The sequence below is a fragment of the Magnolia sinica genome, chromosome 5, assembly GCF_029962835.1.
Source record: "Magnolia sinica isolate HGM2019 chromosome 5, MsV1, whole genome shotgun sequence".
In the NCBI taxonomy this organism is placed as follows: domain Eukaryota; kingdom Viridiplantae; phylum Streptophyta; class Magnoliopsida; order Magnoliales; family Magnoliaceae; genus Magnolia; species Magnolia sinica.
In genome coordinates, this window is record NC_080577.1 from 30,572,497 (window position 1) to 30,716,675 (window position 144,179).

Sequence of the window (144,179 nt, forward strand, 5' to 3'; positions counted from 1 at the left end):
CAGCCCCGTTAAAACCAACCTACTGTGATTCATGTGGGCCACCTTTAGTCGATCTGAACCGTTCAGGTTATAGTCCTCTTAAATTTTCCCACGACAGTGGACCCCACATAAATGCATGCATACATGCATGTACTGGAATTCGGTACAAAGATGCCCCACACGAGTGATGCATTCCAAAAATGAAAACCATTCCCACCCCTTTCTCTAGCCAGCTCGCACGATCCATGTGAGGATCTCGCTTCCAATCACAGTCCTTCTCCTTGGATGAATCCAAAGCATCCACGTGGATTAGGGTTCCACAAAGAAACCGGTGTTAGGGCCTCCTTTTCGCCGACTGTTTTTCAGAAAACTGGATAGCGGGATTAGATCCTAGCCTTCTAGTCTCATCCAACAGCCCTGAGGGAGTTCATGGCTCGATTTAAGTCCAAAAGATGGAGTTGCAACGGGTTTGTCTCCCATGCCCTTGCCGCAGCTCAACAACCAGCCGTTACCTTCCTCCATTCGAACCGACCAACCAAACCATCTCTAAACTTCGAAGAAACTCATCTATAAGCTTCACAGGGTCCAAACGGACTGTTCTCAAGGATCGGATTAGAGGAAGGAGTAGGGAGGTCGAAGCTATCATTAACGAATGTCTTCCTCTCCGCTAAGCAACAGTTTGAGTGCGGCTGGGCTGCATCATGTCTGGCCTTGTCCAGACCTTGTGGAGCATGCCTAAAAAAGAAGAAAGAGAATGCAACGAGGGAGAAGTGAGAAGGAGAAGAAGAAGATGAAGGACGTGGAGAAGGCAGTGGTGAAGAGGGTGTTGTTGCCGCACCAACTCGACTGGACTGAGTCTAGACCGAGTCTAGATTGAGTTACACACAAGGTTGGTCAAGTCCAGGTCCCGTTTGGTCTAGTAGGCGGGGAAGAAATAAAGAAAAAGATTGAGACAGAGAGAGAGATCGTAAGGGCCTGTTTTTATCGAGTCAAGCATACTTGACTCGTGGGGTTTAAGTTGGGCCTGTCCCAGTTAGGTCGAGTCTGGTTTATCCCAACAGCTTGCTGGCGTATGGTTCTGAGAGAAGAAAGTGAGAGAAAGGAGAGAAGGAAGAAGAGAAAGAAGGCCAGGGAGAGAAGATGAAGAGTGAGAGAGTGGGATCCATCTCGAGTCAACTCAACTCGGTTGGAACTCGTTGGGTCATGCTGTGTGAGTCAGGCAGGTCTGGTTTAGTCTAGTAACTTAGCTGGCATGTGGGTTTGAGTAAAAGAAAGGACAAAGAAGGGAAAAATGGAAGAAGGAAGAAAGAAGATGAAGGAGAAGATAGAGAAGGCTGTCCAAGCCAAACTGAGTCAACTCGGTTTGGGACCGAGTCAGCCTGCTGGCCCATTGGCTAGGTCGAGTCCAGGGGCTGCTGGACCTCTCTAAATAAGAATAAGAGAGAGAGAGAGAGTGGGAGAAGAAATAGAGAAAGAGAGAGAGAGAGGGAGAGAGAGAGAGGGTGGTTTGCCACACCAACTCGACTCGACTCGCTTAAGTCACAGGCATGGGCTGATGTTTTTGGGCTAAGCCTTGGCCAATTCTAGTTGGCGCTGAACTTCGGCAAGTGAAGTGGTGGCCATGATGGGGCTGATGGAAATAGATCGGGATTGGAAGCTTGATTCGCCTTCGAGTTAACTATTATAAGTCATCTTTGCTCCTCAAAGTATTTGATTTATTATGATCAACCATTAACATGTTATTTATACTAGTATTAATTATTATAAACAAAACTACAACTGATAGATATTAAATATTAGTATTTGTTTAATTCTTAAATATTATCATTGATAATAGATCACGCTATTTATTACCATCATAATGATTATTGTTATCACGATAGCTAATATTAATTTCATTGTTAATGTTAATGGCAGTTTTGTGATTAACATTGCGATCAATCATACATCAATTAACATTGTTAATTATCATTATTAAATATTAGTGTTTTATTTTGTCATTATTAAATATTATCATTGAGGTTAGAACATACTATTTATTTTCACCATAATGATTATTAGTGTCACGTTAGCTAATATAAATTATAACACTAATGCTAATAGTTCTCTTATAATTATTAAGTTATATTGTAATTAATGGTACACCAACTAAAGTTCTAGTCCTAGAATCTAAATTTGGGGCTAAACTCAATGATGAAACTCTAATTATACATCAAACCCTAAGAATAATTAAAATCAAACCCTAGGCTATGATCTTAACACCAAATAGTGTGTAGAACTTGGATCTAATCGTACAATTTCATAATTCACAATAGGATTCGACCCTAAGGGCGCACGCACCTCCTAGTGATGACATAGACAGTTCAAAACATACGGTGATGATTTCTTCCCCTTAAGCTTTCCACTTCTAAATTAGTTTAAGTAATAGTCTTTATTAGAATCACATATTTTATCTCATAGCATGCGATTTTTATCAATTCTTAAGGCATGACTTATACTTGAATTATAGTTAACAGTTATGAACGACGATTCCATACAATAACTACTTACATGATGATTTCCATTTAAATTTAAATTGATTTCTTCCCCTTAAGCTTTCCACTTCTAAATTAGTTTAAGTAATAGTCTTTATTAGAATCACAGATGTTATCTCATAGCATGCGATCTTTTATCAATTCTTAAGGCATGACTTATACTTGAATTATAGTTAATAGTTGTGAACCACGATTCCATACAATAACTACTTACATGATGGTTTCCATTTAAATTTAAATTAATAGTTCTTATCATGACTTATTGCAATCATTATGAATCAATTTTTGTTTGGCATGCCATAACTATATGCTTTATCATGGTTAGTTGTGAGTCGCTTATGGATCTCAATTCGCTACACCTAATAGTGGGTGATCCCTTTTGTGTACGTGAACCCATGCTTACGATGTAACAAGATAGAGTGTGGTAAGAAATGGACCCTCGAATTGGAGGTTATATGAGGAATGGAATGTTAATGTAAGATTTACCATCCATAGGTCATATAGCTTGAGTGGCTTAGAAATACCTCTTTAACCGCTCTAATTTAATCTTACCTGACCCCTTTGCCGTTTTGATTTAATGCTCTAAGCTTCCTTTTACTACTGCGATTTAACATGTCCCATGTTTTGATGATTACCATGCGTGCCTTTGATGGCCTATAACCATGCGATAGTAATCCCTACTAATGAAATTTGATTGGCCACTGGTCGATGGGCATCCATTAAACATCCTAAGATGGAAAAACCTCATGAACCGAGAATGGTGGGCATGGGATATTATGCCAGAACTGTCGGCCAACGCTAGGTGACGAACCCCCCTTAGTGACCTTTGAGTTTACTTAAATTGGCTGATTGTAATTGGAATAATAATGGTTTGGCTAATCATGCATTCATAGCATATTGACAATGATGGGTGGCTAATTTTGAATGTTGTAGTACGTGCCCCTTAGGCTTAATGGGGTATCGTTTCGTTAGCTCCCAGACACTACAAAAAAGGGGCAAAGGATACAGACCACGTTAGTTTTTTGCTACGGATATAAACCTTAGCTATAGTTGTTACAGACTTAATCCATAGCTAAAACCTAATTATCTGTAGCTAAAACCTACCTCCTCACCATAACCTTATTAGATATTGATGGTGCTTAAGGGGCTCCATGGGGCCCATTGCAATATATGTGTTTGATCTAAACCGCCCATCAATTCTGATATATAATTTTAGTGGATGAGCCAAAAAATTATGTAGATTAAAGGTCTAAGTGGACCACACCATAAGAAATAATTAAAAATAAATTTCTATCATTAATATGTTATGTAACCGCTCACAGCTTTGATCTGACTCCTTTTTGGATTAACTATTAAAATGATCCATTAAAATGAATGGATGGAGTGGATAAATAACATACATCACGGTGGGCCCCACGAGTGCTAAAACTAGGCACTTAGAGTGTCGTCCATCACCCCCAAAATGAAATCCTATCCACCCTTATCTCCTGCGTGCACCATCTCCAAAAAGGAAATCCATCTCTCTCTCTCTCTCTCTAACCCAAACCCTCTCTCTCCCTCTCGCACTCTGCCTCTCCCTTTCCCTTGCCCTCTCTTAATCTCCTAGGCTCCCTCACCCTCTCTCTCTCTCTCTCTCTCTCTCTCTCTCTCTCTCTTTGTAATAGCTCCAATTTTCACGGCCAGAGTATGTACTCGTGCCCGAGGAAATCGAGTGTTAATAATGTGTAATTGGATGCTCTGAAATTGCACCCTATTTTTTTTTCATTTATTTCATTTGTTTATATATAGATACATTCATGAAGGCAACATTCACAAGAATAAAATTAACTGTATTGGTTATATCTCATCAATGTAAACCAAATAATCAAAGGCCTCATAATGGGAGGTTTATTACATCATCAGAGTTCACAGCGGAAGTGTGAAACTAGTTAAATAATTTATCTTCGGATTCTTTCAGCATAGTCTTCTATAGGAAACTGATTCTCTAAGTATAATCTGTACGTCACCTACATACTCTATATGGTTGGGAGAGGGTCAATGCCCTACTTATAGTGAAGGTTAACCTTTAAGATTAACAATAATTCAAGAGATTTATATTAGTTAAAGTAAGGGTCTGATATATATGAGCAAGCAACCCACATGAGATGCATACCTAGCAAAGTATGTGGGGCTCCACTAACCCGAGGGTATCAGTATGCACAAGCAACCCACATGAGATGCATACCTAGCAAAGTATGTGGGGCTCATCATACATAGTGATCATCACAATGTGGAATACAATTTATAGATAACCGGCTCGACCCGCATCCCATACCTATGAATATTCGCCGGCATGGCCAACACTATCATGGATTTACGAGGGGACCTCTGAGCGCACAACAACATGAGCTGGGTGAATTACGTGCAACGATTTGTTCATGGAGCGACTATTTACGATATCTAATCTCGAGGTGATGTGACACTATAGTAGAGAATTACACACATCGATTTGTGCACCACAACCCGAAGGCTCAAGGATTTACGTGCCCCAAGAGGGTCTCTACCTAGAGCGCATTACGTCCATGATAGAATATTTGAATCACTAGTTGTGATACATCTTACACATCACTTTCACTTATAAAAATATATCATGAAGAGTATAATCTGAATTATGAAGAATATAAACTGAATCATGGAGGTTTTGGAATAACAAGACACATGCCCATGCCTTTAATGATAGACGGCACAAGGCCAATATGATGAGAGAAGAGTGACAATGGTCAACTCGACAAAAGTGGCAATGGCCAACATAATAAGAGAAGAGTGACAATGGTCAACTCAACAAAGAAGAGTAGCAGAGCCAACTCAATTAAAAGATGAGTGGCATAACCAGCTCAAATATAAAGACGAGTGGTATAGCCAACTCAAATATAGAGATGAGTGGTAGAGCCAACTCAAATATAGAGATAAGTGGCAGAGCCAACTCAATAACAGATGAGGGAGGGGCAAGGCTTGTGCCCATGGCCTCACATAAATTCAGAGAAATTCTCTTATATTTGACATAACGTCATAATCCCAAAAGAGCCAATAAATCAATTGATAGCATAATTCCCAGAGAACATGTAAACATGAAATACATGATAATTCTTATCGTAAAAGGCACGAAAGAGGCCAATAGTTGATGGTGAAACATATAATAGCCTGAAAGATTCAAAGTGAGATGTAAAAGGAATACATGTAAAGGCAATATCAAATTCATGAAGGCATGTATAAAAGCCAAGATAAAATAATATGAAGATAGATAAAATACAGGAAGGCACATAAAAGGCAGGATAAATAAATCAACTTGAAATTACTGTAAGCTTAAAGGATAAAACCTACACCTTTGTCTTTTTATCCCTTAGAAGTGTTCCTTATGGTAAGTCTTAACCTGGTTTTATTCCTGTTTGTAGATTTAGATTCTAATTAGACTAAGCATGTTAAAGATGTTGAATTGAGCAGGCCGTGCAGTGGTCCTATTTTGATGGGTTTAAGTCTATCCCAACCACTGTGTGAACTTGGTTAGTCGTGATGGCAACCCTGTGTATAGGGAATTAGAAAGGAAACAGAAAGCAAGAAAGGAATGAAAGGAAACAAGAAAACACTGGAGGATTTGAATCTGCATTGTGTGATGGAGTAGATTCGGAATACCTCAGCCGAATTTCCCTCTTATTGATGAACCGACGCTACTTTCTTCCTTTCTCTTTCTTCTTCCTTACCTCACCTTGTCCCTGCTTTGTTGCCGGACGATCGAATCTTCTCTCTCTCTCTCTCATGTCTTTCATTACTTCTATTTCCCTCACCCTTTGTCGGACGAAAGACCTTTATAGGCGGAGAGAGTCTCTAGACTCTCCTACGCAAATCCAGAGGAGGATCTGCTACACAATCCTCATGCGGAATTGGCTGTTACGCAGTGCGTAGTAGGAGTTTTGGACCGGCCCTGCGATCACGTTGGTTATTTGATCCATGTGGGAACGGTTGAAATTCCCCTCCTAACACTTTAGACGGTGCAGATTAAGGTGTTGATCCAATCTCTGATCACCCAACTCATCGTAGTGGGGCCCTGTTTCCGCACGTCTTCCGTCGTCCGTGTCTTGCTGCGGAAGAGGTTCTTTAAATTGGAATTTATGTTGCCCACTTGTGGTAGTCATTTGTTGGATCTTCTCCGTTCAGCTATTTTGTCGGGCACTGTTAGTCCATGGGCCAAAATATGAAGTATATTTGATTCTTGAGTGAGCCACACGATCGACGTGTCTAGTGGAGTTTACAATTAAAACTCCTTCCGTCACACGTCCGCTGTTATAGTTGGCAAATTCCCTTTTTCTTTTCCTGACGGGTCTGATGTGGCTATTTTATGGAAGATCCACACCCTTCATCATCTTTGTCTTAATTTGTCAGCCCCCTGGTGAAATTATGAAGCAGATCTGAGCTCTAGGTGGGCCACACCATCCACTAGTGATGAGGTGATGCCCACCGTTGAAGCATGCCTCTGTTACACTTACGATGCATGCATATAGAAGTCGGTTATTTACAAATTTGTCATTCTCGTTTCTGATAACTTCTGTCATCCGTTTCTCCCTACTGCACTGTCCAAAAGGAGTGAAACTTTACCGACAATCTTTATTTCTCGAGATCTCTCAACTAGATAAATTTAGGCCCAAATTTGTTAAGGATGGCTAAGATGCTTTTTCAATGGATAACTTACTCCAAAAATTCTAAATACCATTTGTATATCTTTGATTGATAGGTTACTGGGTGATTTGGACCTAGACCCTAAGATCTTTATGATGATCGATTTACCGTGATGTTTGTGTGGTCCGTTCGGCAGATCCAAACATGATGGATGGTCAAATGACTTGCTAAAAATAAGGAGACTCGATGGTTAGCACTCTGACCATGTATGTAGGTGGATGTAAGGTCAGTTTCGTAATTTGATAGACATAAAGTGGGTCTCTGGAGTGATTAGGGGTAGGACACGTATACCATTAGATTCGAGTGACTTGTTCACATGTGTAAGTTCCTCAAATTGTAATTTTAATAGTGGGTTAAATATATTGACATGAGTTGAACAAGATGAACGGGTCGGAATCTCGATCTGATAAGTGTATGGACAGATGTAGAGGTCAAGTAGCTAATTTACTATGATCTAAGGGCTGAAACTTGAGGTGTACAGTCAATTTATGATAATCAGGCCTGGTATAAAATTTCATATAAAACGGATTATGAGAACCATGTGAATTGGAATGCAGGGGTATAAATCAATGGCATTTTCGTAATTATTGCTGATCTGTGAGTTTTGGGAAATCTAATGGCCCCACATGGTTATAGACACGTTTCTAGGTGATTCTTATGAAAGAAATTATATCTAAATCCTTATGGATAAGGAGTTATTCATTACTTTATTCAAAGGAAGGTACGTCCGTCAAATTACATGATAAGTGATTTTATCACAAAATCAACGGTTAGATGGCTTGATCTATGATTAGGGGTCATCCCCAACGGTTAGCTTTGCGTCAGGGTAAGGATGTAAGGCTAGGATAGCTAAACTAGTGTCACACACATATAAAAATTATGTTACTTTTCACAGTAACGCTTAAGAACTTTCAATACTTGGGTATTGAAATGTTCGGGGCATTACACACACACACACACACTCTCTCTCTCTCTCTCTCTCTCTCTCTCTCTCTCGCACTCAGCCTCTCCCTTTCCCTCGCCCTCTCTCGATCTCTTGCACTCCCTCACTCTCTCTTTGTCTATTGGCCCCATTCCCGTCTCTCTGTTTCCCAACCTCTCTCTCTCTCTCTAGGGTTTTTAAAACCCCCTTTCGCCGCAAGCCCACCATTGATCTGTGAGCACACCCTATGATAGGGTTCTTGAAACCCCTTTCATCCAACCCTCGTCACAGTCTCGGCTCATCCACTAGCCGCAACTTTCGTCCGATTGCAATTTCTTCTCTCAGGTGGGTGATGATAGATCTATTTATTGTTTATTTGAAATAAGTTGACAGGAATCATAATTTGTAAACCTTAAAACTAGGATTTGGTAACCTTACAATCAATAGATTGATTGGTTGGTCTACATATGATTCAGTAGCCTTATAATCAGTAGATTGGTTGGTTGGTCTACATATTGCATTTAAATGCTTTTGTTCTTTGTGTTCATAAAATCAAGTTTAGGATTGTTTTATCAGGATTTACTACCTATTTCATGGCCTATGTGTATGTCTACATTTGTTTCAAGTTGTCCCTGGTTTATTGGCAAATGTTGCCATCTGATCATCCTGCTCTATGTTAGAATGTGACCATTTGGATGATTTGGTTTCTGAATTTTCTTTTATCGGTGGCACTTTTTGAGCCTTTCTTTGATATCTTATTTGAACTTCAAACTTACAGTCCAATGACATGATTTGGAGCAGGTTATTGACTATTTAACAAGGCACTGGAGGGCTCAAGTATAGATCTGTCATAAGCTAGTATCTCTGTGTAGATTGATCTTGGGAAATAAACAATTACATGACCGCCACTGCTAAGGTAATTTTTTCTTATTCCCTAGTTTTAAGCTATTTTTAGCTTTTACACTACAATACCAACATTTCATGGATTCTTTCACATCCGTTTGGGTGGGATATGACCTTTTTTTATAAGAGCTGTCCATGCTAGTTTTTGAGAATTGGGTGCAGCAAGTGGGTCCCATTAATCTTAAAATTAGTGAAGATCTCAAAGTTGTCAATCTATACTCTTGGGAATTGAGTAGTAGGTGGGCTCATCAATCTTAAAATTGCTTAATTCCAAGACCCAAATATGTTAATGTCAGCTTTTGGGAATAGGGGGTAGAAGGTGGGCCCATCAATGTTGGAATTGGTCACTACTTGAAGGCTCCAAGGTTGCCCTCAATCTTGGAATTTGACCAATCTATGATGAGCCCGAGTTAGTTCATATTCCTAGATTGGCTAAGCAATGAAATAATCCAAATGCATGTAATCATGTAGCAAGGTGATGCATTTAGGTTCATTCATTGCAGGGAAGATAATTCATGTGTTTAGCCTAAGTAGGAAGAGGCTAACTAATTGGGTATTTTCTACTAGCAATAGAAAATAGTACAAAGTACAAACAATGTTAATGTTGGTGAGGAGGCATTTTGGAGAATAGATACATGTTAGTGTGATCTTACGAACTAGTTGGATGATTGATACACAACATGTGGACCTTAAAAAGGTTTAAATTTTCAACCGTCGACATCATTAACCACCTTGTTTCCTGCAGAAATTAGATGGTAAAATGGATAGACAGTATGGATCACACACATACATCACTTTGAGACCCACAGATTTTAACGGTACCCCATCCGTGCACCTGGATAGTCTTTTGGAGGTCTAATTACATGCATATTTCCCTCTTAAACATACACTGTTCAAATTACATATGTAATTAAAAAAACAAACACCTTAATTTGAGATGAACTAATTTTAAGCAGCTGCTGAACAGGGGCTAACTTTTCACATGGAATGTGAACCATCAGCCAGACATCCCAGATGCTTTTCATCTGTAAGGAGAAAATAAAGCAATAGGGAAATGACATGATGCATTCTTTCATATCTTGATCCGGTTCGTCCATTTGGCAACCCACTTTGTATTCATCATGTCTCTAAAAGATTGAAATGATCACGCTAGGAAAGAGTTGGAACTTGTTGTGTTAAGTGCCTACTATGTTATCTATCATCTAATCCATTCATCTCATAATCTCATGTGAAAAAATCACAGTATTTCTTTTTTCAAAAGGTAATGGAAACTTTCATTTATCTTTTTATTTTAAGGCAACAGAAACTTTCATAGTAAGAAAAAAAAAAAAAAAAAGAAAAAAGGCGGTCGGAAGGGAGAATACAAGCCCCATAAAAAAAAAAAAGATAATGTCTAAACTCCGTTGGGCCATAACCTATCTATATGTATGTATAATCTATATGAGAAACATTTTAGACTGATTTTTCTCTCCTCTTTTTCTTACTCATGTCTTTTTCTCTTACTATGTAATGTTTCTACAAGTATCTTCCAATTTTGTTAGTTATATATGTAATAGCTTATTGAGGACATGCAGAAAGCAAAGGAAGAGATGGAAAAACTGAAAGGGGAAGCACAAGCCAATAAGGATCACATGCTACAGGTGGTTTGGATTTTTTACTTGGATTTATTATCTGATGCTCTCAAGGATTTAAATATTTTATGATATTTTTTTTATAGTATAAAGAAATAACACAAGTGAATGAAGTTGCAATCCCTCTATCTTGAACCTCATTTGTTTGAAAGTTGCAATCCCTATTTTCAGTGTTTTTTTCTTTCTTTCTTTCTTTTGAGATGTGTACAAAGGCATGCTTGTTTGATTGTGTCTACAAATACTATTTTATACAGGCTGACAAGCTAAAGAAGTCACTGGAGGATGAAGTTCATTTTCTCAAGGGAAGGGTTTCCGAACTTGAAAGTGATCTTATGTCAAAGTCCACAAAAGTTACATCTGCAGTTTCAGGGAAAGAAGAAGTTCTATCTTCTACATTTGGTGAAATTGACCATCTGAAGGAAGAAAATTCTGTAAAAATATGAGCATTATTGCATTATATGAAGGGTGTTTATTGTGTTGGAGTGTATTTGTTTCATGCACATGAGGTCACGCCTTAGTTGTATACAACCACTCTTCTTGTTGTAGGTCTCAGATAGTGGAATTGGAAATTCAGATCTCTTCTTTCAAGGAAGATCTTGAAAAGAAGCATCTACGCTGGTGTACTAGCCAGAGCAATCATGAAAGACAGGTTTACTCTTAATTTCTTGTCATAATTCTTATTTCCCATCTCATTCATGTGCAATAGGATATGGAAGAACTTCGTACGAAGTATTTGGAGATGGAGTCAAAGCTAAAGTTCGAATAGGTTCCTTTTTTGTAATTCTTATGATAGGTTGAGCAAAGTGAAGTATTGTTTATTTAGAAATGTGAATGTGGGATGCATTGTATGATTTGATTGCTATTTGTAATAAATGCATCATTTTTTTGCTTGATTTCATTTTATGTACTATTCCTATCAGCATTAAGCTTAAATGAGTTATCAATCACAGCAGGTTCTTGCAATGGAAACATGCACCATTATTATAATTTAAAAAAAAAAAATAGCTATGGATTTTAGCCGTAGCTATTGCTACTTTAGCATATTGCTACGAATTTCATTCCACTTTTAGCTATTGATATTATCTGTAGTCGTAGGTACATTTCGCTACAGAAATTATAGCTACCACTTTTTTCCGTATCTACTGATATCTATTGCTACGGATTTAATCTGTAGGCATAGGTACATTTCACTACAGAAATTATAGCTATGGCTTTTATTCGTAGCTACTAATCTCTATTACTACGGATGTAATTTGTAGCCATTGGTTTTTTTACCTTTAGCTATACCACCAATAGCTACAAATGTGCTATGGACTAGATCCGTAGCAAAAGGCCTTTAGTTACGGTTTTTATCTGTAGCCTTTGCCCCTTTCTCTGGTAGTGAGACCATCGACTGTCGACCTACGTACGTGATATGTACGATGACTTGGTCACTATGAAGTACGAGATATGCTACGCTGGCGACCAGTCTTATGCATGGGTGACGAGCCCAAGCTCGACTAGATGAGCATCCCCAGGTCGATGTGCATTCATGCATCCATGCATTTAAAAAGACTCCATCATGTATTGTTTTGATTGTCTTGTTGTTTTTAACTATGCTTAGCTAAGGCGGCCGTGTGTAATCTTGAGAAAAATTCACACTAAGTTGGTCACTCGTCTATCAAATATATAATTGTACAGGTAGCACAGGTGGCTTAAAAGACACTTATGTTTAGGGTGATAAAGTGCAGGGCATAATTACCAGGGATGTATGGTTGTATCTGCCAGGAGGAGCTGCGCGATCTTGCGACTCAAATTTATATGCATTTTATTATTTCTCTTATGTAAATCATGTAATTCTTGTATTTGTTATTACAAAGACATTGGTTTGTATAAGTCATTATGGGTTGCCTCTTGTATATTCTAAATGTAAATGCAAATTTTTCTTTATGTTTGATTTGTCCATCATACGCTAAACTGCTAACTCTGAAAGATAGAATATATATATATATGGAATTTGGCTCTCTATAGGTTAACACTCAGGTTTTTGGGAAACGAGTCATATACTTGGGTCCTGAAAACTCAGGGCATTACAGTTGGTATCAGAACATTGTTTGGACAAACCAGGCCTTGAAAAAATGATCTTATACAAACTTTAAATGTCTTAAGTTAGGATGTTTGAAATTAGAAATTTGAATTTAGGTGAATCTCCCTTAGACTTAGAAGAATGATTGAGAATGTAGAAGCCCAAACTTAGGTTCCTTCATAAATTATTAAGATAGTCATTTGAACCAATGAGGAATCCCTTAAAAGTAAAATATTTTTTTTAATGTCAAGTTACTTTTTTTTTGCATTAATCACAAAATTTACAAGCCTTCGGGTGTGACCCAACAAAAAGGTCCGGGCCACACCTATCGTGAAAGAAAAAAATAAGAAAAACCTAACACCAAAAAAACACCGAAACGGAGAGAGCTGCCCACCTCCTCCTGATTCTAAGCTATTCTAATTGCACTTAAACCCAGCTTATCAAGGAAGATATTTCCCCTGGTCCTAGGAGGGAGGCTTTGATTATCCTCAAAGATCATGTAACATTGGTTCGCGCTACCCATTCGGGCCAATGAGTAAGCGGGCGCATTTCCTTCTCTGAAGATGTGGGTTACCTCAACCTTTGCTGACCCCATAAGCATTTTGATCCTGGAGATCCACGCTTTCCATTTCCATCCCGGGCTAGCCTCACCCGAAATGAGGTTAATCATCAGCTGAGAATCCGATTCAACTACCACCTTATTCATGCCTTTGGACAGACAAAAATAGAGGTCATTGTATAGAGCCCAAAGTTCCGCATGAACATTGGATCCATGGCTATACCCAGCAGTAAAAGCAAAGATAAAATTTCCTCTCTTGCCTTTGCAAATTCCCCGCCACCCGATAAGCCTGGGTTCCCTAGAGCTGATTCATCTACATTAACTTTAACCCAGCCGAGCGGCGGTCTGATCCATCTTACTATCTCAATAGGAGGAATGTTCTGCCTATTGTTCGGGTATCCACAAGAAGAAGGATGCTGGGATGTACCAATAATCATTGCCACATTCTAAACAGACGAAGGAGGCTGAGACGTATTTGACCTATGCAATGGCTGAGGAAAAAATCTGGCAGAAAGATTAGCTTTCCAGCAAATAGTAGATAATATTTTGTGAAGTACAGGGCATGCACCATCATACTTAGCCCTGTTTCTAGCGATCCAAATATCCCACAAGATGAAGCAAGGGAGGAATTTTTGAATCTTGGAATCTTCCCTCCTAGTCATGGGGCACGCCCACCATTATTGTAGTCTCTGTTCCACCGACAAGGCATGCTGCAGATGGAAACCTAGGTACATAGCAAAGTGGTTCCAAATCGCTGTGGCAAGGTCCCCTTCAATAAACAGATGCATTAGAGTTTCTGAGACGAGTCCTAGATGGTCTGAAGGTGGAGTAATATCACAGTAGTAACATTTAGATGCCAGGTGAATTCCTTTTCTTTGAACTGCAACGTCAATGAGGATAGCTTTAATCAGAATTTTCCATACAAGCTACGATGACTTTGGGGGAATATCCATGTGCAAGATTTTCTTGGCCCAATCTGCTCGGATAATTTGATCTCTATTTAAATTCCAAGCCGATTTCAATGTGAAAGATCTGGATGAAGTGAACGACCAAAAGCGAATGTTAGGCCCCGTACCGAGACAAAGACCAGCCTGGAAAATGAACTTCATCACCTGTAGTGGGATGAGCCAAAGCGCCACTGATGGGGGGCATGGGCCTAAAGAGTTCAGCAACTCTTTGATTTGGAGGTGTTGAAGATGTTCAGGAATGTGGCACCCATCGATTGAATGAAGCGGACCCAGTCCCATCCAATTGGAAGACCAAAGATTGCTTTCTCCATTTCCAACCTATATCTGAGAGGATGCTTCAATTTAAGGGATGAGCTGGAGGATATTCTTCCACAAAGGTGAGGTGTAGGCTAGGATGTTGATGGGCCGAAGATGGTTAGCGTCTGGAATATATTTAACCCTCATGAAAGTATTCCAAAGGCTGGAGTTTTCCTGGTTTGTGATCTCCCATGCCATCTTCATCCTAAATGCTTTAATGACATCGAAAAGTCTCTTAATTTCGAGACCACCTTCCTCTCTAGGCCACGAAATCATGATCTAACTTCTCCAATGAAGTTTTCTTTTGCCCTCTGACCAGCCCCAGAAGAAATGAGCAAAACGATTTTCCAGTCTAGAAATCACTTACATCAGGACGTGAGCAGCCACAAGTGTATGGACTGGAATACTGCCAAGAATGTGTTGAATCAGAACTATTCTCCCAGCCTGGGAAAGGAGCTTAGCCTTCTAGCCCGCAATTCTATCTTCTATTTTCTCCATAAGCGGTTGATACATTGATACAATTTGTCGACTGATAGCAAGAGGGACCCCCAGGTAGTTGAAAGTGCCTGATGCTCTCCCAATCCCAAGTGTGTTTTCAACAGCCCTAATTCTCCTTGTCGATTTGTTGGAAGCACAAATGAACGAACTTTTTATGTAATTAATAGCTTGGCCTGATGCTTTTTGATAGGAGTCGAGAAAGATCTTCATCGCCTTGACTGATTTAAGCCCACCATTTAGGAAGATTAGCATATCATCAACGTAGAGAAGGTGTGAAATTTGGGGGCAGCTTCTTCGTAATCTAAAAAGGATTGTCGTACCCTTTTCCATAAGATTTTTCAGACCTCGACTAAGCACTTCTGTAGCAATTATAAAGAGAGAAGGGGAGAGGGGGTCTCCCTGATGCAAGCCTCTTAAAGCTTTAAAGAATCCGTTAGCCTCTCCATTTATGAGAACTGAGAACCAAACCGATGACCAACACTTCTCAACCATGCTTATCCAATCTTGTCTAAAACCGAATCACCTCAACACCTCTTTTAGAAAATTCCATTCTACTCGATCATATGTCTTTTCCATGTCCACCTTAAGCACCATATTCCCTCCTTTGGATTTCTTGTTTATATCTCTGAATAGCTCTTGAGCAAGAACAATATTTTCAGCTATACACCGCCCCTGGATGAAAGCTCCCCGTTCTCGAGATAATGGTGGGAAGAATGGTTGCTAACCTGGTGGCAATGATTTTTGCCAGAATTTTATAAAATCAATTGCATAGACTTATTGGTCTGAAATCAGAGAAAGTCGAAGGCAAAGTAGTTTTTGGAATAAGATAGATTAGGGAGGCGTTCATCGCTCTTGAGAAAATGCCCCCTTGAAATAAATACACTGCCGCTCTATGGATATCCTTCACAATAGTCACCCAGCATCCCAGGTAAAACGCAACAGAGAACCCGTCTGGGCTAGCAGCCCCATCCTTCGCGATTTCCTGGATCGCCTGATGAACCTCCTTTACTGATGGCGCTGACATCAGATAATCATTATGCTATTGCGTGACAAGCTAAGGTATCACGCCAAGCATATCGTTCTCAAGCGTGGTGACTGACGAGTTAAACTGGCTGGAGAAATGTACAATTGCTACTCAATTGATCAGCGTAGGGTCGTCAGTTGTGACCCCTGAGTCGAGTTTGATACTGGTGATTTCTGTTCTCCTTTGTTTTATCGAAGCAGTGGCGCGGAAAAAGGCTGTGTTTCTATCACCTACTTGAAGCCAATCGACCTTGGATTTCTATTTCCAAAACACTTCTTCCATAAGCTCTAATTGACAAAGTTTAAAGGATGCTGAGTTGAATTCCTGTTGGACATTACCGACCAGATCATCTGCCAAGGGGCTGTTCTGCATTCTTGATTCTATATCGGTCAAGTCCTCTTCCGCATGTTTAACTTGGTCGAAAATATTTCCAAAAACTGTTTTATTCCACTCCTTAAGAGCCTTCTTGACACATCGTAGCTTAATCAGCATGTTGATAAAGGGGTGTTCAGCCGCTTCAGAGTTCCAACCACTATTCACCACTTGTTGAAAGGAATCGTGGAGAAGCCACATATTTTGGAACCGAAAGGGTTTCGGGCCAGCCGCAGCCTGCGGTGGAAAATCCAGCAATAGAGGGGTATTGTCAGAATTAAGACACGGGAGATGTTAAACCTGGAAGGAGGGAAATCGGGCTGCCCACTGAGTTGATTAAGACTATCAAGACGGGCCCAGACACGAGCATTGCCTCCTTGGTTGTTGCACCACGTTAAATGGCTGCCCGAGAAACCTGCATCAATCAAGCTAGCAACGTTGATGCCATCCGCAAACTCCTTGGAGCTGTTTCTGTTTACTTCCCGTCTGTTTCTCCTTTCCGCTAAAGATATTGTAGCGTTAAAATCCCCACAAGAAGCCCACGACCCATTAGCAATAGTAGAAAAAGAAGCCAAAGTATTCCAAAGTTGTCTTCTTCGGCTTGAATCACAACTAGCATAAATAATTGTCAGGAAAATTGTGCTATTGATAATAGGAGATGAAATTGCAAAAGAGAGATCTTGGTTAGAGCAATTTAAAACAAAGATGGACATATGGTCTTTAAAGAAGATCCATATTTTTTCACCCTCCGCTCCATTGGAAATGGACGAGTGAAAAACGAGCACAAGGCTCATTCTAGCTCTTCTGGAGTCACCTAGCATCGGTTTGAGGATAGCAAGAATACATGGATTGAACTTCTTAATGAGTCTTCTGGTAGTACGGATGGTGCGTGCGTTTCCTATCCCTCGGGCATTCCACATTAGGATTTTATCCATCAGTCACACATCCCGAGTTAACGACCCTCCTTTTCAATCTCCTCAGTCTAGATTCCCATGAACCTCTTGGATACTGAATTCTATGTCTTCCCCTAGTCAGTTGGGTCTTACTTTTGATGGAAGAAGGTGGTTTTCTTATTCCAACAATTTCCTGGCTGTGATCTGTCTGCTCCTCCCCCTGTTCATTTTGTATACATGAGAAAATCTTAGGCCCTCAGAAAATTGTTTGGATGATCGTAGAACTTAGAAATGAACTTAGGATCTCTTGTAGATTTTAGGTTAGTTATTCAAACTTAGAAACGAAATCTTTGGTTCTCTTGTATACTACCAGAATAGCTATTTGAACTTAGAAACTAAACCTAGGTATCATGAGAGAATAAATGTCCATCATAATGTACATTAGATCGAACGTGAATGCTCTTTAAACTTGAAGAATTGCACTAAGAGTTATAGTTTGAATTTCTTAATACATCTCCTTACTTAGAAACAACACTTTACATAATTCCACCACGTAAAACTAATTAGAGGTGAAGTTATAAAATTTTAAGTAAATTTTTAGCCCTAGGATGAGCCTATAAGGACTAGATTTGAGAATCTGGATAAAATTTGGCAAAATTAAACTTAGGTTTCATGAAGAAAATCTTGGTCCTGAAATATTTTTCCTGGTGTGTAGTGAAACCGTAATGGGCCAGGTAGACTTATCATTTATGAGAAAATAAGATTACGTGATATTTCCTAGGAGTCTAGAACAATCGGGATCATGGACTAATGAAAACATGTTTAAGCGAAGTTCACATGGTTTGGCTCAAATTCTAAGTCCTAGCAAATCTCAATGGTCTCAATGCCCTGATCAAGCAAAAGATCGAGACTTACTATGATTGCGAATTGATAGTAGTGGATCCTCTGTTCTGCGCAAGCAGATGATCGATTATTAGGCTCAAACCTACTATAACCATCTATCTGTGTTAGATCGAACGTTAAAAATGAAAAATTGTATTGTACCATAGACAACGAGGAACTATCATTAAAAGAAAAAGAAAATCAAGAGAAAGATATGAAATGTTATAGGAAATTTTAACATTGATAAATATTAAAATGATTCGTTATATTTAGAATGATTTCTAACCTTTAGTGGGGCTTAGACACCTTAGTTGATTTGCTAGACGAGAAACTTAAGGGTTGTGAGAAATTTAAATAAGGCTCGTTGGGATTTCGCACGTAAATATAGGGTACGTCCTTAGGGTAATTGAACCACTTGAAATATTAATAATTGGGACACACATCATTAAATCTCAAAGGAGAACTTTATTTATTTTTCTTTAAGGGGGGTAGATTGTGATGACCCTGTCCTGGTAGTCGGTCGTGAGCACTTGCGCACACAAGTAACCCTAGTAGGAGGACTAGTGAATACGCAGAGGCACCGTAAATTAAATGGTCGTTCCCATTCATAATAGAAGTGGTGAATTTCAGGGGTGAAATTCTCTTTAAGGGGGGTAGTTTGTAACACCCTGTATGTTTCAGTACTCGAGTGTTACCTAGTAACCTAACTTAGTATAAATACCAATCTAGCTTGAGCAAACATTCACGTGCATTTCAGTCTATATCCGACCATTAAAATTAATCCCCATTTGTATATCAAGCTAACCACTGTCCATCAGACCTGTAGTACTTAATTCAGCTATCAATTAGCCGTTGACAATAATTAAACCATCATAGTTTGAAAACAATCATTGAAATTCCTCTAGAGTAAATCAAGGACCCTTGGAAACTCTGATGTTCGGGTTAGGGGCCAATCTAACCATTGAAGTTGAAAATCAATTGTTGGAGTCGAAATCAATCATTAGACTAAGACCTCACGTCATCCGATAAGGAGTCTAATCATCAAAACCATCCATCGGGCTTAGACTTAGATATTCAGTGAGTAGAAATATGGTAATAGTAAATTTAATAATAATAATAACAAGGTTATTAAAATATTATCATAATATTTAATGTTATAAATGCATAGTAGGTCATCCAATCACTAATCAAACAATCAATTTCCATCTAATGGACCCTAGAAAGCTTTTGACCATTGATGTGCAATTTCAGAATGATCCGACCGTTAGATCGATGTAGATCCATAACTAGACTCTCCAATCAAGTAATATGGCCCACCAAAGCTTTGGATCCACCCCTATCTAGGGTCAAATGGTCCTACTTGGGCTGTTAAAAATCTAATGGATGGAGTATATTCGTCAAAAAAATCTATTTGGGCCCCACAGTTGTAGTATGTGTACACCACTAGACGTGCACCCACAGGATACCAAACCAGTCAACTTGGTTTGACTAAGATTACCCGAAGAGGAAGGATTTCCTCCTCCTTTTCCCGCTGTTCGAATTTAAAATGGACACTGTCCGTGTGTTGGTTGGTGGCCAACCATCGAGACCCGTCTGGATGATCTGAACCATCCATCAGGCGTGGCTCTCAAATTCAACCAAAACCCAACACTTCGCATGTTGAAACCCACGACCATGTGCATAGTTTCTAGCTGAAATAGGCTAGCTGGTAGGCGAAATTGTGCTTCTCACCTCGTCAAAACCAACCTACTATGATTCAAGTGGGCCACCTTTAGTCGATCCGAATCGTTCGGGTTGTAGTCCTCTTAAATTCACCCAAGACAGTGGACCCCACATAAATGCATGCATACGTGCATGCGCTGGAATTCGGCGCACAGATGCCCCATACGAGTGATGCATTCCAAAAATGAAAACCATTCCCACCCCTTTCTCCAGCCAGCTGGCATGATCCATGTGAGGAACTTTCCTCCAATCACAGCCCTTCTCCTTGGACGAATCCAAATCATCCATGTGGATTAGGGTTCCACAAAGAAACTGGTGTTAGGGCCTCCTTTCCACCCATTGTTTTCCAGAAAACTGGATAGCGGGATTTGATCCTAGCCTTCCAGTCTCATTCGACGACCCTGAGGGAGTTCAAGGCTCGATTTAAGTCTAAAAGATGGAGTTGCAATGGGTCTGTCTCCCACGCGCCTGCCGCAACTCGACAACCAGCCGTTACCTTCCTCCATTCGAATCGACCAACCAAACCATCTCCAAACTTTGAAGAAACTCATCAATAAGCTTCACAAGGTCCAAACGGACCGTCCTCAAGGATCGGATTGGAGGAAGGAGTAGGGAGGTCGAAGCTACCATTAACGGATGTCTTCTTCTCCGTCAAGCAATAGTTCGAGTGCGACTGGGCTACATCATGTCTGGCCTTGTCTAGACCTTACGGAGCATTCCCAAAAAAGAAGAAAGAGAATGCAACGAGGGAGAAGTGAGAAGGAGAATAAGAAGATGGAGGTGGAGAAGGCAGCAGCGAAGAAGGTGTTGTTGCTGCACGAACTCAACTGGACTGAGTCTAGACCGAGTCCAGATTGAGTTACACACAGGGCTGGTCAAGTCTAGGTCCCGTCTGGTCAAGTAGCAACGGAGGAAAGAAAGAAAAAGAATGAGAGAGAGAGAGAGATGGGGAGGGCCTGTTTCTGTTGAGTCGGGCAGACTCAACTCGTGGGGTTCGAGTTGGGCCTGTCCTAGTTAGGTCGGGTCTGGTTTATCCCAGTAGCTTGCTGGTGTATGGTTCTGAGAGAAGAAAGTGAGAGAAAGGAGAGAAGGAAGAAGAGAAAGAAGGCCAGGGAGAGAAGAGGAAGAGTGAGAGAGTGGGATCCATCTCGAGTCAAATCGACTCAGCTAGAACTCACTGGGTCATGCTGTGCGAGTCAGGCAGGTCTGGTTTAGTCCAGTAACCTGGCTGGCATGTGGGTTTGAGTAAAAGGATGGAGGAAGAGAGGAAGAAAATGGAAGAAGGAAGAAAGAAGATAAAGGAGAAGATAGAGAAGGCTGTCCTATCCAAACCGAGTCAACTCGGTTCAGGATTGAGTCAGCCTGCTGGCCCATTGGCTGGGTCAAGTCCAAGGGCTGTTGGACCTCTCTAAATAAGAAGAAGAGAGAAAGAGTGGGAGAAGAAATAGAGAAAGAGAGAGAGAGAGAGAGGGTGGTTCGCCACACCAACCTGACTCGACTCGCTCGAGTCACGGGCATGGGCTGATATGTTTAGACCGAGCCTTGGCCAATTCCAGTTGGCGCTAAACTTGCGTGAGTGAAGTGGTGGCCATGATGGGGCTACTGGAAACAGATTGGGATTTGAAGCTCGACTCACCTTCGAGTCAACTATTGTAAGTCATCTTTGCTCCTTAAAGTATTTGATTTATTATGATTAGCCATTAACATGTTATTTATACTAGTATTAATTATTATATACAAAACTACAACTGATAGATATTAGATATTAGTATTTATTTATTATTCTTAAATATTATCATTGATAATAGATCACGCTATTTATTACCATCATAATGATTATTATTATCATGATAGCAAATATCAATTTCATTGTTAACATTAATGGCCATTTTGTGATTAACATTACAATCAATCATACATCAATTAACATTGTTACCATTTCTATCATTATTAGGATTGTTAATATTAGAAATGAATAACCGTTAGTAAATTATCTATACTGATATTAGTTATTACATATAAGAATTATCATTATTAAATATTAGTGTTTTATTTTGTCATTATTAAATATTATCATTGAGGTTAGAGCATACTATGTATTTTCACCATAATGATTATTACAGTCACGTTAGCTAATATAAATTATAACACTAATGCTAATAGTTCTCTTATAATTATTAAATTATATTATAATTAATGGTACACCAACTAGAGTTCTAGTCCTAGAATCTAAATTTGGGGCTAAACTCAAGGATGAAACCCGAATTATACATCTAACCCTAAGAATAATTAAATTCAAACACTAAGCTATGATCTTAACCCCAAATAGTGTGTAAAACTTGGATCTAATCATACAATTTCATAATTCATAGTAGGATTTAACCCTAAGGGCGCACGCACCTCCTAGCGATGATGTAGACAGTTCAAAACATAAGGTGATGATTTCTTTCCCTTAAGCTTTCCACTTCCAAATTAGTTTAAGTAATAGTCTATAAGTGTCGTATTATATATAAAGCACCCTTTATTATCAAATTTCGTTGTGACAAACCACTTTGATTTGATGGACTTGTTCAAGTGATGGAAAGTTCACCTTCAAGTAAAGTGATGGAAAGTTTGCCTTTAAGTGAAGATATGCCAAATTCAAGTCATGAAGTTTATTCAACTTCAAGTATTGCTTCAAGTCCAAGTGCAACTTCAAATTCAAGTCCAAGTGCAAATACAAGCTCAAGATCAAGTTCAAGAACTTCAAGTACAAAGATCAATTGAAAGCAACTAAAGTTACATGGTTCATTGTTCAACTTTCAGGTATATATGACCCTAGAAAGACCTTAGGATTAGGTCATTCATATTGTATATTTTATATGGGTTATTACGCTTTTTATAGGCTTTAATTCGACTAGTCTTAGCCTATGTTCGACTAGTCCAGGCTCTGGCTCGACTAATCTAAGGTTTGCCTCGACCAGTCCAGGAAAAATCTCAAAATTTAAAATTTTTCTGGTAGGGTCACGACCAGTCGAGTACCATGCTCGACCAGTCGTGTGAATAGTGCTTGACCAGTCGGGCAAGGCTCGACTTAAACTCCAGCAACTGTTTTAGACCCTTCTCCATCAGTCGAGCAGGCCACTCGACCAGTCGAGGGTCGGTTTTATCCGATCGCGTAAGAAATTTTGAAATTTTGTTGTTCTTGTGACCAGTCAAAGCTAACCTTAGACCAGTCGAAGGAACCATTTTTCTACCTATAAATAGAGGTCTTTTCTTATTATTTTTCATTCATTCCAAGCTAAATCAAGCCACCACTCTAAGAGAAAAGTCCCCATCATTGTCAAGCTATTGACCAGTAATTTTAGATTCTTTTATAGCTTATTTGATTATTTCTTGATCTCTTTGATTTCAATCTTACTTTGTAAAAGGGAGTTCTTCTCTACCCTTTTGAGATCCAAGGAATTCAATCAAGTAGCCCAGTTTTAAGCTTAATTGAAATTCATTTAGAACCTAGAAACCTTCTACATATGTGTTGGACATTGAACATTCCCATCTACAAGTGAAGCGGTTCTACCGGGCTACATCAAGCAAAATCTTCAGATAAGTATATTTTTATTGCTTTTAGGTTTGTGAGATAAGCCAGAAAATCTCTCGTGATTTTAACTGAGATAGCTAGAAAATCTCAGCACAGAGTTTTTAATTGTGATGGCCTATTAAAAATGCAATTGTAAAGGTTTTAAGGTGAACCTTAGAAAACCTTCTTTCATAGTGAAAGCCAATATCACAAGGGTTGTGATTATCGGGAGTGGAGTAGGTGTGGCTGTTTGCGAACATTGGTGTACACACCGAACCATTATAATTCTTAGAGTTGTGGTGGATATGATGATGATGATGATGATGTATGTGATGTATGTGTGTTGAATGTTTGTATCTCTTTCATGTACATGTGGTGAATGTTGTAATTGTTAGATTCATTTTTATTTATAACACCTTGAAAAAATTCATACAGAGACCCGAGTACCACCTCAGGCAGAAATTCCTAAGGACCGTATTCTGTAGAAATTTAGATGAAAATTAATTAAGTACTAAACTGAATTAATCGGTGGATTTAGCTCAAACCACCAATTACACAAATGGCAAGATCCAAAACCATCCATACTGCTAACTCAACACTACTTAAAAACATAGGCAAAATCCCGAGAGCCTATCGCTCTTAGGAGTATATCGAAACTCTGTATTGGACTCGGACCGCACGTCGAAAGTCCGATGACTGCAAAACTATAGGATTATGTCCACCCTACTGGGCTTGACAACCATCGCAGGAATCGAGCCTAGATGGTGTCCAAAAATGCACAACTTGAGCCCTGAGTAAAGTGTGTGAGAAGCGCGAATATCTTTAGAAAATGTATTGAAACTTAAGTGAATTGAGTCATTCACTCACAGGCGAAATTGAAGACTTCGGACCGTCAGTTTCTGACCAAACTTCACCCATGAGAAAAAGGAAATTTCTCTGCTCATATTCGTATACTCGTGGCCCCGATCAAGTAAGTTCGACTGTTGATCTGACACGGGTCCTCCACGGTCGATCGGCTTATCCAATCGCACTGAAATCACATCCTGGCATAGATCCATTGTCAGGAAACTTACACTGTGACGTAGGTGAGAAGTCTGCCTCCCTATGTGCCCTGTTTGTCAAAAATAGGCACCATTTGGTTATAAACTAAGTATACCATGCCCCTGGGGCCATTTACATCACTACTAGGCCTATATAAAGCTCTTAAACCACCCCATCTCTATTCCATACGAATTTCTCTAACCCTAGGAGAGAGAAGAGAGAAAAGAAGAGAAAGGAGTGAGGAAAGGAGAGAGGGTTTGAGAGATCTTTGCTATGATTCTTTCTCGCTACTCCACGTACTGAATCACCTCTCCTTTTTCGTTACACAATCCGTTTTAGCTACGATTTTAGAAAGAAAACCTAACCCTAATCTCGATTTAGAAATTCGGATAGCATAATCGATGAACTAGCTAACCTATTTCGTTGTTTAGGTGCCCGACGTTCCATTTTCGGGAACGTAGAATTTGAACCGTGTCTGAATCAAATATTCTGACGAAAGGTGCGGACTATAAATGTTTAGGTTATGTTTTTCAATGCTTTCAATGTCAGCTAATAATTTATGTCTGACTTGATTGCTATCATATTGTCTTAGATATGACGTTTTTGATATATCATACATGTGTGAACTATGTTGAATACAAGATGCATCCCATGTGTTTGTTGAAATGTTTGAATGAACATATAATTGTGATTTGTACTTGCCATGACTGTTAAGCTAGGATTCATGTTTGTCGAATGCATGATGATCTCCTTGTGTAAGGAATTTACCATAATATATGTCGTAACTAATCTAGTCTATGTATTTGGTGAAGTGTAACTTAGGTGTTTGAAAAAAAAATGTCTGAATGAGAAAAGGTTGATGAAGTGTATTTATTAAGTATATTAATATAAGATTCTTAATCACTTTATGCATATGTCTAGTTTCCTTCATGTAATTTTAATTTCATCTACGCGATTTATGATAAAAATGCAAGTGTATGGAACATACCAATGTGTTGGATGAAATGCTCAAATGGGGAACTTGCTTGGATTATTTGTCAAATGCTAAAATGATTATCACATGTGTTTACTTGTTACATCTGAGTAGGATTGGGCTACATCGTAGTCCAGGCAATCGGAAACAGTCCCCATTCAGGTGGCTGAATTAGTCTCGCCACCTCGGATATATTCAACAAATCCAGGTCACACGACGATTATCGACAGTGGTTAGGCCACGACGGGTGCTTATGCACTCCATGTCGATTAAGTCGGCGTGTGCTCGTACCAATCGAACTTATCTAATAAACCGATTGGCCTATTGTCTGTTCACCATGTATGGACACCACTGCTTGAATCTAAGGTACTCCTTACCAATGTAAAGGCCCACCTTAACCATGGTACCATGATCCACTAAGACTCATGAGCCAAGCATGGTGGTATGGGACACCGTGTTCGAGCTGTCAGCCTACACCAAGGTAATTAGCCACCCTGTAGTGACCAGTGAGCAACACAGATTCGTGAGCCGAGCATGGTGGTATAGGACACCGTGTTCGAGCTGTCGGCCTACGCCGAGGTGATTAGTCACCCCGTAGTGTCCGCGAGTATAAAATTATGAACTTGCCTATCGACTACTTTCCATCGGGAGTGATGACCCCATAACTTGCCTATCGTATGTGCTTGACTAGGAGTGATGAACCTAGATGGATCCTTCGGTTCGGGTCAATGATATAAACAGAGGTACGCTAACTTCTCAAATCTGTTGTATGAATAAACTAAATTAATTACTGGGCTAACATGACCATGAATAGCAATGCATTAGTTAAGATGTGCTTTAAAGGTGTGGAAGTCGCATAGGAGATAGGGTGGTCATATATGATATGGTGTCGCATCGCTTGTTGAGGGAGCTTTGATGTGAGGGCATGCATCATTACTTGCACTCCATTCTTGCATTAATAAGAGTAATTAGGAAGTGATTGTTATGATGCTTTATCATTACTACTTGATTGACTTGATAATATATTAACGTTTGCCTTACAATACCACTGAGTTGATCACTCACTCCTACTCTGGGATGGTGTTTTAAAACACCAACTAGACACTGGTTTAGATGCAGGTGATGATGAGGTCTACGAGGCAGAGCAAGATTTCATGGACGAGGAGGAGCTCTCCTACTGTCAGCTTTTAGGCGGGTCTGTGTAGACCTAGAGCTGAATCGTCGGGATATCGGGATACTTGTCTAGTTGGACATCTTACATTTTTCCATTTTGTCTATTTTGAAACAAATCTTGTATATATTAAACCCTGTTACACCATCATACTCTGGAAGTTGCGAATTACTTACTTATTTTAATACATAACCTTCAGACTTCCGTATGCTTATCTCTAGAGTATGATATGTTATTTTAGTATAATCCCACTCATGTTAATGCATTGGCATGGACGACATCTAAACATCAATATCCATGTTGCATAAGTGATGTGTTGAATCTCGGGAGTAGAGCTTTGCTCGACCCTCGAAATCCAGGGCGTTACAAGTTGATATTAAAGCATGATTTGGATTAAACTAGACCTGGGTTATAAGTAACACGACGCACTCTAACGCACTCTGACTTAGGAAGGGGGCGATGAAAGATAGAAACGATCGTAGGATCCCAAAGTTTCACCGACGGATGAGATTGACCATTATAGTGCAGCCCGTACGCGTCCTAGATCATGTGAATTGATCTCAGTCCCTTTTAGGCCATCAATTGACAGGTTTGAACTATAAGTCAGTGAATCCTAAACTTGAAACAAGCCAAAAGGCGTGAATACATGCTTATTGGATCGAGAGCGTACACTTTGCGAGCCTAAGGACCCAAACCGCAAAATCCAGTGGGGCTCAGGGGGTTCCCCGCATGTATTCAGCATCCCAGGAAGGGGTGGCCACCACCAGACACCCCAGGGGGGCACGGCGGCACAGCCTGGGCGGCGGCGCACTGCCCGCTACCACAGTGGGGTGCGGCGGCACCGTGCCGGCGACGGCGCACCACTGACCGACCATTCATGTGGGGCCCTCCCACGTGTGGGACCACCCATTTAACCCCCCCCCCCCCCCTCTTACCCCCTTTGCTCATTTCAACCTACTTCTAACCCTCCAACACCCTCAAACCTCTATAAATCCTCTTTCCCTTTCAACTTTCATTTCCTATACACTCAAAGCTTCCATTTTCTTCCACATCTTACATCCATCCACCACCATTACCCTAAAAATACCTCTTACAACTCTCCATCTTCCTTATTTCCCCCTCATTTGAGCACAAAACTCACATTTTTATGTCCATAACTCTCAAACTTTCCAATCCACTTCATTCTCTAAACTTTTCCACCTCCATGGCACTCTTTGAACTAGTCACTGCCATTTTCTCCATCTCAATGCTCCTTTCCCTTATGGAAAAGAAGAGAGCAACCTCAGATGAAGCCGGGCCTAGCCGTCCAAGCCGCTTTAGGAAGAAGACGGATGCCGAGACTAGAGCAAGTGTCGAGCGAAGGTCAAAACGGGACCTCGATCCTCGGATCCCGTTGGAAAGATCGCTACCGGCGGGTGCCAAAATTGGTAAGTTTCATGATCACAAAGTCGTATTTGAAGCTCATGTTGACAAGAAATTATTCAGGTTGTATCCAGTGATTGACCTTCTTCTAGGAACCGAGTGGGGTCCCATATTCAAAGGAAAGGATCATGCGAGCGAAGGCACCGTGCAAGCCTTCTATGCCCACATACGGAACCCACTACTAGAGCCTCTTCAGTTTACTATTGCTTTGGGGAGGTAGGAAGTCATAATCAATGTGGATGTTATGGCTCGTATTATGGGAATAGAACGTGGTGTGGTACATGCTAGTGAAACTCATCTCGCTAGTAGACGAGAGAAAGATCACCGCACACGTTTCCTTTGTGATCGAATGGCCCATTGGAGGTGAGACAATAGCCTCGCATCGATTCGTATGATGGTAGATTTCTGCCTGCTCCATTACATATGCACATATAACGTGTATCCTAGGTGGAGTAACCGTACAGAATGCACTCATTTTATGGTGGACTTCTTGTACAGAGTTGGACAAGGAGAAAAAATATGCCTGCCTACTCTCGCTTTGTCTCAGATAATCAGGACCCCACATCTACCCAGGGGGACACATCCCTCCCATTCGGCCGACTTATCTGCAAGATTGCTTGTAACTTCGGTTTCAGACTTCATATAGATAAACTTGTGTCGATCCATTTCATCAGTGAGACTACACCCAATAATATGGGAATTGGCCCTAGGCAACGCCAAGCCCGACTCGATAAGTACGATGATGGAATAGAAGAAGAGAGTGAAGAGGAAGAAGGCAATGAGGATGAGGAAGGAAGTGGAGAGGAAGAAAGCAGTGAGGATGAAGAAGGAAATGAGGAGGAAGGAAGTGAGGAGGAAGAGCAGGACGAGGAAGAGGAGGCCTAAGATCCTAATGTAGCAACAAGTTTTGGCTACGATTGCGGGGGCTATTGCCCAAAACATGAATGTAGTCTCGCCTATGCCACCCTTGCAGCCCACTGGAACGATGAACACTAGTGGCTTATTTGAGCGGTTTCAGCGCTTCCGTTCTCCTACTTTCGTGGGTACTCACCGACCCAAGGAGGATGAGTATTGGTTGGATCGTATATCCAAGATACTGAAGTCATTGCACTATACTGAGGTAGAGCAAGTGGAGCTCGTCACTTATATATTCGAAAAGGAGGCTAGCCTTTAGTGGGATAGCATCCTACGAACCGTCCTCCCGGGATATGTGTGGATGTGGGACGCGTTCGAAACTTATTTCCATGGAAAGTATTTCCCCCTTACCGTAATAAAAAGGGGGTGAATTCCTCCACCTTCGACAAGGGGAGATGATAGTGGATGAATACAAGAACCACTTCACAGAGTTAGCCAGATATGCTCCATTGATCCTAACGAATGAACCGATGAGAATACGACAGTTTTCAGAAGGTTTTCGGCCTGATATCCACACGAAAATGTGTTGCGCTAGCATTCCCAACTATACTGAGCTAGTGAACATGTCCCTACGAGCTGAGCAGGATGGTGAGATATTGTTTCGAACACGTATGCTAATGGGCATGAGGCCTCGGCCTGAATTATAAAACTGGCCAGTTCTAGGCAAGAGACCCCGTATGGACTCGCCTCCTAGGCTTATGGCTCTGCCGGCCCAGCAGCAGCAAACTGACCATTAGTGCACTTATTGCAACAAAGGGGGACACACTGACCCCTTTTGTTTTACTAAGATGAAGGACAACAGTTTCACGCCACCTTAGAAGATTAACCGTCAGCCACCGCGTGTTATAACACCTCCACCTCTACGATTTGTACCACCAGCACAGCATTCAACTAACCTCCCACACCTCGATATAGGCGTCTCAATGACCTATAGAAGCACAACCTAATTGTCCTCAACAAGCTTGAGTACATGCACTTGTAGCTGAAGCATCTGAGTCAGCAACTGCAGTATCGTTAGCCTTTGAAGTCAATGCCCACATCCAAGGTACACCCGTATTTCTGTTGGTGGATACCGGGTCCACTGTTTCGATAATATCATACTCTACCGTCAAGCGCTTAGGGCTGAACACTACCCCTATGGTTGGGGTGAGGGTCATTGAGGCAACAGGAACCTTCACAAATGCCACTAAGCTGTGTAAGTGTTGCCTGATAGACTTAGGGAGCAGGGTGGTGTGTATTGACCTGATTGTCACCACCCTATATCATTACGATGTCATCCTCGGCATGGATTGGCTCACTGAAATGAAGGCAGAGATCGACTGTAATACTAGATTGGTGACAGCCCATGGACTCGAGGGCACGACCTTCACTTTCCCTGTTCAGGTCAGTTAGCCCTATCGCATTAGCTGTTATACTTCCCTGCTAGAGAATTATGATAGTCCGACCCTTGGGTGAAAAGGCCAAGCTATATGTCCTATAGGGGGGTGAATAGGACTATGCCAAATTTAAATAATAACAGTGGAATTAAATTAATCAAATGAAAGATAGCACTATAAACAATCCACAATATGAAAATGTAAAGCAACCTTAAAATTCTAGTATTGAGAAGTTGATACAAATGATGTTCTAAGGAATCCTTGCACCATAAAAACCAAGGGTTTATGGCAGGACAACCTTACTAGAATGATATGAGTATCAATAACTCAAACCGAAGAGGAACAAAAAGAAATAGCTTGAAAGGAAATATAAGCTATTACAACATTCACCACAATGCTTGAAATGTAAACGATTACAACATTCATATCCACAAATACATCCCACAAACTTGAATGATAAAAGATATAGAAAATAAACCACACATCCAAACACAAAGAATTATAGTGGTTCGTCTGTGTGTACACCAACTATGAAACAACAGCCACACAGCTACTCCACTCCTAATATCCTCACACAATGGATATTAGCGTTCACTATCAAAATAAGTTTTTCCATGTTCACCTAAAACCCTCACAATTGTGTCTTGCAAATGAGCTTACACAATTCAAAAACCCCACTCTCTAAGTTTTCTGGCTTTCCTCAGATAACCAACACAATGAGATTTTTCTAGCTTAATCTCAAAACAAACTAAAAATAGAAGGGTTACACAAATGTAAAATACCTGAATATTCTCCTTTTGTTGTAGCCCGGAAGAACCAAATCGGAGTAGAAGTTCGAATAGAATTTCAATGTCCATACTCACAATTGAAATGGTTCTAGATTCTAAATTGATTTTAAATTAAATCAAGTTGGGCTAGCTCTATTTGATTTTGATTCCAAGAAGTAGGAATACCTCAATTCCTCTTTCAAATCAGATTAGAATGCAGAATACAAAATAAAATATAAAAAGCTAATAAAAGAGAATATTAAATGAGGACAATATAGCTTAAGAAGTTTACAAACTTATCTCTCAGAGTGATCCCTTGATTTTACTTGAATTTGATATCAAACTCTGAAAATGTGCTCTATTTATAAGTGAAGAAGTCACACCTTCGACTAGCCTTGTGGACACTACTACTGATCGTAGGACCAACAGATTTTAAAAAAATTGAGCGCGATCGGATAAAACCGTTCCACGACTGGTCGTAGGCACTGCACGACCGGTCGTGAGGTCTCCACGACTAGTCGTGACCTGCCCACGACTAGTCGTGTGAAGCCTGGAATAGTTGCTGGAGTTCAAGTCGTAGCTACAGGACTGGTCGAGGACGAGTTGTGCACTGTTCACATGACCGGTCGAGCAATCTCCAAGACTGGTCGTGGCTCACTAAAAAATTTTGAAATTTTACAACAAACTTAGGACTGGTCTTGGAATTTCTGGGACTGGTCGAGCCAGTGCTAGGACTAGTCGAACAAAGTCCAGGACTAGTCTAAGAACAGACCAAACACTTATAAATTGATTCGATTTGAATTATATATCCGAAATGACCTACTCTAAGGTCAATCTAAGGTCTTTCATACCTTGAACATTGAACCTTCTTTTCTTTAGATGATAGACAATCTTTGAACTTCATGAAGCTTGAACTTATGATCTTTTGAAGCTTGATTTTGTCGTACTTGAGTTGTACTTCATCTTGAGTCTTGAGTAAGAACGTTCACTTGTCTTTTGATGTCACTCTAAGACATTGAGCTTTGAAGCTTAAAGGTGTGAACAATGTACTTATTCTTAAAAATCTTTGAAGTAAATCTTGGTCTTGTCTTGAAGCTTTGTCCTTATACATGTAAATCAATGTGCTACACAAGACACAAATTGTGGTTTTGGCTACAAACTTTGACAATCAAAGGGGAATGAGACCATAGCACTTACATTGGGGACACGCCAGTAGTCTAAGATTTCATGGACATATTTAGAACGATCCATGGACTACCTCCTTAACGCAAGATCGACTTTACTATTGACCTTGTGCCAGATGCGACGCTTATTTCCTTACCGACATACCGCATGCCTCCGTGTGAAATGGAGGAATTGAGGAAGCAAATAGATGATCTGTTACATTCAAGTTTTATACGGCCTAGTGTATCTCCTTGGGGAGCTCCTGTGTTATTTGTGAAAAAGAAGGATGGATCACTACGGTTATGTATAGATTATCGCAGGTTGAACCACGTAACAGTTAAGAACAAGTATCCTTTGTTCATGATAGGTGACCTATTTGATCAGTTGAAGGGAGCACGGTATTTCTCTAAAATCAACCTACAGTCCGGGTATCATCAGTTGCGCGTCAGGAATGAAGACGTGTAGGAAACAGCTTTCAGAATCAGTTTCGGGCACTACGAATTCCTCGTGATGCCGTTTGGACTTACAAATGCACCGACTATATTCATGGATTCATGAACCGGGTGTTTCGGTCGTATCTTTACCGATTCATCATTGTATTTATAGATGACATTTTGATATACTCCAAGAGTCGGAAGGATCACGAAGAGCACCTGCGAGTGGTTCTTGATACTCTCAGGCAGAATCAGTTATTTGCTCAGTACCGAAAATACGACTTCTAGAAGTAAGAAGTCAAGTTTCTGGGACACATGGTGTCCAAGGAAGGAATTTCCATGGACCTTACCAAGGTGACCGCGGTATAGGACTGGGAGCAGCCCGGTTCAGTAACAGAAGTGAGGAGTTTCCTTTGACTTGCCGGCTATTATCGCCGCTTTATTAAAGATTTTTCCAACATAGCCCGACCATTATCACAACTCACTCGAAAAGATCTTAAGTTTGCATGGAACGAGAAAGCAGAAGCAACCTTTCGGGAACTAAAGGACAAGCTGACGTCCGCATCTGTGCTCGTATTGCCAGAGCAAGGAGTCAGGTACATTATTTCACCAACGCCTCTGGTGTTGGTTTAGGATGTGTACTGATGCAGAAGGATAGGATGATCACCTATGCCTCACGACAGTTGACGAAGCACGAAGAAAACTATCCCATGCACGACCTGAAATTGGCGGCAGTCATCTTCGCATTAAAGCTCTGGAGACATTACCTCTATGGAGAGGAGTTCGAGCTCTTTTGCAACCACAAGAGCCTCAAGTACATCTTTATGCAGAGGGACCTGAATATGAGGCAACGACGTTGGATGGAGACCTTGAAAGACTTCAAGTTTGAGGTCTCCTACCATCCTGGCAAGGCCAACCTTGTGACTGATGCATTGATTCGCAAGAAAATAATAGAATTTGCAGCTTCACTAATGATAGAAGAGTGAAATATGGTGGAGTTCGTGTGAGACTTCGAACAGAAACTTATAGTGAAGGAGCTGTTTGTGAGTGTCGAACACATCCACGTATAACCACTCATTGATGACCGAATTATTGTGGCACAGAAAGAAGATGAACTGTTGGCGAAAATGACAGAGTGAGCAAGTGACAGTGAAGAATCCGAATGGAGAGTTAGCTCGGATGGATGTTTATGATATCATAGCCACCTATGCATCCCGAATCTCCATGACTTAAGAAGGGAAGTCCTAGAAGCTGTTCACAATTCAAAAATAGTGATACATCCGGGCAGTATGAAGATGTATCGAGACATGAAGCGTTCGTACTAGTGGGACAACATGAAGGCCCAGATAGCAGATTATGTATCATGTTGTCTCACGTGCCAGCAAGTTAAGGCCGAACATCGCCGACCCCCTAGTTTACTTCAGCCTATGCCCATAACTGAATGGAAATGGCATTTCATATCCATGGATTTCATTTCCAGGTTACCCAAGACAAGAAAGGGGCATGACTCCATTTGAGTGATTGTGGACCGATTGACGAAATCAGCCCACTTCCTCCTGATTAGAGTTTCTAATTCGGCTGATGACTTGACCAAAAAGTGCATTAAAGAGATAGTACGATTGCATGGAATTCCTATGAAAATCATGTCGGACCAAGACACATGATTCACATCCATTTTTTGGACTCGAATCCAAGAAGCAATGGGAGTAAAGCTGAAGTTCAGTACCGCATTCCACCCACAGACCGATGGGTAGACGGAACGGATAAATCAGATACTTGAAGATATGTTGCGAGCGTGCGTGCTCGATTTCAAGGACAGTTGGGATGACTGTCTCCCCTATGCTGAGTTTGCTTATAATAACAGCTTTAAAGCGAGCATTGGCATTACTCTCTACGAAGCTTTGTATGGGCGCCCATGTCGAGCTCTACATTGTTGGGTAGCAGTTGGCAAGAAGAGTCTGGTTAGCCCAAATTTGGTATAGGCAACCTCAGAGAAGATTGATATTGTTAGGCGTCGACTTCTTGCTGCAGAGCAAACAGAAGAGTTATGTCAATACAAGACTGAGGTAGCTGGAATTTGATGTTGGGGACCATGTATTCCTGAAGGTTTCCCCAATGAAGGGAGTCCTTCATTTTAGCAAGAAAGGGAAACTTAAACCGCGATTTATTGGCCCATTCCAGATTTTGGACCGAGTGGGTGTAGTAGCATACCACCTCGTTTTACCCACACCACTCGCAGGCGTGCACAACGTATTTCACATATTAATGTTGAAGAAATATGTTCCTGATCCTACTCACATTATCAAATGGGAGCAAGTACAGTTAGGTGACGATGCTACTTATGTAATGCGGCCAACACGTATTCTTGATAGGAAGGAACAAGTGCTACATAGCAAAGTTATCCCACTCGTGAAGGTATTGTGGACGCACCACACTGAGGAAGAGGCTACTTGGGAAACGAAAGCCGAAGTCTGTAAGAACTACCCTCATATCCTCGAGGAGTACAAAAGGGTACTAATTTTGGGGACAATTTTTCTTTAAGGGCAGTAGATTGTAACACCTCGAAAAAATCCGTACAGAGACCCGAATACCACATCAGGCAAAATTCCCTAAGGACCATATTCTGTAGAAATTTAGACAAATTAATTAAGTATTAAACTGAATTAATCGGTAGATTTAGCTCAAACGACCATTTACACAAACGACAAGACCCAAAACCATCAATACCACTAACTCAACACTATTTGAAAATCTAAGCAAAATCCTATGAACCTATCGCTCTCGGGAATACATCGAAACTCCGTATCGGACCTGGACAGCACATGAAAAGTCCGATGATCGCGAAACTATAGGATTATGTCCACTCTACTGGGCTTGACAACCATCGCGGGAAGCAATCCCAGATGGTGTCCAGAAATACATAACTTGAGCCCTGAGTAAAGTGTGTGAGAAATGCGAATATCTTTAGAAAACGTATTGAAACTTAAGTGAATTGGGTCATTCACTCATAGGCGAAATTGAAGACGTCGGACCGTTAGTTTCTGACCAAACTTCACCCATGGGAAAAGGAAATTTCCCTGCTTATATCCGTATACTCGTGGCCCCGATCGAGCAAGTTTGACCGTTGATTTGACACGGGTCCTCCACGGTCGATCGGCCTATCCAATCGCACCGAAATCACATCCTGGCATAGATCCATTGTCAAGGAACTTACACTGTGATGTAGGTGAGAAGTGGGCCTCCCTATGTGCCCTGTTTGTCAAAAAACAGGCACCCTTTGGTAATAAACTAAGTATACCATGGCCCTGGGGCCATTTACATCACTACTCGGCCTATATAAAGCCCTTAAACCGCCCCATTTCTATTCCATACGAATTTCTCTAACCCTAGGAGAGAGAAGAGAGAAAAGAAGAGAAATGAGTGAGGAGAGAAGAGAGAGTTTGAGAGATCGTTGCTGTAATTCTTTCTCGCTACTCCACGTACTGAATCACCTCTCCTTTTTCATTACACAATCCGTTTCAGCTACGATTTGGGTATGAAAACCTAACCCTAATCTCGATTTAGAAATCTAGATAGCATAATCGACGAACTAGCTAACCTATTTCGTTGTTTAGGTGCCCGACGTTCTGTTTTCGGGAACGTAGAATTCGAATCGCGTTCAAATCAAATATTCCGACGAAAGGTGCGGACTATAAGCATTTAGGTTATGTTTTTCAATGCTTTCAATGTCAAATAATGATTTATGTCTGACTTGATTGCTGCCATATTGTCTTAGATACGACATTTTCGATATATCATACATGTGTGAACTATGTTGAATACAAGAAGCATCCCATGTGTTTGTTGAAATGTTTGAATGAACATGCAATTGTGATTTGTGCTTACCATGACTGTTAAGCTAGGATTCATGTTTGTCGAATGCATGATGATCTCCTTGTGTAAGGAATTTGCCAAAATATATGTCGTAACTAATCTAGTTTATGTATTTGGTGAAGTGTAACGTAGGTGTTTGAAAAAAAGTTTGAATGAGAAAATGTTGATGAAGTGTATTTATTAAGTGTATTAGTATAGGATTCTTAATCACTTTATGCATATGTCTAGTTTCCTTCATGTAATTTTAATTTCATCTACACGATTTATGATAAAAATGCAAGTGTATGGAACATTAGCAATGTGTTGGATGAAATGCTCAAATGAGGAACTTGCTTGGATTATTTGTCAAATGCTAAAACGATTATCACATGTGTTTACTTGTTACATCTGAGTAGGATTGGGGCTACGCAGTAGTCCAGGCAATCGGTAACAGTCCTCATTCAGGTGGCTGAATTAGTCTCGCCACCTCGGATATATTCGACGAATCTGGGTCGCACGACGATTATCAACAGTGGTTAGGCCACGAGGGGTGCTTATGCACTCCATGTCGATTAAGTTGGCATGTGCCCGTACCAATCGAACTTATCTAATAAACCGATTGGCCCATTATATGTTCACCATGTATGGACACCACTGCTTGAATCTAAGGTAACCCTTACCAATGTAAAGGCCCAGCTTAACGATGGTACCACAATCTGCTAAGACTCATGAGCCGGCCATGGTAGTATGGGACACCGTGTTCGAGCTGTCAGCCTACGCCGAGGTGATCATCCACCCCTTAGTGACCAATGAGCAATACAGACTTGTGAGCCGAGCATGATGGTATGGGACACCGTGTTCGAGCTGTCAGCCTACGCCAAGGTGATTAGCCCCCCCATAGTGTCCACGAGTATAAAATTATGAACTTGCCTATCGATTACTTTCCATCGAGAGTGATGACCCCACAACTTGGCTATCGTATGTGCTTGACTAGAAGTGACGAACCTAGATGGATCCTTCAGTTCAGGTCAAAGATATAAAGAGAGGTACCCTAGCTTCTCAAATCTTTTGTATAAATAAATTAAATTAATTACTGGGCTAACATGACCATGCATAGCACTGCATTAGTTAGGATGTGCTTTAAAAGCGTGGAATTCGCACAGGAGGCAGGGTGGTTATATGTGATATGGTGTCGTCATCGCTTGTTGAGGGAGCTTTGATGTGAGGACATGCATCATTACTTGCACTCCATTCCTGCATTAATAAGAGAAATTAGGAAGTGATTGTTATGCTGCTTCATCATTACTGCTTGATTGACTTGATAACATGTTAACATTTGCCTTATAGTACCACTGAGTTTATCACTCACTCCCACTCTGGGATGGTGTTTTAAAACACCAACCAGACACTAGTTTAGATGCAGGTGATGATGAGGTCTACGAGGCAGAGCAGGATTTCATGGACGAGGAGGAGTTCTCCTACTGTCAGCATTCAGGCAGGTCTGCGTAGACCTAGAGCTGATTCGTCGGGATATCGAGATACTTGTCTAGTTGGACATCTTACATTTTCCCATTATCTATTTTGAAACAAATCTTGTATATATTAAACCCTATTACACCATCATACTCTAGAAGTTGTGAATTTCTTATTTTAATTCATAACCTTCAAACTTCTGTATGCTTATTTCTGAAGTATGATATGTTGTTTGAGTATAATCCCACTCATGTTAATGCATTGGTTTGGACGACATCTAAACATCATTATCCATGTTGCATAAGTAATGTATTGAATCTCGAGAGTAGAGCTTTGCTCGACCCTCGAAATCCAGGGCGTTACATTATTGCTTCTTGTTTTAATTTGAGTTTTTGATTCTTACCAAGTTCAAGACATCAGGTTGTCCTACTATAAACTTTGGTTTTTGGTGTAAGGTTGTCCTTTGAACAACGTTTATGTCAACCTCTCAATATTATTACAATTGAGATTGATATTTGTTTCAGCTATCTACTTTTACATTTCGCATTTTATTTTTATTTGGCATAGTCCTATTCACACCCCCCCCCCCCCCCCTTCTCTAGGACTGAGAACTCGCCCTTTTCATAGTATTTATCAGAATCACAAATGTTATCTCATAGCATGCGATCTTTTATCAATTCTTAAGGGATGGCTTATACTTGAATTATAGTTGATAGTTGTGAACCACGATTCCATACAATAACTACTTACATGATGGTTTCCATTTAAATTTAAATTGATAGTTCTTATCATGACTTATTGCGATTATTATGAATCAATTTATGTCTGGCATGCCATAACTATATGCTTTATCATGGTTTGTTGTGAGTCGCTTATGGATCTCTATTCACTATACCTAATAGTGGGTGATTCCTCTTGTGTACCTAAACCCATGTTTAGGATGTAAGAAGATAGAGTGTGGTAAGAAATGGACCCTCGAATTGGAGGTTATATGAGGAATGGAACGTTAATGTGGGATTTACCATCCATAGGTCATACGGCTTGAGTGGCTTAGAAATGACCTCTTTAACCGCTCTGATTTAATCCTGCCTGACCCCTTTGCCGTTTCGATTTAATGTTCCAAGCATCCTTTTACCATTGTGATTTAACATCTGTCTCATGTTTTAATGATTGCCTTGCACGCCTTTAATGGCCTATAACCAAGTGATGGTAATCCCTACTTATGGAATTTGATTGGCCACTGGTCAACGGGCATCCATTAAACATCCTAAGATGGAAAAACCTAATGAGACGGGGATGGTGATCATGGGATACTATGCCCGAACTGTCGGCCTACACTGGGTGACGAGCCCCCCATAGTTACCTTTGAATTTACTTAAATTGCCTGGTTGTAATTGGAATAATAATGGTTTAGTTAATCATGCATTCATAACATATTGACGATGACAGGTGGTTAATTCTAAATAATATAGCAAGTGCCCTTAGGCTTAGTGGGGTATCATTTCCCAAGCTCCCAAACCATCGACTATCGACCTACGTACGTGATATGTATGATGACTTGGTCACTATGTTATACGAGATATGCTACGCTGATGACCAGTCTTATGCATGGGTAATGAGCCCAAGTCCGACTAGATGAGCATCCCCATGTCGATGTGCATTCACGCATCCATACATTTAAAAAGACTGCATCATGTATCGTTTTGATTGTCTTGTTATTTTTAACTATGCTTAGTTAAGGCAGCGGTGTGTAATCTTGAGGAGAATTCAGACTGAGTTGGCCACTCATCCATCAAATATATAACTGTGCAGGTAGCACAGGTGGCTTAAAAGACACTCATGACCAGGGTGATAAAGTATAGGGTACAATTACCAAGGATGTATGGTTGTATCTGCCAGGAGGAGCTACTGTTCACTCCCCAAGTATAGGGTTGTGATGTAGTAATAAACTCGGTAAGACCGAGGTCGAATCCACAGGGACTGATACCTGTACGTTATCTGAAACCAAGTAGAACTAGAACTAGATTAAGATGTGATCTAAACCAAATAGAATTTAATGAATAATTGTGGAATAATTATCAAAAACTTAAGGAATTCAGAGGAAGGAAACTAGGGATTCAGAGGATCCACTTGTAGAGATCAGGGAGATCGTATGCCTGCATCAAGAATTATTGAATTTAAACTGAACTTACTTGATCTGGTTTTCAAGAGATGAAAGGTATATGAATTAGAATGGATTCCATCATTTAACCATGCCCAGGAGACAAAGCAAACAACAGGATTAAACTAATTACCAACCAATCAATAGTGCATGAAAGTTAGGAAGGGTACCGTCATCCGACCATGCCCATGAGACGATGGTGAACAACAGGGTTTCCTGACGTCATAAACACAAAAAGAAAGGAACATGCTCAAAGCTATCTCAGACCCATTGTAATTTCAGTCACAATAGACCATTAAAAACTACAAACATCCCTTAATAATTAAACCACAATCAAGTTTAACTCCCAATTAAATAATTAAATCAACAAATAGAGTCTCCCATCTCAATACAAGCTTCACTTCTTAGCCCTAGCTAGGAGGATTAGCCCGTCATGATGTGGCTACAAAAATAAAGAGAAAAAAAAACCTTTTCCTTTCCATCTCTTTCCCTGCTCCACGTCCAGCCAAAAGCCACCTTCCTTCAATCCTTTTCTCCCTGTCTTCTCTGTTTCTCTCTCTCTCCCTGACGTCCCGTTCCAATAGCCAAGCCGATCCCTCCTTTCGTGCTCCCTGTCTTCACCTTCCAATTTCCCCCCTTTATAGGATTCCGGCAGTGGTGGCTGAGTCGAGCACCGACTTCTCCTTCGCAGTCTGTTTGCAACGGAGCCGGACTCCCTGTTTACACCAAAAAGAAATAAGGCTTTGCATCTGTGATGACTGGTGGGCTTAGGATTGATGTTGGACGAGAAATCCAACCCGTCCATTAGTTTCCCCTCGAAAAACCAGTGAAACCTGATTGGTTTTGGATCTGCTTCGTGGTGAACCACGAATTAGTTCAATTCACCGTCAGTCTTCCGATTGGACGGTCGAAATCCAATTAAAGCTATCTTCTGCAATTCCACCACCTAGGCGAGGGAGGTAGGGCCCGTGGGAGTCCACTGGACGGTCCAGATCGGACCGATCACTTCAAAGGGTGGCCCACAACAATCCACCGCAGGCTCTGTTGCGAAACAGAGCCTGCGCGTTGTGGCGCTGTGATGGTCGGCGGACCACTTTTTGATGCCCGGTGTAGAATCCACTCCGACCATTCGATTCTCGTCGAAAAACCACTAAGATTGGGCTGGCTTCATGTTGGATTCGGTGTGGCCCATGCGATCTTTGCTCCCACTGTCCATACCTGCGTTTTCATGCAATCTGCTTGTGTTTGCGTGCATGGGACTAGAAGGACAGCTAGGATGAGGTTATGCCCACCCTGAGAAGAGTACGGATGGTTCGAATCTCCCAAATGGATGATGGATGGGCCCCGCTAATGAAAAACGGACGGACAGCATCCGTCCGCTATTGCTGCGGAAGAAGAAGACAGGTCAGCCCGTCTTTGACCGGGCTGACCGTCCGGTGCACGGCTGGTGCACATGCACACTGTGCACATGCAATGCACACGGGGGGTCCATCATAGTGCATGTACAAAATCTCCTCCGTCCATCTAGTTCTTCATATAATTTAAGGTGTTGAGACCGAAGATGAGGTATATCCAGAGATCAGGTGGGTCCCAGATCAGTAAATTGTGGGCTGATCTGTCCGTTGGGCCACTTCCACAGCGATCTAATGGATGAAATTTTACGTGTACGGTTCATTTATGGTCCTCAGGCCACGTATGGAGTTTCGAACTAATCAGATGGTGGGAACCCTATGATCTTGCATTCTGGACACTTTTCAGGCCACTTGAGCTTCAATTCCTCGATTTTCTTAGATCCTTGGCATGCAAATCTGTCGATCTTGGTCTCCTAGGGTCCGTCGCTTGCCTTGGTGACTTCAGACTGTTAAATCCATGCTTTTAGCATCCCAATCCAGTCCCAGCTCGCAATTCCACCTTGCAACAGAAACATGATTAAAATGAGCTATTAAACGGTACCATGTTCATAAATCTAGGCAACAACTGGGTCTGATATGCAATATTTGACCCTCAACACCACCCCCAACCAGCATTTTGCTAGTCCCGAGCAAAATATGCGAAAAGTAAGTTGAGAATTACAGAACAATTTATAAACTCGAGTGATTTTTGCAAAGTAATCCAGATATGAGAATTTTTAGATTCATGACTGTTGGGTATTACTTTCTCCTAGACTCAGGCGCACAGTAAACTTCATAATCAAGTTCAAAGTATTATTCCATGAATTAGAAAAATTCTAAACATTGAATTCCATGGATGTAAAGTCTAATCTTGACTCATCAACATTAAGATTCACCTCTCTATTTAAAGATATTATCGGAGACCAATAAGAGAATTCACGGTAATCCAACTTTGCCTTACACATTATCTTTTTATTCTTTTAATTTTTGACTTTTTCATTAGAAGTAACGCCAAGAAGAGGGATCAAATCCTCACCTATAGGGAGCAAACCTAAGGTAAAGACTGTACACCTAACTCTTTTTCAAATATCATCCACGGGGAATCGAATCCTTACCTATAGGGAGCAAACCTATGGTAAAGACTGTTCGCCCAATCCATTCAATTTTCCAAGTTGGTTCCTTTCATGTTTAATGATTACCAAGTCAATCCTTCAATATCGAACTGAAACCTTAATAAGCACAAGAGATGTGTCCTGCGAATTCATGTCTCAATCAATGTTTATAAATTCTAGTAATGGATTAACAATTCAAACTTAGCTGTGAAATTCAATAGATAACTGAACCCAAGAGTCATAAAATACCAACATCACGCATCTTGAAATTCTAAGTGCCCAAGATGGCCGTCAAAATCACTTCGAATTCATCAGAAATCCTGAAAATTTAAAAAAAAAATTCACAACTTTTGCTCAAGACCAAGAAAACATTGATTAGGAAACCTAATCTCCCACCTCCAACCAAAAATCTACATTATCCTCAATGTAAAAGAAATAAACATGCAATGCACATGAGACAACGGAAATATAGGAGGAGTGATGGAAAGATAGTACCTGGATGAAAGAATCAAAAGGCTTTCCAAAGATATCTACGTAAGAGCGGGTCAGCACAAGAGAAACCAACAAAAATAAAATAAAAATAAAAATAATGAAATCCTACCTACACCACTTTCGCAGGTACTCTCGATTGCATTTAGCATATGCAACAAGCCTTTAAACCCCTAGGTTGCCCCTAGTGGACGAGTTGTAGTCTCGTGAGGGTTTGCAGTAATGTTACCCACAAACATTGAACTAACTAACTAGGAAAATGAAATAGAATGGAACAAAACTCAATAGAGTATAAGCAAACTATCATATACAGTAGAAGCAAACTACCCTAGTCCTATGAAAGTGATAAACCTACCTATACCTCCATCAGATTAGGAGATCAATCCTGGTAAACAGGAGCAGTCAGGGCCATGGACATGTCCTCTGAATCAAATTTCTCGACAAATGGTTTCAATCGATGTCCATTGACTTTAAACTCCTTGCCATTTTTGGGATCTCTTATCTCAACGGCCCCATGAGGAAAAACAGTAACAACAATGTAAGGGCCGGTCCAACGAGATCGAAGCTTACCCGGAAAGAGATGTAATCGAGAATTGTATAAAAGGACCTTCTGACCAGGCATGAATAATTTTCGTAAAATGTGTTGGTCATGAAATGCTTTCATTTTGTCCTTGTAAATTCTCGAATTATCATACGCATCATTCCGGATTTCTTCAAGTTCATTCAATTGAAGTTTGCGTAGCGAGCCAGCGTTGTCCAGATTGAAATTAAGATTTTTGATCGCCTAGTACGCTTTATGTTCCAGCTCCACAGGCAAGTGACAAGCTTTTCCATAGACAAGTCTAAAGGGAGACATTCCAATAGGGGTTTTAAAGGCAGTACGGTATGCCCATAAGGCATCGGTCAATCGAATTGACCAATCCTTACAATCAGGGTTAACCGTTTTCTCCAAAATGTGTTTAATTTTCCTATTAGAAATCTCAGCTTGCCCACTTGTCTGTGGGTGATATGGGGTGCTCACCCTATGAGAGATATCGTATTTCTTCATTAAGTTCTCAAATGGTTTATTACAAAAGTGTGAGCCCCCATCACTAATGATGGCTCGAGGTGTTCCAAATCGAGAAAGGATGTTTTCTTTTAGGAATTTAATGACCGTGCTATGGTCATTAGTTCGACATGGAATCACTTCGACCCATTTAGTGACATAATCCACAACGAGCAAAATGTACAGATTTCAAAATGATTGGGGGAATGGTCCCATAAAATCGATGCCCCAGCAATCAAATGCTTTAATGATAAGGATGAGATTCAAAGGCATCATATTTCGAGGGGACAATGCTCCCAATTTCTGACAACGCTCACAAGCTTTGCAAAACTCATGAGTGTCCCTAAACATAGTGGGCCAGTAAAAGCCACACTATAGAATCTTGGTCGTGGTCTTTTTAGCAGAAAAGTGACCACCACAGGCCTGTGAATGACAGAAGGAGATGACGCTTTGATGCTCATCGTCTGGTACACATCTCCTTAGGATTTGGTCTAGGCAATATTTAAATAAGTAAGGATCATCCCAGAAAAAGTTGCGCACCTCGGTGAAGAATTTCTTCTTATCTTACGCAGTCCACTGTGTTGGTATGGAACCTGTAGCAAGATAATTAGCAATATCAGCGAACCAAGGAGAATGGGAGACTCTGAACAGTTGTTCATCAGGGAACATATCATTGATATGGGTCGCCTCAAGGGAATCAGAGGTATTAAGGCGAGAAAGGTGATCGGCCACTACGTTCTCTACTCCTTTTTTATCTTTATTCCAAATCAAATTCTTGAAGTAGAAGAATTCATCGTATCAAACGGGGCTTAGAATCATTCTTAGAAAGAAGATACTTAAGTGCCGCATGATCTGTGTAAATAATGATCTTGGATCCGATCAAGTATGACCTAAATTTGTCCAAGGCGAACACTACAGCTAAGAGTTCCTTTTCCGTAGTCGAGTAGTTCACCTGGGCAGAATTTAAAGTTCTACTTGCGTAATGAATGACGTAGGGCCTCTTATCTTTTCTCTGGCCTAGGACCACCCCAAGAGCATAATCAGAAGCGTCGCACATAAGCTCAAAAGGAAGGCTCCAGTCGGGTGGTTGCATGATAGGTGCAGTGGTTAACGTGCCCTTAAGCTTGGTGAAAGCTTCCTGGCATTGCTCAGTCCACTCGAACGGAGCATCCTTTTGAAGAAGATTACATAAAGGACGAGAGAGAAGATTAAAGTCCTTTATAAATCGCCTGTAAAATCCTACGTGTCCTAAGAAGGATCGCACGTCTCTGATGTTCTTGGGTGGAGGTAGGTTAGAGATAAGATCGATTTTTGCCTTATCTACCTCGATTCCCTTGGACGAGATGATATGCCCAAGGATAATTCCCTTCTGAACCATGAAATGGCACTTCTCCCAATTAAGTACCAAGTTCTTTTCTTCACATCTTTTCAGCACACATTTAAGACTTTCCAAGCACTTGCTGAAAGATGGACCGTAAACAGAGAAATCGTCCATGAAGACCTCTAAATATTGCCCCACCATATCAGAAAAGATACTAAGCATACATCGCTGAAAGGTGGCAGGGGCATTACATAGTCCGAATGGCATCCTTCGGTAGGCAAAGGTGCCGTAGGGACATGTAAATGTGGTCTTTTCCTGATCTTCAGGGGCTATCTCTATCTGGTTGTAGCCCGAATACCCGTCAAGGAAACTGTAATAGGAATGACCAGCTAACCTTTCCAGGATCTGATCAATGAATGGTAAAGGAAAGTGGTCTTTCCTCGTGACGGTATTCAACTTCCTGTAGTCAATGCACATTCTCCAACCAGTAGTGACTCTAGTTGGCACGAGTTCATTATTAGCATTGGCTACGATGGTGATTCCGGACTTCTTAGGGACCACTTGAGTTGGGCTCACCCATTGACTATCAGATATAGGGTATATAATACCCACGTCCAATAGTTTAAGAACCTCGGCCTTAACCACTTCCTTCATGTTTGGATTTAGTCTACGTTGTGGTTGCCGAGTGGTTTTTGCATTATCCTCAAGATATATGTGGTAAGTACAAATCGAGGGATTGATTCCCTTGAGGTCCGCTATCGTCCATCCCAGGGCTCCTTTATGCTCAATGAGAGTGGATATGAGCATACTCTCCTATTCTCCTCCGTCCATCTAGTTCTTTATATAATTTAAGGTGTTGAGACCGAAGATGAGGTATATTCAGAGATCAGGTGGGTCCCAGATCAGTAAATTGTGGGCTGATCTGTCCGTTGGGCCACTTCCACGGCGATCTAATGGATGAAATTTTACGTGTACGGTTCATTTATGGTCCTTAGGCCACGTATGGAGTTTCGAACTGATCAGATGGTGGGAACCCTATGATCTTGCATTCTGGACACTTTTCAGGCCGCTTGAGCTTCAATTCATCGATTTTCTTAGATCCTTAGCGTGTAAATCTGTCGATCTTGGTCTCCTAGGGTCCGTCGCTTGCCTTGGTGACTTCAGACTGTTAAATCCATGCTTTTAGCATCCCAATCCAGTCCCAGCTTGCAATTCCACCTTGCAACAGAAACATGATTAAAATGAGCTATTAAACGGTACCATGTTCATAAATCTAGGCAACAACTGGGTCTGATATGCAATATTTGACCCTCAACAGCTACGCAATCTTGTGGCTCAAATTTATTTGCATTTTATTATTTTTCTTGTGTAAATCATGTAATTCTTGTATTTGTTCTTAAAGAGACATTGGTTTGTATAAGTCATTATGGGCTGCCTTTTGTATATTCTAAATGTAAATGTAAATTTCCATTTATGTTTGATTTGTCCATCCTATGCTAAACTGCTAACTCTAAAAGATAGAAAAAATATATATGGAATTTGGCTCTCTATAGGTTAACACTTAGGTTTTTGGGAAACGAGTCATATACTCGGGTTCTAAAAACTCGGGGCATTACAGTATCGCACTAGCAGTTATGAATGAACTCATCTATTGGGAACGGGGTATCCTATATTCAATTTGGTCGTGTCATACTTTGTGAACATACATGATCAATTGGCTAGTGGACTAATTTCATTGACTTGGGAGAACACCGATGCAACCGATATTGGGTGCAAGCAACCCGTGTAATCCAGCTATTTTCGATCATCCGTGTTCAACCCGGGTCAATTAAACAAGCTTAGGGTGGCTGACCTAACTTTGATTGCCCCTTAGTTTAGGTGATTTACCAATTGATCCAATATCCTAAGCAATTCTAAATATCGCTAAGGACTAACAATTCATCAAGCAATTACAACAATATTTCATATGAAATCTATATTTAGCAACACAATCACCTGAGCATTTCATCGAACATATGAGTATCAATAACATATCACCATCACTTAGGCATTTCATCGACCACGTGAGCATTAATAAAATCACATATTCACCTGGATATTTCATCAAACATGTGAGCATTAATAGAATAACACATTCAACACTTAGGCATTTTATCAAATATGTGAGCATCTATAAATAAGTAATCACACATGTTGCAATTAAATTGAAATGTGAACATGTTAGCATACACCAACCTATCTATAAACAACAAAATTATTAACTAAGACCCTCAAGAGTCGATAAATGATAACTTAGAGATAATAGTCTGCACCTTGTGACGATTCACCCGACTCACGATGCTCATAGGGTTAGGATGTTAGGAAAAGATCATCAAAATGCCTAAACAAGCATACAAGCTTGTGAGATTAGGGATAAACAACTATTGAATCCTAAATTACAAGTGAGATTTAATACTTACATCCAATCGTTGCCAGGAAAGCTTCGATGACGGCTCCAGTTACGACGAGATGACTAGAGAGGGGATGAAAGGGTGGAGGTGCACCAACATTCACACCTCAAGCTCTCTCTCTCTCTCTCTCTCTCTCTCTCTCTCTCTCTCTCTCTCTCTCTCTCTCTTCTATTTCTCTTATTTCTTTCTCCACTTTTCTCATGCTTTAGTCATGAAATTCGTATGGGAGGAGGGGGTGCTCAAGCAAGGGCCTTATATAGTGCGAGAATTGGTGAAAATGGCCCTAAGGGCTAGGTTTTCATTATAATAGCCCTATGGGAGAGTGTTTCTAACCTCTAGAGCCCATTATGGGGTGTACATGTCGATATACACCATAGGATAGTTAACCTTAATGATGATCTACATATGGATATGAGCGGCCCACCATTTGGATGCACCGATCAAGGAGTATGATCAGAAGTCCGTTCGACGGTCACCGATGGTCGATTGGGGCCGAGGCTATACGGATATGTGTGGGAAAATATCTTTAGTCGGTACCCCGACTTTGACGGTATGAAAGCTACAACTTCATGAAAGAATAAAGTAGCTAGTTTCACTTAAGTTTCAAATTTTCATCTAAGGTATTTGCACAACTCAAGCACTTGCTTTGCGAGTCCAAGTTGAGCGATTCGAGACAGGACCTTGGCTCAATGTCTTGCGATGGACGTCAAGCCCACTAAGAAGAACGTCTTTCTATAATCTTAGGTTTAGTGGCTCACTAACGAGCGATTTAGAGCTTATTTGGATAATCATGGCATTTTTGGAATGAATTAGGTATCTAAATTTCTTGTGCGTAATGATTAGGGTTTGGATTAGCTAAGTTTGTAGTGTGGCCTATTCGCAATTAGTAAAAATGGCGATTCAGTTAAGTCAGTCTCAGTCTTTGGTTCTTAGGTTAAAGGAGTAACTGGATTGATTTAGTTTATTAATTAAAATTGACCCCTAGTCGTCTTGGCTTTTGGCAGGTCTTTATTTAGTTACGATCATCTCAAATGGTCAGTAATAGGTTGGTTAGATTTAGACCCTATATGAATAAATTCTGAGGCTAAGCTTGATGTTTAAGTGATCGGACGGATTTGTTGGCTTCCTACGGTTGATTAATCAGATTTGTACAGTTCTTTACCAGTACCACCGGCGTATAGGCTCACTTCGACCGTTAAGGGCCAATAAGCAACAACGTAGGCTAGTCATATCGAAAGTTTTCAAGGGTTTTTGAAAATTCAAAATACTGAAAATCCAGAACATTACAGTAAATTTTAAGTGTTTGGCATTCCGTAGGTGAGGCAAGGGTTGATTGTCCATGTCCTCGAGTCGATATGTACACGGTCGCATCATGCCCGTGATCTTGTAGGGTCCTTCCCAACTTGGCTCCAATGCCCTCGAGCCGGGCTTCTTCGTGTTTTGGAAGGTTACACGAAGGACCAAATCTCCCACTCGAAATCTCCGCACATTGACTCAAGAATTGTAGTACTGGGCAACCCGCTGTTGGTAGGCAACGATCTTCAGCTATGCTCGTTTCCTTCTTCCTTGAGTAGGTCTAGACTCAAGGCCATCTACTCGGCATTTTGATTTCCGTTGAATGATTCGTTGCACGCAGTCGGGAGTCCCACCTCAACTAGTACCACAACTTCTACGTTGAAGGCCAAGGAAAAGGAGTCTCCCCAATCGATGTCCGAGCAGTCGTTCAATATGCCCAAAGGACATATGTAGCTCCGGGCCCCTTTAAACTTCTCAAGTTTGGTCTTGAGGTAATTTTTTATGATATTGTTAGCTACCTCTACATGTCATTGGCCTAGGGATGCCGAGGTGATGAGTAGGCATTGTGAATGCCAAGTCTCTCACACAGTCCTCAGAATCACATGTTGTCAAATTGCTTGTCGTTGTTTGAGACAATAGTGTGCAGGATCCCATATCTACAGGTTATGTTCTTTCAGATAAAGTCGGTAATCTTCTATTTGGTGATTTTAGCTACTAGCTCGGCCTTGGCCCACTTGGTGAAGTAGTTGACATCTACGACAATGAAGTTAGTCTAACCTCTGCCCATCGGTAGGGGTTTGGTGATGTCAATTCCCCACTAGGCGAACGGCCAAAGGCCAGTCATAGGGGTCAGTTGCTCGGATGGCTATTAGGGTATCGCGGTGAATCGCTGGCATTTATCACACTTCCTTGCATACTGCATGGCATCCTCATGGATAGAGGTGTACATGAGTCGAGTTAGCTCGTTATCTCGCTCGGATCGACTCAGAAAAGCTCGACTCAACTCGGATCGAAACTGTGTTCGAGCCAAGTCGAGCCAATTTTAATGAGCTAGAAATATTTCAAGTTGAGTCTGAGCTGGACCTAGATCGACTCGGTATTGAGCTCGAACTCAACTCGAATCAATTTTTTAGTGTAGTATATATAGGTTTTAAAAAAAAAACCTTACCCCTAGCTCCCAAATCATTTCAACGCTCGCCTGTTAGCCCAACCCTAACCCCAGCACCCAAATCGTCTCGCCCATTTGCCCAAATCTAACCCCAGCGCCTAAATCCACTCGGCCATTCGCCCGAATCATCTACTGCTCATCGTTCTCTAGCGCCCGACCGACAATTACTCTCATTCATCTCCTCTCTCTCCATTTTCCAACGTTTGTCCGGACAACCGACAACTGAAAGTGAGTCTCCTCTCCTCTCTCTCTCCATTTTTCTAGCATCTGTCTAGCGAGTAATGTCCGTCCGATTAGCAGACCCCACCCGACCACTAGTTGTATGGCTCTGGTACAATCAGACGGTGGTTATGGCCCAATCGGACGGTCAAACGTCTTGAAAACTCGAACTCGACTCGAACTGGACCGAGCTGCTGACCGAGCTGAGCTGCTGATCCAAACTCAAAGGCCGAGCTGAGCTCAAGCTCGAGCTGAGGTCTTTAACTGGTCGAGTCGAGCCGAGCTGGGAAAAGCTCAACGCGGATCGACTCGTGTACACCTCTATTCATGGATGATTGGCTAGTAGTACCCTTATCGATCACTTTGTGGGCGAGTACTCTCTTGCCCAAGTGATTACCATAGATCCCTTCATGGATGTATCCTAGAACGTACTCAGCTTCGTTCGGTTAGAGACACCTTAGGTACGACAAGGAGAATCCTCTTTTGTAGAGGACATCTCCTATCATATTATACCGAGCTGATCTACTGTAAATTCTTCATACCTCGAGCTTGTCTTCGAGTAGCTTGTTCTGCTAGAGGTAACATATGATCGGGTCCATCCAGCTTGACGTCAAGCTGACAAGGAGTACTCCCTCCAGTTCGGATCGATCGATGCCGGGCTCGGGCAACAACTCAATTGGAATTGATTTGACGATGTCATCGTCGGCTGCCACAGATAATTTTGCTAAAGCATCTACTCGGGGATTTTCTACTCGGGGGACTAAGGTGACCTCGCACTTACTAAATTTGCCGATGAGCTCTTTCGCTTTCTGGATATATGCAATCATTTTTTTCTCCGCTCGCTTGGTATTTATCGGCAACCTGATTGACAATAAGTTGCGAGTCATTGTGGATCTTCAGGGTTTAAGCTCCCATAGCTTTCGCCAGCCAGAGTCCGGTGACAAGTGCCTCATACTCCACCTCATTGTTGAACGTTGGGAATGCAAATCTCAAGGCATACTGTGTGTGGGTTTGATTGGGTACAACGAGCATTATTCATGCCCGATTACCTTTTGAATTGAAGGACCCATCGACATAAATGGTCCATACCTGCAAGTTGATTTCTTCCTCGGTTTCCTCATCTTTAGCTTCCGTAGGGAGCTCGGTATTAATGAACTTAGCAATCAAGTCAGCCACCGCCTAGCCCTTGATAGCAGTTCGAGGTCAGTACTCGATGTTGAATTCATTGAGCTCAATCACCCACTTTGTCAGTCTCCTCTATATTTCAGGTTTTTGAAGCACTTGACAGAGTGGTCAATTGGTGGGACCACAATGGTGTTGGCCTGGAAGTAAAGGTGGAGGCGTCACGACGACACGATCAAGGCCAACGCTAGCTTCTCGATGTCTGGGTATCTGGTCTTAGCTTGGACTAATGCCTTGCTTACGTAGTAGACAGGTAGTTGTTTACCTCTGACCTCTCATATTAAGGCCAAGCTAACCGCTGCAATTGAGACTGCCAAGTAGAGTAGTAACGATTTCCCTGCTCGAGCTTGGAAAGTAGTGGGGGTGACCCCAGATATTGCTTAAGTTGCTAAAAAGCTTGCTCACAGTCTTCGGTCCATGTTGGCTTCGCCTTGCTCTTTAGCTGTTGAAAGAACGGAAGACACCAATAGCTCTAGAGACGAACCTGTTAAGGGTCGCGACTCTGCCTGTGAGACACTAAATCTCCTTTGTAGTTTTGGGCGAGCTCATGTTCAACAATGCCTGAATTTTGTTAGGATTTGCTTCAATCCCCCTCTGGTTAACTAAGAAACCAAGGAACTTTTTTGAGCTCACCCCGAAGGCACATTTGCTTAGGTTCAGTTTTATACTTCCTTAGGATGGTGAACATCTCTTCAAGGTTAGCCACGTGGTCCATTGCCTTGATACTCTTGGCTAGCATGTTGTCGACATAGACCTTCATAGTGTCCGATCTGCTTCGCGAACATATTGTTGACGAGTCGTTGGTACGTCGCTCCAGCGTTCTTCAACCCAAAAGGTATGGCCATATAGCAGTAGAGCCCATTGTCGGTGACGAAGGTCATCTTCTGCTTGTCGCGCGTGTGCATGGCGATCTGGTTGTAACCTGAATAGGTGTCCATGAAACTGAGGGGTTCGTGCCTTGTCATGCTATCGACCAGTTGGTTGATCCTTAACAGAGGGAAACTGTCTTTAGGGCACGCCTTATTTAAATATGTAGTCGATGCATACCCGTCATTTCCCATTTGACTTCTTCACTAGCATGACATTTGTTATCCAATCAGGGTAATAAATTTCTTCAATTAATCCAACCTCTAGGATCTTGCCGACCTCCTTCCCGATGATGACGTACGACTCTAGCTCGAATGCCCGTCGCTTCTGCCTCACTAGTCGGTGGTTGGGTTGACGTTCAGCCTGTGAACCATTTCCTCAGGTTTGATGCCTGGCATGTCCTGGTGGGACCATGCAAAGACGTCGGCATGTCGCTTTAGTAGGCCAGCAATCTCCTCTCGATGTCTTGGGGCTAACAACGAGCCGACCTGAACTATGCGGGTAGGGTTGGCCTCGCAGAGGAGTACGGCCACCGAGTCTTCCACAGGAGACCCTCTTTCAACTGATTCTTCTCAGGGGTTGAGAGAGTTGATAGCCATTGTGTGCTATCGTATTCCTGCCCTCAATGCTGCTGAATAGCACTATTGAGCCTTGTGTTAATCACCTTTAACTTGGCCGACCCCATGCTTAGTCGGGAACTTCATCGCGGATGATAGGTAGACACTATCGCTCGTATGACGTTGAGGGATGGTCGTCCTAGAGTGATATTGTAGATGGAGGGACAGTTAACTATTAGGAAGTCGATCATCATGGTAGTCTGGTTGTGACCCTCTCTTGCAATCACGGGCATTAGTATACTTCCTTCAAATGTGACATCCTGCAAATCCGAGCAGGGGAGTTCGGACGAGACATAGTCGAGATCTCTTGATCCCCATCTTATCAAAAGCAGCGACAAAGAGGATGTTGGCCAAGCTGCCCGTGTCCACCAATATGCTGTGTAACTTGTGGTTGACCACTGTCATGGTCACCACCAGGGCATCGTCGTGAGGGTAGTGGATTCCTCGGGCGTCCTCCTCGAAAAAAGTCAAGCTACAAGGAATCAAGTTTTTCTCCTTCACAACATTACTTGTGAGGTTGATGTGATGCTCAGTGTTGCTACCACTGATGCTCCGAGCATGAGCCCTGCGAGCTCTATTCGAATCCCCATCCCCTGTGGGGCCTCCGAATATTGTGTCAATTTTTCATGTTGCTTCATTATTGTTCATGTCGCTTTGTGGCTCGTCCCTCTTGTCTGGTCACTCATCTTGCCTCTTGTGGACGAACTCCCACAGATGTCCGCCATGAATGAGGGACTCAATCTCTTCCTTGATTTCGAAATAGTCAGTTGTAGTGTGGCTGTGGTCCCAGTGGAAGTGGCAATACTTTTATCCCTTTTGTCTACATCGGCTTTGATCCTGCTCGGCCATTTCAGGATCCTTTTGTCATGAACTTCCATGAGGACTTGCTCGGGAGTCGCATTTCACGGAGTGTAGGACTGAAATTTTCTCTCTGGTCGTCGGTTTGGACGTTGACTTCTGCTCAGGTCATCGTCTCTTCTCTTCTTGTTGCTAACAGTAGGTGGTTGTTCCTCCTTGCGTTCCCGTCCTTAGCCGAGCTCCCGGCACTCCGAGTAGCTTTCCGTGAGCTGAAGAGCTCCTCTGCGTTAGAGTATTTTTATGCTCGGTTATGGAAATTGACTAGCGTGGTCAGAGGGTTCTTGCTAATTGAGAAGATGAATCTCCCTTCCCTAAGATCGGATATCATGGCGGTTAAGGCTATCTGGTCTAAATAACCCTCTACATGCACCGCATCCTCGTTGAAGCGAATGATGTAGTCTTTTAGTAGCTCATCTTCTTTCTGAGTAATAGTGAGGAGGTGGATCGTCGACTTCCTTCTATCCTTTTCTCCAATAAACTATTTGATAAAGGTCTTGCCGAGTTGTGCGAAGGAGCTGATGGACCTCGGCTTCAACAGCTTATACAACTTTCGTGCTGCTTCTAACAAGGTCATGGAGAATACTCAGCACATCACCGAACTAGTCACACCGTGTAATTCCATCCACGCTCTGTAAGATTCCAGATGCTCGGTTGGATCTCCGGTTCCATAGTAGGGAATGATCTGTGGCATTCAGAATCTCGGTAGAAGTGGAGATCCCATGATGTTGTCAGTAAAAGGTGGTTCTGTCTCCTCCAACATGGCCTCAACTGAGGTCGAGACCTGGGCAGGGTATGCTTATCGAATGTCACCTATCTTTCCCCATATCTCATTGAGCTCGACCTCCCAGGGTACCTCGTTCTCTGCCATCACCTCGGGTGCCTTCCTGCGCCTTCTCTTCTCCATTGTGTGGAGTAAGTCGGACTCTGCTACCGCAGTAATTCCTACAATGTTGGTGGGTGAGTGGCTATGTTGCCTAGGTTGTTGATTGGATTTGTGCAACTCAATAGGTGCTTGAGGAGGTCGAGATAGTTCAGTTGTAGCAGATGCCTCCCCTCCATGGCTGGGAGGTGGAATATGTCTTTCCAGTATCTGCATTATACTGTTCATATTAACGGTTAAAGCTTTGACCTATTTCTCCAAGAAAATAAGTTGGCCTCCCTGATTGTGGGACCTCTGCAAGGGTGCCACAGGGGCAGAATCATCTTAGTGTTGTGAGTGTGGATTTTGAGGGTCTGCAGATTGCCCGAGCTCGGTTGGTGCGGGAGCAGTTGAAGCGATAGTAGCCAAAGCCTTTCTTCCTCTCGCCATTGTAGAGCAACTTAGAGATAATAGGTGAGTTCAGAATGGCTTCAATGTCATTCCCATGGATGGTGTCAAACTGTTGATGCGGAAATCTGGTCATCCTTAAACTTTCATATACTTGCAAAACCAAACCAAAATGGAGACCCTGGCTGCTACAGGGGACCCTCCGATGCCAAAGTTAGAACATGCACTCTAGGTCTAGTAGAAGTAGGGTTTTACTGCATACCTTCTATTGTGCGTAAGGTTCGTATTTATAGTCCTTTGTTCCTAGTTACATATATGGCAATGAATATTCCATATAGTCTCGTATCGTAAACAGAATTGTCCTTGGGATCCAAGGCATTATCCTTGGCAAAGATCTTGGGGAGTTAATCTTACTCATGTAGAAAGTAAATCTTCTGGTGGTCGGCTTTCGAGGATGGCATGGTCGACTGTCGATGCTAACCTCTAAGTTGGTTTGGTCGAGGTCTTACAGACCAAGCCGAACTGTTGGTTATGGTCGGGGCTTATCCTCAAGGCCGAGTCGGTACTCATAGTTGTTTGTTGGTCATGATAATGAGATGTCAGCCAGAGTCAAAGTCACTACTTGTGATTGGTGTCAAAGTAACCGTGGAGGTTGTGATCAACTATCTAGACCGAGCTCTTTACCCGACCTCTGTGTCTGAGCTACATGCCTTGTATCTTCTATCACATTATTGTTGCCTAGTCATTGTAATTTTACCCATAACAATTACCATGTCTATTTGTACAAACGAGTTGTGTACGGACGTGGATTGCACCATCCAATCCACTCTGGACATCAGTTTCTCTAATCATGATAGGATATGGTACTGAAAATGAGGCAGATACAAAACTAAGGTGGGCCACCCACAAGAAACTGCAGATATTGAACACTTGGGGTGCGGGAAAAATCTTGAATCATGATAATATGTGAGTTTTCCCTTCTTCCATTGGGAATCATCTAATTATGAGTGGGCTGGATGTCATATAAATATCATGGTGACGCAAATAACGTTGCATTGCTGGGTGTCAATTACAACGTTTCTCATGGTGTGACCGACATAATTCTTGAATCTATTTCCAGTTAAGAGTTGTATACGAACCAAGTTAGCTTGGTTAGCTCGCTTGACTCGAGTCGAAAAAGCTCAATTCAACTCGGTTCGAAATTGAATTTGAGCCGAGTTGAGGTGATTTTTTGAGCTCGAAATTTCAACCATACCCAAGCTTGACTCGACTCAGATCGAACCAGTTTGGTGACTTGGTTATTTTGATATTGATGTTGCTCAGCAAGTGTATGATGAAATGACTCAATCTTTTGTTCCTGCTCATACGTCCAAAACTGTAATGACAAAAACACCAGTGGGTAAGAATCCTAAGCAGCAGTCCGTGGAATCTGGGTCCTCGGCTTCCTCTAACCCATTCGATTCAAACTCTGATTCTGATATACATCAAACCTCTAAACCTGGGAGAGCATCTTCTGCCCCTATAACCAGCAAAGCGAATTCCAAAACCACCCCTTCTACTTACACTAATGATGAAGAAAGTGGAGGAGCCTCTTCTGCTTCAGTTTCTTTGGCTGCAAAAAACCGATACAAGAATGGTTTCCTTGACTCCGGTGGATCAGAGAACCAGACAGTGCAAGAACTGGAGAACTATGCAGTGTACAAGGCCGAAGAGACTACAAAGGCTGTCAATGGCTGCCTGAAGATAGCTGAGGAGATTAGAGAAGACGCTACAAATACTCTGATAACCTTGCATCAAAAGGGAGAGCAAATCACTAGGACCCATATGACTGCTGCCAACATTGATCATGATCTCAACATTATATGAGAAATTGAAGGTGCACTCCATGTGTTTGAGAAAACTGCGCAGAGGCTCAATCTTGGCTTGAACTCGGCTGGAACTGGCCTGAGCTGCTGACTGAACCAAGCCGAGCTAGCCAGTCAGGCTCCAGACCAAGCCTAGCCGAGTTCAAGCTGGTGTCAGCTAGTGGCCGAGTCGAGCCGGGCAGTGCCATGCTCTACTCAGTTCAACTTGTGTACAGCTCTATTTCCAGTAGCCTGGCCGCGTTCATTGCGTATATGGTCTGCATTTTGGTTTCGGTGTACCAGTACTGCCGTATCGGTCACCAATCATAATGACCGTTTGATACAACTCACAGGTCGGTACCAAATCATAACGATCTTGGGCTAGCCCGTGCACGTGGCCCACCATGTCACCCTGGACAGCCGACTAACATCCTACCCACATTCAACCAACACAATGCTTGAAATTTATGAAAGAGGTCATCTTGAGATGAGCACCGTGTTACAATCTCTACTTTTAGCTTAACATAACATAACCTAGATTCAAGTGGGACCCAGATTGTAAAATACAAGACAATACATATGGGACCCACAAGGATGAAATATATTAAAAGGAAAGAGGTTAGGCTCTCTAGAGGAGAAATGGTCACACACAGCGGCTGTGTCACTGTAGCACATCCAATCCCTTCAGAAGGTGGGCCCCACCACGATGACCACGGCGTGCAAAAATCAAGCTGATCAGCTTATAAGGTGGTCCACACCAGTGCACTTTTCGTAGCAGGTGACCATCTTAAGGAGGCCCACATTCTGCTAGGATCGGATACTCTGAAACGATGACACGTTAGCCGGAAGGAAATGGCTGTATTGAAAGGCCAACTACAGCCGCTGCATGTAATCATCATTGTTCTGTTCTTTAAGTGCAGGCGTGGTTGGCCTGGGAGAAGCGTTGGGCTTGGTGGGCCGCGGCTTCCTCCGAGACAAGAGCCTGGATGACGAGGGTCTTGACTTCCCAAGGGCTGTAAGGGAAGCCATCGCGCGCGTAGGAGTTGAGGAGAGCCGCGGTCGACTGCTTGATCAGATCAGAGAAAGCATTGCTCGCCTCGTCGTTGCTGTCCGTCGCCTCCACCAGCGTCAGGTCCCACCTGTACCTCTCCAAGGCTCGCGACCCGAACATCCTCGCCACCGACGCCGTCTGCGGCGCCATCCTCGGCCATGCCTCCCTCCTGCTGCTCCAGAACCTGCCCAACCCCCGGCTCATTGTAGTCAGACAATTGGGATAGATTTGATTAAAGTACTTAGTAAGAAGCATGGGCAATCTAAAGCTGGTACCACAGCATGGGTGATTTCAATTTACGACCAAATATTATATATGTGATTTAGGCTCCCACGTTTTTATGGCCGTTGGTTAGAAAGTCTAGATGGCCCACTCAAATTGATTTTCGAAGGACGAAAATATATGACCATCCGCGCTAGCAAAGGGGTGGACGCCCAGGGTGGGCCCGGCATGATGTGTTTCTGAAATCCACTGTGACTATCAAGTTCGTGACCATGTTAAGGCTAGGGCTCAAAATTAAGGAAGATTTATGATTCATGTGGGCCACATAAAAGGAAATATGAGAGAGGGATGGTGTATATAGAGCTGTACATGAGTCGAGCTAGCTGGATAAACTTGCTCGACTTGACTCATTTGAACTCATTCCAACTCAACTTGCGTGTAGGTTCGGATCAGGCCGAGCACAAGTAACTCTAGCTTGATTAAAAAAGAGTCGAGTTCGGGCTTGGTCAAGCTCAACTCGAAACAGAGCTCGAACCTGTCTCAAACTCAACTCGACTCGAAACAGAGCTCGAACCCAGCTCGAACTCGACTCAACTTGTTTTTAATAATAAACATTAAAAGTTAAAAGTTAAAACCCCAAGGAAAAACCTTTTCACTTTCCCTCTCTCTCTTTCTACCCTTTTCGTTTCCCCCAACCGACTGAGCGAGCATGCGTGCGAGCGGCCGTCCAACTTCCAAGCACCACCACCCGAGCGGCGAGCTGAGCAAAGTAGCGAACGAGTTGGGTGACCCAAACCTTGTTAGGCCCACCTCCAAGCAGAAATCCGGCGACACCAGTGGCCGGATGACGAGTTGAGCTTCCAAGTAGGAAATCCGGTAGCAACCCCACATCTCATTCTCTCCCAGTCTGTCTCTCTCCTTCAAGCTCCAGGTACTTTTTTTTTTCTTTTTTTCTTTTTTTTAATGCAAATCGACCTGGGTCAGCCTGTCAGGGTGTGTGTTTGGGTCGGGTGGTGGGGTTTGGGTCAGCGTCAGGTTGGGCCAGGCTCGAGTTGGATTAGCGTTGGGTTGGGTTGGGTCAGGGTTAGGTCAGCATCAGGTTAGTGTCGGATTGGGTTGGGTCAGGGTTGGGTATTTTGAATAGTTAAATATTTTAATATGATTTAATGATTTGATTTATTGATTTTTTATTTTAATTACTTGAATAGTTGAATTTAATATTCAATTAATTAGATTACTTGAAATTGAATATTTTAATTACTTGAAATTGATTTATGCTTAATTCAAATATTCAACTAAAAATCATATATTTAATACATGATTTATAGTTGTATACTTCAATTAATCAGAAATCAATTAGTTTTAGAGCGACTTCACTTAATACTTAACACACTTGACAACAATCTACCTACCCGTTTAAGGGCTTGTTTGATTTTCCAGTTCACTGGTAAATGCAGTGTAAACGCATCATAATTATTTCCTCATGTATTCACCGCACTATTCCCTATATCTGATTTGATCGCTTACTTTTTCGACGCAAAAATCAGAAAAGCTGTAAAATATTTGTGGGTCCCACCGTGATGCATGTTGTTTATCCACACCGTTCATCCATTATGGCAGATGAATTTAAGGCATGAGCCAAAAAATGAGGCATATTAAAAACTCAAGTGGACCACGCCACAGAAAAAATTGCATCAAACACTTACCGTTAAAAACTTCTCAGGGCCAATGTTTCTTTTGGTGTGGGCCACTTGAGTGTTAGATCTACCTCATTTTTTGCTTCATGTCTCAGAATGTTGTGGTACAACGGATGGACGGAACAGATATGTCAGATCCATCACCGTGAGGTCCAAAAATTTAAACTAACACTTTTAAATCGGTTTTCATGGCAGAAATTCTCAAGGATTTTCAAACGGGCGAAACGGTAATAATTACCTATTTACCGGCTATTTACACCTGCATTCAAAAATCAAACAGGCCCTAAGATTTCATATACAATAAATTATATTCAAATCAATTATTGGTTTGATATTATATATATATGAATTCTTAAATTATCCATGTTAGACAGTTTAGTAATATATCATGTACCTTAATGTTGCTTACACAATTTACATGGAATTCAAGATTCGGTGCGTCGACCCAATTTATTCTCTAAATATATGGTTCTCAACTAGTTGACTGTCTCCCTTCTGTGACGGTGAATAACAGACAATGGTGATGACGCTCAAACAGTAGAGAATTTTTACATATATTTAGAGAATTATAGGAAGATGCTGCCGAATTTTCAAATCGCATGTAAATTGTGTGAGTACATGATATATTCTTAAATGAGATAAAAAGTGAAATTAAAAGTTATGAGACGTTAAAAAATACCTACTTACAAATCACATACTACAATTATACATTCGAACTTCACATATCTTACACATGTTTTCTATTTTTATATTTAAAGATGGCTAATGAGGATGTCCCTACTACCTCTGGTGTTGGTGTATCTGCTACATCCACTCTAGTTGTTGATGTTGAATGGGATGAGAGAAACTTAAATTCAGTCTCGGATGCGTCGAATAAAGGGAAAAAAAGATCAACAATTTGGGACGATTTTGAAGAGGTTGGGGTGAAAGAAGATTCTAACTGTGTTATGAAGGTTAGATGTAAGTATTGTAAGTCAACATTTGCAAAGTATTTTGGGAGATCAACTTCACATTATCGCAGACACATGATTAATTGTGTCAAGAGTCCAAAAATCTCACGTTCAGGCCAACAACTACTCTCATTTGCCTCATCTGAAGAAAGTGACTCCGGTGCGCTAGTTGCTCTCATCACTCATAAATTTGAAAAAGATAAACTAAAAAAGTAGTTTGCAAGAATAGTTATTGTTGAGGAGAAACAATTTAGGTTTATAGAGAGCAAAGTTTTTAGCGAATACAATAGATACTTGAATCCAAGATTTGAGAAGTGTTCGTGGGTCACGGTGAAAAGAGAATGCATGAAGATATATATGAATGAGAAGACAAAGTTGAAAGTCATTCTGTCATCAGTCTCACGTATAAGTCTTACATCAGACTTGTGGACGGCATCGAACCAAAGGAAGGGTTACATGTCACTAACTGCACACTATGTGGATGCAGATTGGAATCTACGTAAGACTATATTAAACTTTCGTTACATTCCTCCCCCTTATACTAGTTTGGTTATTTCAGACTGTGTATACAATTGTCTTTAGGAGTGGGGCATCGAAAGTATGATATCTTCAATTACGCTAGATAATGCTTCTAAAAATGTTGTGATTTCTTTTTTTGTGGAGCCAATTTAAGACAGTCAGGAATCTTTATTTTGAGGGAAAAATTTTTCAAATGAGATGTTGTGCTCACATTCTAAATATAATTGTGCAAGACGGGCTAAAAATAATTGAAGGCACAATTGAGAACATAAAAAAAAGCGTGAAGTATATACGGGGGATCACCATCAAGACTTGGCATCTGGAATGACATACTCCAACGTTTAAATGTTGGAACTCAAAAAACATTGAAGTTAGATGTGTACACCCATTGGAATTCAACATATAAAATGTTAGATGTAGAAGTGGAGTTGAAAAATGCATTCCTAAAATTTGTAGTTCATGATAAGACATATGTTTGGTTACCTAATAAAGATGATTGGAGAAGAGTTGAAGAGGTTCGTAGTTTTCTTCGAGTTTACTATGACTGCACGAAGCTATTTTTTGGAAATAAATATCCAACGGCAATCTGTTTCTTCCAAAGTTTTGGAAGATTAAGGATGCTCTTCAGAGAAGTGTCACAATAGGTCCAGATTATATTCAGAACATAGCGCTAAGCATGTAGGTCAAATTTGAGAAGTATTGGAGTGAATGTCACATATTAATGGCTTTAGCTATTGCATTTGATCCTCACTGCAAAATGGGAATGGTTAGTTACGTTTATAAGAAAATTTATTCGTGTGATAAGGCTGCCATTAAAACATCTAATGTTCGTGCAATTGAAGAATTGTACTCTTCTTATGTGGGTAATTCTTTCAGAAGTCAGGACACTCAAGTTATGAATGAATGTGTCTCCAGTTCGACTATAAGTGATGACAATTTTCTCGATGAGTACTTCTCGACCTTAAAACAAGTTGAAGCGAGTCAGCAAACAAATGAGTCAAAATTAGAAGTATATCATAAGGAGCCAGTCGTGAAGGTCGCCAGCAAAAACTTTGACTTTTCAAACTAGTAGAAGACTAGAGCTGTGAAGGAAAATACCTTATATTGTCGTTGATCGCTCGAGATATTTTATCAATTCCGATAACAATAGTGGCATCAGAGTCTGCATTCAGCATTGGTAGTAGGGTAGTGAACAAGTATAGAAACTCTCTTGCACCCAAAACAATTGAACCGCTCGTTTGTACGCAAGATTAGTTACATCCAGTTTGGAATGGTAGTTCATTTGATGAAGAGAATGATGAAGAGAACCAAACCGAGAGTCTAGACGAGGCTGGCACTGCACCTTCATATGTTTAAGTGAGTTTATAGTTTTCTTATAACATTCTCATATTTTTATTTACTAGCTTGTATTAACTTGTTATATATTGTCATTGCACCTGTCTCCATTCCAACAATCTTAATTTTTTATCATTGTAAAATAATATTAACTCGACTCGACTCGACTCAAATAGCTTGCTCGACTCGACTCTATCCCAGCTTGACTCGACTCGAACCAGCGAGCCGAGTTGAGCTCAAGGGGTGAGCTCGAAAACCGACTCGAGCTGAGCTCGAGCTCGGGTCATGGTGGGGTTGAGTCGAGTCGAGCTAGGCCCAGCTTGACTCGAACTCGACCCGTGTACAGCTCTAGGTGGACATTGATTTTTTTATGGGCCTACCTTGACCTGCATTTACAATTCACTCCGACCATCAGTCGTGTCATTCAACATTAGGTACAAGGCCCACAAATCAGGATGACCCGTGATTGTGATTTAGGTGGGCCACATCAAATGAAATAGTTAGGAGAAAAATGCCCATCCTTCATTTTTTATAGGGATAGCACGATGATTATGTGAAATCCACTCCAATCATCAGCTGCCTCATTGAAAATTATGCCTCAGCCTCAAAAATTAGGCTTATCTGTGATTTATGTGGACACAACAATGTGTATGGAGGGTGGGCATCCCCATACACTATCGTATTTACAGATAGCTACACTATTCAAGAGGCCATATTGCAACGGCTGTTGGCTTTTGTAGGATTTTTTTTTTTTTTTTAATATCAACAATAATCACACCCTAAAATATTGGACGCCCAGGAAAAAAAAAAGGTTAATCCAATCATCAAGTAGGCACACGAAAATAAAAATAAAAAATCCAAATTTACAAGGTGAGACATCTGATGGTAGCCTACTTTTGTGGTTTCTCATTTACACGGTGGAGTGATGATACTGAATAGGTTGGATGGTACACACACAATGCAATGGTAGGCTCACGTATCTGTAACAATTACCTATAACATGAGCGTTTTAGGGTCAAATTTTCAAAGATAATGGTGCAAAATTCTAATAGACGGTTGGGAATCTGCAACAAATCTAGGACCTGGAGGGGGTTACTTGCAATGGTATAAACCAGAAGGGGGCATTTACAATTATCCGAAAAGGGAAAAAAAAACCAACTAAACACCAAAATAATTAAATCATCAACTTCCCATTTCACAAATTCGTAAATTATTAGTTACTAATTTCATCCATCCATACAGGCCTAGAATTAAGGGTAGCAATGGGCCAGGAGGGTCGCCCAGACCCACCTTTGGACAGGCTTTAGGCTGCTATGTGTGGCCCGATCAATTTTCGGGCCGGGCTTGGTCTCAAATCATTTTAACCCTACCCATAGGACCTTTGATTTCATTCCTCTAGGAGTCCCAGTCGTCAATTTCTTTGTGTATGTGTGGCCCAACTTGATCAATGTATAGATTACGAACATTCAAGTGAGAAAGAGGAATTTCATCAGCTTACATGTGGACATATTCGGGCCCATCCAAAGTTTTGGGCCCTGGTTGAAGCAGGGGTTTTGGCTTGGGCCGGGCTAGGGGCAAATCCGGCCCATTGCTACTCCTACCAAGATTCTTTGTGCCAAACGCCTAAAGCAAGCATCCAAAAACTCCACTAGAAAACATTTTTATAACTTCTTTCTGGCAAACTGATCAAAATACAGCCAGACCAGATGATCCTAGCCATACAATCCGGGACCAGCAAATCAACGGTAGCGAAAAAAACCAGAACCGCTAGGGTTTTACTAAGTGGATATTCAATGTGTGAAGCTGAAGAAATGGTTCTTGAAACATGGACCAAGCAATGAAAGGTATGCCCCCGAATCCCAAAAACTACAGTAACTCTAGCAATAGAAATGCATTTTTAAGAGAAATATGAGTGTGATAGAAAAGAGAGAAGGAGAGGAAATACATACTGGGGCGTGCACCTTCCTCTGCTTCTGGTGTATAAAAATCCTCTCATTTCTGACAATAACACCCTACTTTTTTTACTCTCCACCCCACCTGCTTCTGCTGCTGATGCTGCCAATCCCACAAGAAACAAGGCAACGAAAATGAGAGATGGTTTCCCCATTCTCTCTCTCTCTCTCTCTCTCTCTCTCTCTCCACCTTCTCTCTATTCTCTCATCTCATTCAACTCGACCCCCTTCTTTAGTTTTCAGAAAGAGCGTTTTTAAATGACGGATCGGGTACCGTTCCTCGATAATGCCATTTCCTTTTTCTTCATGGACCAAAATACCCTCCCTTTTCCACATATTACCGTCGTATCCAATTTTCAATTCGAAAAGACAAACGCTTGCGTGCGTCGAGAAAGGTACAAGCCGGGGTCACTTTATCTACCGTTGGAGGAAACGACTTAACTTCGACTAAATCCACGCCGTCCATCAGATAACCCACCACTTTTTAGCACTGATCTCAACAATCAGGCTGATTTTACACTCATGAGGTCCACTCAAAAAATTATGGCCAAAAGACTCTAGATTCATGTGGTATGGCCCACTTAAGCTTTGGAATACTGTGATTTCTGTGTTGTTCTTCATCCAGACGAGGTGCATTGAATTAATGGATTGGATGGAAACTAATCAACCGGGGCCCATTAATGATGTGAGCTGATATTTTTGTTTCTCCTTCATCCGGGGTTAGGTGACCTAATCAATAGGCTTGATGGAAACTAAACATTACACTGGGCCATTTAATGGTGGGAATTCGATCACCACTTTTTAATGTGGCGTGGTCCACCTGATATTTAGATCATGCCCTAAAACGATATGGAAAAATGGATGGACGGCGGGGATAAAACACATACATCATGGTGAGTCCCACAGATCTTTAACGCTAGCTAAGCTGGCTGGTGTTGGGGTCACCGGCTAAACCGCATCCATGAAACCTCCACCCGAGTGGTTCTCGGGTTTGTTCAAGGTAACGCAGTTCATTCGAAGAGGGAGAATTTTTGCCATTGACCAAAGTACCCTCAAAGCCGTCTGTTTTGAATTCTATTCGGATAGTTCACCGCTTCTTAAAAACGGCGATGTCTCTCTCACTGTACATCGACGGCGGACTGGGATTGCCCAGTGACCCCAATACCATGTAACTTGGTGGTGTGAGAGGCTACTAACCAGACCGTTCAAGCCACTGAGATAATTTTGGATGGCCTATATTATAGAAATGACAATCAGAAGACTATAATGACAATCAGAAGACTATAATGACCATCTGATTTCAGTCGCTGAATATGGAACCAACGGCTGATTTTCTTTTACCCATTCATCCGATAGCTTGCCGCCCAATTGGGTGGTTGAGATTGCTTAGAAAGATGAGTTTCGATCAATCATCCATCCAAAAAGTGCGCCGCAGATTGGCGCATGTTTGCCGCACATAAGGACAATGAGTCACTGTTCTGAAAGTGGTGGTGAACTACCATAGAGTTGTCCCATGTTTGCCACGCAAAAGGACAGACAATGAGTCACTATGTACTGAAAGTGGTGGTGAACTACCGTTGTTCCGTGTTGCTACGGACAAAAACAACGAGTTGCTGTGTTCTGAAAGTGGTGGTGAGCTACCATAGAGCTGTCTCAGTTTTGAATTTGGTCCGGTGCGGGGAAATGATTAGTTGCGTTATTCAAAATGTTAGATGTATTATCTTAAATATATAATTGATATTATTGATAATATTGTTAATGCTCTGAGTGGCAATACAAAAACTTCAAACAAATACAGAGATTTTTTTCATGCATCGCCAAAAGAATGTCCCGTGTATCGCAGAGCTTGTCGTTGTGAATCCCGGTTCAGGATAAATGTATGAGATTATATTAGGTGCCAAGCATGCTAGAGTTGTGTTTGATTCAAATCAAATTGAACACTTGTGACCTCGAGTATGGAATTAGTCAGATTAGGACAAATTTGTGAAGATTGCCTGACCTATAGTAATAAGGTTATTTAAGAATGGAAGGGTTAGTCTCTATGAAAGAGTCATTTCTTATTTAGAAGTAAAAACTTTTCTTTCAATGATAATAATTTATATCATGTTTCTCAATAAAAACAAGAAAAGAAAATATATTAAAAATAAATAAACTTGTCATCATATTTATTAATTAAAATATTAATGTAGTACAGTCAACAAAAGAGAAAAAAAAACAAGCAAAGAAAATTACCTATAATAGTTTGCACCGGTGAGAATAGGCATGGCCTTGACAATGCTATAAATCTGGATGGTTATGACACAATTGTAATGAGAGATTTACAAGATGTGACTAGAAATATACTAAGTAAGAATTTAGTAATATGGGAATCTAAAAATGGGGTTTTGAATATTTACACTAATATAGTAGTAGCGTACTACAACGATGTCGCGGGGATGAATATGATGAGGTCGATCACCATCTTTCTCAAGGATAACTACTCCGAATTCATGGAGCTTCTCTAGACTCCTCATAGAGACTTCTCGAATCCATGAGGAAAAGCAAGAAAAAATAGAAATAAATTCTAGAAAATACATAAATTGATTGATAATTGTCTAATATGTATGTCCCTGTTACGCCATTAATATAGAAAAAAAAAATCCAAAATTCGTAATTATTAAAAATAGCAAAATTCTAACTTTAATAAAAATCCTAATTCTAATAAAACTCTTCTAAAACCTAATTTCTAAAAATAAAAATTTCAAATAAACTTTTGCTAGAAGAGTCTCAGCATAATTACAAGTTATTTCTAAAAAAGAAAAAAAATATATCTAAAACTCTAAAAGTAAGAAAATATTTAAAAAAATTGGAATTACCAAAAATTGTAATTTTTTCTTAAATTTTCATTTTTGACCTGAAAGTATGTGTTTTCTGACAAAAAGGACAGACAAGGACCACTTTGTAGGTTGATTCACCTCGGATAGCCCGTTTCAGTAAAGATTGATAGGTTATGCGCCCCGTAATGATACTCGGATCAAAAGTTATGATCAAATTACAGTCCACCTTCTTTTAGTCCAACCATGCTAGGAATGTGTGCGTGCCATGTTCTACATCAGACCCCTTCACTTGGAAAAAACTCGTCCTCGAGTTACTCAAGGGACTTCGCTTATGGTACTCAAATAATTTCTGACATTGATGTTTTTCATCATTTTCCTTGTACTTTGCATTAGGCTCAAGCACAATCATCTTGAAACCCTGTAACATTGGTTTCAAATCTTCTGGGATATTCATAAGCTCTATATATTTTTCATTTTCAACTAATGTATCTACATCTCCTGTTTTCTCATATTGCTTAACAAAATCCTGTTCAATTATGAGATATTGTCTATCCACTTTAGAAATCTTAGGTTAGTTCTCCAGAGACTGTCCCTCCACTTTAGATGTCTTAGGTTGGTTATCCGTTCCCACAGGGGTCACATGTCCACCACTGATGAATCTCATGGCTTGTTGCAACTCTGTTTCGACACGGTCATCTCACACCGTTAAATAATATGATTTCTCTGCATAACCCTTTACTGATCAACTATTCTGCCAATAATTTTGGTTTTGTTGGAATAATACCTGATTGTAGTTGCTAGGGAGGAATCGCATACACAATAACTGCTTTATCCGCGACCACATGTGGAATGACGCCTTCATCTGTCTCGTCCGCTCAAGTTGAAGTTGTTCCCACTAAGTTGAAACTCCGCCCTTCAACTTGTAGGCCACAAGCTTAACCTTCTTTACTTATGGAATTTTCATATAGTCGAAGAATCGCTCAACTTCAAAAAGCCAATCGAGGAAATCTTCAATATGAAGTTAGCCATTGAAGTTAGGAAGAACAACTCTCATCTTGAATTCTTGATCTGTCTGATCTATCCGACTAATGCATCATCTGGGATGTTATGGAATCATGTTATTGTATCCCACCTTCTCAGGAGTGATCTTGTGGTTCATTGCTGGCACTATTCCGAGATCAGGGCGATTACGAGTTCCAGCAACTGTCGATGACAGATCACCGCCAGGAACATGGAGTTGCCCTATGGCCTCTGTCAGTTGATCGATGGAAGCCTGCAGCCCTTGCATGGTTTGACGATTCTCTCCCTATGTTGCTTCGAAAGTTGTTTCAAAACTTGTTAAAAGATGATTTTATGGAGCATTGTCTATGAGATTATTGCCCAACCCGTCATTAGAAGTTATCGATCTGATGAGAAAGCCTCGCTCTAATTCTAAAATGACGCAGAGATGAACGCGATGAGGTCGATCACTGTCTTCTTCAAGGATAAGTACTCCGAATCCACGGAGCTTCACTAGACTCCTCATAGAGACTTCTCGAATCCACGAGGAAAAAGCAAAAAAGAAATAGAAATAAATTTTCCAAGTATCTAACTGCATTGCACGTAGGTCTCTTTGACACCTTGTGGTAAGCCTCACACTCTATGGTTAAGGGTCTCACTATGGGGGATGTTTAATCCTTATATCAGTGAGCTGAGATGTCCCACCTTTTTGTCAAGAATAATCCCTAAGTGTTTGGAAGGTCGGCCCAAAGTTGTGACAGGCTCCATTCCTGAGAACTGTCTGATTATTTTTGTGTTTTGTACCAACTTTGGGCCTTCGTAGTGGACCCCAAGCATAAGATATGAGTGGAGCCTTTGTAGTGGACCTCAAGCATAAGATATGAGTGGACCACCACTTAGAACTTTTAACCTATACCAATGATCAAATATATAATATTTTACTAGGGAAGTAGTAATGCTCGGGTTCCAAAAGTGGGGCATGACACTTTGGGTCCCACTAGCAATGAATTTGGGAAATCTGCTCCATCCATTCCTTGGGAAGGATCAAGTTGAGTCATGGGTACAAAATTGAGGTGTCATGCCCCAAAATTCAGAACCTAAGTATGGTAACCTTGATCCTGAGTTCCAAGGCGTGAACTAATTTTTTATATATTTATTCATCACATTCTCATTTAAATCATCATTCATCTAAACTAAACCATTATTTAATCATCCAAACCATAATAAAACTAATTTAAGCTTCAAATTAAACTTCAAAAATTCAATTCATCTTCACTAAACTTCTCATCACTCATTATCTTAATTATGTACAATTTTTTGAATAAAAATAAAACTAAGAACTAAATCTAATAATGAATGTAGCCGTCTAAGTATTGTTCATCTCCAGCTCCTCTCTCCAAAAAATGATGACGATCCAAAGCTCTAGTGAACCATGCCACAAAAAGTGTCATAGGCAATGACGCCACAGTTGAAACCTTCTTAGGGCCCAGCAAGATATTGCTTGTTTGCCGTCCAACTGTTCATAAGGTCAAACAAACAGCTTGTTTCAAGACTTTTGTGGACCTGGGAAGTTTTCAATGGTAGGCATTCAATCTCCACTACCAGTTATAATGTGATTTATTTCCACTTTGGATCTGCCTCACTTTGTCTCATTCCATAAAATGATTATGCAACATGGATGGATGATTATGGTAAGACCCATGAAGCTATACCACGTCAACACACACAGCCAACCGATATCCTACGGTGATTCGTAAGGATTATCATGGTTTAACAAATAATGTGAGTTTTACATCACATTACTATGGTAGTCCATGGTCCAAACAAGCCCTTAAGCTATGAGCTCATAAATGAAGCACATCCAACGCTCGAGTGGACCACACCAAATAGTAAGCTTGGGTTGCATTAAATGCAAGAGTAATCTCTATCGTGGTCCACTTGAGCGTTAGATTTGGCTCATTTTGGGCTCATAGCTTAAAATGAAACGAGAAAAGGATAAACAAATACATCATGGTAGGCTCCCACACAGATGTGCCTGTTTGTGGCTAGAGATGGACGGCGGTAGCACGCAGGTTTCACTTAATACATGCAATGTTTTTGAAGAATTTCATCCCAGACATGATTAAAATACTATATATATAAGTGTTAATTCCACCTAATGCATCTCAATACCATTTAATCCCCATGTCTATAAAGATGCATTGCATTGTTGTACTAATACTATTATTATACACAATGATTATATGTCCAGAATATCATGGCATTTTGACAGTTGGGATTCAATTGTTCCTTTGACAAAAAAAAAAAAAAAACATAATAAATTATGAAAACTAGTGTTTGGTGGATGTTGTAATTGTAACCAGCGGATGGCATATGAATAGACAGATTTCACAGCCAATGACAGTCAACTTGAGTGTGTAAAAGGGGCACATGGATGGACGACATGGATAAAACACATGCATCAACATGGTCCCACAAATTTAGCGATTTCTAAATGGACCAAAATTTTTGTTGTATGTCCTTAGACTGGATAAGATGGTACCTGGAGTTATCCAATCCTCCCCTTCGATCCCAAGCATCCCATGGAATTTATATGCCACCTAACGTAATGCAGTACGGCTTGATCCTGCTTTCCAAATAAGCTTAAAGTTCAGGTCGTGTGGGTCAACTGTGTTTTTGGATCATTTCATTTTATTTTATTTTTTCCTTTATTATATGAGTGAGTTACAAGTGATGAATGCGTTTGATAAAGGATGTACAAATTTATGGTTGGCGTCACATCCACACTATTCTCTGTAGTGTGGCCCACCCGAGTTGTGGATTGAGCTGATTTTTGGTTCCACACCCCAGAGATGAGTAGCCCACCTGATGGACGAAGTAGATTTTGCACATACAGCATGGTGAACCCCACAGATCTTGGGCGTTTTACGGACGGCGTAAAATAGATGCTGCAGAGTATTTCCGTTGGGTTTCAAACCTTACGGCTACGGACTGGGTAGATGTTTTACGGAGCTTTGCCAAGCGCACACGCGTGTGCACAGTACAGATTATGTACACGTTACATGTGCCAACATTGTACATAGGTGTGAAATCTGATCCATTCGTCATGTTGGTCCGAACTTTTACATGTTTTCGTAAAAGAAAAAAAAATGTCCACTCAGCATGTGGGCCCCAATATTGAAAACAGGTGGATGAGTTAGGAAACTACAACAAGCCTTTTAGAGCCCTGTATCTGTTTTGCAAACTTCGATCCATATAACCAGTGGATCAACCTCAACCTCATTTTATGTATATACAGCATATCAAAGCAGTAGTGCTGTTCTGATGAATGGATTAGATCTTGAACCTATCATGTCATGCAAGCACATGTGCATGTACTTGCACACGCGTTTGGGCTTAACAGAGCACATGTTTTAGGAGCTTGGGTTTTTCATACGGATGAGATCTACTTTAATATCTCTAATCAGTGTCTGTAATGTTTAACACAATGGTTGTAATAAGCCCACCGAAATATATACTTGGCCCGAAAATGATGAAATTCCAAGTTTCGGATGGGCTACAAGCATAAAATCATGTCGGAGTGACTAACCAACGAATTTTTTCACTGTTGATTTAAATGGACAATGTTTGGACGGTTTTGATCATCATATTAAAATAATTGTACAGATGCAATTGATAATCTAGTTGTTTTGGGATATCATTAGTGGGCAATGTGCCCAATAGTTTAATAGTCTAGTGACACATATATTAGACATGCAACTCTTGGAAGGATTTTAGATGTAATCCAAGCTCTCATGGTGGATTTGAAACCCCCTCTTCGAGGGATTTGAAACTCCCAGTTACTTTATGGTGCCAAACAACTATGGGATTTGAAATCCCCTCAAATCCCCCCAAATCCACGGTGCTAAATGATCCTTAAGTATTTTAACCAAACAAATAGATGGTTCATGTTATGGGAAAAATGGACCGACCCATAGGGGCAGGTCGGACCAAGACATGGCATGACCCAATGGGCTAATGGCGGGGAAAAAGCCGACTGTCCGACTGGCAATCAAGGTCGGCACAATTAAAGTCGGAATAACCAAGGTCGGCACGGCTTTAGACGAACTCTCCAAGAGATAACTTGGAGAGGTTATCAGGCCTTATGAAGAAGTTAAAGGCTACAGAAATTGGAGATTACAAGGACATCATAAGGACTTTTGATCGGTTTAGTCGTTAGGACGATGCCGACCTTCTTATAGCTCAGTCGGCATGTCCTTCTACATTGTAGCTTTCACCAGCCGACCTTAATCGAAGCTCGGACAACTGGGCCACGGTTTCCGGGTGTAGACCGACCTAATCTGAAGGAAGACCTGTCCAATCTTCCCTCCAAGGATCGCGGAAACTAACTCGCGATCAATTCAAAAGTCCGGGATCCCCGTTGAGGATCCCGAGAGATCTCCTATGCGTTAGGAGTTCTAATGCATCTACAATACGCACCTACTAAATAAGGAGGTTCTTTCTATGCTACTATATCTCTTCAACTATAAATAGACACACCCTTAATGGTGAAAGATACGGACACATACTCATTAACGCTAAGCTCCTTCAACAAAGACCCAAATCCTTGACTTTGGCATCGAAGGGTCCCCTACACTAGCTAGGGTCTTCCTTTTTTGCTCTTTGTGCAGGTACTCAAGGGTTTAAGAAGGACTAACCAGAAAACTGTAAAAACAGTTTGGCGCCATCTGTGGGGAAAGACATTAAAAACCATCATCACTACTTAATAAGTTAAACAATGGCAAAAGGGAAGAAGAAAGCCCAGGCTTCTTTTATTGCGCTCGATCTCGTACCACCAGAGGAACCTGGCAGCCATCGAGACTCCACATCCCAACTGTAAGCTGACTCCGCTCCTACGAGGCAGGCATAATGATCATGTAGTGAGGGGGACGACTGAATTCCCTTAAACAATAGGTTGAAGCATTGAACATCAATATGAACTCTATGAGACAATTGCTAGATCAGCTATAGCCCCGGCACACACAGGAGACTGGGCAGGAAGCTGAGCAATTGGTTCAGAATCCCCCTCAACCCTCTAACACGCCTGTTGCCTCCCACAGGAGTCGACAACTTTGATCACCAAGGCGGCCCCTTATAATATTTTCGGTACTGCAACTCTGCCTGCTTCCAACCTTTGTCATGAACTGGATAGAAAGAAGCGCGGCAAGGCTCTCGAAGTGGCCGTTGAAGCTATGGCCAAGAGCGGTGAGCCATGGGAAGCCGAACTGAAGGACTTACGTGGCCAGATCGGCGATATACAACAAGCTTACCATGCAAATGCTCTGACCCCAGTGGAGGCAATAATGGGAAACCGACCTCCGTTTACTGTGGACATTATGCAAGCGCAATTGCCAGATAGGTTCCGTATGCCACAAATTGCTCCATTCTTCGAAATCACTGACCCATTCGAGCATTTGGAATTGTTTAGGGTATGGATGGAGCTCCGTAACGCATCCACTGCGGTCATGTGCCATGCATTTCCACTGATCCTCACAGGAGCGGCTCAGAAGTGGTTCAGACAGTTGAAACCGCAATCGATTAGTTCCTTCTCCCAACTCGGTAAAGTTTTCATCACTAACTTTATTAGAGGGAAAGAAAGACTCAAATCAACCTCTCACTTTCTTCATATCGTTCAAAAGGAAGGAGAGCTACTAAAGGATTAAGAGCTTCAATCTTGAAGCGATGCAAGTATGGGCGCACTCTGAAGAGATTGCTCTAACTGCAATAATGAGGGGCTTAAGAGACCCCAAGTTCCTCTTCTCGCTCGACAAAAATCCCTGACAACGATGGCTGACCTTCTGAACAAATCGCAGAAGTATTCTAATGGCAAGGAAGCTTCCAGCTTATGAAAGGCCGTTCAGAGTAAAGGAACATCAGCCGAAGAACGATGACTGAAGGAAGAGCTCAGCTCGGCTAGTGGAAGCAAGAAGAGGAAGGATGACCAATCGCAAAGCAATTAACGTCTGAACAAGCAGCCCGACAGTAAGTTTAACTCGTATACTCCCCTTAATAAGACACCCAAGCAGGTCTTTATGAAAATTCAAGACAAGCGCATCCTTAAATGGCCGAACAAGATGAAGTCCGGTCTTGACAGATGAAATAAGCAAAAATATTACCATTTTCACTGAAACCACGACTATTCGATAAGCGATTGTTTCGACCTCAATGAAGAAATCAAAGCGCTCATCCGCAACGAGCATCTCTGGGAGTACGTCAGCAAAAGAGGAGATTGGACTGATTCAAAGAATGAACAACCCATCAACAATGAACCGACCAGAGAAATTCGTACTATATTTAGAGGACTTGCTGGAGGAGGAGACTCGAACCGAGCTCGAAGAGCCCACATGAGGAGCATCAGTCATTCCAGCTCAGAACGTCAGATCCTCACCACCAGCACTCTCAAAAGAGGAAAAAATAGTATCCTGCGGCCTAACCTTTACCAAAGAGGATGCCCAAGGAGTCCACCATCCCCACAACGATGCACTTGTGGTTACGATGACCATAGCCAACCGCAAGGTGTTGCGAATCCTCGTGGATATCGGCAGCTCGGCCGACATCCTCTTCGCTCACACATTTGAAAAAATGGGGGTTGGATGGTCTTGACTCCGAGCCATTAAGACTCCCTTGATCGGATTTTCAGGAGGCAGAGTTATACTGGAAGGAGTAATACAGCTCCCGCTCACTGCTGGGGATGGGCAGAATCAAGTAACTACAATGGTCGACTTTTTAATGGTGGATTGCCTGTCCATCTACAACCCAATTCTCGGCCGACCTTCTCTCAATGCCTTGCGAGATGTGGTCTTAACTTATCACCTCGCAATGAAGTTTTCGACCGAGCATGGTGCCGGGTTGGTCAAGGAGACCAACATAAAGCTCGGCAATGCTATACGATGGCACTGAGAGCTCAGCATCAAACGATGACCATCACCTCCCTAAACCCCCAAGAAGATTTTAGCGAGAGGGGTTACCCCATGGAGGACCTCGTTCCCGTCCCACTCGATAGCTCTGACCCTACTCGAATAGTCTGGATCAGGTCATCTTTGAAACCCCTGTTACAGGACGAGATAGTGAGCCTCCTTCAACAATACGTCAATGTCTTCGCATGGTCCCACTAATATATGCCCGGCATCGACCTAAAGGTCATTGTCCATTGACTAAACATCGATCTCGACCACCGACTGATTCGATAGAAGCACAGAACACTCGGTCCTAAGTGATACACAGTAATCAGGGAAGAAGTTGAAAAACTCCTTAAAGCTAGATTCATTGAAGAGATCTATTATCCAAACTGGATAGCCAACATAGTTTTGGTTAAAAAGTCTAATGGGAAGTGGCGGGTGTGTGTCGATTACACTGACCTGAACAAAGCTTGCCCCAAGGATAGTTTTTCTCTTCCCAGAATTAATCTGTTGTCGATAACATGACAAGACATGAGCTGTTAAGTTTCATGGACGCTTATTCCAACTATAAACAGATTGCGATGCACTCGTGTGATAACTCGAAAACAACCTTCATAACTGATAAAGGTCTCTACTGTTACAAGGTCATGCTCTTTGGACTGAAAAATGCCGAAGCCACGTATCAGAGGCTCGTCTATAAGATGTTCGCCCATCAGATAGGGCGATCAATGGAATTCTACGTGGACGACATGCTCGTTAAGAGAGTTAAAGTTGTTGATCATGTAGCTGAATCCTTTGACAATATCAGATAAAGTTGAATTTGAGCAAATGCACCTTCAGGGTCAGCTTTGGAAAGTTCCTCGGGTTCTTAGTTAGCCAAAGAGGAATCCAGGCAAACCCCGATAAGATTCAAGCTCTGCTTGATATGAACTCACCAAAAATGACTAAGGATGTCCAATGCTTTACAAGTAGAATCGCCGCACTTAATCGCTTCGTGTCTCCAGCTACAGATAAGTGTATTTCCTTTTTCAAGCAATTAAAAGGGAAGCAGATGGTGAATTGGTCAGAAGAATGCGAGCTTGCTTTTCAACAGCTCAAACAGTATCTGGGGTCGCCGCCGTCGCTCTCCAAGCCCGAACACGGAGAACCTCTACTGTTGTACCAGGCAGTCTCCGCTGTAGCAGTTGGTTCGGCTTTGATTAGGGAATATGAAGGAAAACAACTCCCGGTGTATTATGTTAGCAAGGCCTTGATCTTAGCCGAAACCAGGTATCCAAATATGGAAAAATTGGCACTGGTATTGATCATTTCATCTTGACGATTACGGTCGTACTTTCAAGCTCATACCGTCATCGTCCCGATCGATCAACCTCTCCGCCAAGTGTTGTAGAAGCCTGAAGCATCAGGAAGGCTGACTAAATGGGCGATTGAGCTCAGTGAGTTTGACATCATGTATCGACCTCGAATAACAATTAAAGGTCAAGCAATGACTGACTTCATTGTCGAGCTCACCCCTGCACATGAACCAGGATTCGACTCGAACATTCAGTCCGAGCCAAGCTCCGACCCAAGCATTCAATCCAAGCTAGTGTTGGTTCCAAGCATTTCGCCCGAATTGAAATCTGACCTACCAATATGGACATTGTATGTTGATAATCCATCCAATTCTAAAGCCAACGAGACTGGTATAGTCCTGGAGACTCCATATCACACATGTGTTCAATATGCCTTAAGATTTGAATTTTAAGCCTCCAACAATATAGCGGAGTATGAAGCATTACTAGCTGGGTTTAGGCTAGCAATGGCCATGGGAACCCAACATCTTGAAGTTTATAGCGACTCACTGCTTGTCGTCAATCAAATAGCCGATGAATATCAGGCTAAGAAGGAACGCATGAAAGCATATCTACTAAAAACTAGAGAATTGATCGGTGGGTTCCAAAGATGCAATGTCGTCCTAATCCCTCGAGTAGAAAACTCCAACGCTGACATGTTGGCAAAGTTGGCTACTGCGGCCAACAATGACATTCCAAGGTCGTTCCTGATTGAGTTTCTCACAAAACCCAGTATCACTGAATTCGACCTTGTTACAGCTCTTCCGATAAGCTCAGAGTTGACTTGGATGGATCCGATTCTTGACTTCATTAAGGAAGGCAAGCTACCTCAAGATCGCTCGTAAGCACGTAGGCTGAGGACTAGGGTAGCTCGCTATACCATGGTCAGTGACATCTTATACAAAAATGGATTCTATCTCTCCTATCTTAGATGCCTCCGACCTGATGAAGCCGAGTACATCCTGAGAGAAATCCACGAAGGTATTTGCGAGAACCACTTTGGTGGTCAAGCCTTATCTCACAAAGTCATTCGATAGGGGTATTATTGGCCGACCATCCAAGTAGACGCTCGACAGTATACCCAGAAATGCGACATATGCCAACGCTTCGCGACTATACCTCGACAGCCACCCAAAGAACTAACCCCTATGACCGGACCATGGCCGTTTGCCAAATGGGAAATCGACATTATCGGCACCCTCTCGACTAGCAAAGGACAGACCAAGTTTATGGTAGTCGCGATCGATTATTTACAAAGTGGGCTAAGGCCGGGCCCTTGGCAAAGATCACCAAACAAAATATCACAGATTTCATCTTGAAGAACATCATCTGTAGATATGAGATCCTGATCGTTTTTTATAATGGGAAATAATTTGACAAAAAACAGTTCTGAGGTATGTGCGAGAACCTCGGGATCTAGAATGTTTACTCGTCACCACGCCATCCGCAGGCTATCAGACAGGTCGAGGTAGTCAACAAGATCATTAAAAATCATCTTCGGACCAAGCTCGAGAAAGCCAAAGGATCATGGGTCGAAGAACTCCCTAACATTCTCTGGGCAGACCAAACAACCGCTTGGACGGCCATAGGGGAGACTCCTTTTTCCTTAGCTTTCAGTGTTGAAGCCGTCACTTCAGTCGAAATCGGACTCCCAACTGCTTGGACCAGATCTTACGACAAACAATAGAATGCTGAGCTAATGGCACTGGATCTTGATCTTCTCGAGGAAAGAAGAGAACAAGCACGGATCAGACTGCGATCCAGCAACAACAAGTTGCCTGTTTCTACAATTCCAGGTTAAAGGTTAGAAGGTTCCGAGCTGGGGACTTGGTCTTCCGTAGAACATTCTAAAACACCAAGGAACTTGGTTCGGGAACCTTGGGCCAAACTGGGAAGGACCTTACGTGTTAACAAGCATGAGCCGACCCGGGTCATATCGACTCGAAGACCTGTAAGGTTGGCTCTTACCTCACCCATGGAACACTGAATATCTCAAAATTTACTATTCCTAAGGGGCTGACTTACCTTAAGTGCGAAATCTACCATGTACAGCTCTCATCCAAGTTATTGCAATAAAATCCTGGAGTTTGTTTTCTGTTTCCTTGCCTACAAATGATTGTCTACCAAGTATCTATAGGGGGTTTCCCATGATATTTGGGAAGAACATCCCCTATTAACAAGCGAACCCCTCAAGAAGAGGTCGGGTCCTACACTACCGACATTCACATGCTCAGCCTATAGAAAACTACTAAGGACTTTCCTTGATACAAGGAAGAAAAAGCCTTAACGGACTAATCGACTCTTGAAAGAAGGGTCGAACCTTTGACGATTATCACGACTAAGGTATCAACGGACCGACCTTCCTTTTATGTCCGACCCTCCTACAAAGAAAAATTCGCATACAAACACTATGCTAAAAGAAAATTTGGATTATATTAATGAAGCTCCGAGGAGCACATTGCATCGAAACCAAGATACAAAAAAGGAGGGTTGAAAAAAAAAGCTTGTGCTTTAGCCTCAGGGGGTTGCTCGGCAAGCCCATCCTCAGGAGGGGCCTCGGAGTTAGAGCTGGCTTCCTCGATGGCCAAGAGGTGCAGCTCGGGGTAAACTCTCTTGACCTCTTCAAGGCACTTCTCGTACGCAGCACTGTACAGAGAGTCTCTGTCCTCCAAGTACTCCTCAGAAGACTTAAACTCCTCGACAGCGGCTACCTGAGCCGAGGAGTTAGTTGCCTGAGCCTCTGCTTGGGCCTCCTTAAGTTTCACCTCCATGGTGCGCTGCAGCCTCGCATGCTCGGCCTTCCATCGAGCCACCCTTTTGGAAGCCTCAGCGAGAAGTTTCTTCGTCACCTCTAGCTCGGCCCTCGATGCCCTCGCCTGGGCCTCCATAACAGAGCGTAGTTGTTAAACCATGGCTTGGGATTGCTCGGCCTCGATACGGAGTGGCTCAGCTTCGATTCATTTCCGCAACAACCCTTCCATTGCCTCCTTCGCTTCCTCCCACAAAAGTAGAAATTCATGGTGTATGCTTAACAAATAGGGGGCAAGCTATGAAGGAAGAGATAAGAGTGTCAAAACAAGTCGAAAAGAGAAACAACAACATTCTAAAGACTAACTTACGCCGAGGAAGGTCTTCGTTAACAACCCGAGGATTGCATCTGGTAGTGAGTTTAGGACGACCCTTCGTACTGTCCCATTGAATTCGATATCAGACATATGCTGATCCACCCAAGGTAGAAGGCCCTCTAAAGCCCTTCGTACTCTCCTAGGAGGGCTAGGGCGTTGACCTTCTCCCGCTTGAGGCACGAAAGGCTCGGCAGAAGGCCCAACAGTCTCCTGGGCCTCAATGGGACAAGCCTCCTCAGGCGAGGTCATCCTAGTCCGACGAGCCTCCTCGAGTGAGGTCGTCCCAACCACCACTTTAGCAGTGGTGGAGATAGGTTCTGCGGCTGCTGCCTCATCCTCGACCTCCATGATTGTGGGGGTTGAAGGACCGACCTTCCCTTAGCTTTTGGAGGCTGTCTTCTTCTTCTTCTTCGGTGCTAATTTCCCAGAAAGGAGTGCCTTACGCTTTAAGGTAGACTTTGGGGTAGGCCGAACTTCAGGCATATCTACATCAGCAAGAACAAGGAGGTCAACGACAAATTTACGAATCTTCTAAGTCCCAAGGTCGTCCAAAATCTATACTTGTTAGCCCGGAGTCAAGGCTCAACTTAAGTAGAAGCTCGTGCTGGAGGAGTCTTCTCCATGATCTCTCCTCGACTTCTACTGACCTTGCTCCTGTAATCCGAGCAATAGCTTCAACCCCAAGTGCAGGAGGATACTTGGGAATGACTGCAAAAAGAAGCAACACACAAATGAGTTAGACTACTGAAGTCGACCAAGTTAAAGACAAAGGAAAAGAAGTAAGTCCGGACGATATCGACCTGGATCAGAGAAAGCAGTGGGGACCTAAGTACAATGCAGGGTCATCCTTGGCATTTCCCAACTCCTTGAAGCTCAGAACCATCTGTTCTTCCAATTTTTGTTGGAGGTCAGGACGTCCATGACTAAGGCTTTCCCAGTCCCCCTCCAAGCAGAAAAGTAGTACCAGTCGTCGTGCAGAGGGCTACTCTTCACTTGGTATAAATGGAGGAAATTCACAGTTAGGTCAAGCTGGTCAAGCTCGGACCAAAGGACATAACAGCCAACCAACGCCCTCCATGCGTTGGGAATCAGCTGCCACAGAGCCAACTCTAGATGCGCAAGCACTTGCCTTACTATTTTTTTGCAGAGGGAGCCTTAGGCCGCATTGAAGGGCAATCTGGAAGATGGCTACTACTCCCTCAGGAGGGTTGTTGGGAAGCTCACCCGGTGAGGGAGCTTGAAGTACCACATAATCAGGTATGTAGTATCCCATCTTGATCCTCACTAGGTCGGCCTCCCTGAGGATGGATTCCATGGGGCCCTTGTCCACATCCTCGCCCTCCTCGTCAGAGGATCCGACCAACCCTTCCTCTTCGAGCAGGTCTTTCGCTGTCCCAGCCGGACGTTCTGCCGGGGACCTCTCCAGCACCCGTGATGCTTGCGACGCCTGAAATCCGACATCACTCATCATCATCAAAGGAGATGGAAGATTCGACATGGGGCGAAGATCACTCACCCCACTATCAATGCCGGAGGCCCCCTCCTAAGAACTTGGTGTTTCCGGCATGGTAGATAGTCCAAAAATGCCAAAAACTGGTAAAAGAGAAAGAAGGAGAAAATGGAGGGGGTGAGATGAGAAGCAGAGCTCACCGATGGAGAAATGCTGCTGGTAGTCTGGATCGAAACGAGTCATCGAAAATCACCTCTGCGAGGTCACAGTGCGCCAGAAGCAGGAAAGAAGCAAAGGAAAAGAGGAGCAAATGAGTCGGCTCGGGCATTAGGGTTTCCCTTATATAGGGAAGCCACATGTATGGGCGTTTAATGCCCTCATTAATGCGCGGCCTTACGACGCTTCTTCGATTACCCTGTTTCGACACGTGGTGCATCCCCACTCGTCGGCCGACTCCATGATCGAGGAAAGGCCACGCGTCCTCCTCTCATTGGTTTAACACTGAAAAGGCGATTTGACATGTCAGACGACCTCGAAGCATGACATGCCACCTCGATAAGCATCGAATCATGATTACTGATACGCCTCGACTCTCGTGCGGGCCGCCTTATTTAACATTTATGGCAGGACGATCCAACCTGAATACATCCGACCTACTTTCTAAGTCTGTTTTACCAACTTGAAAGTAAGGAGGCTTATTGTTATGGGAAAAATGGACTGACCCATAGGGGCAGGTCGGACAGAGACCTGACACGACCCAACGGGCTAATGGCAGGGAAAAAGCCAACCGTCCGACTTTCAGTCAAAGTTGGCACAGTTAAGGTCGGCATAACTAAGGTCGGAATGACCAAGGTTGGCACGACCTTGGACGGACTCTCCAAGAGATAACTTGGAGAGGTTATTAGGCCTCATGAAGAAGTTAAAGGTTACAAAAATTGGAGATCACAAGGACATCACAAGGACTTTTGATTGGTTTAGTCGTCAGGATGATGCCGACCTTCTTATAGTTCGGCCGGCATATCCTTTTGCATTGTGGCTTTCACTAGCTAACCTTAACCGAAGCTCGGACAACCGCGCCACGGTTTTCGGTGTAGACCGACCTAATCTAAAGGAAGACTTGTGCAATCTTCTCTCCAAGGATCACAAAAACTAACTCGCGATCAGTTCAGGAGTCCGGGATCCCCGCTGAGGATCCCAGGAGATATCCTATGCATTAGGAGTTCTAATGTATCTACAATACACACCTGCTAAATAAGAAAGTTCTTTCTATGCTACTACATCTCTCTAACTATAAATAGACACACCCCTAATGGTGAAATGTACGGACACATACTCCTTTACACTAAGTTACTTCAACAAAGACCCAGATCCCTGACTTTGGCATCAGAGAGTCACTACAAGAAAATTAGGCTTTACCGGCAGCCAAAAACGCCCCTAAAAGTCCAAAAAATCGCCGGTAAAGGAATTACTAGCAGTCGTACTCGAGCCGCTCAAGGGGGGCGTTGCTGTATCTTTTATCGACTGTTGCACATCTTCACCGGCGTTTTTAATGACCGCCGCTAAAATAGAGACTTTTACCGACGCTTATTATCCTTTATCGGCGCTTTTGGTGATGGAAAAAGTGACGCAAAATGTTGCCACAACGCCGGGAAAAAATATGCAGAAACGCCGATAAAGGCCTGACGAAAAGTCTTTTAGACATATCAAAGGGTCGGTAAAAGTATTTTTGATCGCCGCAATAAGGTTACCAAAACACCGGGAAAGATATGCAAAAATGTCAAAAAAGGCATGCCGAAGTATCATTTAGACATCAAAGCGCTGGTATATGTCGGTGCAAATCTACGAATGCATCAGTAAAAGGCTCCTAACAAGCCAGGCATAATTCAAATGTCATGAAACGCCAACATATGCCATGGAAAACCTTTAAATATGCACAACTAAAAACTGTTGACTACTTGTAAAAGTGTTGACCGTGAGTTATTTTTTTTTCTTAATCCATTTGATTGTTTATATTTAATTAGAACCTATATTGTTTGTAAATGTTTAGAACCTAAAAAATGTTGCACAACACAATTAAAAATGAATACTAAATAAATTGTATTACTTTGCAATGAAAAACATATAATATTTACAATAATGTGTTGAAAATGTTCTGAATATATATAAAAGAAATCCCTCCATCCAGCCATATATAATCTGTCTGGGCCTGCAACCTGCGAGACAAAATAATAAAAATAAATTAATTACATTTCAACCATTTGATGTGATTTGGATAACATATCCTATGACAATCAACGCCCCAGCAAGAACGCATTCTTTCCCATACAAGTCAATAAAAGGAGGGGCCCATTCACCATAAGCAACAGGGTCAAATTCCAATCCAAAACTTACATGGGGCATATCCGGTGACTTTCAATGGCCAATCCAATCTACGGTAGGGATTGATTCATGGGAAGATGAAGTTGTAACAACCTAAAACAAACAAATAAATGGAAAAAAAAAAAAAAAAAAAGAAAAAAAAAAGAAAAGCAGCAACAATCTATCAAAAAAAGAAATTATAATAACGATGTCTCTTACCATTGCTGCCTTGATAAATCAACGCATCTAAGCTGCTGCCTTGATAAATCAACTCATCTAAGCTACTGCCTATTTTTACACCACTCATGCACTCTGTCCTTCATATACCACCATCAAAACAAGGCCGTTATAATAAAAGGAAAAAAAAAAAAATCGACACGTCCAGCCAAGTGTTGGAAAACGTGGCAATGAAAGCCTTAATCCTTATTAGAAAAAATCACATTAGATAATCCTCATTGCCTGCAAACCTGGTTTTCCTTTTTGAAATGGTTTGGAGGAGATCCATCCTGGCCAAGTAGCAATCTGGGATTGGATCTCACCCCATTCTCATGACCGAGTTGATCCATTGCCTGAATCATACTTTCATGGATGATTTCCGTGACTATTTATTGAAGCCTGTTTTGTATCTATAAATACGGAGTTAAATCATGCAATTAGCTTACATAAAACTTATTTCCATGCCAATGAGCAGATGGTATGATTTTTGTCTTATGACATCCAAGAGTAAAAAGTCTGAGGAACTTACTGGTTTATCCTCTATGTGATCACCATTGTGTTCAACCACCTTTTTAGCAAGCACCTGACCTCTTGGAAGTGAAGCACCTGTTAAAACATTCCTGTCATCATGAGTTGGCGGAATCGTATCATTAAAGAGTTAATAACCAAAACACTGGCAGAACCATGAATCACGAACAGCTCCATGGTTTATAAGATCAGCAAAAAACAGGTAATTACTACAATTTTAATCTTTTTGTTGTTGCATGAGTGGGCCAGCAGAGGTGGATGGAACCTGCACAAAAATCGATCCCTTAAGAGGAGGCCCTTTCATTGGCCCCATCCATTAGGTGGGTCACTGCATGCATAACCATCCTTTTTTTTTTTGAAACACGTAGCCTACTTGATGAACATACCCATTTTTCTTTTTTATTGGGCGAAGGTACTGATGTAGGGTCAGCATGATGAACGGCACAGATAACACAAATAGGCCATGTGTAAAGATGAGACGGAACTTGTATCAGAATTTGGGCCATAAAACTTATGTGACTTGAACGCATCGCATGTAATATAGTGGTAGCCAAAACCATGTATGCCTTTCTCACTACAAGACTTCACCTGTATGATCACAATAAAAATTAAAATTAAAATTAAAACAGAAACGCGCAAAATGTAGTCCTCATTACGAATAGAGATACAAAAATACTGGAGATTTGGAGACTGGCAAGACGGTCTTTTCTTTAATAGTGAAATAGGCCTCGCAACATGAGGTTATATGACCAAAAGACTATTATCTGCCGAAACAGCGACATGGACAAAACACAGCGGTTCCAGCAATCCTATTCTCCATTTATTGTGTCAATACAAGGGTCGACGGGGCATCCATATAAATGCAGCTTGCACTCAATCTCAGCCGCATACTTGGAAAATGAGTGTCCATCTCAAGCCTCAAAGAGAGTACAAGGGAAAAAGAAAAAAGTAAAAGTAAAAAAACCTAATGTAAAAAGGACTTCGGTGGGACAGTTCTTGAAAAATTAAAGATTTATACTTTAAATAAGAGACGAGCATGAATAGCTTGAGAATTTCGACACAACATTTTTTCCACAATTTTCTATGGGACAGACAAGAAGTGGCATATTACAAGTAGATCGAAGCAATCTTGGACTAACGATCGGGAAAAAACATGGAGAGAGCATGATCTACCTCCACCTGGTATCTTCACACAACCATCTTCCACCATCAGCTTTTCTGCCAAAACTACCACCAACTCAAGTGACCTGCATAGGCAGCAATTCAAAGACAATCAAGCAAATGAATGTTCTTACTGCATTATTGATATTCAACACATCTACTGATATTTCTTGACCTGTCTTCATAAGATTCAAAGATGCTTGTGTCCTGAATTGAGTATCGCACAACATCTCAGGAAATGCACATAAAATCAACAGAAGTATTAACAATAAAAGATATCTAGCTGAGAAAAAATTATAATGGCCACTCACCTACTCCTGCAACATCTATTAGATCTAAGGGTGGCAATGGGCTGGGTTCAGGTTGGATGTAGGGGTACCCATACCTAATGCCCACCAATGGGTATTGCACCCGTATGTTGGGCCTGAAATGGGCACCCATACCGATTCATAGCCATTAGGGTGTTGGGTACCCATTTATCATTTGAAAAAAAAAATCACCATTTGCTTTAGGACTTTTTTTTTTTAAGGTGATGTTTTTTGTCCATCATTATTAGTTAGTGTATACATGACATGCACTTACTCAAATAAAACAGTGAATTGTACATGTGGCCCACATTATGGTTGGATCTGCTGAACTTTAGAGTGCCCATTATGGTTGGATCTTCAACATGAAAACCATTTTGTGTTGAAAAAGAGACTAAATCTACATGCATGTAGACTAAATTCTAATGTACTAACTTCAACTTCACCTAGACAAGCAAAGATGGATGAGAAAGAAATTTTTAAATCAAATGGTCCTAAAAAATGGATTAAAACAATCACTTCATGACTATGTAAAATCAATGCCATTAGCAAATATCACACACACACACACACACACACACACACACACACACACACACAAACCCAGTATCAACAATCCATGGGATGGAAAAAAGAAAAAGAAAAGTTCACCAAAATATTATTGCTAATAAAATCTAAATATCCAAATGCACTATACCAGCTCCTGTTGTAGCAGCTCTTTGAAGAAGAGTGGGGCGCACCATCAAAGGCCTGATGGAAACACCATAAGTGATGCAGGACATGAAAATTAACTATGATATGCAAGATCTCAGGCCTCAAATCAAACTAATTCAGAAACATTCACAAAAAATTTCCACATCCCACACAAAAATTCAAACATTCAAGCAAGGGGAATCTGTGCGGGTCTAAGCCTACACATGTTAGGGCTGGATTAATAGAAATTATAAGTCAAAAGATACTCAAAGGGAGGTAAAACTCATCCACACATGCATAGTAATCAGTCCTTAATCCAAGAGATTCACTAGTTTCAATTTAGAGAACCTTAGGATTAGAAAAGGGGCAAAAAAATTGAAAATAATGCAATCTAGGGTTAGGGTTATGGAAAATAGGTATGAGAGAGATAAAATAGGCGGAAATTCTAAACCTGGCGACAGTCCATGCTCGCGGACAGCGGGCCAGGCCTGACGCACGTGCGCACGTGCGAGGGGGCCCTGAATGTGGAAAACGCCTCCTTGGCTCTGATCGGCCAGGGGAGGGCTTCAAAATCTCCGAGTTTCATGTCGATCGGATGCGCGGTCTGTGCGTGGTGCTTCTCCGAAAATTCAGCCCTCTTGTAAGGCCAGATTCGAGAAATTGGCTGTAGGGAGAAGAACTGCTGCAAAAGCTGACGGATTCGAAGCGAGGATGGTTGTAGAAGGTGAGAAGAATGAGTGATAGGAGATAGGGGCGAATCGGGATAAATGTGGCTTTGCACCACGGTATTTAGATCTTTGATGAAGGGAGGGCTTCGCACCCAATTGGATTTCCACAACTCAAGAACTCAGAGGAGTAGAAAAACGTAGGAATTTTTATTAATTTTCAATGAGAAAAAGAAATACAAGGGGCGCCTATTTATAAGAAAACCATATACCTCAAAACTCACGCCATGTGTGCAACCTATTACTTGGTGATGAAGTAATAAAAAATAATAACTAATCAAAATAATCTAAACCGTCCATGAAATTCTAAATAATAATAATAAGCAAAACCTAAAATATGAGATTAATTGGACTAGTGGGCCATGATCATGAGAACCCATGATAGGCTTTACTTGACTATCGGGCCCACTCCAACGAACCAAAACTCAGTCTTCTAACTAGGAGGCCCTCCCTGGATGTCGTCATTGAGCCAGATCGACGGTGGGGGCCTCATTCTCCTTGCGTACGTGCGTAGGGGGCGGCATGCATATGCGTGTGCGCGTGATGTCCCCATCAATAAGCTTCGACATATGAAATCTCAGTCGCATTCAACTCTTCAAAACCATAAGTCCATCTCATCATCACCAGCCTAACAAGAGGCAAAACCCACAAAAGCTTTATGGTTTTTCTTCCTCTCTGCTACAAAGATTAAGATGAGAAAGAAGGGATATCAAAATACTCAGTTATGCTTCTAAGGTTTTTTTCCCATTTCAATTGATGGAAAAAGTAGAGATGAGAGAAGCATCTACAACCACGACAACCTATTATGGTACTGAATTATAAATATTTGGCTGACCATTAAATAATAAATAACCAACAATTCTAACATTTTTCATAGGACTAAGAAAACTCACGATAAGAAGGAAAGAGAAGAATAAATAGGAGGATGTGGAATCTGCCTCATCCTAACCTTAATCTGAGAAATAAGAGGGAAACATTATGTAACGGATGAATGAGGCAAGTGTATTGCATGATCCAGCTAGATAACAAGCAATTTGTGACTGAAGCCTGTCAACTCTGCATTCTCTAACAGGTTGTTAGATGCTTGTGTTGGACACTAATCAACTTCTTTTTCTGAAAAATATGGAAATAAATTCAAAAGATCTGCCAAATCTGAGCTTGTGAAGCAGGCCAGACACATCCACCACCTGACAAAGGGCCACACTAGCTTATCTCTAAACCCACTTCATTTATACATCATACAGCCTAGCCTGCGATGAGCTCAACTACAAGCCGCATCCAACAGAAAACTTGTAACCGCAGCAGCTACTGGCCCCATTCATCAATATTTATATTTTACATAACTAACCTGCAACTCCGGCGCGCGCACACAATATTCTGCAGATAAGTCCATTCCTCTAAACCTGTTGCAAAAGGTCTTACACAAGGGGAGTTCAACCATGGATTCAGATGCTTCTGCAAGGTAGGAGAGATCATTGGACTCTGAGGGCATCGTCCACTTCCCAGCCCTTACAGACATGCTTCAGGCCTATTGGATCAGCCTTTGCTTCTAATGCAGCCTAGCCCTGCACCATCCAATTGTAAAGCTCCCCTGTTTCGATTTTTCTGACTGAGTAGGATTTATAATGCTGATCCAAATAGCTGAAACAAGGCGATGCTAATGATGACGATGATGATAAAGTTGAAGCTAACTCCAAATAGCTGAGAAGTAGACGATAACAATGACAATGACATGAGGCAATGACAATGATGATGATGCAATACTAAAACAATAAAAGAAGACAATCTTCAGAAAATCATCTTTAAATCACATAAGAACTAAGCTCATTTGTACATATGCAAAACCAGAGAGATTGGACTCTACACTAAGCAAGTAAATCAAACATCGGTTTCTGCTATTTGCAAGCAAGAATCTTTTCACCTGAATCATGCACGCATCCGTAACAAGAACAGCCAAATTCCAACTTTCATAAAGCTAACAACAGAATTAAAAAATACGAAAGAAAGAAAAACAGATTCATGAAGCAAAAGGAAATGACAAAAGAATAGGCATGACGAGAATCCTCAGCACCAATGCAAAATCCCAATACTTTTCTTTATCACTTTGTTTTGTTGATAAACTGCCCATATCTTACATGCGACATTGGCATGTGTGGGGAGTAGGATTTGGATGAGTAGCCATAGCAAACCTCCATCCAGTTAGCATAGCATACAGTGATGAGGCGCTGACAATGAACAGGAGCTTTGAAGAGTCAGGGCATGGGACCATCTAAAACAAAACAAGAGAACAATGAACAAGATATGCTTGTAACCTCTGACAGAATTAGAAAACTGATATCAAAATATTAATGCAAGCTCATCAGCTTATAACAGCCTAACTTAAATCAACACAGCGCCTCTTAACTTCTGAATTAAGGGAAGAATTTCAAGCAATCAGTGGCTTACCCTGCAGTGTCAACGCCTCGTTCTGGGCTTGCAGCGGAATTCTGCTAAAAGTGCTATGTGATCAGAGGACCACTCAGGAGAAGGGAGAGCCGTGTCTTTGCGTAAGCTCTCCTCATCCAAGAGTTCCAGTAATGACTCGACTGTCAACGAATCCGCTGAAACCACAACTCAACCAAATATATCACAAAGCTCCAACTAGCAGAAGTTTTTATCAATATCTGAACCATATATATAAATAACAAATGACAGAATACTGATATTAAAGGCAAGAGAAAGGGAAAGAAAGCTCAGGCAAAGTCATCTTGCAACAAGGAAATTTACCTGTGTAAAATATGTAATCAAGTGTGCCAATGAAATCTCTAGTGCAGTTTGTGAACAACGGTTCATTAGTTGTGGGGTCCATTCTCCTTCTTTGTTGCTCCAAACCAATTCCAACTCCCACCATCCTTGCAAAGGATGAGTATGCACTGACCTGTAACAAACACATTGTCACGACCTGTGCAAAATAATTGGGTGGTTCAAGGGAAGTGGCAGCAGGCTGAAGCTTTACCAATGGAAGCTGATGAGTTAATTTGTTCGCAGGACGCAAGATTCCAAGAGGATCTACTGTCAAGTCAGGATGCAACTGATCCACCTTCCCCATAGCCAGAAGTGCATGAGGTGCACTGCACGGCGGATATAGGAAGCCACCAGAATCCGAATTCAAAATAACTTGGCAATGCAGCAAACAGTTCAGGGATTGTGCATGCACAAAAAATTGACTGTTTTTCAGTAAGTGTCAATGCTCAGCATTCGATGTGCACATGGTCCACACTGATCTTTGGGCCAGATCATCAACATGATTGCACCTGATGCATAGCAACGGGATATTGATTTACGGTTTATAAAGGTGGAGAAGCAGTAGACGGCAAACAATAGAGCCTGTTTCCCCACTGCCCCAAAGGCACAGCAGAATGGCTAGTTACAAATACGATGAGAATAACAGGTTCAGTAGCAATTGTGCTGAATCGCCATTCAAGTGCTTTCCAAACACAGCACAGACCAATGCAATTGGTGAGTCATCCTGAATTCAACTAGCAGGCCGTAAATGCATGGCTACAATCATCTGATCAGTGTAGCAGCTGGTTCATGCATAATCCTTATCATGGCTCGCTATATAGCCTTGATTTTTAAAATGTCTTCTATTATACAGAAACAAATCAACCATATAGCCCAAAAATCAGCTTGTTCGGGTCACCAACTGGATATTTAGAATCTTCTGATCAATGCGGTTTTTGAGATATCCATCTAAAAAAGGGTCCATTATCTTCAAGCTATCTGTGGTGCATTTTGGTTGAGTTACCACTCACAGGATTAAATAAAATTTCCTGCAGATGTCTTTGCCCACAAATCAGGCTGGTCAACTGAAACTGCACCACCGTTTATGAATAGAAAGAGGTTGGCCAAGGAACCTACATGGTGGGACCCACCTGATTGCTAGCTTGGATTGTGCACCAATGTGTCATGGCTTTTACACCGTGGGATTGGCAAACCTCCAAATATCTTTTACTTATATAACCACTTGTTTGGCTTTTTTTTATTATTGCTGTGTAGCCATGCCTTGTGATCTTCCAGTTTATGCAGTGTAAAAAAACAACGAGAGCCTTTAAATTCATGCCTAGATTCAGTCCTGACTGTAAATGTCTGGGACGTTTGGGTGGAACCCAGTAACTTATCAGTTTGTTAAGCTTCACATGCACTGCTGTTTTCAGATTAGTCATAATTGATGAGACACCAATTTGACTGTGTTAATCATCAATCAGATGCCTTCTGAAGGTTTTGGATGGATAGTTGAGTAGAAAAAGAAAAGGTTGGTGGATGCTGTCCACAGGATGAATGATCTAGATCTCATAAATGTGGCTACTGTCACGGGAAATACAAGGGCATGAAAATGATCCTTTTATGCGGCCATATATTTAGCCTTAACTGAGAATCTTCATTCATGTGACCAAGCAACTAACGGTGATCCTAAACCTAATCCTGTTTGTCCTTTTAGTTTGAATAGTAAGGTATATTCCATTTGTGATAAATTCCAATCGTGCTAGAAAGCCAATGTCAACCCATTTCTGTTTTCGATCAGTTCGAATACTTATATGCATATGCCATTTCTGTCAAGCGTTCTGTCCAAAATGGTCCTCACATCAGCCAAATAAATGGGTTGCTGATACAAGAAATACAAACCATAGACAGCCCAAAACTCTTGGAGAATAGAAGCAAATTCCTTCCATTATTTTCATTCATTGGCCTTAAAGCTATCTATCATAAACGTGTACTTTCAACAAGAGGGATTATGCTCAATCGCCAACCTATCGTAAATGTATGTACAAGAGCATATATTATTGAAGAAGCAAAACATGTATGAGCCAATGTGGCTTTGCCAATCGAAAATATTGGTTGAATCATTTCTTCAAACATGTAGGGGGCCATGGACAGTGGCGGACATGGCTGCCGCTGCCCAATTTCTGGCCATCAAAAGAGGAAAATAGAGAGAGAGAGAGTACCTTCAAGCGCCTCCTCAGATTTCTTCTATTCTTTTCACCGTTGATGACCACGTCCGCACGTAGCTCTAGATCTGATCTAAGAACCCGAGAATGAGAAGAAAGGAAGAGAAATAAGAGAGAATGAGATTTGGAGGTAAGATGGGAGATGGAAAAGTCCAAATCCAAGATGGGAGAAGCGCACGAAACGAGAGGGAGAGATGAGAAAGGGAGAGCTGCAAAAGAGGAATACAAAGAGGGAAATGAAAAAACGATCGGCGCTTTTTTTTTTTTTTTTTAAACCAACGTTAACCGGCGGCCACGCTAAAATCAGGGGCGTTTTGAGACGGCTGCCTGTGATTCTCATTATCACCGGCCGCTATAAATGGCCACCTTTTCTTGTAGTGGGTCCGCTGTGCTAGCTAGGGTCTTTCTTTTTTGCTCTTTGTGCAGTTACTCAAGGGTCGACGAAGGGCTAACCAGAAAACTTCATCAACAGTTCTTGGTGACCAAACCTATTTTATATCCATGAATTATTTATTTATTTATTTTTAAGAAAGGTGGGAGCACACCGCCCAGCCACTCTCTTCTTAAATTAGTTCGATGATACGATGGGTTCTTATCCTTACCCCGGCGGTAGGCTCCCAAGAGTTTTAACAAGAAGTCTGGGATTCAAGTGAGTACCCATAGGTGGTGAAATTTCAGCTTAGAGGTTATCTGGGTAAGAGGAGCAAAACCACCTAAAGGTGGATGTCAGGAGAGTTGACAGCCCTGCCCAAACCATCCGAAAAGTCAGACTGATTTGCTGGATGGTTAAAAATGGAAAATGTCCGATAGTCTTCTTTACACAAACAAGTTTCTTTGGATCATAGGTTGGAATTATTCAACCAATCTGATTTTGGGATTGTGACCCGGAGACTTGCCTGCTACGCTGCTGGTAGCAAGGTGGGTACTAGTTGGTGCTCCATGGCCCCACTATGATGAATGTGTTTTATCCTTGCTGTCCATCCATTTTCCAGGTTATTTTAGGGCATTAGTCCAAAAATGTGAATAAATCCAATTGTCAGGTGAACCACACCACTAGAAAAATAACAGTAACTTAACTCCCACCATTAAAAACTTTACGGGGCCCACTGTAATGTTTATTTTCCATCCAACCTGTTAATTAGGTCTTGTAGATCTGGATGAGGGGAAACATAAATATTTGCTGATCCAAAACATTTGTGGCCCCTAAGAAGTTTTTAATGGTACGCATTCAATCATCACTATTTCGTGTGTTGTGGTCCACCTAAGATTTGGATGTCTTCTTTTTGGGCCATGCCATAACATGATATAGAAAAATAAATAGACTTAGTGGATAAAACACATACATCATGGTAAAGTCGATAGATCACTGACTAATAGCTACTCGGCAGCATCATAGCCACTCTACGTCCATTTGGATTTGGTAATGCCTACGTACCAAACACAGAAAAAGGCGCAGGTGTGACCGAATTTGATTAGATAGCAAGCTATTGTCAAATATGGGAAAGGTTGAGTGGGGAAGCAGACTCCGTCCAGCCTTACCTGGTGTGATGTATGGTTTTATCCATGCCTTTCATCCATTTATCCATATAATTTTAAGGTATGACCCCAAAAATAAGGTAGATCCAAGGCTCAAGTGGTCCATACAATAGGGATTGAATGCCCACCATTAAAAACTTCTTAGGGCCAGAGAAGTTTTGGATCAAGAGGTAATTTTTGTTTTACCTTCATCCAAGTGTTTGTGACCTTATGAACATGTTGGATGGAAAATAAACATAATGATGAGCCCTAGGAAGGTTTTAAAGACGGACGTCTTTATCATCACTTTATCTGCCTTATTTTTTTTTTGGTTCATACTATAGAATAATCCAGAAAATTGAATGAAAGACATAGATAAATCTCATACATCACAGTGGGCCCATAAAGCCACTGCCTGGACCAATTTTGGTCCAGGCGAGGCAGAACACAATCCTAGACTAAATTTTATTTATTTATTTATTTATTTTATTTATTTATTTATTTTAAATTCTAACAAGAGCTTTGCATGGCTCATCTTTAACAACAGTATGCCATCCAATTAAATCCTGTCTTATGGTGTGTGTAGACAGTATCCAATCCCAGTCTGTGACCAGAGACAGTGAGATTCACAATCTAGTCCGTTGTATTTGGCTTAGTATATGACACGTAAAATTTCTGAGTGCCTGTGTATCAAGCTTCATAGGCAGCGTAAGTATCATGTAACTCCTATTAGGGGAATGAGGAAGACGCTTGGTAATTGGATGTTGGGGCCCACTAATTGGTGTTACAGGTTGATAATTAACTTATTTTCAATGTAATCAATCCAAAACGTTTATATTCTCATCTTCTTTTGTAAGCTTAACATCAAACCATCATGGTGATAATTAGGGACAAGCAATCCAAGATGGAAATCATTTGATGGACAACCTACATTGATTGTAAAAAATTTCATAGAGGTTGCAGCCTATCAATATATTACACAAAAGGTAAATAATATGGTATGATAACAGAGTAACAGTAACAAGCTACAACAACAAAAGTAACATAAAAATACCAGTCTTAGGTCTGCTAAGCCTCACCCATAAAACTAGGCTGAAACTCCATAAATTGTCGCTTCTCATCTGCCTGCATATTGGACCACATTACTGGAAATCACACTGATAGGACAATCTTAACCGTTGTATTCTTATCATTCAATTCATGCAATATGATGATCTGGTTGGAGATCCTCCTATCATTGTGATGACCACTCTATGTGGGCTTCATGAGAGCATCTTCGATGCTCTTCAATTTGTGGAGAACATCTCTCATGCTAATGCGTGCTTCAGGCGAATCGACGGCGCAGGACAAGCCGACCCCGATGATAGAAACCAAGTATTGGCGTTGCTTTTCAGTGCTGATCGGATGGTCATGGTAGCACAGGTCCACCTTGTCAAGCAGATCAGGATCCAAAATGTCCAGAGTCCTAGTTGGGAAAGCTGAGAGGACCCATTTGTGTAGGCTCAGGTCTCCTGTGAAAGTGGTGTGGGTTGGGCTCTTCCCAGTGAAAAGCTCCAGCAACATCACTCCATAGCTGTACACATCCCCTTCAGTTGATGGTTTCCCTCCTAAGCCGTACTCTACATCCAAGTCCCAGAAAATTAAAATAAAATTCAGTTAGATGTTACTTGGGGCAGTCTACCCAGCCCATTGCCACCCTTATATATAAAAGGTTTCCATGGGTTTTTAATTCTGATAAGTGCGGCCCATGCTTCAGTAATCCACTCCATTGATGTGTTGCATCCTTCTGTATGGACAGTTGAGAATAGGAATGCAACATCGGTCCACGTTTCATTGAGTGAAGACCCAATCTGAGAGATATTTTGGGAGTGTTTTTATCCATTAATTTCTGGATGCAAAAGGAAAATGATCTGGATTACCAAACATGGGCCCACTAGTTAGGATTGAAAACCCAGTTATGCTGTGAAATGCTTATGAGTTGTGTGATTACATTCTAATTATCAAATTCGCACGCGGATTTTCCTATATCAGGACTCTTGGTAAGATGAGTATATATAGTTCCAAACTCAAAAACCTGACTCGACTCGATGGCTAGATGGGTCGAGTTGACTCAATATGGCTTGACTCAATATTTAATAATTAAACTAGGAATATAATTATATTGATAATAAACACTAAAATAACATGAATATAAAGAGTCTTTGGTCAGGTGATAAATGCTAACTACAAGCTTATGTGAGGTTATGATTTCAAGCCAAGCTGAGTCTGAACCATTTCAGTCTCACCCCATATTCAGGTTAGTCCACTCATTAACTGGCCGTGATTTAAAAATAGTTGGGCTTATAAACTGTGGCCCATGAGGAATCAATTGAAATTAAAACACATGGACAGAGATGCAAGTAGTCTTACCTGGAGGTATGTATCCTATGGACCCCTTGAGCCCATTTGTGGTAGATTGGCTATCAGCTCCTCTCTCCACCATCAATCTTGCCAGCCCAAAATCTCCTACCTTTGCATTCAGGTCCTCATCCAACAGCACATTGTTTGGCTTAAGATCACAATGCACCACTGGAGGTTCACAGTCATGGTGCAAATAGTCCATGGCACATGCCACATCAATGGCAATCTTCAATCTCTCCAGCACATTTAATCCATTTCCATCTCCATTCCTCCTCGGATGTCGAATCCATTCCACCAAGCTCCCATTCTCCATGAATTCATACACTAGAGCTAGGAAATTCATGTTCTTGAAATCCACGCTGGAGCAAGATGTGATCAGTTTAACAAGATTCCGATGCCGGACGTTCCTAAGAGCGTTGCACTCGGCGAGGAAGCTCTTTGAAGCTCCGTTTGTATCCAGATCAAGCACCTTGATAGCGACCGCCAGTCCATCTCTAAGGACGCCCTTAAAGACGGACCCGAAGCCTCCACTCCCAATAATATTTGATGGATCAAAATTACCCGTGGCCATTAGAAGCTCTTGGTAGGAAACCATTTGACGTCGCCCGGTAAAGGATTCTGAGGTAGAAGCAATTTTGGCCTTGCCTTTCCTTCTGTAAAACAGCATACAGAAGAGACCCAAAACCAAACATAGCACAATAGAACCGGCAATCCCCATAATTGCAGCCAATTTTCTTCCATTAGAGGAACGAATTTGGGTTTTCCGGCAGGCAGGAGACATACATAGCTTAGAATTTCCTTCAAGATGGACTCTTGAGAGATTGCGGAAGACCCCAACACTTGGAACTTCTCCTTCGAGTTGATTGAAAGATAGGTTCAAGAACTGAAGAACTTGGAGTTTTTCTAGATCCGTTGGAATGGTTCCGGAGAGTTCATTCGACGAGAGGTCTAGAGTCTGCAGTCCTTTAACTTCCCCTAGAGATGTTGGAATGGGGCCGGATAGCAAGTTCTTCGACATCAACAGATCTTGCAAGCTCTTGCAATTCCCGATTGAGTCAGGAATGGTTCCGGATAAGTGATTTTCGGAGATGTCGATCGTGCCCACATTTTCCAAAATTCGAATATCTTGAGACAGAGGTCCTGTTAGAGAGTTTTTCGACAAGTTTAGAAAAGAAGTCAAGCTAGGGAGGCGAAAAACTTCATTGGGTATGCTTCCATTGAGCCTATTGTTGGAAAGATCCAATGAAAGTAGCCGTTGGAAGTTTCCAAATGTTGCAGGTATGCTTCCCTCCAGATCATTACCAAACAATTCGAGCTCATTTAGTTTGGTTAGATTTCCAAGGGGAGCTGGGATTCTGCCATGAATCCGATTTCGACCCAAACCCAACATCTGCAGTTCCTTGAGCTGGCCGATTTCGGGTGGAATTTCTCCGGATATTGAATTATAGCTCAAATTCAACAAAGCCAAGTTGGTAAGTCGACCAATTGAGGGAGGTATGCTTCCATAGATGCGGTTCCTTCCCATGTACAACCGCTTGAGATTGCTCGAAAGATTGCTGATTGTTTCAGGAATTAGGCCCTCAAGAAGGTTCTCATCAAAGGCAAGGAATTCAAGATTTGTGCTGTTTCCCAAAGATGTTATGAAATCTAGGCCAGTGTCGCCCCTGAGCTGATGATCTGATTAAAACCAATGTTATATAGACGGAGTTTAGCAAGGTTTCCTAGACCTTTTGGGACCGGTCCAACGTGTAAGTTGTTGGACATTCGAATGCTTTCAATGTTGGTGACGTTGTTTAATGACGGTGGAAGTGGGCCGGTGAACTTGTTGATGCAGTTATGGAACTCTAGAAGATTTGGGAGCTTAAAGCCGATATTTCTTGGGATTTCACCCCATAGCTGGTTTGCTGCAAAAGCAAATGTTACAAGGGAAGAAAGGTTGTACAAGGACAGTGGGACAGTGCCCGTGATATTGTTTAAAGAGATTTGAAGGTTTTTTGAGTTTCGGAGATATCCCAAGCTGCTTGGGATTGTTTCACGGAGAGAATTTGTTCCTAAGTTTAGAGTGGTGAGTGAAGAAAGGTTTCCTATGGAGGGTGGGATTGCACCAGAAAGCTGATTTTGGCCCATATTAAGCACTTGGAGCTTAGAAAGACGGGTGAGCTCTGGAGGCAGACTGCCAGAGATCCTGTTTCCGGTCATGTCGATGACCATAAGCTCAGTACATCTACTTATGTTGGGTGGAACGACGCCATCGATGAAATTGGAGCTCACATTAAGAACGTGTAAGCGGAAAAGATTGCCAATTGGGTTAGGGAGTGGGCCCTTGAATTGGTTGTTTTGTAGGTAGAGGTAGCGAAGGAAGGAGAGATTTCCAACAAACGGGCTTACAGTGCCAATTAGTTGGAGGCCAGCGAGATCAAGAACCACTACTCTTTGGCCTGATCTGTTGCAAGTAACTCTGGTGAAATTGCAAAGGGTGGAGCTATCATTCCATGAAGATAGGATGTTTGAAGGGTCACTGAGAGAAGCTTTGAAAGAGAGCAAGGCCTCTTTGTCTGTGAGAGTATTGAAAGGGGCTGATTCTACTACTCCATGGAATGGGTTTTGCATGGAGAGTAATAAAGTTAACAGAAGAAATGGAAATGCATGAAAGATGGCCATATCCTTTGGTGGGAACATTAGGGAAGAAAAGTATAAGAAGGAAATCTTGCTTTTGAGCAAAGAAAGAGTTGTGAGAGAAGGGAAGGGTTCTCACGTGTATTTGTAGGTATGTCTGCGGGGCCATGTTGACTTCTGGAAGCGGATTAGGTGGGTGATGTGGTGTGGTGGTGATGTGTTAGGAGCTGTGGGGCCCACCTTGATGTATATGTTTTATATCCACGGCATCCATATGTTTTGCAAGCTGATTTTATAGCATGAAACCAAAAATGAAGAAGATCCAAAGCTGACGTGGACCACACCACAGCAAACAGTGGGGATAATGACATCCACCGTTGAAACATTCCTAATACGCACAGTGATGTTCTTTTGTCATCCAACCTATTCACACAGATCTGGATAAAACGAAAACACAAATATAAGCTTGATCCGGTACTCTTGTGGCCCCAAGAAGTTTTCAATGGTGCGTGTTAATCAACATCTTTTCCTGAGGTGTGGTCCACTTGAGCTTGGATCTGCTTCATTTTTTAGTCCATACCTTCATTCATACCCTACAATGAGCTGGCAAAGCAGATGGACGGCGTGGATATAAAACATATACATGAGAGGGAGCCTCACAGCGACTAACACATCACCACAGCGGCTGGGGGGTGGTGGCGGGCAACACGATCGACCTGATCAACGTCCATGACTTATGAGCATTGGAGAAAAAATATCCAAGTTAGAGGTGACCTTTTCTTGATTGTGAAAGTCTTAATTTTGGCTTTGTCAATGAGGTGGACCTTCGTTTAATTAAATGCTAGCCCCATCGACCGACATGAGCGATATGGGGCCAATGGGCAAGTGCAGCCCATCCACAGAGCAACAGGTTAGATGAACAGTCTGGATTGCTCTATTTATCATTTTTTCTCTCTATTCACAGTTTAACAAAAGAATGGCCTTTACCGATGCCACGTCAAATAATTAGAACTTATAACAACCTGTGATTTTGGGTGTGTGTTTATCCGTACCTGAGTATGTGTACAAGCATTTATCAACCCTACATATGTAAATTGATTGATTTTAACCGTTAATATCTAGTCTAACTTGAATATAAACCATGGGGAGGCTATCCAAATATCGAAAAAAATCGTTCATTATGAATCTCGTATTGTACTCATCAAATCTACTGATTAGCTTTCACATTATTAGCTGTACACACGCCGAGCTTTGAACTATAGATACATACAGGTCGTTAAAGTACATTTGGACCACCAATGAAAGGTCATGAGCCAAAATTGTACTCATAGGATAGTACTCGTGGAGTTGCGAGCCGTAGTTAAAACTCACTCTGTTTGTATTTGTAAGAGGAAGATGATAGCCGTCCTGTCTCTTTATTTGTAAGATATTATAAAACAGAGGAAGCAATGAGAAGAAGTGTCTTTCTAAACGTGTAGACATAGGTCCCACATTTTCGATATTTACTTTTTTATATCCTGTTCATCACCTAGGGCTTGTTTGTTAAGGCTGAATTTTTGTACTTAACATGGAATTTGAAAAATATTCCATGTTTAGTGGTGTTTGTTAATGCAGAAGAAGGAAAGTTCTCTACTATTTTACGCCGAAATTTTACCGTGCCATGATTATTTTTTTAAAAAATCTAAAATTGTTTGACAAAGATTTTCTCCCTTGTGTTATATACATCTCAACTTTTAATAAGGGGCACTTCTTTGAGCCCACCATGATTTATGTGTTAGATCCACACCGTCTATTAACTCTTCTATATCATTCTAAAGCATGATCCAAAAAAAGATGTACATCCAAAGCTCAAGTTAACCACACTACATAAAGTAGTGGGACTGGAATGACTACTGTTAAAACCTTTGTAATGTCCACTGTGAAGCTTATTTGCCATCAAATCTCCTTATAAGGTCACACATACTTGGATGAAGGAAAAACACAAAAAAATAGCTTGATCAAAGCCTTATTCGGCCCCAAGAAGTTTTCAATGATAGGCACCCAATTCCCTTAGTGTCTTGTAGTGTGGCCCACTTAAGCCTTAGATTTATCTTGTTTTTTGTCTTAATTTCTAAAATAATATGAAAAAAATGAATGGATGGTATCGATAAAACATATATATATATATATATTATAGTAGGCTCCACAAAGCCCTTAATTGCCCATATTTAGGTAGATCTTAGTGGGGTAGTACGCAATCCCCTCGGAGATTTGGGGTGCCAATTATGTACAAATGCATTTCGCAAGAAGTTCATGCGCTGGAATCTTAGGTGGAATCCATTGTTATGTTTGTGATAAATCTAATATGTCCATTCATGTTTTGAAATCATTTTAGGACTTGAGAAAAAAAAATGAGGAGGATACAAGACTTAAGTGGGCCACTTTAAAGGAAAATGTGGGTAGGAAAATTCCTACTGTTGAAACCTCCCCGGGGTTGATAGTGATGTTTACATGCCATCAATATCGTTCATACTATCATTCATAGTGAGATGAACTCAAACCACAAATATTAGCATGATTGAAAACTTTTATGATCCCACAAATATTTTAATTATGGGCGTCCAATCCTCAAATTTTCGGCCCATTTGAGTAGTGGATACGGCTCATTTTTAGTACTATGTCCTAAAATGATCTCACAAAATGGATGAACAAAGTCGATTTCACACAAACATCACGGTGGGTCCCACCTAGATTTCCAGCGGTGTACTTCCCAGGAAAGGCTTTCCCATGGAATTCATGAAGTTTTTAGAGGTAGGGATTCAATCACAATTGTTTATATGGGTAAATGTGTCAAATTAATATATTTCAAACATTTCAAACGTTATTTTACAAACAAGTTATTCTAGATTCATTATTACTTTTCCGACTTCAGATTCAGGTTTCAAATTCAGACTTCAGATTTAGATTTAGATTTAATTAACAAATAGGCCCCTAGTCTTGAGTATCAATACATATGGACCATACATGCATTATATGTTTGTATAAGTTTATATATATATATATATATATATATATATATGAAAACAAAACTCTAAGAAGTTCATTTTAATGGTGGCTGTCACACAATTTATTCATCATAGTGTGGCCCACTTTATCATTGGCTCCATTTCATTTTTGAAATCTTGCCTCCCGTGATCCAGCCACACCTGATGATTAGTGTAGATTATCCTCATGACTTACATAGTGGACCCCATCTCGTCATCATAGGCAGCTCACACGCGTAAATTATTATAAAATAACAAAAAAAGTATTTAAAAATAAATAAATTTGAGATAATCAAATCTCTCCCTCGTATCTCTCAACCTTTCAACAATTCTGCACAATTCCGTGTTCTTAAGGATGTAGTCATGAGTGGAGGAGATCCGTACTTGGGGGAAAAAAAAACGAAAAGAGAAGAGAGAGATCTAAGGGTCCCACATTTATTTTTTATTTTTTACATGCAGTCTTATAAGTCCTTGCAATAATTGGTTTTATGGCGAAAAGTTTTATTTTTCCAAACATTTTATTTGGAAACTCACTAAATTCCTCAAGTAAATGTTTATATATTGACATGCTTTCGCTGTAAAATATTGTTTACTTTTTAACGCTTTGGACAAATCCAAACATGGCCTAGGTTGGCCACAATTCTATGGTGTACCAAGTAAAATTACGACTAAAATTTCTTTTTTAGCCATTCATTTGTTTGATATGTTGTGGCCCACCTGATGTGGACTATAGCTTGATTTTAATGTCAAAAGATCGGAGCAAAAAGAGTAACTCACCTGGTGGAAGGCTCAGGTCTCCTGTACATGTTGTGACACATGATCCTATCACTGGGTGTGTAGAGCTCCTATAGGCATGTATAGTTAAACCTAATTTTGAAGGCTTAGGGTTTGATGCCCCCACGTAGTGTGACGATACATAGGCAATTAATATTTTCATGAAAATTGCATACTTACATAAAAGTAACTTTTGCACTTATTCGGTCATCTGAGTATGAGATTGGTTGACATTTATTGGACGGTTGAAGGCAATGGTCCTACTTGTCACGAACAAGCAATTGTTAGGATTATTCAACTAATCTGATCTTGGGACTGTGATATGGTGGCAATGAGCTCTACAATCTAATTGATTTAATTCGAGTTAATACATACCACATGTATAATTGCTAAGTTCATGTGTGTCAATGGGTCCTTGCTCTTACTCCAGTGGTAGACTCTCATGAGTTTCAACACCGTTGAGGGTTCGAGTACCCATTGGTGGTGAAATCCCACTAAGGCGTGAGTGTGTGGTGGTGTGTGTGCGTGTAAAAAAAAAGAAAAAGAGTTCATGTGTCAAGCAGCATACATTGTTAAAGCATGGAATGACTCTCAAAGAAGAAATGAGAAGCGTAATTACAACAACTGCAAATGACAATTGTTGAGGTTAAAATCTGGGCCACCCTCCACCCCCGTGTGAGGAACCCTCGACGAACCCTGGCCCTGCACAAAATGTGAGCAAAAGAGACCCTGGCTAAGCTAGGGGACCGTCCGATGCCTAAGTTAGGTCAAGGGAATCCGGGTCTAAGTTAAAAGGTAGATGGAGAGTGCACGATCTTGCGTACCTGTAGCATGAGGTCTTGATGTATTTATACTTAACTGTCGGATGGTATGAGTCCGTTAATCTCGGCACGATTCACTCAATCAGGAGGATTTTTAGATCGTGAGGATATCGCACGTAATGGAAGGATCGTGTAAGATATTATGCACATCATGCGTATCGGCGAGCGAAATAACCGGCCACGTCCACTTATGGTAGTTTCTAAGCTTAGCTCGTGGAACGTTCACCTCAGGATCTGGCCTCGGCTCAATCCTTCTGACAGATAAGGTCTCAATCAGAGCGGTTACAAGCCTTCGTTGAACAGTGGCCGCATTTACAGTCCAAGCCGAGCTGATGGCCTTGGCCTCTTGCCAGTCGGACGTTCTGAACGGCTTTTTCATGAGGTCCGAGGTGAAGTTTCGGGCCTATTCTATCAAGTAGAGTTTCCTCCTATTTTGGTCTTAGATCGTCTCGAACCGAATAGGTCATTAATCTCAGAGCCGAAGCAACTTTGAGGCTCATCGGTGAATCCTTTAGTTGTGAGCATCACATAGGGTAGGCGTCTGTTCGACCGGGTCAGCATGACATTGGCCCTTGGAATTGTAAGGGGCTCGGATTTTCCCATAACAACAATCGTACAGGAAATATTGGTATTTGTTTTGATAGTAAAAAATAAAGTCCAAATTTAGTTAAGAGAAAACGAAAATGCTAAAAATTTGACCATTAATGAATAGTATAGGTTTAACATGGTTCAGACTAAAGTGAAAAACTGCTACATATATGTATATGAATGTTATGTAAATAAGGTTGAAAGAGAAGTTTTTTTAATTAAAATAGTTTGAATTTCTATTTATATGGACAATAATGCATATAAATAGTCAAGTATTGTTCTTTGCCTCTCTTAAATCATTCCTTTCTAACTAATCTTACTATGAATTAATAATCTCTATTAAAAAAATTCTCCTCCTAATTTTATCAATGGGTTGTGACCACCAACTTCAATTTCTATGCTTAAGTTGCCTCCATTTTATTTATTTTTTAACAAAACCTCTTTATGAAGGAAAAAAAAAGAGGTTCATTCGAGCTGCCTAAAAAAACAAGTGTTTTTTTTTTTCTTGCCTATCTTTCGGAATATAGGGAATTTTAAGCGTTTAATCATGAGGCTATATATATATATATATATCCCAAAACCATGCGGAGGAACTAAGTAATAAGTCGGGGACCTTCGAGCATCATCTGCTGCTATCATTTTAACAATCAGCTTGACGTCGGGAGCTGAACCGGGTAGACCGCACCTTGAATCGGTTCGTACCAGACTGCCCAAGAAAAGGGCGTTACTCCGGTCCGGTTTTTTTAAAACACTGTTTGATGCCCAAAGGATGCGGATCAAGCGATTCTACCGGTCAGAATTTTGACCTCATTTTTACAGCTGTTCATTTTTCACGAAATGATTCTAATCCAAGTGGGTTCTACTAAATGAATGGTTGAGATTGATAATTAGACTTCTGTTATTAATGATTGTAACCATCAATTTCGTAGTACTTCCTCGAGCGGATGAATAGAATCATCTGACCGTGAGAATTTTTCATAATGACCTACCAAGAGTCGTCCGGGCAGAATGGACGGTCTAGATTGAGTATCAAACATTGATCCGTTTTATTTCTACGTTTGCTCTGAAAGCAAATTAGATGGCCAGGATCATCCCATCTTTGTACTTTTAACGACTTGCAATCACTAGGGACAGATGGTCATGAATCCGCGTGAACCGTGCAGGGACGACTGGACAATTTTTCTCAGCCCGCCGGGTCATCTTGTTTCTGAGTGGACAAATGTGGCTCTTCCCCACTTTCAACGAAGGTGTGATGAGTGGACATGCGGACGGTCCAACTGGCGCAACAATTGCAACGGTCCACATCCACAGAGGAACTCAGAAGACGGACGGTTAAGATCATTTCCCAAACTTGCACGTCTCTTTGGTAAGACAAATCAGAATGTTTCTGGCCTTTAGCTCCCTCAATCCGGTAGACACGGAGAGAGGACCATTCAACCCTTCTACTGGGCGCCACTTTGCTTGTAACCCAGGTTTACATAGCCCTGAGACCCGAAGCTCTGTGGGGCCCACTGTGATGTTTGGATTACATTTGTTCCCTTCCACCCATTTCATAAGCTCATTTAAGATAATAAGCCCAAACATGGGAGAAATCCAGAACACAAGTGGACCGCACCACAAAAAGCAAGGGAGATTGGACGTCCACCATTGAAACCTTCTTAAATCTATAGAGGTCCTGGAAGGGGCTAATATTTTGCTTTCCTTCGTTGAAGTTGAAATCACATTGTTGGCACTCGAATTGTTTTTTGTCATGCATGGTGTGTTGGGGGCCTTGCACAAAACCTTAGGATGTAGCCTCCCAAAGACATCAGAAATATGAGATAATAAAACAATGAAATAAATCAAATCATAAACCATACGATACAATAGATTTTACGTGGAAAACCCTCAAAGAGGTAAAAACCAAGGGACCTCGTCCAGATAAACAATCCACTATGAAGTAGAACGTTATAAACGATCACAAGCATATATCGCTTGAATCAAACCTTCTTCACTCACGTAGGAGCGGATAAATAATAAGAGAATAAAAGACAAACGGAGCGATCTCACCGATTACGAGGACGTAGAAGCACTGAGATGTAAAGTGCACAGTAGATCACCTCTATGAGCATAACCTCCCTTTCACAAGCTTCCTCTCTCTCTTTCTCTCTTACACGCCTTTGATCCCTAAACCCTTTAACAAACCCTTGCAAAGCTTTAGGAAACCCTCGTGCATTCCCTAGAGAAGCCTTAGGAACTCCTATTTATAGTTTAAATAACTCTCTTTTGCACCTCTTATGAAACCGCATCAAATTTCCGCAGTTCGCACAAAATCTGGACTCAAATCTGCGTAACCTTGATTGGTCAAGCAAAGTCCTCAACCGGTCGAGCGGCCCACTCGACCGGTCGAGCACCTCCCTCGACTGGTCGAGCACCTCGAAAAAAATTAAATGAAACTCGCTGGAGTTTAAGTTGAGCCAGTCCTCGACTGGTCGACTGGCACCCTCGACCAGTCGAGTGAAGCTCTCGACCGATCAAGCCATCATGAGGAGAAATCCCCATCATGGTGTGTCTGGGCATGCCAATATTGATTTAGTGGCTCAATTCAAATCAATCAACTTAACCCCAAGCATCCAAATAAGTAGATACATCAATCTTGATAGTATATGACTGTGATATGAGGAGATTAGTCGCCTCTTCAACCACTCGCAAAATATTTGTAATGATTAGGCAATAATTGAAAGATGGGGTTCTTCCTCCAAAGATGAGTTGCACCTTACTTTTCACAAGAAATGATTGTTCCATATATTCGTGCAATCAAACAAAAGAAAAACTTACAATCGTTCATCGAAGAGCGACTGCAAGAATGTGTCTCTTAAAAGAATACCTTGTATTTTAATAAGGATCAAGTTCAGTGTTTGAGCATAAACCTGAATTACAACTAAGAAATTACCACTACAGGATTATCACTACTCTTAAGATAAATTGAGTAAAATAAATTGATAGATTTAATTTGTTTGTTGGATTTAATTGTGTTTTTATTTCTCTATTCTTCTTGTTATTTTTAGATATCTTTTATAGTTTTTCTTCAATTGTTTCTCTTCTTTATTGGACGATTATGGCAATTGAGGCGTTGCCATCTAGATCCTTCTCTTGTTACATTTCTCCTTTTGGCTATTCCTCTTCTCTCAGCCAAGCGTTACTCTTCTTAGCCAAGGCTTACTTTGTCAATTGTGTTTCACTTCTAAATGTCTCGGCTGCACTACTTTATCGATCACCTAATGATGTGTAGTGTTAAATCAATGCCAGTTATGATTATGAAAAAAAGTGCTCCAAATATCTCAAAAAATCTTTTCATACACCTCTTATATATATCTCGTGTAATGCCACATGTCACCCTCTTATTGGCTTTTCTTGGAATGGTCAGAAATATGGTATAATATCCCCCCTAGTTATGGGTAAAAGGTGAAAGCAACGCTATGTGGTTGCCCAATGCAATAAATGCGAACTGTTGTTCGTTCACATGTCAATTCCCCATTGATTCCACTCGATTGAGGATAAAACTGAATGACGGTCCTTACCTCTTGTTTATCGTCCATAGTCAATACTTGTCTTTTGGTGTGGCTCGATTTAAATGCTTAATATCAATACAGATTCTGAGTTTACCAATTTTCTTAATAATAAGTATTACATTATAGATCCATTCAGCATACTTAATGGATCTAATGGACCATGCTTTCAAAAGTCATTCAATTTCTTCCTTTATCTTTTAGGTAACTTCAGCCACCATCTGCCTAAGTAGATGTTTATGTGATTGATAGCCATCCTTTAGAGGTAACTTGTGTTTGACCAAGTTTTGGTTTATTCCAGGCAACTCATGATAGACTCATGAAAAGCAATCAGTGAACTCTCTGAATCGAATAGTCTGCTGATGAAAGTAGGTTCATGATGTTGCTCTGTTCCCAAATTTACTTCAACTAAAGGATCTTGGACTTAAGCTTGAAAATCATCTAGTTTTCCTAGAACTTGCTTTAAATCCTTCAAATCAATACCATCTTTAGCTATTTGATCGGCTGGTACTTATATTTCAACCATATCAACAAAGTCTCCATTATTATATTTTTATAGACTCTCTTCGAGTTGTCTTAATCTGGCCTACACTTCTATTTCAGCCATGTTCTTCCTTAGTTCGAGAATATATTAGGATGTCTTCGATAAAGGCTATAATGAACTAGTCTAGGTAAGGCCTAAGTCCATTAAAATAGCTGGAGCATTCGTGAGGCCAAAGGGTATTACTAAAAACTAGTAGTGTCCGTATCTTGTCTTAAAGGCGGTCTTCAGTATATCCTCATCCTTGATCCTTAACTAATGATAATCAAACCTTAGATCAATCTTTGAGAAAATTTGGGCTTCCTTAAGTTGATCAAAAAGGTCATGTATGTGAGGAAGGGAATATTTGTTCTTTATCGTCACTTGGTTCAAGCGACGGTAGTCGATGCATAACCGTAAGGATCCATCCTTCTTTTTGACAAATAAAATTGGTGCACCCTAGGGGGATACTTTTGGCCAGATGAATCTTTGACCCAAGAGTTTTTCTATCTGTTTCTTGAGTTCTTTCAATTTGATTGGTGCCATACGAAAAGTAGACAGAACTATCGGAGCGGTTCCTAGTACCAAGTCAATGCTAAAGTCTACCTCTCTCGTAAGTGGCAAGCCAGGTATTTCCAGGAATACTCCAAGAATTTTTTTGACCACAGGAATTTGATCCATAAAGACTTCTTCTAAACCCATTACTTGCTCTATGAATCTTCTTTTTTTCTTTTTTTTTTTTATTTTAATTTTTTTAATTTGTATTGTAACAGCGGGATGTCCAAGTTAGGTAAAAGTGACCCTTCTAGCTCTACTTTCCAGGATCACATCGGTTTTATTGAGCTAATCTATTCCAAGGAATTCGTCAAATCCTTTCATGTTCATCATTACTATGTTAGCAGAAATCTTGACATCTGCCACGACAATGGGGTAGTTTTCACTATTTTTGGTTAGTTCTACTATCCTTCTCAAGGGCGAAGCTAGCGTGATAGGTTCTTTTAGGTATTTTAATTTTAGGTTTAAGAGTTCCACCATGGAAGTTGAGATAAAATATAAGGTAGCTCCATAATCAAACAAAAGAATAACTGGGACATCTTTGATAAAAGTCGTACCTTCCACTAAGCTAGGCGCAATCTCAGGGTCTTCGGGTGATGTTATGGCATAGAGACGACCCTATGGTTTCTGGGACACAGATGGGGCAATTTGCTGCCTTTGAGTCGGTAAGGGGCGACCTTCATCTTTCAGCTTCTTAGAACAAATCTTCGAGTCATGGCCAAACTTCTTGTAGTAGTTGCAGCCAATTGAGTTGTCTTGCTGCTTTTTCTATTCTAGATCGGTGTTCTATTGTGAGGCAATCCTTGGACTTTTACCCTAAGTCTGAGGCATGCTAAAATTGGTCATAAACTTCTTCCGTGGTTTGTAATATTGCAGTCAGGCCTGTGCTTGCCGATCATCATCCTACTTGGCTCTGGTGGGTTTATCTACTACATCAGCGTAGCTTGGCAAATCCAGGCAACATATCTTGGAGTGAATTGAGGGTCTTAGGCTTCTTTAAATCGTTTAATCTTAAAGTCTTCATCCTCAATTAGCTTATGCGTGTACTATGACAATTCAAAGAACCTAGCTTCATACTAAGCAACTGTTATCTCGCCTTGGGTAAGTTTTAAGAATTTGGACATCTTCTCATCCTAATATGACTTTGGGAAATACTTTTTAAAAAACATCTTTTGAAACTCCTGTCAGGTCCATGCTTGGTCCACGGGAACCATCCTTTCGGTCACCTACAACCAAATAATGGCCTCTCCCATGTGGCTAGAGGGACCTTGAGGAGGTCTGCGCATCCCATTGTTTTCAACTTCCTCTTAATATATTTTATCCAATGTTCTGCTTCCACTGGGTTAGGGGTGCCCCAAAAATCTAGAGGTCACAACTTGATGTAGAGTAGGTCGCGGATAGTTACATGGCCAAGATGGATTAGAAAAGACTTGGTTGACGACATAAGTGATCCATACCATCGAACCTTAAATCGGGCGTATATCGCAATCCGGAATGAGTTATCTGACATAAAATATATGATTTTGGGGTAGAACGAGCTACTTTAGCCAACCAACCCATCTATGCTAGGTTACCCAAGCCGGATTTGTGAAATACCGCTAGATCGACGGTCATTTCCCTGTTTTAATTTCGTTTTTACTATAAATAGTATGTTTTAGTTTGATTATAATTCTACATCTGTTGGGCTTTAGGAGTTGCGTCCAACATGAAAAGAGCTTAGAAAAATTAGGAGAACGGTTTGGTGAAGCCAAATAGGACACTTACTATTTTTGGCCAAAAACCTTGCACACTAGTAGACATCACGACCGTCTATAAATAGTAAGTTTACTATTATAGTAAGTCGCGAATTCTAGGAGTTTTAGTTGTAGTTTGATTCTGATTTCTTTCCCATTACTTGGTACCCCTATTTAAAGGGTTGTGAACTCATTTTTATTCACTCATTAATCAATTTTGAATTTATTAGAATTTATTTCTATTTTCTACTTTCTTTCCTCGTGGAATCGAGAAGCCCTTGTGAGGAGTCTAGAGAAGTTTTGTGGATTCGGAATAGTTATCCTCTTGAGGAAGATAGTGCTCGACCTCATGTCCTTCCCTGCGTCACAACTTTAGGAACTTTTCTAGCATAACTGACTCCTCATGGTATTCAGGCCAAGGTGGCACCGATGGGACCACGCGAGTAGATGGTGCAAGAGGTGCTATAGTCTTTGGGGCGGAGTTATGGATTTGTTGTTATAGATCATCTAGTGTTTGCTAAGTCCTCTACATAAACATCTCCATTCGCCCTAGGATGGCATAGAGTGACACCCATATTTGCGCATTAGGGGGTGCTGGTCCCGGGGGTGGTCTTAGGAGTGTTGTCTCTTAATTAGTTGCAGTTGGGGATGGTTTAGACTCCCCAGTATGCGTCTTCTGTGGGTCACCATTCTTAGGTGTGTGCTATGGGTGAGTTAAGGCTATAGAGTTGGCTCGAGAAATTTTCTTCTTTGATTTGGGGGCCATATCCTTTGTCCAGAAGGAAATGTGTTCAGGTGGTGACTAATGTGTAAGGGAGAATTTCAAAGTTAGTGCTACACTCCATATGTGTTTATTGGTTTATTTTGTTTATTTATTCAATTTCCTAGAATATTATACAATGACTCTCCACTATTCGAGATCTCCCTCTTCTTCTTTTTTTTTTTGGGTAACTCTAGGGACGGTTACAAGAAGTCCAATCCCTTGTCCAGCTTCTTGTGTCACTTTTTTTTTTTGTTAAAGCCGTAAATTCTAAAAATGGTTTTTTCTTGACAGACTTCCACTAAATTTTTTTTAGTTCCCATACTATTTACCCGAATGATCTGAAATTTAAAAATTATGTCCCAGACTTCTCCTTATGGCTCTAAAAAATTTCTCAAGTTGAGTTTCCATTTATTGATCAGTGTTTCATCCCTTAAAGGGGTAAAAATGCTTGCTGTCTAGCAACATTTTTTGGTAAAATATTGTTATTGCTTGAATTTTATAGAATTCTTTACAGATTCAATCAAGCTAAAATTTTATAGGGAGGTTTCCAGAGACTTAAGTGAGCTACCAGAAAAGTTTCAAAATTTTCCAATAAATCCACTTATTAAAACTAGTGGAGGTTTCTTATTGTGTCAGTTTTCACCAAAATGATTAAAAATTTTGGAAAAATTTTGGGGAACTTGTTTTTTTATTTAAAAATCCATTCTAAGATTATTTTTTAAAAAAAATTATGGTAATTTTGAGAATTTTCTCCCAAAGTACCTAGATCCATGGTCTCTCTAGATTTTACGTCTTTCTTAACAATTTCAATGGGGGACTTGAAGATGGATATCTAATTCCTCAACTTCCTAGTTCCTTTAGGAATTTACCTATGTATAGATATCTAATTCATGATCCTATCTTAGTCGCATAAAGCTTATGAAGGTACACGCCCTTGGGCCTTGTTAGTTTCATTCTCATGCATTGATCCCAACTTGTAACGCCCCAAAAATCGATTCCTGTGTATCTTGCACGGGATCCGCGTTCTGTGGTGTTAGACATTGTAATCAAGGCTTAACCCCTTGTACATTACATTCATTACATGCATTTTCATTCGCAAAGGTACCCATTCATGAGAATAAAACCAACCATACTATATAATTCTTATTCCATTAGAATATAAAAGTTCAACTAATCATTTTAATGCTCACTCAGGTGGGAGCTTATTACAAATATCCAAATTCACAATATGAAACATAAATAAAGCTAAGCTAGAATTTAAACATCAACACTATCATTCTTCATCACTCGGAGTATTCTTCTGTAGGGAGATCATCATCTGTATCTTCGATATGCACATCACCTGCATCATTTGTATGGTTGGAGAGGGTCAATGCCCTACTTATAGTGATGGTTATCCTTTAAGATTAACAATATTTCAAGTAATTCATCATAATAATAATATTAGGGTTGCGATACACCTCGTATTCCACCATTACGAGTGGTATCATTATGTGTAACCAATTTACATGAATGCTTGCCTAATATAGTATGTGCGACTCATCATACATAGTGATCACCACATTGTGGAATATAATTCATGAAAATTCGGTTCACTTTGCGTCTTATAATTATAGAGGTTCGTCAGCTTGTACAACACTACCTTGGATTTATATAACATGTCGAGATAGTACAACACATGGATTGGATGAATTACAAAACACTATTTATTCATGGAGCGACTAATTGTAATATCCAATACCAGAAAGGTGATGTAACATGCATTGTAGATTACTTACATCAATGTATGCACCACTATCCAAATCTAAGAATTTACGCATCGACTAAGAGGGTCATTACCTAGAGTGTATTACGCCAACGATAAAACATACAAGTCATTATTGCGAGACCTTCAACATATCACTTGTGTTAACGAGAAAAGAATGGTGAGATTTAAATCATGCTTTAAAGAAAATTATCGTGTGACTAAACCATTCTCACAAATCTATCTTTAGATTCCATAGAAATCATAGAAAAATCCTTATTAGGCAAAAATAAGAGAAGTAATGTATCAACCAACGTATGCTTACTTAAACTTAAAGGAATCCCTCACCTGTAACGTCAGATCTCCCTCAAGTGTTGTTAGAGTTTAGTGCACGCACTTTAGACTCAACTTCAACTATAGATTACACAAATTATATGATTATGGTTTAATCTAGGATTTCATCTTTCATCTATGTCTAAGTTAAAATAATTATTAGTCAAATTAAGAAACTTAACATAAATTGTAATGTAAATGGCCAACTTACGTTGATCAGCACCTAAGTCTTGTCCCCAAAAAAATAAAAATAAAATAGTTCAACACTACTCTTTCACTGAGTTAACTCGATCACAATCTACACACGTTTTGGAACTTTAAGTTTGATTGAAGGTTTATATATTAATGTTGATTTAAATTTATCTTCTACAGAAGATTACAAGAGAGATCTAATAAATCAACTCACCTTAGAAGTTTCTATGAATTAATTCCGATTTGGTCTCGTTTCTTCTCTCTCTTTCTCCCTCTCTTTCCGTCTCTTTTCTTCTTCAATTTTTTGTGATTTCTTCCTTATAAAGGAGAGGTTTTTATATAGGATTTGAAAGGGGCATGTGTGAAGGCAACATTAATCAGACGCTAAGTTTTGTAGCATGTGAGAATAGGTTGCGTGTGATATGCTTGAACGTAGGGGTGTACATCGAGTTGAACCGAGTCGAGCTGGCCTTAACTCGACTTGGCTCGACAACTGGCTAACCTTAGCTCGAACTCGACTTAGCTCGGTCCTCGAGCCTGACTAGCTAGTTCGGCTCGGTTCGGTCAGCAACTCGGGCTAGCTTGGGCCAATTTTGAGCCAAGATCGAGCTGAGTTCACCATTGAGGCAATTCCACAAACACCTAGACTACACCTTCAAAATCCCTTTATATGTGAAATAAAAGCAATGGTTTTACGGGTATTTTATCTAACACCTTCTAAGCAACATAAAAACCAAGAAAAACCAAGAAAAAAAGGGTATTTGTATCATGTACATACCTTCCTTGCCACCAGCCACACTTTGTTAAATCATTTTATCAAACACTTGGTGAGCAACATCAATGGCAAAGTAACCGAGTCACCGAACTGGTTCGATCCGAGTTCGATTCGAGCTGGATTTGATCCGAGTCGAGTCGAGCTGGGGCCTGCTTGAACTCAGCTTGAACTCATTTTTGGGCTAAAAAAATCATCTCGACTTGTCTCGAACTCAGCTTCGAGCCAAGTTGAATCGACCTTTTTCGAGTCAAGTCGAGTTGAGCCAGCTAACCTAGCTAGCTCGGTTCGTGTACACCCCTACTTAAACACCCCACTAGAGTTGGATTTTGGGTATTCTCTCTCAAAAAACATTGATAAAAGTTTCTTGGTCTTGTTACCCTCTATGAGGTCCATCTGTTGGTTGTCCCAGATCTCTAAATCATGCTGTAAACCAAATTTATGTTTCCTATTGAATTGGAGAAGATATTGAACTCTCCAATGATGAATTTCATGCTATTGGTTATTTCTTCATCGTGAATCTTGTGGACGTCTCTAATAGGTTTATAGAAGCTTCCGGGACTAAGAAATCATAGTTGTAGGTGATTTTATCTAGTGGGTTTCACAAGAACACTTTCCACACCTTGAAATCTCATTGCTGCGAGAACTTGGAGAAGCACATTCGAACCTGGTTTCTATGAGCCATTTTTGGTGTTGGAGGATTACAAGGACTCATGATAGGGGTTTTCATCTGGATATCTGCCATTCTTAGAAGTTTTCAAATTCGGTTTGGAGAAGAAGATCTATAGTGTTCGGTGTAGAAAACTCACACACTAACTTATTAAGACGTGTGATTGGCCTTTAGGGTTGATCGGTTAAGAGCTTCTCAATGAATGGCTATGATCTTACCATCATATTTGCCTTAATTGTGGGAGGTGGTTTCAGAAATTGATGTGTTTACTATTTCAAAAATTGATGTGTTTACTATTTTAGTTCTGAATGCCAGCTCGAAGGGACATAGCTGGTTACGAAACATCAGGTGGGTCCCACCCTGATGTTATTCTGAGAATTCATTCTGTTCATTAGCTTAGTCGAGTCATGTTGACCCTCGAGTCTAAATATGAAGTCGATTCGAGCTTTAGGTGGGCCACACGTTATAAAACATGTGGGAGTGACATCCTCCGTTAAAACCTTTCAATAGCAGTAACACATAAGATGTCATGTGCATTGTCACGCCTCAAACTCGGAAACCGGGCTCATAAAATTCTCGATCATCGAATCCGGTGCTGACAGCCTCCATAGTACCCCATTCTCGGCTCCGGCACCCATACACGAGGTTCTGACCCTGGGATCCCACAAGGAGGATTTTTAACATGAATTTGATTTGTAGTAAGCATAACCATAAGCATAACCCACAAACAACAGCCAACAACATCATCATAAATCCACTATGATAAAAAAAACTTTGAGTACAATGCGCATAAAGGGAAATACAATAACAGAATCAGAAACTCCAGAAGTCTGCTGCACACCCCAATCTCATTGCTGATGCGGCGTCCTAATGTCATCTATATGCATCAATCGTGCATAAGCTTATAAAAAGCTTAGAGGGTGGTGTAAGTGTGTGCGCAATATGAGCATGCTCAAAATACAATATCAGAGTAATATGGAATGATGCTGATGAGTACATGAATGCAATCAGCCGTATTAAGGCTATACAGTGCAAGACATAAATGCTATCGGCTATATCAAGACCATGCGATGCAAGATGCAACTCAAGCATAGCAATCCTCATCTAAATCCACATACCAATGCAGCTCATCACTAGAGCATCAAATATCAGTATAGTTCTCATTCTGGACAATCACTGGGGTTTAGTACACTCCAAATGACACTGTCACTTTCCCACGCGCGCAGTTCAAGTGAGCATAAGAAACCTTACTATTTGCCTGACCAGTAGCCTGCCAATATCTATTTGGCATGTTGATAGCGAAACCATTCATAAGCTGGTCATACTCAGCCTAGCAATGCCCCTACCCTCGGGCGGGTAAGGCCATACCCCTTTCCAACCGACCACGACATAGAAGGAGACGTGGCCTCTTAGTATTCGGCCCTCGTGCGTTCATGTATTCACTCAGTCTCGACGTTGGAGTCATCTTCTGGTACCATCAGGTTTAGAGATTTTCACCCAGAGACATTTATGACGCCCCAATGCTAATAACTGTATTTCCGGTGTCCGATCCGGTCATTCACGATATGCATGTGGAGGCCACAGCCCTGATGTTGCTAGGGCGTACAATAATCATATCATACAAATGTGAGGTGCATGAATCACACTATTAGTCATGCAACAATTCTACACGTACCGCGCGCTCATGTGGGGCAATGCCACCTATCAGGGAGCCCCATAAACAGTCTACCTGAAGGCATATGCTATGATTAGTCACTCCTCATATTAAGCATACATATGATGCGTATGAGCGTGAATCATGGAGCTATATTAAGCATGTTATATGGTGATGAACTCTATTCATAATGAAGATGGGCTTAGATGGCCTACACATAACAAGTATGGGCCTAACAATGGGCCCTAGGGAGACTTACAATGCAGACATTTAACCATCATGGCTTTTACAATGTGGATGTCAAACCATCATTACTCCCAAAGCATGGCCTGCTACATCAAGGTGAAATCACACATCGCAATGGATGTCATATACAACAAGTGGGCCATATCAATGGGCCGCACTAATGGGCCTCATATACATCAAGTGGGCTGTATCAATGGGCTGCACCAATGGGCCTCATATACATCAAGTGGGCCGTATCAATGGGCCACACCAATGGGCCTTATATATATATATCAAATGGGCTACACCAACGGGCCGTACCAATGGGCATCATATACATCGTAAAGGCCTCTCATGCAGGCCCAATGTACATCACATCAAGGTGAGGCCCATACATTATATGTCCATTATATTATACCTACACCATTCATCTATTTTTAGGGATTATTTAGAGCATTACCAAAAAAATGAATCATATCATATCGAAAGATCATTTAGACCATACCACAAATAATAGTGGAGATAATGATTTCCACTGTTTAATCCTCACAGGGCCACCATAGCATGTATTTTCCATCCAATCTATTCATATAGTCACAAAGACCTGAATAAAGAGGAAAAATAAATATCATATTGATCCGGAACTTCTGTACTCCCACAAGGATTTCAATGGTGGACGTTCAATCCCTCACTGGTTTGCAGTATGGTCCACCTGATAGACAGTTGGGATGAAGTACGTACATCAGAGGTGGGTCCTACCAAATGGACGGACAGCGCGGATATTTCTCATATACATCATGCGGGACCCATTGAACTTGCTGCTGAAAACAGCAGCTATATAACAGGTGTGGTAGACCAGCCAGTCTGTGCCCATCGTCCAGATGGATGGTCTAGATTACAAATGGATGGACGACGCTGATAAAACTCATACATCATGTGGGGTCTCGTCCAAATGGACGGACGGTGTGGATGTACCCCACATACATTATGGACCCATGGTCCTTGCTGTATTACAACAGTTATATAGCTACTGAAGGTATTTCAGCTAATCCGCTTCCAAAGCAGGTGGGTCCCACGTGGGGCCCACTACATACATATATGTATGTGTGTGTATGTGTGTGTGTGTGTGTGTGTATATTGTTTTGAATATCTCCAGCGTCCAGGCCCTAGACGGCCTGGATGTAAAACACATAAATCATGGTGGTGGTCCCCATCGTCCATACACTGGACGGTGTGGATATACATCACGTGTGAGCCCCACACGGAATGAATGGTTTGGATATGAAACATACCTCATGATCAGGGCCCACAGGACTTGATGTCATCCTTACCTCAACTATTAGCTGGGCCGGTCGAGCAATTAGATGGCTTGGATTAACAATTGCAGTGTGGTGGAGTTAATGCAGATGGACGGTATATCACATATCTCAGGAGTGGGTCCCACCGTCCAAATGGACGGTGGAGATTAAAATACTTAAATCAAGGTGGTTCCACATGGTGGCTCACTAGAGCTTGCTAATGTTTAAAGTAGCTCCAGTTGCTGGTGTGAGGTACTCCATCCAATCCATCAAGTTGGGTCGTGAATGGACGGTTTGGATGTAACCCACGTAATTTGTTGACATCAATACAACAGGTACACCAGCCAATCTACTTTCTATAGTAGTAGGTCTCACATGCTGGGTACAACACATCTTCAAGGTGTGCCCCACGTTATGGATCAAGTTGATATTTGTGTTTTCACTCCATACAGGGACGCTAGATGTCTAGCGAATGGATGGACGGCTTGGATGAGGGACGTACGCCAAGTGGGGTCCACGTGGGTGGACGGCATGAATAAAATGCATACATTAAGGTTGGCCATGAAATAGGGAAGAAGGGGGGGGGAGAGAGAGAGAGAGAGAGAGAGAGAGAGAGAGAGAGAGAGAGAGAGAGAGAGAGAGAGGTTATGAGAGGGGCCCTACCACTATGGGCCCCTCTCTTACAATACAACACATGCTTACATTATTTGGGTCCCACCGAATGTGGCCCCTCAAATCATCAAATCCATGCAATAAAAATACAAATCTAATCCTAGACAAGCACCCACCTTAGATCTTGGATTTTTTTTCTTCTACCAACGAGTTCTAGAGCTCCAAGGGATGAGATTCAACGGTTGGGGTTATTTTAGAGGGTCAGATGATGAGATTGGGTGGTAGGGAGGTGGGTCTCTCTTGGCTTCTTTCTCTCCTTATGATTTTTCTCTCATGGTTGTTTGGGATTTTGGTGGAGAATGGGATGGGATGGAGTGATGTATGGGAGAGAGGGATGGTGTTGTAAGAAAGACGGGATGAGAGGGATGGGTGTTGTAAGAAAGGGTTGACTTTGGGAATGGGAGAGAGATGGGTAGGGTATGAGTTGGTACTTAACTTGTGAAGGGATGTGTACTTGATTGATTGATGGATTGATGTGATGTATTATAGAGATTCTCTTGAAAATTGCAACGCGCAGTATTTTTCTCGAAATAAACGTAGGCTGACATCTCTTGGCCCGGGCATCGTATTGGTGTGCGAGACGCGACATTGGAACTAGGGTACAAGTTTCGAGGTGAGCCGACTCAGAATCGTAGGATGCGACTTAGGGTCACATGCAAACGTTGATTACAAGTTGCGGGTTGCCAAAATTAGACCGGGAGGACTGCGGAAGCCTACGGAACAATACGGTCTAGGATACGGGACTTACATACATGACATCCTTTATTTACAAATTTTTCTATTTTATTATCCTACCTTCTGTCATCTGTAATGTTTGAATCCACTGTCCAAATGTGTTGAATTTTGATAAGCAAACGATATTTTTCGTGTTCTTTTTATTGCTCAAATTTGGGGCCCAATCTCTCAAGGATGACCAAGAGGCTCCTTTAGTGGCTAGTACACTCTATGCTCTAAAACAATAGTTGTACACATCTACTTGAAATGATACCTGGTAGTTTGGGCATATGCCCTAATATCTTCATAATGATTGGTTTATCCCATTATATGAGTGGCCCATTTGGCGGATCCAAATATGATGGATAGTTAGATGACATGCTAAACATAAAGAAGTTGGATGCAGCATCTTGATCATGTGTTTAGGAGATTGTGCAGTCAGTTTTCATGAACGGGTTACTAAAATAGTTATTTTTATCATTAAAGCGTCTCGTAGTGTGTTTAAGCGAGAAAAGAAGAAAAATCTACATAATAATATAAACTTTTCTAGACCTAAGTATGGGAAATCTAGGTTATTATACTTGGCTAGGAACATCTGTATTGTACGGATCAACGATAACCTACCATTGAGGAAGAGAATGGTATCATATGCAAAAAGTAAGTGTAGGATAAGATGGCAAGTTTAAGGGAGGAGATAAGGAGAGAATTTTTCAGAAGTAAACATATTTTTAATCCCTTGGCTGAGAACTTCAGCTGCTAGAATAAAGATTACTAGAGATATAGGATCACCCTGTCTAATGCCCCTACTCGATTGTAAGAATCCTGACTGTTTGCCATTTATAAGAATTGAGAACCAAACTCCTTTCCGACAGCTCTGAACCAAGTTAATCCATCTTTGAGAGAAGCCAGACTTGAGAAGGACTCTTTCTATAAAGTCCCATTCAATCTGATCATAAGCTTTTTCCATGTCAAGTTTGATGATAAGATTTTCTCGATGCGATTTCCTATCCAATTCATGGACCATCTCCCTAGCAATGGAGATGTTCTCCACAATAGCTCTACCTTGGAGGAAGGCTCCCTGTTCTTCTAAAATGATATAGGGGAGGATAGAGGATAGCATGCAAGCAATACCTTTGGAGAATATCTTATAAAGAGGGTTGCATAAGCTGATAGGCCTGAAATCTGAGAGTAATTCTGGATTTGGCTTCTTAGGAATGAGGCATATAGAGGTGCAATGGAAAGCTCTTGGTATAGGCCCACCTTTGAAAAATTCACATGCCTCATTATGGACATCATCAGCAATAATGTCTCAACAAAAGGTAAAAAATATCCTTAATAGCCATCCGACCCAGGGGCGCTATCAATAGGAATGGATAGTATAGCTTTTCTGACCTCTTCCCAAGAAGGTAGGGTTGTAAGCATGCCATTAATGTGATTCGTTACCTAGTTTGGTATGCACTCCATAAGATCATTTTCCATGTTGGATCCTTGCGAAGTGAAGAGCTGCCTAAAGTATCTAACTGCTTGATGTTCTATCTCTTCAGTCGAGACTAGGTACGAACCAGATTCTAATTTGATCTTGTTTGTCGTCATTTTCCTTCTCCTTTCAAGCACGGAGTCATGAAAAAATATTGTATTGTGATCACCTTCTTCGATCCAGGAGTTTTAAGACTTTTTCTTCCAGTAAATTTCTTCTTGGAGTTCAACTTTAACAAGAGTTTTTTTTTGCTTTCTTCAGCTTGGTAGTATCTTCTTCAGATAGGGAGTTTAAAAGAATATGTTCTGCTATGTTCACCTCCTCTTCGGCCCTTTGAATGTTGGAGAATATGTTTTCGAAAACATTTATGTTCCATTTCTTAAGGAAAGTCTTCAGTCTTTACATTTTAAGGAATAGACGATACATGGGGGTGGTTGTCACTTCTGTTTCCTAGTTATCTTTTACCACCAATAAGAGTTGATTATGCATGTACCACATCCTTTGAAATCTGAATTGTTTTGAGATAGTATTTGAATCTCTCCTCGGATTAAGCAGGAGTGGGGAGTGATCAGAATGAATTCTAGTGAGATGTTGAATGGAGGAGGAAGGAAAGGCTCACACCCATTCCAAGTTAACCAACATCCTATCAAGTCTTGCTCATTTTCTATTAATCCATGTTCGATTATTACACCACATAAATTTAGAACCCTCAAAGCTTGTATCAATAAGAGAGCAATCATTTATTACTTTTTGGAACTCTGCCATTGCCAAAAAATCCCCTCTCTTACTGCCCATACGTTCCTCTCCATTTATTGTAACATTAAAGTATCCACGCAAGACCCACAGACCCGAAACCATACACCGAGCTGCACACATGTCATTTCATATACTTCTTCTATTTGCTTTATCATAGAAGGCATAAATAACCAAGATGAAAACCACAGCCTATGTGTCTTCAATCAGGATTTTGATGGTGACACTTTATTTGGTTGCCATGATTGTTAATACTTAATAGAAATGGTGAGCAATCATATACTACATGTGGTGCTTGTATATGGAAAACGATTGAACATTAGTCAGATGACGAGGCAACTGCTTCATCTACAAAAGATTGAAAAATTCTAGCTAAGATATTACGCCATTTTCCCTTGAAACCAATGTTACATATATTGTTCATGTCATCAAAAATAACTTCCTCTATGAAATGGTATTTCAAGAGTCGCACCAACAATATAATATTAAAGCATCCTGCTTACTCTCCAATGCGAAAAACTTTTAACCACGACCACCCGACCTTTTCTTCAGATAGTCGCAACGTTAGACTCGGGTTAGCAGCTAGCGGTTTCAATCCATTCAAGACAATGAGTATTGCTTATAAGACATGACCTATTGTTCTGATGTCATATATATATAACTTACCACTATGAATGTGCATGAAGCAATCATATCTTATGTTGTCCTTGCTTATTTATAGACCTTTTGAACCTTGTAATGACATTGACATATATATGTAACCTCTGATAGATGAGTTGAAGGAATTGTAGGAAGTTGGCACATACACTTATGATGACTCAAGCAATAAGATATTTCCTTGCATATACAAACATGTCTAGATGGAGCACTAAAGGATGCTTCGCTTGTCCTTGTTGCAATAAAGACACTCCATTAAATAGTTAAAATATGGTAAAAAGTTTATTTATATGGGTCATCGTCGATTCTTGGAATATGATCATAAGTTTAGAACTAATAGCAAATTTTTTAATGGTACAGAGGAATTTGGTGAGGCGCCGATTTCGCCATTTGGGTTTGATATGTTGGCTTAGTTGTAAGGAATTATCGTTACATTTGGGAAGATGACTTCTAGCAATCATAGACATAAGAAAAGATGAGAGGATAATGTGAAAGAGCGATATAATTGGAAGGTAGAGTATTTTCTTCAATTTTCTATATTGGGAACATAATTTGTTGTGTCACAATATAGATGTGATGCATATTAAAAAGAATATGTGTGACAATGTGCATGGGACATTGTTGAATATTGAATAGAAAACAAAGACAATATAAAGGCACGTCTTAACCTGCAAGATATGGGTATAAGATAAATACTACATCTAAGGCAATGTTTATCGAATAAAATATACTTTTTGGTAAAGTCTTGAAGTGTGTGAAAGTTCCAAATGGTTATGCAACCAATATTTCACGATAGGTGCATCTCAAAGAGTGTAAAATTTTAAGACTCAAGAGCCATAACTATCATGTTATGATGCAACAACTACTTCTATTAGTGATACGAACAACACTGCCTCAGTGTGTGAGCTCAGTCTTACTTGAATTGAGCAGTTTCTTTAAGGAATTGTGTTCCAAAGTTGTCCGAGTAAAAGACTTCGATCGACTAGAATCTCGAATTGCGCTAACACATTGTCATTTAGAAAAGATTTTTTCATCAGTTATTTATTTATTTAATAATATGATACATTTGCTTGTTCATTTAGTGTCGAGGCCAAAATATTTGGACCGGTACAACATCGATGGATGTATCCCATGACAAATCCGAAAGCCACAATATCAAGTCATTTAACTAATCTCAACCTGAACCAACCAGCCTCATCATTAAGGTAGATAATTATATGATATACATGCATATATTTACATGTGTATTATGTCCTATATTATATATAGTTCAGTCAGTATACGATGATTGACATTGATTTATCATTTGTAGAATCACTTAGCAAAAAAGGGGAAGACTACAACTTACAGTAATACTGGGTTAAAATTTCGCACCAATTGAATAGTTCCTTTATTATGTTTTGAGATTATTGTGTTCTTAATTAGATGTAGTATACAAATGAGTACTTATTTGATGCAATGCTTTGTGTTAAATAGTAAATTTTATTTGTAGGACGCGATCGAAGTTCTTCTTAATAGTAAGGATCCACTCTCAAAAGTAGGGGGCTCCAACTTAGATCTGCTTATTGGGAAATATCTATTCAAGTGGCAATGGTATGTTTGGAGGCTTTGATAAGACCCCATGGATGATACAAAACAAATAAGGTGCACTTGGAACAAGTATTGCTTGGCCTGCTAGTTTATGTATGGTAAGATTTTATTATTATTATTATTATTATTTGCATATACAATAAAACTTCTTATATAAGATTGTAAATATTAACTAATTTCTTTTTGTTATTTTGTTTTACAGGTTGCGACATAGATGGATTGAGCTAAATGGAGGGATCTCTCTGTTTTTTTTTTTTCATTATTTTTGAAAAATTGCTTTCATTTTGAGAACATATATATATATATATATATATATATATATGTATGTATATATATGTATATATATAGTTTGGTTACAGTTTCTAGATTTACTTGGCTAAGCTTAGATTGAATTTCACTTTTAGCACTTTATTTTTTTGGTTAAATGTCATATCATCTCTTTCATTATATTGGTTTTGCTTTGATCTTTGGAATCAATTTCCCCCTCTTTTTTGGTGAATCAAATAGAAGAAGACATCTCATGATTGAGGTTTTGCTATAACCTGTGTTGTTTTCTAAATTTCAACTATTTATGTGGATTGTGAGTTTCAATAGGATTTGATGGTGTTTTCTTCTGCAAAAGTTTACCTATAATTGTCATTGTTTGAAATGTCTAGGTATACTCTACTGTTGGTATCCCTGATTATATTGCTCCAAAGGTTTTGCTAAAGAAGGGTTATGGAATGGAATGTGATTGGCGAGTATTTAGTTGGCAAGTCTTCTACTTATTGGCTGGATATATACAATCATTTTCATGGAATTAAACCTCATCTTTTTATTTCCCATTCCCCATCTAATATGCGTCTTTCTTGTTATTATGGTGCATATTGTCATTCTTCTTTACTAGAGGTTTACTATCAGTTTTTAGTTTGGATTGAATTGTATAAATTATTTATTGACCTTTTTTTTTCTATCAAGTTCTATGCCTGATGTATCTATATCATTATCCAGATATATGGTATGACTATGCTACATGGCATGCGAAAAGTGGTTCGATTGAAGTTGCAATTAAAGTATTCCAACAGGCTTTGAAGGCTCTTCCTGGTATTTATAGAATTTTCTCTTCTTTAAAACTTGTCAAGTAATTCATGCTATATAATATTAAAAAAAAGAAAACAAAGAAGAGAGAGAGATCGAGAGAAAGTAGTTCATACTGTCAACATCACTCTGATCATGTTTAATAGTCTGAGCTAGACTTCTCTCCTGTCTTAAATTATGATTTTTCCTTGGAGAACAAATTATGATTTGAATTTTGATTTAAAAAAGGATATGAAATCTAACACTCACCTTCTCAAGCCTCTAGTTCCACAATATCTCATTGTCATTTGAGGCTTGTACTATGTGCAGCATGGATGAATTGGGTCATTTCGAACTATTTAGTTATAATAGGGAATTTTCTAGATGGTTGAGGCCCTTCACTTCAGCACTATGGTATTAGATCCAATACCAGCTTGCCTATAAAGAAAACAGGGGTTGCCTCTAGGAATCCCAGGGCAGAGTTGTGTTTACTCGCTAATAAGCATTTTCCAACCCATTGAAGTGAGACTTGACTACTTGATTAGCTGGGTGGCAGGTTAATTACAACTTTCAAGAATATTACTTAATTTACTGTCACAGGACCTTAGAGGAAGGTAAGCCCCTACACTAAAGGCTTTATCTAAACAATTGCTTGCCTGAAATACATGACATGTTTGGATCTTCATTCACTTGATAGAAAGAAATTATCTCTGTCAACACCCAGATCCATAGCTCAAGTGGTAGACTGAGTGAAAGATACCTCATTTCAACACTGAGGTCTTAACATCGATTCCCTAGTGGGGGTGGCTAACAGTAAAGTGTGATCTGATAGTGGGTGTACTAACAAGCTAATATATATATATATATATATATATATAAAACCCTCATCTATGTTCTAAAGAAACATGTTTCTATCACAAGGAAAGAAAAAACTAGAAAAAGTCTGTAAGAGTTCCTGTCATACCTTTTAGTAATGTATTGTGTTATTTATTTGATGCAATGTATTGTGTTAAATAGCAAATTTGTCCCTCTTGCTACATATTTGTAATGTTATAAGTCTTAGGCTCCATTTGGTCATCACTTCAATCTTTATGAATATAAATTTTTCTCAAACCAATAGAGCTTAATCCCTTTTTTAACTCCGCTAATGCAACTTCTTGCATTGCTGGTCCTACGCCCAGGTAAAGGAGGAGGGAGAAGGGCGTCAAGATGAGTTGTGTCCTTTTCTTCCATTTTCTGAAGTTGTTATAGTTTTTGAGTTTACTAAAACTAGATAGCTCTGATTTTATAAAACAAGGTGTGATCCTTCTAATTTGCTTAATGGCCTATGAATTTTTACAGGTTTATTGAATAAAAGCTCTTAAGTGAGTTATATCTACTCCTCATTAATTTGTTTCTTTTTCTTTAAATATGAATGATTACTAGGGTTGAATTACTCAATCCTAGAAATTTCTTATGTAGCCTCTATGCAATGTAAGTTGTATCAGATATAATTTCTTCTTTTTTTTAAAAAAAAATTTTTTATAATAAAATTTTATTGCTGGAACCTTAGAACCCGCCTATCAAATAAACTATTTTAATCATTGGAAAAAACCCAAATCCAACTGCTAGTCTTATCCCTGCATATCTTATTGTATTTCATAGGGTTATATTTGATTAAACTTGAATATATTATCAGGTTGACTCGGATTTTCATTTGCACCATGTTTTTTATGGTGGTGACGGGTGTTAGGGTGAGTCATACGAAGAGGGGCACACACATGTATGAGACGCAGACCACTCGTCCAGTTGGAGGCAGGCTCAAAGATGGTAGTAAATCGGGTCTCAGAGAACATGAGTAGTGGTATGTGTTCCTGATGAGTTAACCAGCCTAATTTTTAGGCAAGGTCACGTCTAATATATAGTTAATTTTTTTTCTTACTCACACCACCCACATCAGATGAGCATTCAATCTCGTGTCTCTAACAGAGGAGAACTTGCTTAAATTTATCTAAAAAAAGAGATGAGAGGAAAAGAAAAGAAAAGAACTCATGGGGAACCGTCAGAAGGAAAGAGAAAACTATACTGGATTAGTTGGAATAAGATTGCAAGGCCAAAGAGCGAAGGGGGCTGGGGTATCAGAAAACTGAAGGAGGTCATGTCAGCTCTTCATCTTAAGTTGGCGTGGGCCATGAAATATGGCAAGGATGACAGCCTCTGGGAGTCGTTCATGTGAGCTAAGCATGGGTGTGATTGGTCAAGATCTGATGCTAGAGGTTCTGTGGCTATACCCTCCCCTCTCTGGAAGAGCATCGTAAGGTTGCTCCCCCTGCTTAATGCTAGAGTGTAGTGGATAGTTGGCCAAGGGAACTACAGCCTATGGCTCGAAGACTGGACTGTGATGGGCCCACTAGAACTGCGGGCTGACAGACCGATTCCAGAGGATCTAAAATCATTGAAGGCGAAGGATTTTCTTAGCTTGGAAGGCCCCCTCCCCCCTTCTTCGATTTCAGCCTACCTCCCCCAAGAGGTGCTGGATCACATCTTTCGGGGAGGTTTATGCATGATGGAAGAAAGGGACTCGTATATATGGTCCCTCGAACCTCCTGGAATGTTTTCAGTCAAAATTGCATGGGAGATCAGTAAACAAGGAGGGCCTTGCAGGGGTTGGGCAAAATGGGTGTGACACCCCAAGATGCCACCCAAGATATCCAACTTCGTTTGGAGGTTGTTGTAGGGGGCCATCTAGGTGGATGATAGAGTCCAGGTAAAAGGGGTCCACCTTTCATCGAAGTGCATTTGCCATAGTGAAGCTTCGAATCAGCGGCCAGCCATGGAGTCACTGAACCATCTGTTTGTCAACAGGAGCCTGGGAGTGAGGGTTTAGAGCCACTTCATTTCAATTTTCGATATCACCTTTGTGGCAAACTAGCAAATCCACAAGAGGTTGAGCCAATGGTGGCTGTCTCCTTATTCGGGGACCAGAAATGTTGTGCTGAGTGAGTTGGCCCCATGTATAATCTCGTGAGAAATCTGGAAGGCCAGAAACACTATCAAATTCGACAAAAAACAAGTGTTGCCTGGGTCACCGAATATAAGAACCAATTCATGGATGGCATGGCTAAGTAAGGGGTTGACCTTTTCTAAAAATCTGTCGATGATCCATCTGCTTTCCCTCAGGAAATTGGGGGTAATTCTCTTTAGCCCTCCAAGAGAAGAATACACTGCTACGAAGTGGATAAAACTAGACAAGGGTTGGGTAAAATTGAACATGGATGGGTTAGTTAAAGGGAACTCAGGGATGACGAGAGGCAGAGGAATTTACGAAGGGGAGTTTAGAGACCTCCTTTTTGCGTTCTTGATAGGGTACGGTGTGGGCTCCAACAACAGAGCAAAATTGTGAGCAGTGTACAACGGCCTCGCCCACTGCTTGATCTTAAGCTAGTCTTAGGTAATGGTAGAATCAGACTTGAAGTTTGTGGTGGAATCTTTGAATTACACGTCCCAATCGGCCTGGAAATAGAGCCATTGGTCTATCAGGATAGAAAGAACGAAGAAGAGGGGGCTGTTTTGCTTTGTTCACGTCCTGAGATAGGGTAATGCTACAACAGATGGGCTGGTCCGTTTGGGGGGTGATCTTCAGGGGAACCTCTTCTTCGGCCAGGTGTCAGATCTCCCTCGTCCAATTCGGGGGCTTTTCTTGTTAGATAACGTTGGGCTGGGCTCGATTAGAGTTTCGCATAGAGGGAAGTAGAGCTATTCATGAAACACCCCGTACTTTTCAGTACTCGAGTGTTACCACGTAATCTAACTAGTATAAATGCAAGCCTAGCTTAAGTGAACATTCATGTTCATTCTAGTCTAAATCCAACCATTGAAAACAATCCTAATCCATACATCAAGATATTTATCTGTCAATTTCCAAGATGGATTATCATACCACCAAAGAGACCTATTTTCTTAGGATCCCAGCTTCATCGATGGACAAATCTAGCTGAATTGCGGATTTACAATCCTGAATCATGAAATCCACTGTTCACCAAGTTTACAATGTCGTGTAGGACGATTCAAAACAAAGATCGGGTTATCTAGTTTCATATCCAACTCCCAGATCACACCTAAACATTCTTTATGATCCCAATGGTTATTGAAAATTTAATGTTGGTCAATCCAATCGGATTGTTTGAATCCTCACTAAACCATCATTTGGTAACTAGAGATTCATGTGGCGTGACCCACGTTGATGCACAACGAGTAGCCCACATCCTATATATAGGCATGATAATAATAATAATAAATAAATAAATCAATAAATAAAGAGATAAATAAATAACAATGTGCATAGGTAATAACAATGATGATAATAATAATAATAATATAAAATCATGAGACAGATAGTCTTAATAACCTACAGAGCGGGACCCACAACAGAAAATATATGCATACGTGAAAATAATAATAAAGTGAAGCAAATAATTATAGTAATAGTAATAAAATTAATAGTAATATTAGTATGTGGTTAGTAATATATTAAGAGTCTTATAAATGATCCATTAGGACCTTTTGACCGTTGATGCTTAGATTGAAATTGATTTGACTGTCAAATCAATGTAGTTGACACTTAAAGAATGTAAATCAATTTATGAGCCCCACCTAGGCATTTCATCGGCCTGACCCTTCATCACGGACCCTGCTTGGGACCTCTAAGTGGAATAGATGGAGTGGATTTGTCGAAAGACATCACCGTGGGCCCCATGCACATGGTGTGTGTGCATAGGGTGTGCGCACACGCAGTGCACTGGACCACTAGCTCGGGTCAAACAGGCGCTGACTCAAGCCTTCTCGAAGAGGAAGGATCTCTCCTTCCTTTCCCACTTACAGCCGTTTGAAACGGCTTAGTTTTTCTCTCCCTGTTTGATCAAGATGTGGTCCACCGTCTCATCCTAGTTGGAGGATCCAAAGCGCCCATATGATAGAGCATCCACGGCTGACCGGAAACATGGTGATTTCACATGTGGAAACTCACACACGTGATCACACTTCCTAGCACAACAGAGGGGTGTGCGGCTGTTTTGTTTTCAAAAACAGAAACTTTTGTTGTGCCTTCTATTTTCCAGGCTGGCGATCCATGTGAGGATCTCTCCTCCAATCATAGCCCTTCTCCTTGGATGAATCCAAATCATCCACATGGATTAGGGTTCCACAAAGAAACTGGTGCTAGGGCATCCTTTCCACCGGCTGTTTTCCAGAAAATCGAATACCAGGATTGAATCCTAGCCATCTAGTCTAATTCGACGGCTTTGAGAGATTTTAGGGCTCGATTTAAGATAAGAACGTTGAGTAGCAACGAGTCTCTCTCCCACTCCCTTGCCACAACTCAAAAACGGCCGTTTACTTCCTACCTTCGAACCCACCACCCAAACGCACCTGGAGCTTCATTTTCTTATTTTTACAAGCACCATATGGAAGGTCTAGACTCTCCAGCAGCCTTGTTTTGATGAAAGGTGGGCCGCATTTGAATCCGTCATTAGAGCCGACCACCTCTCCACTGTTCTTCCACGCCGAGTTGGGTTGCGGTCCACATGGGTCTGAATCCCCTACGATCAGAGGGAGTTGGACAGAGAAGGAAAAAGAAGAAAGGGTGAAGGAGAAGGAGATGAGGTTGAGCCATTGCTCATGGTGCAATGTCACACCCCCACATGAGTCAGGCCGAGTCGCGGCTTGAATTGGTTGTGTCTTGGTCGCGCCTGATGTCTGTTGCTAGATGTTTAGCTGGAAGAAAAGAAAGTGGGAGAAGAAAGAAAGGGAAGAGAAATGGAGAGAAAAGTAGAGAGAGAGAGAGGAAGAAGGAGATAGGATGGAGAGAGAGAGGAGGTGAGTGTTACACCAACTCGACCAGGCTGAGTTCGGCCTGAGTTAGGTCTGGGCTAGGCTAAGGACCCTGCTGGTGTGTTGGTCCTAGTCGTTCCAAGTGAAAGAAGAGAGTGAGGGGAGTGGATCTGGCTAACGAGTCGAGGTGCGGTTCATGTCGAGTCAAGTCAAGTTGGCTACTGAATGGTCGACTTGCTCTACTCAGCTGGTACTGGTTTAGCCCAGGAACCCTGCTGGGTGTATGTGTCACGTCCCAAACTCAGAAACCGGGCTTACAAAATTTTCGATCACCGAATCCAGCGCCGACAGCCTCCGTAGAACCCCATTCTCGGCTCCCAACGCCCATTCGCCAGGTTCCGATCCTGGGATGCTACGAGGAGGATTTTTTTTTAACATCAGTTTGATTTGTAATAAGCATAACCAAAGGCATAACCCACAAACAACAACCAAAAACTCCATCACATTTCCACTATGATAAAAAACTTTACAAGTACAATGAGCATAAAGGGAAATACAATGAAGATGAACAAAAACTCCAAAATGATCTGCCACGCGTCCAAGCCTCAGCGCTGTTGGGATCCAACGTCACCTGCATGCAACGGCCGTGCATAAGCTTATAGAAAGCTTAGAGGGTGGTGAAAGTGTATGCTCAAGGTGGTAATGTAGTTATGCAGTTTCAGAGTAATGCGGAACATGCTGATGAATGCCAAGAATACCATTAGCCGTACCAAGGCCATGCGGTGCAAAGAATGATGTCGGCCATACCAAGGCCATGCAATGCGAAATGCAACTCAAGCATACAAATCCTCATCTAAGTCCACATATCGATACAGCTCAAAATCTGAAATATTACCGGGGTCTAGTACACTCCAAGCCAGATTGCCGTCCCATCGCACGCAATAAGATGAGTGGAAAAGACCTCACTATCCGTCTGCTAATATCGGGCTCGGCTCGTCAATAGGGGACCCATTCCTCGAGCTGGTCAGACTCAACCTAGCATTGCCCCTTACTCTCGGGTGGGTAAGGCCGCACCCCCTTCCAACCGACCACGACATAGTGGTAAGCATAATTGTCTGGTAATCGGCATTCGGTGCTCATGCACCTACTCGGTCTAGACGTTGGAGCAACCTCTTGGTACAATAAGATTTTAGGGACTTTCACCCAGGGATATCTATAGCACCCCATGTAGAACAAGATTTTCGGTATCCAATCCTGTCAACCACGATACGACTGTGGAGGTAATGACCCTGATGTCCCTAAGGCATACAGTACCATATCACACAATGCGAATGCACGAATCATACTATCCAGTCATGTAGTAGTCCTGCGCGTATCGTGCGCTCATGTAGGGCAACACCCCCTATCCAGGAGTCCCTACACACTCTGCCCGAAGGCATATGCGATGATCAGTCATTTCTCATATTAAGCATACGTATGATGCATATGATCATGAATCATGGAACTAAACATGTTATATGGGATGGATGATGTTCATAATGAAGATGGGCCTAGACGGCCTACACATTACACGTATGGGCCCTAGGGGAAGTCATAATGCGGACATTTAACCAACACTATACTTGCAATGGGGACGTCAAACCGCCATTGCTCCCAAGGTACAGCCCGTCGTAAACATCATTACATAAATCATGGTGGGATTACACATTGCAATGGACCTTAGGTATATCCCATTGGGCCTTCAATACATCAAATGGGCCGTATCATATGGGCCTCATATTCATCAAGTGGGCCACATCAATGGGCCGCACCAATGGGCCTTATGTGCATTGCAATGGGCCATAACCCGTGGGCCTTAGAATGCATCAAATGGGCCTAATCTTATGGGCCTTATGTGTATCAAATGGGCCTCGCCAATTGGGCCCCATATGTACTTCAAATGGGCCTCAACCCATAGGCCCCAATACATCTTAATGGGCCTTAAACCATGGGCCCCTAGTACATCAAATGGGCCTTGACCCATGGGCCCTACATATATATCAAAGTGGGCCTCAACCATGAGCGACAAGTAAATTGAGATGGGCCTCCCACCACCAGAATATTATGTATAATATAATATATAATATGTATATATATATAGTACGTACAATATTATATATAACATAATATTTTATATACATACATACATACATATATATATATATATACACACACACACACACACACATGTACACACCCACACATGCACGCACAAGAACGCACAAACATCACAGTGGTCTCCAACGCTCAAATATCTCAGCGGGCTCCACCGTACAACATCACAGTGGGCTCCACCGTCCAGGCGGACGGTGGAAATAAAACACCTATGTCACTATGGGCTCCATGTGGGGCCCACCATAATGTTTACAGTCCATCCAACCCGTTGATAAGGTCACGTAGGCCTAGATGAAGGGTGAAAACAAATTTCACCCTGATCCAAAACTTCTGTGGGCCCAGAAAGGGTTTCAAGGGTAGAGTCCAATTCACACTGTTTCCTCTGATGTGGGCCACCCGAGTCTTGGATGGACCTCAAATTTGGATGGTGGTCCACTGACCTTAGGGCCCACTATATAAACGGATTGGATGACAAATAAACATCAACTGGGCTTATGGAAATATTCGATTCTAGAAACTCAATCTCTACTGTTTCCATGGTGGGTCCACTTGAGCTTCAATCTACCTCTTTTTGGGCTCATGCCCTCTGTCAGAATGAATGAATGGTGTGGACAAAACATTTAAATCATGGGCTTCACAGGTTCCTCCATGGCCCCAGACAAGCAAAACAAGCCCAATATTGGGCATATTTCGTCGTATAGACAATCAGGGAAGGTTTCAATGGTGAAAACCTCCATTTGGTATGGTATGGCCCGCCCGAAGGTCTGATTGATCCCATCTTTCGGCTCAACGCCTAAAAGAGGCTTGGGAAAGGAATGGATGGTGTGGATTGAAGACATACATCAAGGTGGGGCCAAAATAAGTGGGCCTCCCCCATTGTCTTGGAACCAAGCCAATATTTATGTTTCCCAACCAAAACGTCCAGCGTCTTCGGACGCTGGACTGTCTGGCCGAGCAAGGTGGGCCTGCTCATGAGGGCCACCACTGATGGATGGTGTGGGTACAATATACGCAAAGTGGGCCCCACTTGTAGGTGATTTAGATGGAATACATACCTTGTGGTGGGGTCCATTCAAGTGGGCCACACAACCTCCTTATCATCACATATAAAGAAAAAAAAGAGGGAGAGAGAGCGATAGAGAGTGGGACACGCGTGATGGAGGGACCCCGGCACTATGGGCCCTCCCTTGCACTAAATCATACATCAAGTGGGTCCCATTACATGTGGGTCCATGAAATCAAAATCCAACGGTGGAGATCCCTTCTCTACTAAAATAGACGGTCTAGATGACCCTAAGTATGTAAGAAAAATAAACATCATGATAGGGTACATGGAGAATGGCCCCATCATGGAATGATCATGATGATCCAAGTGGACCATCGACTACATCTTAGGATCCAAAGTGAGATCCAAACCATTGATCGGTTGGCCTCACTTGGCCCATCTTAAAAACATTAAAAACTACCCTTTCAAAGCACCCACCGCTTGATCTTCTTGCTCCCTTGGCTTCCTTAGCTCCTTGTGCTTCTCTTTAATGGAGGAAGATGAGAAATGGATGGCTAGGATGGGAGATCTAGGGATGGAAAGGTGGGCCACACTTGTAGCTTGGAAGAGTTGGAGAGCTCATACGTATGGAATTTTTTGCTTAGGGAGAGTTTTGAAAATGAGGAAAAGACTTGTAAAGGGAGAGAAAGAGAGGGAGTGATGGGTGATGGAGTCATGGATGTGGTGGTGATGGGTGTAAGAGGCTCCTTTTTGACTTTTGTGGCAAAAGTTGTAAGAGAGGGTATGGGTTGTAAGAAACTTTTTAACTTTTGGGGCTTGCTTGGGTAAGGGTGAAAGGTGATGTGTACTTGACATGATGGGATTGATGGGTTAATTGATTGATGTGACACCTTGTAGAGATTTCCTCGGAATTCGCACGAGCGGCGTTTTCCTCGCACCGAACGCTGGCCCACATCTCCCGACCAGGGTATCGCCTCGACGCGCGAGTCGCGGCATCGGAACCGCGGTGACGACGCGGTCGCTAAGGTATAAGTCCTAGGTTGAGTCGACTCGGGTTGACGGTATGAGAATCAGGGTCGCACGCAAACACTGGTTAAGGGTCGAAGGTCACCGGAATTCGACCGAAAAGACCGCGGAAGCCTAAGAAACGATACGATCTAGGATACGGGGCTTACAGCTCTCCCCTCCTAATAAAAATTTCGTCCTCGAAATTTACACAATCATTACAACTAAGCAAAACTCACAAGGAAGAAGAAACATAATCATCATTATATAACATCAGAGATAACATACAACATACAACACAATTAATCATAAAAAAGATGGGGATATCGCTCTCGAATCTCGGCCTCGCACTCCCAAGAAGCCTCCTCAATAGAATGGTGACCCCACTGAACCTTCACCAACGGAATGACCTTGGTCCGGAGGACCTGCTCCTTCCGATCAAGGATACGGACTAGCTGCTTAATATAGGAAGCGTCCTCACGAACCTCTAACGGCTGCCAATCGATGACAGGAATGATGCCTGACCCACACTTTCTCAACATGGAGACACGAAAAACGTTGTGGACGCCAGACAACTAAGATGGTAAGGCAAGCTGATAGGCCACGGCGCCAACGCGCCCAGTGATCTCAAAAGGTCCTATGAATCTCGGGACAAGCTTGCCCTTCACTCCAAATCGCACTACTCCCTTCATGGGCGAGACCTTGAGATACACACGGTCCCCTACATCAAACTCCAACGGACGACGCCGACGATCAGCAAGACTTTTCTGCCGGCTCTGAGCTGTGCGCATCCCCTGCCTAATGATATCAATAGCCTCTGACGTCTCTTGCACAAGCTCGGGACCTAGGAGACGACACTCTCCAACCTTGGTCCAACAACTCGGTGATCTGCATGGTCTGCCATATAGTGCCTCAAAAGGAGCCATACCGATGGTCGCCTGATAGCTGTTATTGTATGCGAACTCAGCCAATCGCAGATGCTCATCCCAGCTACCCCCGAAATTAATCGCGCAGGCCCGAAGCATATCTTCAAGGATCTGGTTAACCCTCTCGGTCTGGCCATCGGTTTACGGATGGTATGCGATGCTGAGCTGCAAATCAGAACCCATCGCTCTCTGGAAGCCCCCCAAAACTGAGACGTGAACCTCGGGTCTAGGTCAGAAACGATCGAGACTGGAACGCCATGTAGTCTCACAATATCCTCGATGAATAATCTTGCAAGCCAATCCAAAGGCCAAGTCGCTCGTATCGCAATAAAATGTGCCGACTTCATCAGACGATCAACGATAACCCAGATGGCGTCATGACCGCGTTGAGTCCTCGACAAGCCCATAATGAAATCTGTCGACACGTGCTCCCACTTCCACATCGGAATGCTCAACGGCTGCAATAGACAAGGGGGTCTCTGATGATCGGCCTTGACACGCTGGCATGTGTCACACTCGGCCACAAAACTGGCGATCTGGCGCTTCATCCCTGCCCAAAAATACTGTCGCCTCATATCGTGGTACATCTTCGTCGAGCCAGGATGGATAGAAAACCGCGATCGATGTGCCTCGGTCATAAGATCTCTACGTAACTTAGGAATATCTGTGACACATAATTGGCCTCTGAAGCGAAGTCCACCATCTGAACCAATTCGCCAATCTGCCTGACTCTCAGATGCTACCTTTGCTCGATAATCCTGTAACGACTCGTCTGCCTGCTGAGCCTCGATCACCCTTGCGACAAGAGAGGGTTGAATCGACATGCTCGATAACTGCACAATAGAAGACAGCAAGTCAAACTCAAAGTCGTACTCTGCTATATCCTCGAGCATCCGCCATTCCTGAATCTTCGTATGCGCCACCAGGCCTCGTGGCTGACGGCTGAGGGCATCCGCCACCACATTCACCTTGCTCGGGTGGTATTGGAGATCGAAATCATAGTCCTTCAGGAGCTCCATCCAGCGCCTCTGCCTCATGTTCAACTCAGACTGTGAGAAGAGGTACTTCAAGCTCTTGTGGTCGGAGAAGAGCTCGAACCTGACCCCATAAAGATAATGTCTCCACACCTTCAGTGCGAAGACAACTGCAGCCAACTCTAAATCATGCGTGGGGTAGTTCAGCTCATGGACCTTGAGCTGGCGAGACGCAAAGGCCACTGGTCTCCCATGCTGCATCAGGACAACACCCAAACCAATATGCAAGGCATCGGTAAATACAATAAAACCATCACTCCTAGAGGAAAGAGTGAGGACAGGAGCGGACGTGAGGTGGTCCTTTAGCTCCATAAATGCTCGCTCGCAGGCGTCGCTCCAAATAAACTCTGCACCCTTCCGAGTCAACTTGGTCAACGGGTTGCAATACGAGAGAAGTTCTCAATGAAACGCCGGTAGTAGCCAGCTAAACCAAGGAAACTGCGGATCTCAGACGCAGTCGTGGGCTGGCCCCACTGACGCACTGCCTCAACCTTCGAGAGGTCCACTGTGACACCCTCCCTTGTCACCACGTGATCAAGGAGCTTCACCTCCTCCTGCCAAAACTCGCACTTCTCCATTTTCGCATACAACTGGTGTGCGCGGAGGGTTTGCAGCGTAACCTCTAAATGCTGCTCGTGCTCCTCACGGGTCCTCGAATAAATCAAAATGTCGTCGATGAAGACTATAACAAACTGATCGAGATACGGACGGAAGACCTCGTTTATCAACTGCATGAACATTGCTGGCGCATTGGTCAGTTCGAAGGACATGACCTGAAACTCGAAATGACCATAACGCGTCCTGAATGCTGTCTTCGGAATGTCCTCCTCTCGGACCCGAATCTAATGATAACCGGAACACAAGTCGATCTTCGAAAAGAACTATGCACCCTGCAGCTGATCAAACAAATCATCAATCCTCGGGAGTGGGTACTTATTCTTGATCGTGACCTTGTTGAGCTCGCGGTAATCTACGTAGAGCCTCAACGAGCCATCCTTCTTCTTCACGAAGAGTACTGGCGCTCCCCATGGCGAACTGCTCGGACGGATAAAGCCTAACTTGCGCAACTCTTCCAACTGCTTCTGCATTTTCCGTAACTCCAACGGTGCCATACGATACGGGGCCTTCGAAATAGGCGCTGTACCGGGCACAAGATCAATCTGAAACTCAGTGAGTCAACGAGGGTGTAATCCCAGAATCTCCTGAAACACATCGGGAAAATCACAAACCACAGGCAACTGGTCGATGCTCACCGCTATGGGCTCCTCTATGACACATGACATCAAACAATACAACGGCTCTCCTCTGGGCTCAGCAATGAACTGGAACTGCGGCAAGCCAGGTATACAAAACGTGACTGTCCTCGCGGAACAATCCAATATGGTGTGGTACTCGGTAAGCCAATCCATGCCCAGGATGACGTCGAACTCGGACATCGGCAGGCAAAAAGATATCCTCAACTAAAACGGGGTAAGACGAGCAAAATCGGCCTAACACTGCAGTCTTCCCCAAGGGAGTCGATACTGTCAACCCCTCATGAGCAGACTCCAATGGCAAACCAGTCGATCGGTAAAAACTCTCAGCCACAAAAGAATGCGATGCACCATAATCAAACAACACGCGTGCAATACATGCAGATACTGGAAGTATACCCTCATCGACTCCTCCAGATGACTGAGGATCCTGCTGGGCCGCATAGAATCGAGCCTGAGACGGCTGGGGAGGTGCCTGTCCCCTCTGATCGTGCTGCTGCTGTTACTGTGGCTGAGGCGGTCGAAACTGCTGCCTCGGCTGCTGCGGTCTCGGAGGCTGGTGCTGATGCTGCTACTGAGGTGGCCTCGGTGGTGGGGGCTGTTGTCGCTGCTGCTGTGGGGGTTTCTGCTGCTGCTGTGGGGGTCTCTGCTGCTGCTGCGGTAGTAGGAGCTGCTGTGGACCTCTCTGCTGCTCATGGGGGCGAGGACACTCCCACATACGGTGTCCTGCCGCACCGCACCTAAAACAAGTGCCGGTGAACTGTTTCGGAGGTGGTGCTAGAGGTGCTGCTGGCGCTCGGAAGGCTGGGCGACCTGTGCGCCTCTGCTGTGGTCGACCCTACTGGGTATCACTGGAAGGAGCCTGCCTCTTCCGTTCTCTCCTCTGACCACGATCAGACTGAGAACCGTCCCACTCAGCCTCAAAAATCTGGGCCTTCCTTACCACTTCCTTGAAAGTCGGGAGCTCATACCTAATAACACGGCCTTGAAGACCGTAATGCAAGCCACCCTCAAATCGGCGGGCTCTTCACTCCTCATCATCCACTAAGTATGGTGCGAATCGGGACACTGTTACAAAACGAGTGGCATACTGAGCCACTGTCATATCTCCCTGCACCAAGGCCTTAAACTCTAACGCTCGCTGTCACCGGATGTGATCAGGAAAATACTGTCGGTCAAACTGATCCACAAAATCCTCCCAAGTCCATACAAAATCAGCGTCCGCTGCTCGGGAGACTGACGCCCACCAGTGCTCAGCCTCACCATGGAGGAGAAATACAGCTAATCGGACTCGCTGCTCAGTCGTGCATCCCATCATCTCAAATATCTTCTCTACATCGGCGCGCCATCTCTCAGCTACGGTTGGGTTTAGCTCACCCTAGAAATGCGGGGGATCGAGTCGTCGAAACTTACGAAGGAGGGCACTCGCGCGCTCCTGCTCTGCCTGCGCTGGTGAAACAATAGGGTGTCTTCTCTGCCTCTGAAGTGCGGCCATCATAGCCTGCAGCATCTGCTGTAACTGGAAAGCACTCACGGATACTGTCGGATCCGCACTGGTCTCTGGTGGAGGAGCTGCATCCATAGGCTGGGCAGCATGAATCCTTGGTAGAGGAGCGGCATCCTCAGGCTGGGCAGTAGGAATCTCTAGTGGTGGAGCAGGGATCGTAGGTGGTAGTGCGAGAGCCGCAGGTGGTGGAGCCGGAGTCGATCGAGTCACTCTCTTACGCAGTGGCATGTCCTACAAGAAAGAGCGAAGGCGCCAATCAACTTAAAGGCTCGCGAAGGAACGCACGTTAAGGGTTGATAATAAAAGATCGCTAGACTATCCGAACTTAGGACTTAATTATTCATAGGAGACATGTAATGTTGTTCTTAGTTATTCCCGAGTTATGCTCTGATACTAACTTCTATCACGCTCTAAACTCGAAAACCGGGCTCACAAAATTTTCGTCACCGAATCAGCGCCGACAGCCTCCGTAGAACTCCATTCTCGGCTCCCAACGCCCATTCGCCAGGTTCCGATCCTGGGATGCTACAAGGAGGATTTTTTTTTACATCAGTTTGATTCGTAATAAGCATAACTAAAGGCATAACCCACAAACAACAACCAAAAACTCCATCACATTTCCACTATGATAAAAAACTTTACAAGTACAATAAGCATAAAGGGAAATACAATGAAGATGAACAAAAACTCTAAAATGATCTGCCACGTGTCCAAGCCTCAGCGCTGCTGTGATCCAACGTCACCTGCATGCAACGGCCGTGCATAAGCTTATAGAAAGCTTAGAGGGTGGTGAAAGTGTATGCTCAAGGTGGTAATGTAGTTATGCAGTATCAGAGTAATGCGGAACATGCTATGAATGCCAAGAATACCATTAGCCGTACCAAGGCCATGCGGTGCAAAGAATGATGTTGGCCATACTAAGGCCATGCAATGCGAAATGCAACTCAAGCATACAAATCCTCATCTAAGTCCATATATCGATACAACTCAAAATCTAAAATATTACCGGGGTCTAGTACACTCCAAGCTAGATTGTCGCCCCATCGCACGCAATAAGATGAGTGGAAAAGACCTCACTATCCGCCTGCCAATATCGGGCTCGGCTCGTCAATAGGGGACCCATTCCTCGAGCTGGTCAGACTCAGCCTAGCATTGCCCCCTACTCTCCGGTGGGTAAGGCCGCACCCCCTTCTAACCGACCACGACACAGTGGCAAGCGTAACTGTCTGGTAATCGGCATTCGGCGCTCATGCACGTACTCGGTCTAGACGTTGGAGCAACCTCTTGGTACCATAAGAGTTTAGGGACTTTCACCCAGGGATATCTATAGCACCCCATATAGAACAAGATTTTTGGTATCCAATCTTGCCAACCACGATACGCCTGTGGAGGCAACGACCCTGATGTCGTTAGGGCATACAGTACCATATCACACAATGCGAATGCATGAATCACGCTATCCAGTCATGTAGTAGTCCTGCACGTATCGTGCGCTCATGTAGGGCAACACCCCCTATCCGGGAGTCCCTAAACACTCTGCCCGAAGGCATATACGATGATCAGTCATTTCTCATATTAAGCATACGTATGATGTATATGATCATGAATCATGGAACTAAACATGTTATATGGGATGGATGATGTTCATAACGAAGATGGGCCTAGACGGCCTACACATTACACGTATGGGCCCTAGGGGAAGTCATAATGCGGACATTTAACCAACACTATACTTGCAATGGGGACGTCAAACTGCCATTGCTCCCAAGGTACAGCCCGTCGTAAACATCATTACATAAATCATGGTGGGATTACACATTGCAATGGACCTTAGGTATATCCCATTGGGCCTTCAATACATCAAATGGGCCGTATCATATGGGCCTCATATTCATCAAGTGGGCCACATTAATGGGCCGCACCAATGGGCCTTATGTGCATTGCAATGGGCCATAACCTGTGGGCCTTAGAATGCATCAAATGGGCCTAATCTTATGGGCCTTATGTGTATCAAATGGGCCTCGCCAATTGGGCCCCATATGTACTTCAAATGGGCCTCAACCCATAGGCCCCAATACATATTAATGGGCCTTAAACCATGGGCCCTTAGTACATCAAATGTGCCTCGACCCATGGGCCCTACATATATATCAAAGTGAGCCTCAACCATGGGCGACAAGTAAACTGAGATGGGCCTCCCACTACCAGAATATTATGTATAATATAATATACACTACGCCAAAACTGCGAAAAAAGGACGGTCCAAAACCGTCTCAAATGACCAAAAATGACGGTCATGGACCGTCGCAAGGGCCGTCAAATTTTGACGTGTCGTATTACTTAAAGGACGGTCAAAAACCGTCATTTTTATTGACGAAAAAAAGGACGGTCATGGACCGTCCTAAAAACGGACGGTCGTGAACCGTCCTTAAAAAAGACGGTCTCGGACAGTCTCTTATGAGCCTTTAAAGGACGGCCATCGACCGTCCTTTAAAAGGACGGTCATGGACCATCCTTAAAAAAGACTGTTATAGACCGTCTCTGATGAGCCTTTAAAGGACGGCCATAGACCGTCCTTTTTAAGGACGGTCATGGACCGTCCTTAAAAAAGACTGTCATGGTCCGTCTCTTATGGCCCTTTAAAGGACGGCCACAGACCGTCCTTTAAAAGGACGGTCATGAACCGTCCTTAAAAAGGACTGTTATGGACCGTCCTTTATAAGAGGATCAATATACACCTGTTACATCATCATATTCTTCCTGATATACACCTGTTATATAATATATTTCATCATATTCACATTCACATTCATGTAAACCTGAACTACGTAAATCCAACATAAACTACATTCATCCAAACATAAACTACATCCATCTAAACCCAAACTACATAAATTACATTCATCCAAACACAAGCAATCTTATCCACATTACATTCATCCACACATAAATACATATAAGTTTAACATCATAACTAAAAAAAGAAAAAAAATTAGCAACAATTTTCTTTTTGTGTCTTTCACCTGAAAAAAAAAATATTAAACCAACAAAACATTATAATTCAGAATCATGAAAAATTGCATAAACTTCTTCCAAAAAAGTGAGCATTTTTTAAAAATAAAACTGATCATTAAAATAGGTTCAGGTTTAGGTTTTAGGTTTTAGGTGTTAGGTTTTAGGTTTAGGTTCAGGATTAGGTTTTAGGTTATAGGTTATAGGTTTAGGTTTAGGTTAAGGTTTAGGTTAAGGTAGGTTTCAGTTATAGGTTATAGTATATAAGTTATAGCTTTAGGGAATTAAGAATAGGTTAAGGTTAAGGTTTAGGTTTAGGAAATCGGGTCCGAGTTCGGGATCGGGTTTAGGTTTGGGTTATTAAGTTTAAGTTTAAGTTTAGGTTAAGGAGTTGAGATTAGGATTAGGTGTAGGTTTAGGTTCAAGGATTTGAAAATACATTTCGATTTTAGGTTTAGGTTTATGTTTTAGGCTTATGGTTAGGTTATAAGTGCAGGTAATAGGTTTAAGTTTATGTTAGGTTATAGGTTAACATTTAGGTTTAGGAAATTGAGTTCGGGTTCGGGATCGGGTTTAGGTTTGGATTAGAGAGTTGAGATTAGGATTAGGTGTAGGTTTAGGTTTAGGGGATTTGAGAATACATTTAGGTTTAGGTTAATGTTTAGGTTTAGGTTTAGGTTTAGGTTTAGCTTATAAGCAATAGGTTTTAGGTTTTGGTTTAAGTTATAGGTTACAGGTTTAGGTATAGCTTTAGGCTTAGGTTAAGGTTACAAGATAAAAGTTTAGGGAATTGAGAATAGGTTAAGGTTTAGGTTTAGGAAATCGGGTTCGGGTTCGAGATCGGGTTTAGGTTTGGGTTTTCAAGTTTAGGTTTAGGTTTAGGTTAGGGAGTTAAGATTAGGATTAGGTGTAGGTTTAGGTTTACGGATTCGAGAATACATTTACGTGCTAGGTTTAGGTTTAGGAAATTGAGAATAGGTTAAGGTTTAGGTTTAGGAAATCGGGTTCGGGTTCGGGATCGGGTTTAGGTTTTAGTTTTCAAGTTTAGGTTTAAGTTTA

The 144,179-nt window shown here is 41.6% G+C and overlaps 2 protein-coding genes, 2 long non-coding RNA genes and 1 pseudogene across 4 annotated transcripts; 2 read left to right on the plus strand and 3 right to left on the minus strand.

The window, feature by feature from the left end:
- Positions 1-8,939: 8,939 nt before the first annotated feature.
- Positions 8,940-11,566, plus strand: LOC131247273 (uncharacterized). The gene is made up of 2 exons (XR_009171592.1): positions 8,940-9,061; positions 10,934-11,566. It is a non-coding gene; the product is annotated as an uncharacterized LOC131247273 (long non-coding RNA).
- A 45,317-nt stretch (positions 11,567-56,883) lies between these two features.
- LOC131247274 (SNAP25 homologous protein SNAP33-like) lies at positions 56,884-57,436 on the plus strand. The gene has a single exon (XM_058247670.1). The coding sequence runs from the start codon at positions 56,885-56,887 to the stop codon at positions 57,410-57,412; it is 528 nt and encodes a 175-aa protein (XP_058103653.1). The 5' UTR covers position 56,884; the 3' UTR covers positions 57,413-57,436.
- Positions 57,437-57,831: 395 nt separating this feature from the next.
- LOC131245889 (uncharacterized) lies at positions 57,832-65,336 on the minus strand. The gene is made up of 2 exons (XM_058245641.1): positions 65,114-65,336; positions 57,832-58,625 (listed from the first exon to the last, which is right to left on the minus strand). The coding sequence occupies exons 1-2, from the start codon at positions 65,269-65,271 to the stop codon at positions 58,301-58,303; spliced, it is 483 nt and encodes a 160-aa protein (XP_058101624.1). The 5' UTR covers positions 65,272-65,336; the 3' UTR covers positions 57,832-58,300.
- An 18,508-nt stretch (positions 65,337-83,844) lies between these two features.
- Positions 83,845-84,396, minus strand: LOC131245891 (uncharacterized). The gene is made up of 3 exons (XR_009171031.1): positions 84,356-84,396; positions 84,170-84,250; positions 83,845-83,991 (listed from the first exon to the last, which is right to left on the minus strand). It is a non-coding gene; the product is annotated as an uncharacterized LOC131245891 (long non-coding RNA).
- Positions 84,397-85,873: 1,477 nt separating this feature from the next.
- Positions 85,874-99,379, minus strand: LOC131245890 (putative receptor-like protein kinase At3g47110; annotated as a pseudogene).
- Positions 99,380-144,179: the final 44,800 nt, after the last annotated feature.

Coding starts and splice junctions, on each gene's coding strand:
- LOC131247274 (XM_058247670.1), top strand. CDS start 56,885: ATGACTCAATCTTTTGTTCCTGCTCATACGTCCAAAACTGTAATGACA.
- LOC131245889 (XM_058245641.1), bottom strand. CDS start 65,271: ATGGGGAAACCATCTCTCATTTTCGTTGCCTTGTTTCTTGTGGGATTG. Junction 58,626..65,113: donor AGAGGAAGGTGCACGCCCCA/GTATGTATTTCC, acceptor GGGGTTGGGCAG/GTTCTGGAGCAGCAGGAGGG.